This window comes from Benincasa hispida, chromosome 4 (genome assembly GCF_009727055.1).
Source record: "Benincasa hispida cultivar B227 chromosome 4, ASM972705v1, whole genome shotgun sequence".
NCBI lineage: Eukaryota > Viridiplantae > Streptophyta > Magnoliopsida > Cucurbitales > Cucurbitaceae > Benincasa > Benincasa hispida.
In genome coordinates, this window is record NC_052352.1 from 35,682,083 (window position 1) to 35,824,538 (window position 142,456).

General features: G+C 33.6%; 7 protein-coding genes, 1 long non-coding RNA gene and 1 other non-coding gene across 22 annotated transcripts; 6 read left to right on the forward strand and 3 right to left on the reverse strand.

Moving 5' to 3' along the window:
* The first annotated feature begins 14,039 nt into the window (after positions 1-14,039).
* LOC120076790 (cyclin-D4-1-like) lies at positions 14,040-17,232 on the forward strand. The gene is made up of 6 exons (XM_039030706.1): positions 14,040-15,043; positions 15,409-15,495; positions 15,576-15,674; positions 15,772-15,973; positions 16,123-16,247; positions 16,400-17,232. The coding sequence occupies exons 1-6, from the start codon at positions 14,723-14,725 to the stop codon at positions 16,643-16,645; spliced, it is 1,080 nt and encodes a 359-aa protein (XP_038886634.1). The 5' UTR covers positions 14,040-14,722; the 3' UTR covers positions 16,646-17,232.
* A 34,026-nt stretch (positions 17,233-51,258) lies between these two features.
* LOC120075475 (transcription factor bHLH143-like) lies at positions 51,259-54,912 on the forward strand. 2 transcript variants are annotated; one of them, XM_039028892.1, is made up of 4 exons: positions 51,259-51,425; positions 51,826-52,454; positions 52,599-52,745; positions 52,858-54,912. In XM_039028892.1, exon 4 carries the CDS (start codon positions 52,876-52,878, stop codon positions 53,965-53,967), a length of 1,092 nt encoding a protein of 363 aa, XP_038884820.1. In that variant the 5' UTR covers positions 51,259-51,425; positions 51,826-52,454; positions 52,599-52,745; positions 52,858-52,875; the 3' UTR covers positions 53,968-54,912. The 2 variants fall into 2 exon arrangements, with proteins under 2 accessions (XP_038884820.1, XP_038884821.1); XM_039028893.1 differs by having other exon boundaries at positions 52,876-54,912.
* Positions 54,913-71,002: 16,090 nt separating this feature from the next.
* On the forward strand, positions 71,003-71,879 carry LOC120075221. The gene is made up of 2 exons (XM_039028431.1): positions 71,003-71,259; positions 71,351-71,879. Exons 1-2 carry the CDS (start codon positions 71,141-71,143, stop codon positions 71,709-71,711), a joined length of 480 nt encoding a protein of 159 aa, XP_038884359.1. The 5' UTR covers positions 71,003-71,140; the 3' UTR covers positions 71,712-71,879.
* A 16,766-nt stretch (positions 71,880-88,645) lies between these two features.
* Positions 88,646-93,581, forward strand: LOC120076609 (erlin-2-B). Its single transcript, XM_039030486.1, has 10 exons — positions 88,646-88,938; positions 89,939-90,059; positions 90,150-90,217; positions 90,291-90,350; positions 90,436-90,594; positions 90,932-91,078; positions 91,387-91,601; positions 91,922-92,030; positions 92,118-92,248; positions 93,210-93,581. Exons 1-9 carry the CDS (start codon positions 88,822-88,824, stop codon positions 92,220-92,222), a joined length of 1,101 nt encoding a protein of 366 aa, XP_038886414.1. The 5' UTR covers positions 88,646-88,821; the 3' UTR covers positions 92,223-92,248; positions 93,210-93,581.
* A 1,682-nt stretch (positions 93,582-95,263) lies between these two features.
* TRNAA-UGC lies at positions 95,264-95,336 on the forward strand. Its single transcript has one exon. It is a non-coding gene; the product is annotated as a tRNA-Ala (tRNA).
* A 53-nt stretch (positions 95,337-95,389) lies between these two features.
* On the forward strand, positions 95,390-100,035 carry LOC120075486 (putative pentatricopeptide repeat-containing protein At1g26500). 8 transcript variants are annotated; one of them, XM_039028918.1, is made up of 5 exons: positions 95,391-97,099; positions 97,191-97,266; positions 98,644-98,867; positions 99,074-99,193; positions 99,372-100,035. In XM_039028918.1, exon 1 carries the CDS (start codon positions 95,451-95,453, stop codon positions 96,975-96,977), a length of 1,527 nt encoding a protein of 508 aa, XP_038884846.1. In that variant the 5' UTR covers positions 95,391-95,450; the 3' UTR covers positions 96,978-97,099; positions 97,191-97,266; positions 98,644-98,867; positions 99,074-99,193; positions 99,372-100,035. The 8 variants fall into 8 exon arrangements, with proteins under 8 accessions (XP_038884848.1, XP_038884846.1, XP_038884842.1 ...); XM_039028914.1 differs by having other exon boundaries at positions 98,644-99,193; XM_039028916.1 differs by having other exon boundaries at positions 98,962-100,035.
* LOC120075487 lies at positions 97,589-101,204 on the reverse strand. 2 transcript variants are annotated; one of them, XR_005481341.1, is made up of 3 exons: positions 101,057-101,204; positions 100,589-100,653; positions 97,589-99,920 (listed from the first exon to the last, which is right to left on the reverse strand). It is a non-coding gene; the product is annotated as an uncharacterized LOC120075487 (long non-coding RNA). The 2 variants fall into 2 exon arrangements; XR_005481340.1 differs by having other exon boundaries at positions 100,589-100,739.
* Positions 101,205-102,811: 1,607 nt separating this feature from the next.
* Positions 102,812-106,033, reverse strand: LOC120076818 (protein KTI12 homolog). Of its 3 annotated transcripts, none has more exons than XM_039030748.1 (2): positions 105,830-106,033; positions 102,812-104,003 (listed from the first exon to the last, which is right to left on the reverse strand). In XM_039030748.1, exon 2 carries the CDS (start codon positions 103,962-103,964, stop codon positions 103,062-103,064), a length of 903 nt encoding a protein of 300 aa, XP_038886676.1. In that variant the 5' UTR covers positions 103,965-104,003; positions 105,830-106,033; the 3' UTR covers positions 102,812-103,061. The 3 variants fall into 3 exon arrangements, with proteins under 3 accessions (XP_038886676.1, XP_038886675.1, XP_038886677.1); XM_039030747.1 differs by having other exon boundaries at positions 102,812-104,006; positions 105,830-106,032; XM_039030749.1 differs by lacking the exon at positions 105,830-106,033 and adding an exon at positions 104,188-105,343.
* Positions 106,034-107,692: 1,659 nt separating this feature from the next.
* On the reverse strand, positions 107,693-112,825 carry LOC120076888 (COBW domain-containing protein 1). 3 transcript variants are annotated; one of them, XM_039030841.1, is made up of 10 exons: positions 112,673-112,825; positions 110,961-111,171; positions 110,639-110,856; positions 110,438-110,552; positions 109,884-109,973; positions 109,477-109,629; positions 109,224-109,343; positions 108,496-108,606; positions 107,995-108,076; positions 107,693-107,906 (listed from the first exon to the last, which is right to left on the reverse strand). In XM_039030841.1, exons 2-10 carry the CDS (start codon positions 111,093-111,095, stop codon positions 107,848-107,850), a joined length of 1,083 nt encoding a protein of 360 aa, XP_038886769.1. In that variant the 5' UTR covers positions 111,096-111,171; positions 112,673-112,825; the 3' UTR covers positions 107,693-107,847. The 3 variants fall into 3 exon arrangements, with proteins under 3 accessions (XP_038886769.1, XP_038886766.1, XP_038886768.1); XM_039030838.1 differs by having other exon boundaries at positions 109,477-109,650; XM_039030840.1 differs by lacking the exon at positions 112,673-112,825 and adding an exon at positions 112,452-112,470 and having other exon boundaries at positions 109,477-109,650.
* Positions 112,826-142,456: the final 29,631 nt, after the last annotated feature.

A 142,456-nucleotide genomic window follows, 5' to 3' on the forward strand; every position in this document is an offset into this window, starting at 1 on the left:
AATCCAATAAACTAAGATCCAAAATTATTTTATATAACTTAAACATGTATGTGATTGATATATAGGTGTATCGTGTTAAAATATTAACCTAAATGGTCCGTAGTATATGGATAAGATTGGGTACCTTATCCTTGTGACATTATGGATACGACCCACTTTGTAATTGTTACAATAGTTGTAAAGTGTTACAAATAATATGATCCTAATCGTTCATGTAGAGACATGTGAGAGGAGGTATCCTATACAAAGAGGTTGTATAAAACTGGACTACGAAATGATTAGTTTCTCTTTGTAATACCGTTACATGAAGAGATTAACATTTCACTAGGATGACCATAGATGACTTGACTTTAATCCTAAGTAAGTTGTGAACTCTTGTTTATTAGGTCAATCGTTTGATCTGTATGGGTGAGAGTGACAAGATTTTTCGATTCAATTAGCCTACCATTTTGGGGATTTGTCCTATTAGCTAGGAATACAACTACATAAGATGAAACTCACTTCTTATTTCGAGGAAAAATAGATGAATTGCTCCCTTTGAAGGGAATGAATCCCAATGCAAAAGCCTTTTTGTCGCTTTTTATCTTTGAATTGGGATAAGAAAATTTCACATAATTAAAACAATACAGTGAAGGCTAAGCATGTTTTCTAAGAAGGGAAATAGGAAAGTTTCTTCACGCATTTTCTCTCCACATATCTCCTCGAATTTACGAATAACAACACCTTCCCACGAACAGAACAACACCACTGCCTATTCTTCGATATTCTCCAGCAAAGATTGGATTTGTACGAACCCATTTTTGAATACTTAAGGAAGAAGTAAAATTACAGAGATAACTTTTTTCTCTTTTTATGCCTATATTGAGAATTGAGAGAATGTGAGAGAATTTTTAGGAATTATAGAACAACTCAGTCTTCTACCAATATAACATTCATTCACCTTTAAGAGAGAGAGGAAGATAATTAAATTAACTTTCCTTAACCAATCTTTAACTCCACCTAACCATGAAGAGTTAAAATTTAACCAAAGATAAATTAAATCAAAATTAATTTAATTTAATTTATTTATTTATTTATATAAATTAGTTAAATATAATGTATTTAATTAATGTTACATTTGAATTATATCCAAATGTATTTCCCTATCACAACCTATCGTTTAAATATGAATCTCATTCATATTAAATTTTAACCTATAGTTTTAATATGAATCTCATTCATATTATTTAATATTTAAATCTTATTCAAATATATTAATCTCTCATATTATATAGTTTAATTTCGAATCTAATCAAAATTAACTTTATAATATAATGTATCTATATACATTATATTAATTGTATATAATACAATTAATGCAATTTCCCTTGTTTAATATGAACAATTCAAATTTTCAAAGCTAATTAATAATTGTTTTACCCTTAGTGAACTAGCAGTAGGACCTAATAGGTCTACAAATTAAAAGTTCCAATTATATAAGATTAATGGATTAAACTTTTAAATTAATTAATCAACATTCATTAATTGTTGGTCACTCCACTAAAGACACACTACTACACTATTCGCACTGTAGATATATTTATGTGTCTATGGATACAACCGATCAATAGTAAGTTGACTCTTTACGAATCAATCGTAGTTATAGTTGGGTCAAATTACCGTCTTACACCTATAGTTACATCTAACTCCTTAAGTACCATTGATTCTTCTAATGAGCAAATAGTTTATAGTCCAACTATAAACTAATCCATCTCGGGTCAGTGAAAGGGTGAAGCCTCATTATTTAAGACCCAGAATTGGTTATTAAGGGAGCAATGCATCTACTTACCATAAAGACGGGAAGAAGTTAGTTCCATCTTATGTAGCTATATTCCCACCTCCCTACTAGGACAACTTTCCAAAATGGTAGGCATATTGAGTCAGCAAATTTGGCCACTCTCACCTATATAGATAAAAAGATTACCTTCATAAATAGGAGTTCACAACTCACTCAAGATTAAGATCGAGTCACCTAGGATCATCCTATTGAAATGTGAATCTCTTCAAGTAACGACGTTGTAAAGAGAGACTAATTATTTCACGGTTTGGTTTTATACAAACTCTTGTATAAAATACCCCCACTCGCATGTCTCCACATAAACAATTAGGATTAAATCTTTTGTAATATTTTACAACTTTTGTAACAATTACAAAGTGGGTCGTATCCATAGTGTCACCACGATAACACACTCAAACTTTTCCATATACTACAAACCATTTAGGTGATTACTTGAACATGGTCCATTTGTATGTCTACCACATACCGTTCAACTTTCATTAAATCATTATGAATCTTTCTTTAATGGATAATTGCATAAATGAAATAACATATTAACTACGAGGCTTTAAGGCAAGTATCCCAAACCTATAAGGGCTGATTCCGAGTCTTGAACAATGAAGCGCCTCACCTAGAGATGTTCAAAAAATCCATAGGGTCGGGGACCCACCCCAAATGGGGTGGGGAATCCCCGAATACACGGGGAATGAGGGAGGAAATGGAGAATTTTTTTTCCCATTTACAATTCGGGGTTGGGAACGAGGAATATATTCCCGACCCCGACCCCGACCCTGTGATACTCTGATTTCCATTTTTCCTACTTAAGTAGGAAATTAAGGGAGTTAACTAAGTCTAAGTTAAATCCTATGTTAAAGAGAAGAAAAATTCTAAGTGTTTAAATAGATCTGCATGTTTAGTAGCTTTGAGATAAGCCTTAACTATTGAAATTTTGGTTAAGTATGATGCCAAAAGGAACCATGCGATGGAGCTAGAAAAATGGCTAAGTGTTGTGCCATGCATTGGCCTTGCTCATTTGAGAGGTTATTTGGGCACTGAAGGAAGCCAAAGTGTGGCCGAGAGGAAAAGCTATGCGTGGGAAGCATGCGGCAGTCTCAAGTGTGCGCGGACATGGGCTTTGGGCGTTGGAGGTGAGCGCGCTGGACGATCGTGTAGCGAATGAGCGATGCTACACGATGAGATAGGCGATCGTCTAGCAAATTCACGGAGCTAAACGATGCGGTAGGCGATCATGCGGCACGGTGTGGTGCTAGACGATGCGGAGGGTCGTGCTAAACGATAGCGCTATACGATGGGCGATAGCGTTAGACGATAGCCACGATACGCTAGACGATAACCGTGATGCACTAGACGATGGGCGTCAGCGCTACACAATGGGCATCAGTGTGCTGTGCGTTAGATGATGAGTGGCAGTATTACTAAACGATGAGCTAGGCGATGGCCGGAAGAGCTAGACGATGAGTTAGAGGATAGGACAAGTCATGGTGGACGCATGGAGAAATGTCTTTGCGTTACTAAGGTTGGCGGTACATAAGGCTTATGAGGTTAGTGTGCATTGGTCTTGAGCAAGAGACTAAGGATGTCGGCAAGCAATAAAAACATGCTAGCGTTAGTCACAAGGGATGCATTAGCAAAAGGCTAGGCGATGGTAAGCTATATCATGAGGCGTTGAGTTGAGACCTAGCTTTACTTAAGGGTTGTTATGCGTTAGTAATGTGCTATGTGCTAAAGACATCCAAGGGCATGTGGGCACATAGGACAAGGCATGAGCAAATAGTATGCGTTGGAAGAGTGTTAGTCATAATCCTAGTTGAGTACATGGGCCAAAGGTAAGCCATGCGAAAGAGAAGGATATGCGACTAAGGACTTGCAATGTTTTGAGTTTAGTATGGCTCAAGTGATGTGTTGATGAGAATGCCATAGGCTGATGATGGCTAACCAAGAAAGGGTTAAGTTAAGATTAGTAGGAGGTGGACTTCATGCAAAGGAAGTGTGCATGAAGAGGACAACTCAAAGTAGGAGGTGGATGCACCAAGGAGCTTGTAAACCAATTAGGTTGAGCTGGATAAAGAAGAAGCTAACACTTTAAGCTGGAGGTGGCAAGGAGCTGCGTTGGCTTAGGGAAGAAAGGACGCCTGGACATGCAGCCAAGTAGGAGGTGTCGGCCTTGAAGGGATTTTGGATGCCTATTAATAGGGCCAAGTACTTCTCTTAAGATCATAAATCGAATTATCTTCAAATGACATTAGGAAGAGTGTGAGGCACGATTATGAGGAAAATATGCGTTGATGAAGGAATGCATGCATTGGTAGCAAGACCATGCATTGGTCAAGAGGTTCCAAGAAGAGGAGATGTTGTCGGACAGGAAGGTCTGGAAGTAGCATCAACTTGGGACAAGAAGTTCTCAAATTACTTGTGCGTTTGGAGTGATTCCAAAGCCACCTGAAAGCTCTGAGAGTCTAGTTTCTACGGTAGAGCTGCTGAAGAAGAGACTCCAAGGGATCAGGCTGGAGATTCAGGAAAAGATAGAATGGTCGAGCTCTCGGATAAGCTTGAGCCACTCTTAATTATTTGATGATTCCGGCCTAACCATGAGGAGTTCTAAGCTAAGATTTTAAGGTAAGCTTCCTGAGACAATTTAGAATATGTTTACAGAAAGAAGTATCTTAAAATAAGGTTTGGAACTATGAGTAATCTAAGTGAATAATTGAATCGAAATTTTAGGGTTCAAAAAGGGAAACTAAGGAAACCGAAGGAACTTCGGAGACGAAAGTTCCTAACCAACCAAGGTGAGTGGTTTTCCATCATTTGTATGATTGATTTCTATATATATGTGTGTATGTGTGTGTGTGTGTGAGATTATATATATATAGGTTGTATTTAAAATATTGGCATGATCAGGAAATGCGTTTTGTCTGGATTTGATTGTTGTTGTTGTCACGATGCATGTATATTTGCATTAGGAAATGGGATTCATACCCGAGATATTGTTAGCATGCTTAGTGGATGTTTGGCTGGGATTGTCAACTTACCCAAACATGTCTAACAAGAAATGTCGACATATGCACAATCGACAGGTTATAGGGTATTGAGCTTGTGTGCACATTAGTCATCACGGGTTATTCGCGGAGAATACCCGGGAACGATACACAATCATGTCAGGGTTGTCCAACGGATAGGCTGGGAAGGTTACATTTTGTTATGTGATTGTTATTGATTGTGGAATTATTTCCCAAAGATAAATTTCTGAAATCAAACTTATGTTTGTATAAAGTTGCCATTCACTAAGCTTTGTAGCTCACGTTTTCCATGTTTTATGTCTCCCTTCCTCCCCTCCCCTCCCCCCTCCTCTCAAGGTAGCGGAGGTTGAAGAGTTCTAAGGTGCTGCTAAGATCAAGGTCATCCACAAGTCACAGTCACACTTCCAGAGACTTTTAAAAGTGGTTATTGTAAACTTTGTAGTTAAGTCTTGGAGTTGTATAAAAATTACATTGTTGTAATAAAATGGGCCTACTTAATCAGTTGTTGTTATCTCCTTGACTTAAAGTTTACTGAGTAAATTAAAGAGGTTCAGATAGGTAGTAGGTATTGTAAAAGGGTGGTATCTGCAGTCCCTCACGCCTCTCCTTGGGATCAGGAGGCGGGCTCGGGGCAAGGTGTGACAGCCCCGCCCCGAATTTTGTATATAAATTATAAATTTATAATATATATATTAATATTAATATTGTAGACTTTGTTAGGATAATTATAAAGGTTTTAATTATTTAAGTTTAAAACTTCATTACTTTCAATTCGTTAGATATTGAAATATTTAAGATAGGATGTTCTAATTGTTGAATTTTAATTTATAAAAAATATGAGAATTTAGCATTTTAATTATATTTTTCTAAATTGTCCCAGAATCACAATTCCATTTTTGTCTAAATTACGGAGTAAGCGGGCTTCTAGATGGGGTATTTCGTTAGTGATTCTTTCAGGTCCGTGGCTTGTCACATGAGTTTGAATTTCATATTTCCGTATGTGGAAAGAAGTATAAATATCTTCATATACCAAACGCTCGCTAATTAGTACCTCATCTTCAGAATTGTAACCTTCCCATGGCATATAAGCTACTATACGTTTTTCCCCAAAGCAAGTTCGCCACCAACTGTATGCAGCAAAAATCCCAGGTTCACCAGGGTAAATGCATTAAAAAAGGGCAAATTTTAGCGGACGGTGCTGATAGAATTTGATCAATCATTTTTTCTGTCGTTAAGGGGGAGAGTCTCGACTCTAGGAATAATTTTTTTCGCTATCTTTTTTTTGTATTTGAAAAAAGTTTCAAGAGGGATGATCTCTAAAGTAGATGATAGAGAAGTGCGCTTTTTTGGAACTTCCATTCAAAAATTATAATTGATTATTCATTGCTAGGGAGAGATCTAATTTATAGTTGGACTATAACTAATTGTTCATTAGAGGGATTAGTGGTACCCAAGAAGTTAGATGTAACTACAGAGGTAAAGTGGTAATTTGACCCAGCTGTAGTTATGAGCAATTTGTGAAGGATCAACTTACTATTAATTGTAATTATATCCATGGACACAAAAATATATCTACAATGCAAAAAGTGCAGCTGTCAATCTTTAGTGAAGTGACCGACAGTTGATGAATGTTGATTAATTTAATTAAAGAGTTTAATTAATTAATCTTGTATCATTGGAGGTTCTAATTTGTAGGTTCATAAGGTCCCCTTGCTAGCTCATCAAAGGTAAAAATAAGTACCAATTAGTTTTGGATTAACTTCAATTACTCAAATTAATAAGAGAATTAATTGCATAAGATACAATTGATATAATGTATATAGATACATATATTATAAATTTAATTTTGAATAAAATTCAAAATTGTACTTTACAATAAGAATGAATTAAATACTTGAATAAGATTCAAACGTTATTATGTGAATTCGATTCATAAAATACTATAGGTTAAAAATTAATGTGAATAAGATTCATATTAAAGGTATAGGTTATAAGAGAGAGCTACATTTTAATATGATTAAGATGCATAATATATAGTTTATTAATTAGTGGTCAGTTAATTAACCATATATTATAAATATTATATTAAATAATATAATATTTCAACTCCCCATTATATTGGAGTTATTCTACGTGAATGGAAAATTATTTCAGAATAACTTCTATTTCATCTTTCTTGTTTTAACAAATAGGAAATTTTGCAGAAGGGAGAAGAACTAACATGGTACATTCATTCTCTCTGCAAAAATCTCTCTCAAAAGAAACTCTACTCTCACCAAGAAATTATTATTTCCTTCTAAAGCAAAAGAGCCAAAACTGTTGGGGATGATGCCCTAAACTCTCATTGGGTCCTGTAGTTTGTAAGCACAGTTTTAAACAAATGCTTGTGATGTATAATATAAGATATTTTCTTCACTTTTGTCTATGAATATTGGATGTTTTATTTTCTTTACCACAAACCAATAAACTAAGATCCCTGGTTGTCGTTTGTAACTTAAGCATGTATGTGGAGACATATAGGTGGATCATGCCTTAAGTGATAACCAAAATGGTCTGTAGTATATGGATATAGGAAGGAAACCTTATCCTGGTTACGCTACAGATGTGGCTCGCTTTGTAAAATAGTTACAAGTATTGTGACTTGCTACAGATGGTCTGATCTTGATCATTCATGTGGAGACATGCGAGCGGGGGCGTACTATACAAAGGAGTTTGTATAAGACCGGACCACAAAGTGTTATAATCTTGTTATATAACGTCATTCATGACAGAGAGACTTCACTTCACTAGGATGCCCATAGGTAACATGACTTCAATCCTGAGGGAGTTGGGAACTTCTGCCTTTAAGGGCGGTTATTTGATTTGCATGGGTGCGAGTGATCAGATCGTTGATTTAAACCTACCACTTTAAGGATTCGTCTGATTTAGGACCTGGGAACTCAGCTACACAAGATAGAATTCACTTCTTCCTCAAAACAGGGGTAAGTAGATAGATTGCTCCCTTAAAGGCTGATTTCGGGGCTTGAACGATATGGTGCCACATATAGTAGGACTATATTGTCTTGTTCATTAGAGGGATTAGTGGTACTTAAGGAGTTAAATGTAACTACTGGGACAAAATGGTAAATTGGCACAACTGTACTTACGAGCATCTGTGAAGGGTAATCGTGGCTAAAGTTATATCCGATGGACACAGAAATATATCTGTGGTGAGAAGAGTACAGTTGTTAGTCTTTAGTGGAATGCTTAGCAGTTAATAGATGGTGGATATCGTGGCTAAAGTTAGTCAGCTATTCACATACTATTGGAGCTTTGAGCCATAGGTCCATAAGGTCCTCATGGTAGCTCAATGGATTCAAGTTGAGAATCAGTTTTTTGGTCAGTTTGAAGTGTTCAAATTGACAAGAGGAAGTTCGATTATATATGATATGATTGAACTGGTTGATTATATATGATATGACACATTATGTATGAGATATATTATTTTGGAGGAAAATGATATAAATATGATTTATATCTAGTGGAGGGTAAAAAGACTATGGATAATGTATTGTCTACGATGTGATATTGAACCATAGGTTAATGAATATAATATGATTATATTTATTATTTAATTTTTTTACAATTATAGGAGAATTATGCTGGCTTTTTCTCCGTAATCGAATGATAATGGGAGGTTGCTTTCAGTTTTCATAACTAAAGAATAAAATGAAAATCATTTTCATTTTACAAAAGATTAGACATTTGCTCACGTTTTGTGTATACTGCTTATCGCATAGTAAACCGAAAGCCTACACGATAGTTCAACGTTTCTAAATGATCGTATACACGTGTAGTTTACTAAACGATCGCATAGAATTTGCTAAACGATCATCTAGCTTTTTCCTAAACGATTGTGCACCCGAGCGTTTATTAAATGATCGTCTATATAATCGCAACCCTTCTACTAAACGATCGTGTACCTCTTTCTAAATGATCAAGCATCGTCTATACAATAGCCAAACATCCTTTAGTATTTGTTTCTATGAATAGCAAGGCCACTACATGGTGGTTTCCATAAGCTTTGTTCCAGTATTCTTATTTCGGAAAGAGTTCCTATGTTTGTGATTGTTTGGGAGATCAAATAGTGGAGAGGAAACTCATGAAGAAGTGATCTACAGGGGTAAGTAATTCTTCTTTTTCCTCTTCCTCTCTATAGAAAAGTATGCTTTAGATTTTAATTATTTATCTTATGTAAAGCTATATGTTTACTTCTCTGTATTTTGTTGTTTTCGAAATTGAATGTCACTTGCATGACGTTCACACACTTTCGCGAGGAATTCAATTCCTTTTAGATGTCACTCGAACTTGTGAGAAAGGGCAAAGATGATTTTAGGGTGGATTTTTCGGGATCATAATGGTGTGTGATTCTAGGTGGATGTAAATTCATTCCTAGAGTGTGGATCATGTGACTGCTGGAAATTGAAGCTATGCCGGAGGGCTGGAGAACGATCAAGAGGAAATGATCAGGTTCTAATCCCCCGTTAGAGGTTGAGTCTGGCGCACTTGAGACAATCAAGCTTCTTAATTGGGATTTCATTTGTTGAGATTAGTGTCCTCATTAAGGATATTCTTTGTGTTGAAAACTATGTCAATTGTTGATGTTTTTGTCATAGTCCTCAAGAGGATAACAAAACAGTCTATGTTATGGCGGCTTTGGCATCTTCTTTAGGTTGTGATGAAAGATGTTTTTTCAGATAACATTCTCTCTTTTCATTCTTAATCAGGCTACTAGGGAGTAGTGGGTATTTGGTTGTACGCTTCTTCTTCTACTTCTTCTTCTTTTCAGAAGTTAAATGCACCAAATTAGTGACCAAAAGATTAATTGTTCAAATCTCAAACCTCGTATGTTTTTGTTAGTTCATTGTTTTAAAGTACGTCAAACTAGGAAATATAAAGAAATAAATGGATTTCATACGTGGATAAATGTCCATTTGAGGATAATTTGTGAGGTGTTACTAAAGTATAAAAACCCAATTAACAAGGAACTAAAAAGATCATTAGAGAGGATTTGGTAATTCATCCTTAATTAATATATGTATTCTATTAAATGTAAGGATATATTACCAGCGATTTTAAGAAATTCATGTTTTTCAAAATTATGTTTGCTTCATTACCATTTATTTGCCACAAACAATTTGATGCCTGGTCAAATTTAAAAGTTAAAAACTTGTTTTCAAAAACTTTTTTTTACCATTAAATTATTTTATTTTTATTTTTTAATTTTCAAATTTTGATTTAAATTTTGAAAATACTTATGAATGGATATAAATAAATAAAAACTCACAAGTAAATGCAAAAGTTATGAGCTTAACTTTTTTTTTTAAAAAAAAAAAAAAAAAAAAGAAAAAAATTAATTTAATTGTTATAGGTCATTTTAAGATCCAGAATCACGAGTTCATGAAGACATGAGGAATATAAGAAACGAGTCAATGGGCGAAGAGAGGAAGAATNAAAAAAAAAAAAAAAACAAATGTTAATTGTTATAGGTCATTTTAAGATCCAGAATCACGAGTTCATGAAGACATGAGGAATATAAGAAACGAGTCAATGGGCGAAGAGAGGAAGAATAGGGAAGGCGTTGGGCCAAAAGGCCTAACTTACCCACCTTGGCCTAGGCGACCCTTTTTTATCCCAAAGGATTTGCTTCTTAGAGGCCATAGTCCAAGTCTCCTTGATCGACACGAATCGACTTCTCCTGATCCACTTTACCTTTCCTAATATTCTTTGGGGTTAGGAATCCAAAGATATCACACTATAAATAAGGGGCCAAAATCACACCTAAGGGTAAGTTCTTCTCCCCATCTCTAGCTTGTTCTAACCTTTTGTTAAATACTGACTTAAGCATCGGAGGTTCTATGATAGACACCACACTGATGTTTTCTTTTCTTGTCTTGCAAGTCATCTTCCTTCCTCGAAGTTATAAATTCACTATTGAAGGCACGTAAAAGTCAGGTGAATCTTCTGTCTGAATTTTGCCATCAACATTAATAATTATAAATAAATAAATAAAAAGAGTCTTTGTATTTGAAGCTTAAAATTTTAACTTAGGTCAAGTTTATTGCTTCATAATCAAAACTGTTGCAATTGTAATTATTTTTTTATTATACATAATTCACATAACATTATTGACTAGTTTTATGGCAACATATTTGAATGAACCTCATTTTTCATATTACGATTGATTGATTATGTTTATTGGAAAGTAAACATAGCCCTAAATCTATATTTTTACACTCGTTAAATTCCAGTTGGCCATTAGGTCAAATATCACCTCTAAAATAAATCTAAATGGTTAAACTTAAATTGAGAAATCCATATTTCTACGACTCATAATAAAAAGCTGATCAAGTGATGCATGGTAAGAATATAAATTTTATGGCATAGTTGTTTGACCTTTTATTACAATAAATGATAATGTAAATTTCCAAGTAATAGCATAAATAAATATTTTAATAGAGTTACAAGATAAAATGTATTTAAACTATAGATTGACAATATGTGTAATAGGTCATAAAAGATCATTTTATAAGCCTATATTTATGCAATCTCAATTCATACCGTTTGAAAATGCCAATTCAATCGAAATTGGAGGTAAACAAGTCACAAATAAACATTGACTCGATTCTCAAACCTCAAGTTACACAAAATTAACTTGTGAGTAAACATTCACTTAAAAATTTACTAAAAAACATCCACTCAAAAATAATTTAGCTTGGTTGTGAAATAAAACAATAATAAAAATGGCGTATATACATTTAATTTTTCTCTATAAGATTTGGACTAGAGAACAAATGAAAATTATAAGGCTAAGATATCAATTAATCCATGTATTTTGATATTTGTTGTGTTTAATCCATTTAGTATCAAATGTTCGACTTCAACCCTCGCATTGTCAATGAATTCTAAATTAGTTTTTAATGATAAAACAAAATTCTACATTAATACTCCTTATTTGAATTTTGGAAAAGACATTCATATGTTTTTTTAAAAAAATTTAAAATGTTATTTTGATTGTAGATGTTGAAATTTGTTCAATTTTAGTTTAGTATTTTCAAGTGTCCAATGTTAATCTCTCAATTTTAATTTTTATCAAATACAATATTTGAATATGTTTCTAAAATTTGTAGTGAAAATTCTAATATAATAAAAAAAATTTAGAAAAATAATAACAAGCAATATGTCTAAATTTAAAGTATCTAATTTAAAAGTATATAAAAGAAATAGAATAAATCTAAAATATATAAGGATTAAAATAACATTTTAACCATTTTTTAATTATTAAATTTGACAAATTTCAACTTCAAATAATTTTTTTTTCTGACAAACTTCAAAGTTTGAAATTATTAACAATGATTAATTTGAAGAATTATTAAAAGTATAGATATTAAGTTTAATTATTTTAAAATACATGAATTATAATGAAATCAAAATGTTTGTGAAAATATAGGACTAAAAATGACAAATTTACTAAATTATAAAATGGGATTGAAATCCGTATATTAGGGAACGTGTCTATGTTAATTATATAAAAATAAATTGTGATACGAGAAAAATACCAAATACTTGAAGAAAAAGTGAGTGTCAGTTTCGTAAATTTAGGCGAGAAAAGGATGGGCCCACCTCTCCAGACAGCAGCTCCTTCTGCTTCTGCCATAGTACACGTGTCAGCATGGGACGAAAAAGACAGCATCCCAGTACGTTTGGCTACTCTTCGGTTCGTGTAGTGAATTACAATTCTAACCCTCTTCCACCAATAAAATTACCACATCCACCACCACGGCGCCCCCCACTTCCTCTCTGAAAGGACGTGACGCTTATTTTGTTATTTTCTATGGACAGTGCCAATTCAAATATTTATCGCACCGTATTATTTTTTTTTTCAATTAATGCAATTCCTAAAATAAAAGAAACAACAGATTTTCAAATTATTTTTGCCGAAAGAAGAAAAAAAAAGAGAGAGGAAATACACTGCATCTCCACTCGATCATTTTTATCCTAAAATAATCAACGAATGATTCTTTTTAATTTATATGATAAAAATAAAACACACGCAAAAAAACACACCCTTCTAGCAAATGTTTGAGACAAAAATTATCTTAAAATTATAATAATTATATTTTGTATAGTAAATATTATTTCAAAACCTCTCATTAGCTATAATCAAAGCTATTTCAAAACTTTCATTTACTATAATTTTTACTATTTTACATTCATCATTTTTTATTATTTACTACAGTGTTTACTATTTTCTTTTCAAATTAAAATAGTTTACCTATGAAACACATACTATTATAACTCAACCTAAATTAATCTATACCTCAACCATAAACTATTATAACCCAATTATAATAATCTAAAACTATAATAATCAATTCTTTGCCCCAAATGCTCCTTAAAGATTTGATAATCATATGAGTTTTAGCCAATTTCCTTTTTTATATTTATATTGTACAAATGTTTGAAAACTAAAATATAGTTTTTATTTTTTAAAAAATTGATCACATATTCGAATATTTTCTTATGATGTATGAAAATCATTGCAAGGAATTATAATAAAACAAACACCTTTTTCAAAAACTAAAAATTAAGAAATAACTAGTTGTCAAATGGAGCCTAAATTATCCGTTTCATATTACTCTATTATAAGTTGTAGAGACATTTCATAGATCTTTAACCTAAATTTGTACTTTAATTTTATTTTCTATTAGCGGTGGGATACGAAAGGATGGTATTATATCATATTCGATTGAATTAATGTTTTGGTAACATCCAAATCAATAATCCGAGCTTACAACATTGAGACTTAAATTTAAACGTGTCATAATTTCTTTAAATATCTGTTAAGTTTTCTTTAGACACGATGGAAAGAGACAACGAGATACGTTTTTAAGAAACTATCAACGTGTAAAACCGGCAGTATCTTAGTATTGAAGTGGAAATTTAGTTATTAGATGAGACGATCACAAATGTAACTGAAAAGCTCCTCATTGTTAGATGTATAAGAAAAATTGTAATAGTATTTTGAATGTATATGTAAAGATGATTAGTAAAAGAAGAGATTTATGTAACCGTTATTACGAACCACCAGATTTGTTGAACCATTTTTTATATTAATTAGAAAAAAGAAAAGGGAAGGGGGAGTTGGGTTGGGTGGGTTAATTGCGAATGTCAGAGAAGGGACCAATGGCTTCTCTAACCTGCCTTCTTCTGTATATGTGTCTCTCACAATACACAGAACAAAATCTTGGAATTGCCCTTCTCTAAATCCAGCCTGTAGCGTAGTAGTATTACCGAGTGAGAGAGAGAGACACACACACCCACTCCATTTCTTTTCTATCACTTTCGTTTTCCCCTTCTTCTGATTCCTTATATGTCCCTTCTTCATCTTCTTTCTCTCTCCCTCTTCCCCACTTTAACCTAAAAAGCCTCGCCTTTTTCACCTCCTTCATAAGCTCCCTTCTCTTTTCCCAGTCTTTTCAGGCCCCAACTTGCAGAAACGGAGGTGGAGGGGAAGAAACAAACAGATTACAGTGTAAAAAAAGAAGAAATAACTTAAACCAAGAACAACAACAACAAGGCCCTCTATCTGCTTCTCTGCTCTCTGTTACACAATAACTTTTTTGTTCTTATTGCCTTCAAATCCAATTCTTTGTTAAAAAAATAGATAAACAAAAAAACCCATCTTCTTCTTATTATTCTTCACAATCAACACAATCATCATCATCATCTGAAAATCTCTTCAATTTTATATAATCAGGCGGCTTCTGGCCTCTGTTTTGGAACAGAGAGAGGGGAAGAGAAAAGGGGAAAAGGGATTTTTTTAGCAATGGCTCCTAGTTTTGACCTTGCTGTTTCTAACCTTTTATGTGCTGAAGAGAATTGCATTTTCGACAATAACGATGATGATGATGAAACAGTAGTTGAGGAGTTTGTGATGGCTCCTTATTATCTTAGAACTCGTTGGAACCGGAACCCTCACCGCGGCGGCGGCGGTGACGATGGGTTGCCGTTTATGAGCGATGAATGTTTGATTGAAATGGTTGAAAAGGAAACCCATCACTTGCCTGTTGATGGGTACTTCATGAAGTTGCAGAACGGCGAGTTGGATGTTGGAGCAAGAAAAGAGGCCGTCGATTGGATTCAAAAGGTGGGTGTTTCATTATATTTGAATCTTGGTTTCGATCGCCTTGATTTTGCCTTATGAATGGTCTCGATTCATGATTGTTCTAATATTTTGGCTAAGAAATGCTTGACTCGAAAAGCTTGTTCTGATTTTGGCTGATTATTATTAGTGTTATTAAAGTTTTGATTCTTTTCTTTCTGTAAGTTTTTCTGATTGTTTAAGGTTTTTCTTTTTCCTTTACTTGAAGTTCTGATCGCAAAGTGAGTCTGAGATACTTTAATTGCATCCTCTTCTCTCTCAGTGATTGTTTAAAGTGTTTATCATGTTCTGTTCTTCTTTGATCAAAGTTTAATGTCCAAACCCATTTCTTCTTTTTCTTGGTTGAACAGGTAAGTGCTCATTTCAGTTTTGGATCTCTCTGTACATACTTAGCCGTAAACTACTTGGATCGATTCCTCTCCGCTTACGATCTACCCGTAAGTACGATTGCCCTCCGTTTTCCGTAATTCGTCGTTCCATTCGACATGATGTCTAATTGTTCTTCTGCCATTTGCAGAAAGGCAAAGCATGGACAATGCAGTTGCTTGCTGTGGCATGTTTGTCCCTTGCAGCCAAATTGGAGGAGACTGAAGTCCCCCTCTCTTTGGATTTACAGGTTTGAAGATCATTTCAATACCATGTTGCTCGGAAATGCTTGTGGAGTTTTTGTTTGAGATAGCATTTCCCTAATAATGATTTAAGTTCAATCTCAGGTGGGTGGATCAAAATTTGTGTTTGAAGCAAGAACCATTGAAAGAATGGAGCTTTTAGTCTTGACAACATTGGGATGGAGAATGCAAGCAGTTACACCCTTCTCATTTATTGATCATTACCTCCGCAAGATTATCGAGGACGAACTCTCTATCAAAATGTTGATCACCCGATCCATTCATCTACTGTTGAACATAATACAAGGTCTTCTCCCTTTCTTACACTAGCATTAGTGTAGGTTTAACAGTCATAAAATTTCTTCATTACGTCTCTGTGGTACGATACATCGTTGTGTGGAGATTTTGAAATGGTGTTGATTGATCTCATTTTGGGTGGTTGGGAAATGAATGCAGGGATTGACTTCTTGGAATTCAAACCTTCTGAAATTGCAGCAGCTGTGGCAATATCAGTATCTGGGGAAGCTCAATCAGTGGACCCTGAGAGAGCAATTCCTCTTCTCATTCAGCAACTCCAAATGGTAATGTAGATAATAAGTTGCCCAACAACCCACAAAAAAATAGACTCAAAATTAAACCTCAAACCCATTGCTGTTATTATGATTCAATTTGATTGTTTGTGTATCATCATCATCATCATCTGATACATACATTTACTTGCATCTTTGTGCAGGAAAGAGTTCTGAAGTGTCTTAAATTAATCAATGACATGTTCTTAATCTGTGAGGGTGGGACGGTGAAGGACTCGAGAGTGTTGATAACGGAGCCCCGGAGCCCGAGTGGGGTGTTGGACGTGACATGTTTAAGCTATAAAAGCAATGATACAGCAGTTGGATCATGTGCAAACTCTTCTCATCATAACAGCCCAGAGGCTACAAAGAGGAGGAGACTGAACAGACCCTGCGAAGTGGAGCTATAGGAAAAAAGGGGTGATGGGAGGTGTGATCTTCCAATCCTAAAGTAAATTTTTGATGAGGTTTTTTTAGGGAAAAAAACGTCAGTTATTGAAAGGATAATTTTAAAAACACAGAAAAGGAGTAGAAGAAGAGGAATGCAGAAGCAAAGTCCCCAATCTGTTTCTTTCTGTGATGAAAGAGGAGGAAGAGGAGGAATTTGGGTGTGGGAATTGGGAAGTGTTTAATTTTGAGATACACTTTCTTTCTAGGTGTCAATTTTTATTGGTTGAGACCAAAAAATGAAAAGAGAAAAAAAAAAAAACAAAAGGATGCCCAAAGAAATAGTGGGGCAAAAAGGAAAAAAAAAGTGGAAAAAATTTGTCTAATTTCATATAAATTTTGGAATTGTTTAATATATCTTCTGTTGAGTCATTTAAACAGTGTTTTTTAAAACTCACTATGGGGCAGAGAGTCTGCAGCCCTTTGTTTGACCATTTGTCTACTATGACTGGGTTTTGCCTCTTTGCTTATATATGGTAAAAGCCCATTCATTTAATAATAAAATAAATAAATAAATAAAACAAGGATAGGGGAAGAATATTTTCGAGAATTCAATTTTTCAATTTCTTTGCTTTTGTTTAACAATTGCATGATCATCTTACCTAGAATAAACAAATATGTGACTTGATTTGTATGTATTGTGAGGTTGGAGATTTTGCATCATGATCTAAATCTGTGTTTAGATAAAATTTGACCGATTTGTTTAAAAATAAAAAGTTCTTTATTATTATTCTTTCTTTTTTCTTTTTTTTTTTTTGTATTTTTTAAATTTATCTTACATTTTTTTCCTCGTGTTCTCACTCACCTTTTTGCTCTCTGCATGTGGGTTCGTTGAGCGCTACATGTATGAAAAAATGTTGCACGTTGTTGGATATTGTGTTTTGTTGATTGTTACGTTTGTTGTTGGTCAATTGTGCCTCTATGTGAATCACTGAGGGAAAATAACACCATGTTTGCCGTCATTGGAGGAAGAAAGATAGTGATAAGGCAATGCTAAACACATTAGAGCGAGAAGATGTCTTTGGAGGAAGATAGGGTTAGCGGCTGTTTTTCAAACTTAAGCGGGGGAGGGAAAGGGAGGAACATGAGAGTTTGGAGAGGAACAAAATGAGAGTACATAGAGGAGAAATATATCAGTGATAGATAATGATAAATATTGATAGACATCTATTAATGATAGTGATAGTGATAGATACTGATAGATGTCTATCAGTGTCTACTTTATCTATTATTGATAGATAATGAATTTTTCCTATACTTTATAATATTTTTTAGCAGTTTTCTACATTTTAAAATAGTCCTATATACATATAACAATAACAACGAGAGAAACTACAAATAAATCTACTAATCAAGAATGATGGAGATAATACTATCTAGAAAAAGGCATGAGAGGATGCTAAAGTCGCAAAGGAATTAGCAACTTTGTTAATCTCTTGGGAAACATGGCGAAAACTCAAGGTATTAACAAATTTGTCTACAAAAATAATATCCTTTACAAGAACATGAGTATCAAACAAGGAGAAATCCGCCCCATTGATGAGGTTGATAACCCCCAACGAATCAAAATCAACCTCTAAGAGTTAGATCATCTCCATTCCTAATAGATTTCTTGAAGACTCTCCAAGATGACTAGAGCTTCCAACACATTAATAACGCCTTTCCTCTGGATAAATTTGTATCCACTCAAAAGCACCTGGCCTTTTTGGTTGCAAACAATCCAACTAAGTCCTCCCGGCGATATTACGCCACATCCACATTGAGCTTCCAACAATTGACCTTTGGGGGATATCAATGGAGATGAATAGAGAAATTAGAATGGAAGGGAAAAGCAGGGGAAGCCAACGTGCCATGAGGTTCCATCCTGTCTTAAGGGTAAGTAGATGAGTGTTCCCTTAAGTGGTATCTTCGGGACTTGAGGAGTCAGAGGTAACCCAAGGGTAAAATAGTAATTTGACCCAATTAGAGTTACAAACACTCTTGAAGGACTAACTTGCTATTGTTGGTCTATATCCGTGAACACAGAAATATATCTATAGTGAGAAAAGTGCAGTTGTGGGTTTTTAATAGAGTGTACCCACAGTTAATGAATATTGATTAACTTGGTTAATAAGTTTAGCCAATTAATCTCATATCGTTGAAACTTCTGATTTGCAGGTTCACTAGGTCCCCTTGTTAGCTCACTAAAAGATATTTAAGAGGGATGATTTGAATTGTTCAAATTAATTTGAGGAAACCATATGTTAATGTGATTAATATATAATTGATTATAGATATGATGTATAATTCAAATTAAATTAGAAAGTAATATTTGAATAAGATTCACTTAATTAATTCAAGTGAATTATATTCACAAAGAATTAATTAATAGAGAGGTGTTACACACATATATACGATGTTTATGATAATTAAATATATATACATTAAATTAAATTTAATGTATAAATAGTTATTTAATTAATATACAAATTAAATTAAATAAGTATTATTTAATTGTGCTAATTAATTAAATTAGTGTTATTTAATTAATTGGGTTAATTAATTAAATAAGTGTTATTTGATTAATTAATTGTGGAAAAGAAAAATAGGAAAATGATTAGGAAAAGTGCTTTGCTCTTCTCTATATAAAGATCTCCCGATGACCCGTTGGGAGACACAGAGACTGACAATACACAACACACAAGTGTTATTGTGCATATTTTTTCCTAAGCCACAAAAAGAATTCTCTCTACTCTCCAAAACCCTTTTTTCTTCTCTCCCTCTCCCAATAGTTGGATACCACCTATCCCTCCATTGGAATCCTAGAAAATAACGATGTTACTCTCGTGGTAGTATTCGTGATTGTTCAAGAAATCGTTCATGATCAAACTCATTGGAGGAGTCGTTCATTGAAACTTCGAGAGGATTGTTCGTGAAGCTTGGGAATCTACAAAAGTAAGAATGGTTATAACTTTTTTCCGTAAAGCATGCTATATTACATGTTTATATTCGATTTTAGTATACTGAATTTGTTTATGTAAAAATCGAATTTCAGAATGCAAAGACGTTCTCACTCAAATGCTTCTACTGTGGAATTCAATTCCTTCAACATAATATGGCATAAACTTCTTTAGAAAACATGGCACCTTGTAAATCTTTTGGTAAATCATAACATAGCATTAACACTTTGAAAATTATAGCATACATATGCCTTTTGGAACTCAACGAATGACATATTCCTTTTTGCATAGCATAACTTGGACTCTTTTGGAAATCATGACATAACATTAGCATTTTGGAGATCAATGCATAGCATAACTTTCTTGGTAAAATATAGCTTTATCTTAACCTCATTGAAACTCATCACATAGATTAAACCTTTTATAAATCATAGATAAAACAAGTTTATCTAAATCAAGCTCTGAACTCATTTAGAAAATCATGACATAACATTGGTATATCATAGGCATACTTTATTTTGTGCATATCATAGATATACTTATTGAAATACTTTTAAAAGTAAGAGTCACTCACGCTTAACTAGCTTTCCCCTTTGAACCTTATTAAGCCTTAACTTCTTGTTCACCCAAACGGCCTTTCCTTAAGCCAAGACAACTATTTTCATCGCATGTGTTGTTTGGCCGCATAACTTAGTTGGGTGCATGAGATGCATTGAACGCATGGAAAGTTGGTCACATCAGCACACAGGTCATGGACACTGGCCTTTGTACATTGGTGATCAGATGGGTGCACGACACTCCCTGCACAGGCATGTGCGTGAGGCTGGGACGTCTGGCGCTGGTGTACACCAATGCAACAGGCGATAGGCGTGCGGTGATTACCACCTTGCATGCGTAGTGTGTGGGTGTGGGCATGATCACTGCATGAAACTTGGGTGCCTATGCTGAACTTAGCCCCAATGACAACGTAGGCCTTTTCAACCTCCTGACCGACAACCCCTTGCCTTCTTCTGAAAATCCAGCTAACAACTCCTTTTTTAACACTTTCTGCTTTCCTTCATTTTTCATAACTTTGTAGCTTTAATTTCAGCTCAAATTAAACAAAACTTCCTTCATGAATCTTGTTAAATAACATCTTAAGAAGCTTACCTCCAAATATGGGCTTCTAAATTCTCCTCAAGAGCTTGAAGTGCACTAAACTCCTCAGCCTAGTTCGGTTGCTTCAAAACTCAAACCTTTCTAAAGTATCCTTCACTTTTGAGCATCCCGTCGGCCAAATTCCTTTCTAGAAATCCAAGATTTCTTTCTACACTCATAGAATTTTAACTTGGCTGAAGAAACTCCTTTTTTTCATGAGCCAAAAGTTCCAACCGCTTCCTTCTTTCAACCTTCAGCCAACTGCTTGCTTCTTCAACACCTAATTTTCATATTCAACTTTCAAAACATATAACTTAAAGTTCATCTATTGAAACCTGAAACTTCTTTCTATGAACTTCTTACATATCTTTTAAACTATGTTACCTCAAAATTGGAGCTCTAAATTCCTCTGGGAAGCTCGGAATTCACCAAACACCATAGCTTTCTCCTTTTGCACGAATAGAATGGCCAAAATCGACTTCATTCTCACAATCCTTTATTTATAGTCCTTCTTGCATGCCTCCTTTGCCTAATAACTTGACACTTAAGCATCTACTTGGCATTTCCTTCACACTTGACTAGCTTTTCCTTTGGCCACCTCATCTTACATGCAAGAATAAGTCTTCAACCTACTAACCTCTCTTAGCCCTACCTCTCAACGCATGACAAGCTCAACTCTACACCTAGCAACCCTTTTCCAACGCATGGAAAGGCCATGCCTTTCTCGTCTTGCTAACCTCCAAGCAAGGCTTCTCAATATCTGTCTTCCTCCTTTCTAGCCTTCAACACAAAGCTAAAGCCTTTTTTCCCTTGTCTTCCACGCATTGCCAATAGTCCCCACCACACCTTGTCTCCAATGCAAGGCTTCCCCATGCCATCACCTAGCTCGACCAACCTTCCCATGCGATTCCCTTATTCATTCTTTCCATGCATGGCCTACCAAGCTATTCTTCCCAGCGTGGCTACCTTTCTTTCCTTTATGCATACTCCCAATGCAAGGTTGTTCTCTTTTGCAATACTTAGCAATTCAATTCCCACGCTAACTCTCTTTGTATGTGACATCTTCCCAACAATTCCCTTACCTATCCTTCACTTCTTCAAGCCAAGGCTCACCTTAACCAACACAAGTCTTCCTTCTTCCATTCTGTCCAAGGCAACTATATACTCCAAACCTAGTTCTCTTAAGTACCTCAAGCCAACTTCACAAGCAACCTGACTTGAAAGATCTTAGGGAAGAGTTTTGAGGTTTACATCTTCGACATCTTTATTTTATAAGTAATAATTCTGATGTGATGTGGAAGACTCTTTCGGCTTTAACAACTCCAATTGAGATCAAGATATTCATCTGGCGAGTTTGCATCTATGCCCTCCCCACTCATGATAACCTATCATATAGAGGTATTATGGATTCGATGGAGTTCCCCTCATGTCTATATTCCCCGAAAATAGTTGCTCACGTTGTTTGGTGTCGTAAAGAAAGTGTGTTTGGAAAAATTAGGCCACGAGCTCTAAATTATTCGATTTATCAGATGTATAGATAATAATATAACGTAAAATCTAACATATTTTTAAAATGGTTGTTTTTCAAATGTAGGAAAATGTACCAACTTATATACAAATATATCAAAATGTCATTGTCTATCAGTGATGGACAATGGTAGACAATGATAAATGTTGATAAGTGTCTATCACTAATTGATATCTATATTTGATAAACACTATAGATGTCTATCAGTGCCTATCGCTGTCTATTACTGATAGATAATGACATTATGCTACATTTTAAATTATTTCTAGCAATTTGGTCGTTTAAAGTAATTATCTTTTGAAAAATTGGAGTAAATATTTTTATTTTTATTTATGGAATATAATATTTATGGTAATCGTGCTTTTATAATAATAATTCAAAAAAAAAAAGTTGAAAACAATCCTAAACCATATTTCAATACGTACATACTCATGTTAAACAAATCAGCAATTCCAACATAGGAGCCCAAAATAATCTAAACTCTAAACACAAACTTTCTAAACTTATACTAAAATAGTTTATATCCTAAACACAAACTTTCTAAATTTAGAATAGAATAGTTTGCACCTCAAATGCAAATTATCCGAACCCAAACTAAAATAGTTTGCATTCAAAACACAGATTATTTACCTCTATTGATTATTATAACTCACAATCACAGATTGTTATAACTTATAACTAACTCTATGCCACAAATAGTCTCGAAAACGATGGAAACATATGGTCGTATAAGTGCATTTTTCAAATAGCTAGATCGAATAAAATTCTTTGAAAATAAATCTTAATTTTGTATTTAAAACAAAATCTTGTAACAATGTCTAGACTCTAGCGTGAACATATATGGTGAATGTTCATCTTGTGCCAATAGTCATGGTGGATTTAGAAATTTTGTTTACTTACTTTTAATCATTGATGTTAATTTCTATTACTTAATTAAAAATAACTATAAGTGGAATTTTAAAATTGATAAAAATAGTGAAACTTAATTAATTATAATTATTTTAATAATTTTTAATTTATTAACATAAATTAACTCCAATAGATGGAAATTGAGTTTCAGTGAAAAATTGAGGTTAAAAGTGTAAATCTCGAGACATAGAAATCAAATTGAAACAAAATTCAAATGTCAAAGATAAAATTGTTGCATTGCATTTTGAAACTTAGGGACTAAATTAAAATCAAACTCAAAATTTAATAACTAAATGTGTAACGTTCTGAAACTTAAAAAAAAAAAAAGAGCAAAAGGTGAGTTCTCAAATCTTATAAAACATTGTGTTCGAAAACTCAGGAACTAAAAGCAATCTTGGTCAAATCTCCAGAAAATAAAAGTGTAGTTTTTCTTTTCTTTTTTTTTTCTTTTTTTTTTCTTCTATAAAGAAGAACAATAAATATTTGGTGGTCTTCTACAATGGACTGTCTTGAAACTCAAAAACCTTTTTGTAAGGTAGATTTAGAAGAAAATGAATGTTAATAAATGAGGTTCACGTGCTGTGATAGAGAAGAAGAATAATATGGACGACTACGTTCTCTTTGTATGGCAATACAGAGATTTTTACTGAGTTGGTGATTCACTGTCATTTTCTGTTACTCATTTATTGACATCACATCCTTACTCAGATGTTTCACACCCCACAGGTAAATTAATTAAACACAAATTAACTTCCCATAATTTTCACTTCACACATTTCTTATTTTCTATTTGTTGTCCTTATGATCAATAATGACCGTTATGAACAATAGAAGCCTTACCATGAATGAATTAAAGTGATGGTGGATAACTTTTTAGAATTTAATATTTAATGAAGCTGGTTTACATTCTTCTAAATCATTTACTCCTCTATACCAACAAATAATATAATATAATGACAACTTCAACGTTAAAATAATGTTAAATTACAAGTTTAGTTGATAAATTTTGAGTTTTGTATCTACCGTTCAAAAGTATCTAGTAAATTTCTAACCTTTAAATTTTATGTATACTTAAACTTTTAATTTTGTATCGGGTAGATTCACAAGTTTAAAACATATATGTCTCGTTGCAAAAAATTTGCATCTTTCTTTTTGTTTGTGAGTTAGTCCACCACGATCAAGACTCATACTCCTGGCAGAGCCGCGACATACACATAGCTAATACATATCTTAGAATTTAGGGATTCAAATGTATAATTTTGAAAGTTTATGGATCAAAAGAAACAAACTCCACGCTATTAAGACTAACTATATAATTTAACATTAGGTTGTTTTCAAATATAAGAAAATAAACCACAATATTTACGAACATAGCAAAATTTCACATTCTATCTACGAAATTTCACCGTCTGTCTACGAAAGACTTTGATAGATCGCGATAGATTACTATATATGTCTATTTGTGTTATGATAAACATAGATAGTCGTCTATCGTGTTCTTTCACGGACTATCATAAATAAACTTTGATATTTTACTATTATTTGAAAATATTTTAAGCAGATTGTAATTTAAAATAATTTTCCTTAACCTTATAACAATAATATGATTTTCTTTTCTTTCCTAAATAACTAAATCAGGGGGAAAAAAATCCAACCCAAAAGCAATTCTGAGTTGAAATTCCTTTCCACGAGGATTGAGAAAAAGGCTATGAGTATGACTGCAATCCGATTACTTCTCAAGTGATGGTTACATGGGCAAAAACTTTGACAAAATTTGAAGCTTGAGTTGAGTTGGACCGGTTTCAAGAGTAGAACCAGTCTAGTAAAGCCCAAGACCATTTCATGTGGGCCTATAAGAAGCCCATGCAACATCAGAGTTGGACCGGTTGTTGGGTACTGATGTTGCATGGGCTTCTTATAGGCCCACATGAAATGGTCTTGGGCTTTACTAGACTGGTTCTACTCTTGAAGTTGGCCCATTAAATGCAATATGGTAAGGTAGTTGGAGCGTGGACCTAATCCAAGGTATAATAGCTCAACCCTTTCGGACTCGTTAAGAAACCATTCCTTTTAAGAAATTCTGTAAAATTATTTATGAATGAAAAAATTGAGTTTTTTATTCTTCAAATTGCTAATATAAGTAGCCAAACCGAGCATAATTCATTGGCATCCGAATAGGTTAGAAATTAAGAAGTTCGTGGTTTGAATCCCCCACCCCAATTGAACTACAAAAAATACTAATATAAGTAAATTAACGAATACATCTTTTAAAAAATATGTCATTATGTAAAACTTTTACATAAATAAAAACATCAGATTAATTGGGATAGTTAACATTGATCCTTCTTCACTCCCAAGCTTCAGCTTATATTGGGTTTATATTCACATTTACGTGGTAAGTATATATATAAATATAATTAGGTATCATGTCAATTCTTTAGTACAATTGGTTGACGGGAGATTTTTTTTTTTAAAATTTGGTGAATTGCAAAAACTACTCTTTAAGTATGGTGGTAATTACAGCATCAAACTTTTAATTGTAAAAATTAGGTTCACTAACTTATCCAAGTATTAAAATTAGACTTTCAAATTTAAGATAATTGTAGCTATTGGACTCTAAAGGATAAAAATTGATTTTAACACTTGTATAAGTGTGAGGATTCAATTTTTATCCTTTAAAGTTTTATTTTTACCATTTACCGGGGGGTCGTTACATACACTAATGAAGTAAATAATATTAATTACTGAAACAATAATCGTCATAATATTACGATTGAAAACAAATAATAGTAAATATTAACAATTGTTTATTTTTACTACAAATGTACAATTTAAAATTAGAAATAAAAAATTAATCTTATCTATATTAGCAATAAGAAATAATGCTTCACACTATAACCATAATATTATATGGAAAACCCACAATAGTTTGAAGAAAATAAAACTAAAAATCTAAGCTGAGAGGAGATTGAGTATTTCTGAGTTTAATGTTTTTGAAATTAGAAAGTAAAATTAGTATAAATTTGAAAAATGAAAAAAAGGAAAAAATAGGGTGGAGTGCAGTTAAATTAATAAAAAATAAAATAAAAAAAATAAAAATAAAAAAATAAGGCAGAAAGCACGCCCTCCCACTGGCGGCTAGCTACTCTTCCGCAATGGGCGCTGCTTTGTGGTCCCCACTTCCTCCCCCTTTCATTTTCGATTTTTATTTAAGAAAAATGAAGAAATTAAAACATGAGATTAGACACGTCAGTCATCACTGCCACCATTTTTAATTTTAATTTTAATTTTTTTTATACTAATAAAAAAAAAAATTAGGGTGCACAGTCCCCCTCGCGTGCACTCTCTCCGCATTAAATTATAGTTTGACCAAAAGGAAAAAAAAAAGAAGAAGAAAAAAATGAGTTTGTTTTGTTATTGTATGGAAGTCCGAGCCTAAGCGTGCTGCAATGCATGCGCCTACGACTCCGACTCCAACTCTCTGCCTACTACATCCCAACGCCGATTCGCTCTCCATAACACTTCCAACTCTTTCTTTTCTTTTCTTTTTTTTGTCTTTTTTAATATATTCTACTACTTCCCATATTCCACCCTTCCCCCAATCCCTTTCTGCCACCTCTCCATATTCCATCTTCTCTCTCCCTTTACTATACTTTCAAAACTCTTATGCCCATCTCTGAATTATCCATTTACGTTTAATTGTTTTATGAATTGTGTTTCTTTTTTTTTTTTTTCATTTTTAAAATTGTTTAAAACCACATATAATTGAAGGTTTAAATGTCTATTAATTTTCTAATTTAAAAATAACAAATTACTACATTCAACATTCAAAACTATTTTCAAATACTTTCAACTAAAATGGTACGTGTTGAAACTTAAGTAACCAAAACACACGTATTATCCAAGGTTCGGAGGCTAAAAGGGTAATTTTGTCTTAATATTAATATTATTATTATTTGTAAGATATGTCGGAGAAGCGTGATGGCCGTTGATTTGCTTTGTGATGTGATCCGACGGCGTGGGGGTTAAGAAGAGAGAGAAATGGCGTCTGAGATAAGACGGCATGTCGATTGAAAAAGTCGCCAGCCGCGTGAGTGACTTTTGAATTGCCTTTTATTTATTTTATTTATTTTTAAAATATTTTTTGTGAACACTGTGGTAAAGATTTGGTGGTCGGAAACACCAAGATTTTCTTCCCACTTCTTTATTAATTTCCCTTCTAACGGGACACCTTAAAATTTTCACCCTTTAACTTATTATTTTTCTACCTGAACCCCCCCACTAATTTATTCAATTAATTAATCAATCTCCAAATTACTCTTTTACCCTTCCACTCGTGGGCTTCCGGCCCGTTCTATTCCCCCTTAACTCCTTTTTTTTTATGGGGTTTCAGTTCCATGTTTTTATTTTTTTATTTTTTTTAAAAAAAAATGCATTATTGATTATAATGCAATAAACTATTTAGTCAAATATATGAAGGAGAAAATATAATAAACCATTATAGCATCATTCTTCAAGTTGAAAATTACAAATACGTACATACATATACATATATATACGTATATAATGTTTAGTTCAAAATAAAATTTCATGTAATTTGGTTCACATGAACTTAGTCTCAACTCTCAAGTGCACCAATTTTGAAGATGGAGTTTTAGCACTCCAGTAGACATATTGGATTCTTTCATATAAATTATTGGTCTACTTTTACATTAATTAAACATAAGTTGTATTTTAAATCTAAGTAATATTGTAATTTTGAAATGTAGAAAGCATATTAAAAATGAGGAGTAAATAAAGCTTTTTAAGAAAGATTACTGCAATGTGGTTAATAGTTTTGCTTTTGCATTGTTGGATGCACTAGAAGAAAATTTTAAAATTATTTCAGTTTAGTGTTTGGTAGTTATTAGGAGCAAATGGATTTTCAAGTTTATATCAGACGATTATTAAGAATAATATGATGATCTCATTAAATCATTTATGCATTTTTAGTTATTACAATGTGTGTTGTTTAATATTATATATTTACATTTTTATTTTAGATCTCTCTCAAACAATTGCACTCTAAATTAATTATGTGAATTGGGATTGCTAGCTATAGATAGACCCTATGTGTATGGTTATTTATTCTTGTAAGAAACAAATTTTCAACTTAGATTCAGAGCACATACGCAAATAAAAACAAAGTTCCTTCAAGTAACCTAGGTTGATTTTAAAAAAAATAATAATAATAATAATAATAATAAAATAAAATTAAAAAAAATATATCTATCAAGAAGCAACAATAATGAAGCCTGAAAAGGTATATGTGTACACACAAAAGAAGATTTGCAACATGTGGCGTGACTGTTGATGGTAGATATTGAACAATGTATTAATCCTAATTGAAATTCAAGAGCAATCTAATTGAGAGGATAAAAATAAAAGAAATTAAGTTTGACGATAGGAAAAATTCTTGACAATAGATTTCATTGCACAATTAGCATATATTATCGTCACAACTTGTCTAAAATTGAGTAGGGTAATTAGAGATGGTATGTGATAACATAAGTAAATAGAGGTATTGTCGAGTTAGGCCAATGGCTTGATCCACAATTATTTACCACATTTAGAAAGATAAAAATCTTTGCATTTATGGCTCAAGGTCTTGTTCAACTTGATCACTTATTGATATTGTCTATGGAGATATTACGGCTAGTTTCTCTTCTTGATCGAAATGGTGTCTCGCCTACTTTCACGTTGACTTTCATGCCTTGAAACCTGTTGACCTCGTTGTTTTCTTTATAATTCTTTGATTTTCTTTTTTCCCCTCCGAAATCAAAAGTTTATGTTGTTTATTCTGTTTTTTAGTCTTTATTCCCTAATTGGTGTTTTCTACATTTAAATTTTTGGGCCCTAACATCAGACAGAGGTTTACCTTTGTCTCTTTATTTATTCCACAATTGAAAAAACATATAATTATTGGTATAGCAAAAAGAACTCACATGACTTTAGTATGTCACCGATTATAAATTTATATTTTGGAAAGAGGTCACCGGCGAAATAATGAATCACACATCGACGTGGTGTATATAGGTCAAATCAAATTTTTAGGGAATAATATAAACTTACTTGATATTGAACTATCATACTCTATATAAATTGGGGTAACCCTAGGGTTTCTTTCATCCTTTTTAATAGAACTTTTGAGTGTTGGATCAGACTGCATTGGAAGTTCCAAATAAGGGGCTTACGCACCGAAAATAGGCCCTAGACGAAAGTTGGCTGGAGTAGAACCCGAGGTAGGCCAATTAGCTAGAGCGACCCAATAACTTTGCTCACTCTTCTTAGATTGTTTCGTATTTTTATCGAGTCCATTCTGATGAGACAACTCTTCCAATATTTTCCATAACAATTAATATTTATTTTTATAGTACTATATATATACTTTTTATACTAAGCTATGTATACACATAAATGTATCTAATTAATACATGACTCATAGTAAGAATAACTTATGGAATTTATTACTCTAATTACGATAGCTCTATCATAAATAATAATGTCTACAACTTTAAAAAATAGCATCATCTGGAAAACACAAAATCTTATGCAAATAACTTCTTTATATTACAAATAAATATGGAAAATATGTTTTTAGAGATACAAATAAGGGAGGAAAAAAAAAGTATGGGTGGTGAAAGGTCAATTTTTAATTAGCTCGATCCAGCCATGAGCTGAGTGTGAATGATTTAAAATCAATAAATAGAAAATTAAATAATAATAATAATAATAATAATAATAATAAAAGGTCGATTTCATGTTTCAAATTATCAGGATGATGATCTCACAATTGAAAGCCTTAATTTCACCATTAATTAGCTTTTAGGTGGGTCCCACAACTTCTTTTTATTTGTTTATTTATTTATCTAATATCTTTTTGCTTCCCTAATCCCCACCCATGTACGGATGCGTTTGCACGCGCTCATAATTTTTACGTGGGAATCGGATTTTGTTGTGTTTTACTTTTACCCTTTATTATTATTTTGTTGACTAAATTTATAGAAAATAACCTTCACTTCTTAACTTAACTTTGTATTTTATTTCAAAAATATCAAATTTTAAAAATTTTAATAGAAAAAATTATTTTAAATGATAAAGCTAGCGGAATAATAGCAAATATCACGTACTATCTACAATAGACATTGATAGACTACTATTTGTGTCTATCAGATAGATACAAATAGTAATTTATCGCAATCTATCTATAATAGATAGTGAATTTTTTTTATATTTATAATTTTTCTGTATTTAAAAATAACTCTTTGAATAGTAACCTTAAATTTTAAAAAGAAGTTAAAAAAGTGTTCTTCCTTTAGTTTGGATGAAAGTGGATATTACGTTTTGAAAATATTTCTGAAGTTTTAAAAAATTCAATACTACTCTAAAAAAAATTTTAAAAAAAGTTTACAAAAATACTGATAAAATTATTAGTTATTAATTTTAAAAAATATCATTAAACTTTTATAAGTTGCGTTAGTATCTTAACATTAAAAGAAAAAGAAGTTAAAAAAATGTTTTTCATTTTCGTCCTACAAGTTCTTAAAAATTGTGACAAATTGCATTAGCAACCTTATAAATAATAATAATAACGCTCTTTTATTTCTCTTATTCGTTATCCTCAAAACTATTGTTTAAATTCTTAATTTCATTTTTTTTTTCAAACTCAAATAAAGTATTAATACTAACCCACAAGTGATGTACATACCTTTCAAGACGGTTAAGTTTTAAGATCTCGAATCTCATGTTAAAGAAAAAACAAAATATAAACAAATTTAAAGGAAAAATTAGTAATTTAACTTTGATATATATATATATCTATAAATTTTACTTTTTTATCTTATAATGACCGTACTGTTACAGGTGGATAATGCTGATGTTAAAGTTAAATGTTTCTTTTTCATGTGGACAAAAGTTGAACCTTTTTTTTTTTCTTAATTATTGTTTTTAACGCTGGTTTTGCCTAATTAATAACCTCTCTTTCACTCTTACTTTTGCTTTTACTTTTTGCTTCCATTCAAAAACCTCACGCACTTCATTTCATTATCACTAATGCTTCTTTCTTTCAAACTCTTTATTATCAATTATTACTCTCTTTTTTATTTTCTTCTTCCCTCTCAAGTATTTTATCTTTTAGTTAAAACCCCCCAACTTTTTATTATTATATATTTGGTCATATTCAAACATTCTTATTCCACCCATAACAAAACTTACTATTTTTAATACCTAGGTTTATTAATATTACATTTGTATTTGAATGATTGAAATTTTTAATATAATCTTTAAAATTAACCAAAAATTCTTATGAAATGTATCTAATAACGATACGAAACTAAATTGAACAAGATCAAATGTCACGTAGCAGAATTCTTTTTTTTTTTTTAATAAAAAAAAAAACAGAGTATCTCTCCTTCTTTTTTATTCTTATTTCTATCATACATGTTAAATAATAATGATGACAACGACGAAGAACATAGCTTGCAAAATATTTGTGTAAACCAATTAGTTAATAAGTATCATTCAAAAACCATATTTAGTTGACGTTTAACTGATGTTAAAATCCATCTTATAATCACTCTAATCCCACAAAATAAAACACTAAAGACAATCGGTATTTATAAAAATGGTTCTAATGTGGTTATACGGAATACTTGCTTCCCAATTAATTACCCCTGGATATGTATATTTATTTAATGAATTTTTTTATTTATTTTGAGTATACGAACTCTCTCTTTTTTTTTTTTTTAACCATGACACAATTTTAAATTAGAAAATCAAGACAGGAGGTTCAAATTTTATCTTATTGAAAATAAAATTCTTTCCAATTTTAGATTCAACACATTCAAGTGACGAATAAATAATTTAGGTTAAAAATCACCTTCATTCTCTAAACTTTCATAAAAGTAATAATTTAATCTCTGAACTTTAATTTGTAACGATTTAGTCCCTGAATTTTAAAGTTTGTAATAATTTAATCCTTAAACTTTACTAAGTAACAATTTAGTTATTGTACTTTAAAATCTATAATAATTCAGTCCCCCGAGTTAATGAGATTTATTGCATAAATAGACCAATAAACTAATTAGAAACTAATATTTTTATAAAATACAAAGTTACATCATAAATAATAAAAGTTGACATCTAATTTTGATAAATTTGTTTACGTAAGGGACTAAATTGTTGTAAATTTAAATGTACAACAAGGACTAAATTGTTACATACTAAAATTCAGGGACAAAATCGTTACAAAATTGAAAATAAAGAGACTAAATCATTACAATTCAAAGTTTAAGGACTAAATTGTTACTTTCATGAAAATTTAGGGATGAATCAAAAGTATATGTTTATACATTGCAATATTGTATTGATTTGTACACAGAAAATCATAAAAATTAAAAATTATAGACTTTAGTGGCTTGTTATCCCCTTAAGCCATGGTTAATAACTTAATTTAATTGTTTGTAGAGGGGAGGTATGTTATATAAATTGGTTAATTTGTTATATTAAAATGAGTGTGTAATTTAGTTTAATTAGTTGTATTAAAATGTGAATTTGGAAGGTGGAATCTCAACGGTTTAAAGCAGTGGTAAAAAAGTGGGGAGTATAACTGTTGAGGGTTGACTTTGAGTGTTAAGTGGTATTGGTTAATGGAATTCTTTTTGAGTTATTTATTTTTTAGTTTAATTAGTTTATGGTTAATATTAAAAAATAATAATAATATTAATATGTTGGGTGTTTCAATCCGAGTATCTCGGGTCGGCATGATTAAGACCGTGCTTCCATCTAAACCTAATGTCAAATGCCTAATAATTGTGTTTGAAAATCAATTAAAAAGTAACCCCTTAATTCCAAAAAAACATAAAAGGAAAAAAAAATCAAAATCACCATCTATCATCGAAAACCAACTACAATCAGAGTTTTGCCATCGAGACAAGCAAAGACAGAACAAGCAAAAAAAAAAAAAAAAAAAAAAAAAGTAACCCCTCCCTTCTATCCTTTTAACATTACTGTTTTTTGGAATGGTTTACAAATTTTTGTTTTTCTTTCCCACCAAACTTTTAAAAATAATTCGATATACATAAAAGAGGTGTCTTAATAGGGATAATGTTTTTTTTTTTAACTCAAAATATTTAAATGCCCATTAGGATCTTTTTAGGATTTTTAAATTTATGTTGTTACATTCTAATTTTGGTATATGGTTTCATTTTTTTAAAAAATAAATAAATAAACTTGAATTCATATTCAAATTCTAAAAATAAAAGTAGATTTTTGAATACATACGTATTTTAAATAATAATACGTATAATTAAAGTATGATGTATGTGGATTAATGTTTTATCATATTGAGTTATTTTTAGATTTGACCTCATTATGTGATCTAAATAATTAAGGTCCTAGATTTCTAATTGAGTATAGACTTGATGGGTAGAAACTCATTTCTAGTTAATTATGATTTAATGGAAACCTTGACTAAACTAGTATATAAAGAACTTAGGGTTATGATCCCTCAGTATACCACAACGATAAACACTCAGTCTTTCTTAAATCTCATATAGAGAGAGATTCCACTAAGGCATTCGGAGATTTAGTTGAGGAAGACAATAGTTATTTTAGAGTCATCATCAATTTGTCAATGGAATCAGATACGTACATATTCTGGACAATTTTGCATGAATGATACTATGATTTATCTATTCAATATAGATCTAAAGTAATTATGCTAACTAGTAGTATAAGAGCATGAATTTCATGTTGAATCGTTAGTTTATGTTTATTTCCTTTTGGGATTTGATTCAATTTTGATTTCTTTAAAAATTGATTAAAGATTTAGAAGGAAAAAAAAAACGGCATAGTGGCACACATGAAAACCTTAGGCCACAATTTTTTTTTTGTTGGGTTGATTCGTATCAAAGAGACCGTCGGCAATGGTTTTGATCAAAACTCACCGATTGTGGTAATCATGGTTTTCCGGCGATGAATTTTCAATCAAAAGAGCTTGTCGGCTGTGAATTTGAGTTCGTTTTAATTTGATGAATTCTGTGAATTTAAGTGGGTTTTAAGGTTAAATTTTATTGAAGATCTTGTATATTTCTATAATGGAACAATCGAAATTAACCAATCTTGTAGGTAATTATTGTATAATTACGAATTGATTGATAGTTTTGTAATTTTAAATTTAAACTTTGATGGATGATTTTGTGCATTTAAGCTTAAATTTGATTAATCATTTGTGAACTTAAGTTTAAATTTTATTAGTCATATTGTGAATTTAGGTTTAAATTTGATCAATCATATTGTGAATTTAAGTTTTAATTTGATTATTCATGTTGTGGAATTTCAAGTTTGATTGATCATCTTGTAAATTTAAATTCAAATTCGATTGATAATGTGGTAAATATAAATATAAATTTGATTGACAATATTCAGTGATATTCACATATTTATGTTGCTTTAATTATATTATGTGTATGCAATTATTGGATGAAATTTTGGTAAAGACTATATGGTGTATGCAATTATGTGTTATTCTTCTATTATTTTTGTACAATAATAATATATATTGTTGTGTCTTATATTTTGAATTGAATTGTTTAAGATAATATGTTACCAAATTAGCATTTGTTATCTAGATTAACTTAATTATAAAAATATAAGATAGGCATATCCACGAGTTTATGTGGATTACTATTGACCAATTATTTGGCCAAATTGTGGGTATGCATGTGGTAATGAGTATGTGACAATTATAAGGATTGCTCGTGTGAAAAATAGTCGATCAAAAGAAAAGTTATTTTTTGGCAGCGTTTATTGTCAGTACTTTGATTACTGCATTCAGAGTACCATTTACAGTTAGTGTTTTCGCCTAAAGACTATAAATCAATGTTGTGTTAGGTATCTTGTTAAAAGGGGTCCACCACATATATGAAATTATTTTGTTATTTTTTAATTGTGAGTATATGTTTTGTGGTTTATTGTTTCAGTTGGTCTTAGTCAAATATATGAAAATTTGAGTTCAATCCCTAAGTTGAATGGATCGAACTTCAAGATTTGGAAAGAAGGCCCAGAGATACTTCTCGGGTGTATAGATTTAGACTTTACATTAAGGACCAATAAACCTACTTCTACTGAGGAACAGTCGAATATAGCTAATATAGAAAAGTGGGAACGGTCAAATCACATGTATCTGATGATCATCAGACACTTCATTCTGGAGTCTTTTGGGGGCTCTATCACGAAAAATGAAAATGTCAATAAGTTCATTGCTTAAATTGAAAAACGTGAAAAAGGGAAAATAAGTAGTCTTTTGACTTCTTTAACTTCCATGAGGTATAAGGGCAATGGGATCATAAGGGAGTACATTATGAAAATGTCCAATCTTGCAAGTAAACTAAAGACAATTGATATTGAGATAAATGAGAATTTACTCATACGTCTGGTACTTATCTCTCTCGTACGTCTGGTACTTATCTCTCTTTCTACACAATTCACTAAGTTTAAGATAAACTATAATACTCATAAGGATAAATGAAGTATTAATGAGCTTATCTCACAATGTGTGCAAGAAGAAGATAGAAAAATATAGGATTAAGAGAGAAATGACAGAAAGTGCTCAAGACATCTCAGCAGAATAAAAGCAAGAAACGGGCTACTAAAAATCCTTTTTTTTTTTTTTTTTTTTTTTTTTGCAAAAATAAAGGTCATTTCAAAAAAATTGTCCCAAGTACGCCAAGTGGCATGTAAACAAGGGTAAACTTCTTACTTTGGTTTGTTTTGAGGTTAATTTAGCTTTTGTATCAACGGATACCTGATGAGTAGATTCTGGTGTAAATACTCACATAAGTATATCAATGCAGGGTTGCTTGCGGAGCTGGCCGCCAAGTGATGCTGAAAGATTTGTCTATGTGGGCAATGGCAAAGCAATTTTAGTTGAAGCTATTGGGAATTCTAGATTACATTTAAAAACCGGTTGTTATTTGGATTTGAATGAGACTTTTGTTATACCATCATTTAGATGAAATTTAGTTTTTAATTCCAGTTTGGACAAATTTGGTTTTTTTGTTATTTTGGAAATAATAAAGTTATTATTTTTTTTTAAGATTTCAAGCTTATTGGTACGTACTCTTTAATTGGTAGTCTATATATGATTGATTCTTTTGCTTTATTTGACAAGATCATGTTATCTAATTCATATGATAGAAAGCGTAAATTAAATGAGAATTCCATTATGTTATGGCACAAGCGTTTAGGTCTCATCTCTAAACAAAAAATTCAGATACTTGTATCAAATGAAATTATTGATTTTCTTGATTTAAGTAACTTTGATGTTTGCGTGGAATGTATTAAGGAAAAACAGACAAACATAAGAAAATTAGGTGCCAGCAGATGCTTGAACGTCTTAGAACTAATACATACAGACATCTGTGGCCCATTCCCTACGACTTCTTGGAATGGACAACAATATTTTATTACATTCATAGAAGATTATTCAATATATGACTATCTATATTTAATTCATGAGAAGTCTCAATTTTTGGACATTTTCAAGTCTTTTAAAGCTAAAATTGAACTTCAACTTAGGAAGAAAAATTAAGGTTGTTAAATTTGATCGTGGTGGTGAATACTACGGTAAATATGATGGATCGGTTGAGCAACGTTCATGACCCTTTGCCAAATACCTAAAAGAGTATGGAATTGTCCCTAAGTACACTATGTCAAGCAAATCCAGCATGAATAGTGTAGTAGAAAGATGAAATAGAACACTTAAGGATATGGTAAGAATTATGATTATCATTCTTCTTTATCATAATCTTTTTGAGGTGAGGCATTAAAAATTGTAGCATATACCCTTAATAGAGTACCTAGTAAAGCAGTAGCTAAAACTCCTTATAAGTTGTAGACATGAAAGAAGCCTAATATTAGGTATTTTCACATATGAAGTTATCCAGTTAAGGCTAGGCTTTACAAGCCTAATAAAAAAAAATGAACTCAATAACTATTAGCTACTATTTTGACTTATTTTATATAACCCAACTACAAGGGTGAAAATTTAACTTTCAAAAGAAGAGGGAACCAACATTTTGGTTGGAGAATCCTACATTGGAAAATTTGATGTTGAAAGCCTCCCTTATGTACTCCAATATTGAGTTTTGGGTTTGGGCCTGAAGGGGTACTCATGTTTTGGAGAGAATGAGAGATAGACCAATGTGGATTCAGTAGGTTCGCTCCATTTGACGAAGTTCCCATATGGTTCAACACTGAAGGCCTATAAAAGGTGTGACCTTCAATAGTTCAATCACAATTCATTATTCACATTTCATTTTTCCTCTCATCTTCCATTTTTAGTTTTCCGAGCAGTGAGTTTATAAAGGGCGTGTGTTCCGATCGGCGACGGTGCATTTTCGATTAGGTTTTTTCTGGTTGTTTTATCCTTGTGACAATGTGGAAATTTTCAGACATGCTTGCACACTTGGGCAGAGCCGCGAAACGTCTTAAAGAGAGCGAGCTCCGCGACTCAGCCTATAACGAGTTTCTATTTGGCAGATTTTGCTCTTTGCTTAACCGTCGTGTCTTGACGATTTACCGTTCGTCGTTCTGAGGGTCCTGTCGTTTTCAACAATAACTTCTTGCCCTAAATATCTTAATTTATATACTTTGACTTGACTTTAGTTCACCTGTACTTGACTTTTTTTAAAATGGACTAGTTTTTTCCTTCTTTAATATAAATTTTATATACAATGGAAACTCTAGAATATAACTTATGGTTAACTTTTAAGAAATTTAGTGAATAAAGTGACGTGCTAAAATTTTCATAGAAGAAATGAGATAAAAATGAAAACCAATTAACTAAAACGGTCCTTAAAAGAAATATAGGGACAAAAATAAACATTTTAAAAATACGAAAAAAAATGAAATAGAGTCGAAATACATAAATATCCAACTAAATATGAAGTTATCAATTAATATATCCAATGATTTATTTTGAAATGTAACTAGTTGAAAATTGAAATATTAATTAATTTCCTAAAAGTTGCATGCCCAAAATAAGGATCGTGGTTTCGTGCAAAGTAAGGAAGTTCGAGGTGATACCAAATTTTCAATGATGTTGTTTCAGGTTTGGTTTTGGAGAGTAACTAATCCAAAAAAACAAATTGTGGTTTCCCACGAAAGCAGATCTTATATTAAAATTTAAATTAATGCATTCCGAATTTTTTTTATTTAAATAATAATAAAATACCTTTATTATTAAGTAATAACAATTATCTACCTCAGTGGAGTGGGTGAGAGCAAAAAAAAAAAAAAGAAAAAGAAAAAGAAAAGAAAAGAAAAGAAAAGAAAAGTGGTAAAATAAAATTATATTTATCCATTTGTGGTTGTGGCTTTGCCTCCAAATCATATTTGCATATTACCGGGAAAATCATGAGCATGCCATACGCACGTGTTTGATGATGGGAATTATTATTATTTTTTTTTTTCTTTTTTCGACTTCAAATCAAATGGGACTTAGTCGTGCCGTCTCGAGCCCACGGAACTAATTTCGAAAATTATGTCTTCCAATAAAAGTAAAAGTGAAAAACTTTCAAATCAATATCATAAAGTTCATTGGTGAAAAATAGTAACATAATTAAATCATTCCTATTCTCTTTTTATATTCCTTTTCTGAAACTTCCATTTAAAAAAAATAAAATAAATAAAAAAAATCTTTTAACAGTTTCATTAAGTTGCAATGTGCACCTTTTAATTTTCTTTTGAATTACATTTTCATGTCGTCCAAAATTAAATTTGAATATATATTCGAAACTGAAAATCACAGTCGAAAATATAGACCCAACATATAATTAAAACAATGTATATGGTATGGACTAAATGTGATTAGAAGCCACTTAAAAATCGAAAAGTCGAAAAGTATACATTTTGTTATTAACAAAATGAAAAATAAAATTTGAATGAAAATCGAGACAAAATAGTCTCAATATCAATCGAACATAAATTGGATATGAATGTAAACCCCTAAACTCAATCGAAGATAAATTTAAGCCCTAAAGAAGAGAGGAAATTAGGCCAATGCCCAATGGCTTTGCCTTGGCCTCGACTAGGTGAGTTGAGATTTTTCTTTGAGTTAGTTGTGCTCCTTGCAATCCCTCAAAGCTATAACATTTTAGAGTAGTTAATTTTCCTTCTCTCCATTCTACATTTGGGAAGTAAACATGAAGTTCCATGTCAATATCCTTATAAATATATCATTGTAACTTTATGGATAAATTTTAGAAAATATCTCTAAACTTTTATATTTTGATTTCCTAAAGTATTTATGAATCTTCAAAGGTTTTAATAGTACTCATAGACTATATATATAAATATATAAAAGAAGAAGAAGTAATATTCATATTAGCATGTCGTTTAAAAAACACCTATGCATCTAATCTTTAAAAAAATATTGAAAAAATGCTTATCGTTAATATATGGATGAAAACCATTTATTTATACTCGTCCTTGTCATTTCATCTATCTCCTCTATTTCAATATGCAAAATTAACACTGTGTACTTATTTTTATGGGTGTTCACGATTCGGTTCGAGCTCAAATCGAACCGAACCACAAATTTTAAAAAGTATATTTTCTAAAACTGAAGTGAATTGCATGTTCAATTCAGTTTCATGGTTCTTTTTTCTTTTTTCTTTTAAAATTTTATACTTTTTCATTTTTTTTAAATTTCCATGATTTCAAACAATGACAGCTAAATTTGAAATTTAAAAACAAAAAGATTAAAATGTTTAAAGTTTAACAATAACAATTACAATTAGTCATTATTTGATATTACTAGTCCAGGTTACTAATAACACTACTAGTTTAACAACATATTAAACTTAAAAATTATTCCAAAGTCCAAAAATAAAAATAGTACAAACATAAAAAATTTATTATCATGGAAAACATAATTAGTTGCTCTATTTTTCAAACATATATATATACATAATAATATATTTATTACAAAGGCGGTTTGATTTGGTTTCAAATCAGTTTTTAAATCTGAAACCGAACAAAACCACAATAATTCGATTTGAATTCGATTTGATTTTAGCGATTTCAATAATCACCCATAGCGAGTAATTAAAAAAAAAAAAAAAAAAGAACAATTACCATCTACATATGAAATCGATCCATTTCACATATCATATTCAAATAACTTGGTGAGTTGTGAATTTACATGTGGGACGAATTATTCCCAATAAAATAGCAACTCGAATTTTAGAATGGGCTGGGTTGTATGTGGCTTGTAATATAATAAGATAAATAAATAAAAGTGGGGAAAAAAAAGGTGTAAGAAAGTGGGTAGCTGCTTATATATGCATAGGCATGAAACGTGGGGGCATGGATTCCCTCTCTTTGTTTCTTTTTTTCTTTTTCCTTTTTCTTTTCCGTAATTGGATTCGGTATTTTTTATTTTAATAATAAAAGGAAACAAACTTTGATTTCTTTTTTTCTTTTTTTTTTTTTGTTTTTTAAGTGCGGAACGGTGGTGGTGGTGGTGTTGATTGAGGAATTTTCTTTTCCTCTTAAAAAATTAGGAAAAAAAAAGAAAGAAAGAAAGAAAGAAAAAAGCTTTGGAAGCGTGAATGTTATTGTTGGAGAATCCACAACCAAATTGGCTCCACGGTTGTATGTCCCACGCGCCCCACCACACAACTATAGTTTTTCTTTTTCTTTTTTCCCCCTTAAAAAAATACTAATTCGGTCTCCTATTTTGATTTTGATTTATTTTCGTATATATATTTTTAAGTACTTTTAAATTTTGTTATTTAGTAGTTTATACACTTTTAAAAATAATTACTGATCCCCCAAAAATAAAATAAAAATGAAGTGATCAGAGATTTAAAATTGTCACTTTTTAGAATTAGAAGAACCAAAATAGATATTGTGAAAGGATAAGAACCAAAATATAAAAAAAAATTATAACTTATTTAGTAACCATTTCGTTTTTTATTTTTTGTTACAAAAATTAAACCCATTTTCATTTATTATAATGATTTACATTTTTCTTAAGTATAATAGTTGAATTCTTTGCCAAATTCTAAAAACAAAACAAGTATTTGAAAACTACTTTTTTTTTTTTTTTAATTTTAAAATTTTTGTTTGGTTTTGTAAACTATGAGTAATAAATATATAATAAATAATAATGTTGGAGGTGGAAATAGTATTTATAGAAAATTAAAAACTTAATTAGTTATGGGTCTTCAAATAATATTTAAACATTATTTTTTCTTTTGTGTTATGAATAAATTAGTTAATCGACTTTTTTTTTTTTTTAAAGAAAATGCCAATCTGTCTACGTGTCACGCGTTGCTACTTCCTTAAATGTCGTCCAAGTGGGCAATAAGTTTATTTATTTTTTCTTAGGACAAAGAGAGAATACGAACAAAATCAACTATTGTTTAATTACCTCTTGATTTATACAAACTATCTAACAATCCAATTTTTATTGTTATTATTGTTGTTTTTTTTTAGGAAATCCAATTTTTATTGTTGAACTTTTAGTTTTAAGTTGTATAATGTTCACTATAAAGTTTTACTTTAGGGAAAAAAAAACGAAATTTCAATTTTATCAAATTAAATTTTAGATATATACATTTTTAGTGGTAAATTCTGAATGTTTCCCCCTAAAAATATATTTAATATGTAGCTAAACTTTAATTTTTAATTTTAGTCTGATAGTGAGAATTGGTTTTATCACATACAAATTTGAAAACTCAAAAACAAAAATTATAATTTTACCTTTTCTTTGTTAGGTTAAGTTTTTCTTTTTCAACACTTCAGTTTAAAGGTTTTTTTTTTTTATTATTATTTTTTTAAATACTTATTAGGTTTAAGTTATATTTCAGGATTATGAACTATTCGATATAATTCTATTTCATCCGCATAAATATGTCTAAGTATGTACATAAAGAAAAAAAAATGTCTAAGGTTTTATTAAAAAGAAAAAAAAAAAAAATCTAAGCTATTGTGAATGATTGTAAATATTACATATATAAGATTTTCCACGAATAAAAGAAAGTATACAAATTGAGAGAGTAATTGAAACTAAGGAAGTTAAAAGCCCAAACATATTTTGTTTTCTTTAAAAAACTGTTGACTAAATCGAACATTTTGTTTAAAAAATAAATAATAAACTTAAACCATAATGATTTAACATTTTCTATTGTTTCTTTAAACCCATTCAAACTATTGTGGGCACCACGTCGATTATTTATTTATTTATTATCTATTCATACAAAACAATTTACAGTCAAGCTAAAGCTATCTAGTTGGGGCATTATATTATAAATTACAATATTGCAAATGTAACGCATAATAATCATTTTTCCATTCCCCATCTTATTTTAAAATTGAAAATGCTGCTTTCATAGCATGGCTTCTCATGCCTCCACATTGTTTAAGAAACTAATTTATCCCTTCCACGTTATAATGGAATTTTATTATTAATCTACTCTTAAAAGAATTACAAACCGTTGAATATTCTTTTTAAAAAATAATTTAAAATTATCGTATGTGAAATGATGTGGATTAAGTAGATGTGGAAATGACGTGGAAGGACCAATCACCATACTAAAATGATCCATTTTGAGATGAAATATCTATTCATTCATATTTCTAAACTGTATTGTTACTTTAAATTGATGTGAATCAATTTAAATATTAATTTAAAGTTTTATTTCAAAATTGTTAACGCATAGGTCTTTTATATATATAAAAAAAATTTACATTCGAAAACCAAAATAAATATAATTCAAGTAACATGTGGACATATTAGCTATCACAATGTTTGTGGATCAAATACAATGTGCAAAACAAGTAAAACATGGTAGATCAGCTCATTTTTAAATTTGGTAAAATAGATAATATCCTTAATTTCTAAAGAAGCAACTATTTTAGCTTGAGAATGAAATAGTAAATATTATAATAAATAATTTAAAAAAATAATGAATATAAAATAACAAAAACTATATCAAATTGAAGGTTTTGAAATAATATTCAATGAAACTAACCGGAGACTATAAAATAGTATTTAAGATGTGGTTATTATAGTCTTAGATTATTCCTTGCCCAAATGTTCTTAAATGGTTAGTTGCATAGTTAAGTTGTAGTAATTTTTTATAATATTTTTCTTCCATTATCCTAAAAATGGGTGTACCCAACACACAAAAGTACAAATTAACATATTCATATAGCCATGACATATTAATAATATATTTATCGCATTTCCAATTTCATATCATACATTATCCCAAAAATTAATTTAGCAAACTTTAATTGAAAATCAACTTTGCAACAATGCTTGTCAAGATAAACATAATTGCATTCAAAGGCAAGGGAATGAACATTAAATAAAAAGAAATTAATAGTGATATGATATACAAGCCACTAAAACATCTCAAAATCTCACACTCGGGAAAAAAAATTATGCTTATTTAAATTTTGAACTTAAAAAAAGTGTTATTTAATAACTCCATCAACTTTAAATAAATCCATAAACTTTGAAATATGTCTAATAACTCCTCAAATTTTTAGATTAATATATCATTTAACTTAATCTACATTATATNATTTATTTAACGAATGTTAGAGACTAACTATGTTTAAACAACAGTCAGCAGTAGATGGTACTACAGCCGCAATAAATATATATATATTTAAAATTGAAAATTTGAAGTTTTATATTACAAAAGTTTCAATTCTAAATTAATCTACTAGACCGATTAACTTTTTTTTACATGTCAATGTATGAATAGACACAAAATTGAAAGTATGGAGATTTATTAGACATTTTCAAAGTTCAACAATTTATTAGATACAATATTTAAAGTTTATAGATGTGATAGATTCATTCTAAAGTTGACGTAGGTATGTGATATATATATTTATATAACTTGCACTGAAAAGACGGATGTTTTTGATTAAATGGTCCATCCACAAGCAAATAGAATATAGAAACATGATAGCAGAAAATAAAATGATGAGAAAATAACCGTAGAGAAAAAGGGGAAGGAGAGAGAGGGGTCATTTTCAGTTTCTTTTTTTGAAGGTTTTATGGAATAAGTGAGAGGGAAATTATGAAAGTATATATATATATAAATATTATATATATATAGGTTTAGAAGGAGATTATATTAGAAAAGAAGATGGTTTGGTGGTTCCAAAAGAGGGTTTGTTTGGGCAATTGGTGGGACTCCTCACTGTTCCCTTAGCCCCAAACAAAGAGCCGTGAACCATATAAATTATATTTATCTATCTCATCTTTGTAATTTTATTTTATAATATTTCCTCGTTACTTAAAATTGATACACATTTAGGGTACATCCGAATCTCCTCTCTCAATTCTCAATTATCTTTCTTTTTTCTTTAATCTTAATTAATGCCTTCCACCATGCCTTGCCCTTTCCTTCTTCCACACTCCACTATATATATATTATTTCTCTCTTTTGGTTAATTTATTTATCATCTCTACTAAATCTATTTCATCTGATAATCTAAGTTTAATTATAAGGTTAGTGACTAAATTTTAAAAGTTTGTATTTGGAATGATTTAATCAACTGTTGTTTAAAAATTCATTTTCATTTAAATAATTTTTATATAAATTTTTTAAAATAAAAAACATGCCAATACTTTCTCAAATTTGTTTGATTTGTTATATAATAAAAGTGTTTTTATTAATATCAAAGTACTATAAATGAAATTTTTTTTAATAGTGGTGATTGAAAGTTGGTCAACATTGGTCGTTGGGGGTCATAGTAGGAGACGGTGGTCGTCGGAAGTGGTAGTCAAAGTTGGTCGATGATGGTTGTCGTAGATTGTGATCATAGTTTCTCGTACAAATCAAGAGGGATTAACCATTAAATACTTAATACTCATTTTCCTACAAGTGGGTTTCAAGTGTTTATCCTAAAATAACTTATTTTATAAACTCTTTTTTTTTTTTTTAATTTATTTTGTGTGGTTACCAAATACTTATTAATTATTTTTCAAGTGGACTAATTTTTTCAATTAAACACTTGAAAAGACATTCGAAACACAACCTTAGTCTTTTGAAATACCTTCAAAGGTATGAACTTTTGGGTTTGTATCTATTTGGTTATTGAGCTTTGAAAAATGTTTAATAGATCATTAAACTTTCTATTTTGTGTCTAGCTAGGCTTCGACATATTTGAAACTTTTAAAAATTTGTTAAACAGTTTGATGTATAATTGAATTTTATGTTTAATAAAATCCTAAATTTTTATTTTTCTATTTATTGTGAATTTTAAAAGTGTTTATTAGATACAAAGTTAAAAGTTAAGGATACAGTAGAAACAAGATGGTAAATTTAATGACCCATTAGATACTTTCTAAAGTTCAGGAGCCTATTAGACACAAGACAAAAAGTTTAAAGACCTACTAAATACATTCTAAAATTTTAAAAATCAAATAGACACAGATTTAAAATTCTGGACTTGCAATTTAGTCTATCATTTAATTAAAGTGAGGATTCTAAAATCTAATGTTTATAGAAGGATACAATTTAGCAACATTATAAAGTATATATTGAGCATTTAATACTAACTAGATTCTAGCTAATTGGATTAATTAGTTTTTTCTCTGGGTTTTTATTTTGTTTGTCTATGAAAAGCCGAGAAATGTTAATAACAGAAAAGTTTGTAAAATAAAAAATTTAAATGGATGGCTGTGATTGTAAATATGATCAAAGAATATGATGTTATGTTAAAGGGGTTCTTTAACCAAACAATGAATTTAAACATCTTTTGAATTGTTAAACCAAGAGAAGGGTGAATAAGGACAATAAGGATTATAACTACTAATTGCAAATAAATAATTAAGAAAATAGGGTGATAACTCGTAGTTCAAGTAATAATACTAATTTTTTAAATAACATTATGTTTGACCAATGGATCTATGTCAAGATAATTTCGGGTCGGTTTGAATTAAGAAAAAAATGTTTTTTAAAAAACTCATTTTTATTTAAACAACATTGATAAAAACTAATTAAAATACATTTGAAAAACTATTATGAGTGATTGTTAAATACTTCATTTTTATTTAAACACTCTTGATAAAAACTAATTAAAATACACTTGAAAAACTATCGTGATTGATTGTCAAATACTTCAATTTCTTCAAAAATGACTTATTTTTTAAATTAAGCACTTGAAAATGTATTCCAAACATACCATTCGTGTCATTTGTCATCGATGTATTATCATCGTTGTTGAATAGAATTGGTAAAATACACCTAATTACGGGAGAAAAAAATCTATTGAAATTTTAGAATACTTGAACAATTTGAGGATAAAAAAAGAAAAACAAAAATATTTAAATTACAGAATAAACATTTTACAGTTAAAAAAAATAATAAAAAGATTAAAGTTTCTATATCTATCGATCTATCCTAAATCGGAAGGTTTGATCTATATGAAAAAAGATTTCACATTATCTCAAAATGAAGATATATATCGACAATAAGATCCATAATTTAGTTTGGTCGGCGAAAGTGTTTTTAAATGCAATATTTAAATTATAAATTTATGGTGTTTAATAGTCGTTTATACTCTCATGAATTTACTTTTGGTTTCACAAAAAATGTCTCATACCATCAACGATAGTTGTTCTCCCTTATTTACTCATGATCATCCTCATTATCTGAGCTAATGTTGATCACATTCCAAACACCAACATAAATGCACAATAAATCCTAACCTACAACTTGACATAAAGTGCCCTAAAAAGCCCTAAACCACTTGGTGACCTACTCTTTTTTTTCCGCATATTACACTCATACATTTCATTAATGTGAAAGCATATCTTAATTTTGTTGTACGAAACAATAGTATTTTGTCTGCATCAAGTACAATGGTTACATTTAAAAAATTGTATAGTATATGTGAAGGTCTTAAATTGACATCTCAACCAAGTGTTAAAAATTTAGAAATATATACATGCAATAGAAGGCTTAAACAAAAAGTTAAAACAAACAAAAATAACCACAAGGATATCATATTTTTTTAGATTACAAAAAACTACACTAAATATCATTGATTTAATAACTCAACAGTGTATCTCAAATATAGAATTCTTAACTTGAAATTAAACAAGTCTGTCTCAAATATAGATTTTTTAACTCCACAGACATATTAATTCTATACCTCATAACTCAACACGGGACCAACCATTGATGAGTATGTTGATGGGTTCATCCACATCCCCCCATCACATCATAAAAAAGTATCAAATATCATTGCAAACTATTAAAAAGGGCCAATAGCAAGAAAAAGACGTTAATACCCCCAAGATCCCAAAAGTGAGCAAGCAATGAATGAGAACAAAATGGGGAAAACTTATGATTGGTCTAAACTTTGACGGGAGGGGTCCACGTCATCTGTGTTTGAACGGTCAAGGTACAAATGATTAATGTTGATGCAAACATAGGATTCCAGCCCTATTTTCTTTTCTTAGTAATGAACTTTCTAGTTTCTGGTCTCTATGGTTACTGCTTTTTACAAAACAAATTTCCCCTTTGAATCATTGGTTGGTCATAAAGATGAGAAGAATATGACCAATGAATCACATAAATTTGTTCCCCCCCAATTCTACTAAGCCTTTCAATGAAGATGATTCATTGTTTTGTGCAATTCTTTAATCAACAATGCCCTTCCCATATTGCATTCGTGGGGCTAATTGTGCCATGTATTTTCATATCCTTCTATATATATCAATGTGTAACTTATATATTCTTATCTACAACTTGATTCCTTTACTTTTCATATGGTTATCTTTCACATTGCTTTATTACTTTTTTTTTCCTCTTTTCCTCTTGTGATGAATGTTGAATAGAAATGACTATCGAAAAGATTTAGGTCTAATATATTCTTCCTTTTCGACTCATGAAATTATTTGATGATTATACGTACTTTTTTAAAAAAAGATTAAAGTGAGAATATGAAAATTTGAGCATTTGATCTCAAGATAAGAAATACATGCTAGTTATTACTTGTTTTGGCAATTGATGATAATATTTAACCAAAACATATATTTTATACTTTATACTTAATAAAAATAAGATATGCATTTGACCTACTTATTTCGAAGTAAGATTCGATGGGAGACAAAAAAAATCATTCAAAATTCTATTTGAATTCGATGGCATCATTTGAGATTGAGAGTCATCAGACGAGTGAGAATAAATATTTTATCATTTCTAGCAGAAAAACAAACATTTTAAATACATATATTTGAGACAAAATTGAATAATGAGATATTGTAAATGATATAGAAGTTGAAAGCAGTTAAAAAAATGCATTAATTTATTATATATATTATCATTTCATTCATAATCTACATCGTTTCATTGAAGGACCACATCCCAATATAACCAAATGGTCATTTTCAAGATTTTCCCTTCCATCATCTTATTTCTTGTTCTCTTGCTCTAAAGGATATGTATTATTGGATGGTCAAAAAAACACCAGACATGCATATATATATATATATAATCAAACTTATGTGATTTTTAAAAAATGATTCACATCATCCTAAATTATTCTATTTAATAATCCTTTGATATTTTATTTTTAGTTTTCGAAAATTAAAATTAATAATGTTATTTCTATACAACTTATGAGTTTCTGTTATCTATTTCCAAGAATATTTTTAAAAGCCGTGTCAAGTTTTTTTTTTTTTTTTTTTTAATTATTATTTTATAAATTTGTTTTCATTTTCAAAAACTTGGTTAAAAATTATAATGTCCATTTAAGAAATACAAAAACATAATAACAAAATTGTGAAAAAAAACAAATATATATAATTTTTAAAACTAAAAACTAAAGTCCCGTTTGATAACTATTTATGTATTTTTGATAACCATTTTGTTTTTTTTTTTTGAAAATTAAGCCTATAGACACTACTTCCACTTCCAAATTTATTTTTTTTTGTTATAAGCCAAAACCTGAGAACTAAAAAAAAAGGTTTCAAAAAATTATTTTTGTTTTTTGAATCTAGCTAAAAATTTAACCATTGTACACTTAAGAAATATACAAACCATTGTAAGAAATGTTGATGAAATAAGTTTAATTTTAAAAAACAAAAACAAAAAACCAAATGGTTACCAAACGGGGTCTTAGTTTTTCGTTTTTCGTTTTTGAAAATTAAATTTATAGATACTATTTTCACTTCTAAATTTCCTCATTTGTTATTTAGATTTTACCTATGGTTTAAAAAACTAAGCCAAAATTTCAAAACTTAAAAAATTAGATCCCGTTTGGTAACAATTTGATATTTAAGTTTTTGTTTTTGAAAATCAAGCCTATAAACACAACTTTCACCTCCAAATTTATTCTTTTGTTATCTACTATTTACCAATGGTTTAAAAAGCCAAACCAATATTTGAAAACTAAAAATAAAAAAACTTTTAAAAAGTAAAATTTATTTTTTTGAATTTGACTAACAATTCAACCATTATACTTAAAAAATATGTAAATCATAATAAGAAATAGAGAAGAAATAGGTTTATTTTTTAAAATAAAAATAAAAAACGAAATAATTACTTAATAGAAGTTAAAAAATGTATGGTCGTAGAATGAACCTTAAACAATTTATTTTGCATCAACACTAAAGGGAAAAGATAATAAAAAGCTAATAAAGAAGAGGAAAAGGGCGAGCAATAAGTCACCAACAAAATTATACCAAAGATTGAATTGGAACAAAGAGTTTAACCACAAGAGATCATTTAGTATGACTATAAGATGATGTGACTAACACAAGCATGACTATGTTTTATTTCTCTTAGAACTTGAAAGTTCAAATATATATAGGTTAAATTTATACAGAAGACTGTTGAAAATTGGATTGATATTTTAATCATGTTCATAGATTTTGAAAAACCCACTTGAATCTCTAACATTGAAACTATTTAAAAATGTATCATTTAAAAAGTTTTTCATCAAAATAATGGATACAAGTTGATGTGTATCATTAGAAAAACATATGCTATGTTATTTATAATTTCATTCATGTAAATTGACATTCAAATTAATGTATATTATAAAAATTGATTATGTCATTGATGCTGTAAACGATATCAATCGCATCTTCTTAATTAGAACGAATGACAACAACTTTAATCAACAATATAATTAAAACTGAGTTGTAAGAGCGTGTATTTATCCCAATTATTTTACACATTAGTGTCGTATCAAGTTTCAATATTTGTATGAATAATTTTAAATTTCAAGGATTAAACTATAGTTTGCAAACCTTAGGAATATAATTAAACTACAAACATACGAGTGTTTGACAAACAACTTGTTGAGGGGTATAATATTAAATTTACCTTCCTTGGTTCAAAATGTCATGTGTTCAAATCCGTGTAACATTGTTTATTCTCCAATTAATATTTATTAATTATATAAAAATAAAAAAACAAAATGATCATTAAATGATCTCCATGTGACGTTGTTTTTCCCAATTAATATTTATTTATATTTGTTAATAATATAAAAAAAAAAAATGATCATTAAATGGTCCTGATAATATTTCCTTAACCACAGTACGTGGTAAATAAACCCAAGGGAAAAAGCGATGGGTTGGTCAAATCAAACCAGGGTCCGAGTAAGTTTGAGCAGACCTAACTTCCGTCTCCGACGTCATCATGTAACAAACCACGACGGCCACGCCGATCCACAGCCCACCCGGCCAATCCAACGGGGTTCTGAACAATTTATTTTCCCTTTTTCCATTTTCTTTTTAAATTTTTTTTAAATTAGAGAGAGAGGAACGTAATTGACAATCTTACCGCACTTCCATCATTGTACACTTATACCTTGCGTGCGCCCGTCGCGCACGTACGAGAGGGCCTTCTATTTCTCTCTTTTTTTTGTTGGGTTAATTTTTTTATTTAATTGTAAAATTTGCAATTAAATTAAATTAAAATAAATTAATGCGTGAAATTGAATTCTATATATAATTTGAGGCTCCGTGCAATCCACAAGTTTCGGCTTTGACCGTATTCATTGTTTCTTCTTCTTCCTCTTTCTCCGTGACGCTGTTTCAGTACTGTGTACGATCTGTGTAAATCTCTCAGCTCACCCACCGTCCTTCACTCTTTCCACGCTTCTTCAGGGGATTTCCTTTTCCTTCTTCTCCTTTTCGTGAGTAAATCTTCCTCTCTACCTTTCTTCCTCCTTTTGTTTTTTCCCCCCTTTTCTCGCCGCCGCTGTGTACTGTAATTATAATCTCCCTTCTCAACTCTCTTATTTTCACAATCCGCTTTCGATTCCCTGCATCTGCAACTTCACCATGTTTTTCTTTCTTCTTCATATTCCACTGCTTCAATGATCTACGATTCTGCTCTGCTGCTGTACCTGTTTTTATGCTAATTTTTTAAAGGACAACTTGACTTTAATTGTTTGCGGTCGCATACGTTTACGCCTTTTCTTTTTCCCTTTCTGCTTTGGTTTTTTTTTATTTTTGTGTGCCCTGTGTTTGAACATGACTAGAATCTCGATTTAGAGAGTGTTTTCTAATGGAAATGAAATTAATATTTTGCAGGACTTTTCAATCATTGTTAGACGGAGCGATTTTTTGGAGATCTGTTTGTGGATAAGGTTGGAACAGTATGCGGTGGTGTTTGACTCTCTCAGTTGATGTTTTTCGCAAAGTCATTTCGTTGAACTTATACTGTAAAGTTATTCTGTAATTCTTCTCCGATCGTAGATCGATTTTTCTCCTTTCCTCATCATATTCGTATACAGTTATCATCCATGGGATCCAATTTTCTCGTTGTTGTTCCTTGTTATGTCCTCCAGATTAGTTGATAAACTTGTATCTGTTTCTCTTCATCTTCGTTCTCTTTGAGGAATTCGGTTTAGTTTTCCGACTTCCATTTTGTCTGTCTACTTTTTTCAATTACGCGTTGAGAAGGTGTCTGGCTGTGTGAATCTCATTCGAACTTAGTGGACGAATCTTTTTGATTTGCATAATACGGAGACTGTTTACTCTTCTTCTCTGGTCAATTGTGCTATTATTCCCCATATTGAAGGGCTAGGGTAGTAGTTATGGTGTGCCAAGCAGCTACTCAAACAAGATTTCGAGCATTGAAACACGAAAATGGGATTGCTGGAAGTGCCACCATAATCGTTAGAGTCATAGCATGCTTTCAACCTCTCCAGGATTGTCAGGTTCGTAATTAATACCTTAAATGATGCCGTCTTTATGATTGATTCGATGTTCAATGAACATTATTAATATCTCTTGCCTCCTTTCTTGATGAAAATACACGTCTACAGTTGTTGAACTCATCCCCATTTTTGTACTTTATCCAGGCTGAGTACTTTCGTCATTTGCTGAAACCAGTCACGTAGATAGATTCTGTATTTCTGCGTTCGTATTAAGCTGGCGTCTTTTATTGTTTTTCTTAATCCTGAAAGATACAGAAACTGCAATCACTAGTTTACAACGCCCTCTTTCTGGTATGTTTTACTTCTACTCATCCATTTTTGTTGGTCCTTTTCCCCTGTCCCAATTTCTGGCATGCTCCATTTTTCAGATATTTATCGGTTGTTATTGGTCTCATTCGTCTAGGTAAATTGTTTTGATTAGATGGGAGAAGCTTGGGAAGCAGGACGTCCTCCTAAGCTTCTGTTCGATTGGCAACCATCCCTGCTAAATTCTTTCGGTATTGCACCGAATCTGGGCCTACCTAATTCCATTACTTCGAGTATTAGCAACGATATGGTCATGAAGAATGGAACTTTTCCAGGGAACTCTGCATTGAAGGTCCCTCAGTTGCAGGTAGGTCTAGTGAATGAACCGTGTAATTGGTTTCATTGCTTGGGACCTTCACAGCAACCTACTTTACCCATCAAGAGTCCTATTTACAATGAGAATCTAGCGGCTCTATCAAAAGGACTCTCGAAGGAGGCTGTGGCACCTCTTCCTTGCTCTGGAACTCAGCAGAAGGGGTTTCTTGTCATTGATCAGTCTGCAGATAAGACAACTTTGGTTTTATGTTCTGGAGTTGGTGGTCCTCTCCAGTTACTTACTTCATGGAGTCCACAACCTACTACTGCTTATAAGTTTAATGGAGAAGCTACTGGATATAAACAAGACTTCATTTATGACTCAAAACTAGTTTTGTCAAATGATTGTGCTGAGAACCATTTGACTGATGAGCAGAGTGAGATGCAAGAAGACACAGAAGAACTCAATGCGCTCCTCTACTCGGAGGATGAAAGTGAATTTGATGAGGATGATGAAGATGAAGTCACTAGCACTGGTCATTCGCCAAGCGCAATGACAACTAAAGATAAACGGTATGCACTTGAGGAACAAAATGAAGAAGTTGCTAGTTCTGCAGGTTCAACCAAGAAACGGAAAATTGATGGAGGTTATGATGTAATGTCACTAATGGACACTGCAAGTTCATTGATGCCTCGAAGGTCCCCCGAGTATGAGGACGATGCTGAATCTAGTTGTGGAAACGAAGGAAGTCAGGATGTGCAGGATGTTGATTCCTCATCTATCAACAAAAGGATAAGAAAAGAGAAAATACGTGAAACTGTCGGTATTCTGGAGAGTTTAATTCCTGGCGGGAAAGGCAAAGAGGCCATTGTTGTACTAGACGAAGCAATTCAATACTTAAAAACCTTAAGACTTAAAGCGGCAGCGTTTGGTCTTAATGCATGCTGCTGATGATGATAAGTACGAATACGGTCATGTTCAGTTGTAATAGTTCCATATTTTTACATGTTATTTTGATCGGAAGAGAATGGTGGACCATGTTGAATAAGTTGGGGAACTCCATGGGATTGGTTACATGGAGAAATGGTAGAGTGATTTGGGGGAAGTTAGAAGAAATATCTGAATGAAGGCAAGTTTGGGTAAGTGAAATCTGTTTAAAAATGAGGCAAGTTTGGGTAAGTGAAATCTGTTTAAAGGAAAGAGAGGATGGCTAAGATTTGCGTTTAAAAGTGGAGAAGAATGATTAGTCTACACTTATTATTAAAAGAAGGTAACAGCAACTCCCCCACCTGAACCAAGTGGGAAATATGGCTTTTTGTTGAACCAAAGTATTTGGTGGGGTTGACATAAAAGAAGTGCACGCCCTTGTTTACTAGGGCCCCCCATCCTTTCTTAACATCCCCTCTCTTGCAGTTGCAGTGGAGTTTGCTCGATTTGCAGGTAATGAAAGAGGAAGCAGTCAAAGGCTTCCACTTTCCGCTTGCCACAGCTTTACAACTGTTAGGATTTTCTTTGAGGAAAATGGTAGCTAAATTTAGTTACTTTGGTTGTGACTTGTGAGTTATATAATGAGGGTTGGTATTTGAATCCAAATTTAATTTTAGGGTTGCTGTCTTTATGCCTGTGTAATGTAAGTAGCGTCGCATGCAAGCATTTATGATAATGAGAGCGATGTCTTTACTCATTATTATTATTATTATTATTATTTTTTGGCTGTAAGTGTAGTTGATAGGAAAAAAAAAAAAAAGAAAATGATATAAAATTATGTAATTTGTGTTGGAGATGATGATGTGTACAGTAGAGAGTGGGGACCACGGGGAAGGGGGAGTTGGTGCATTATTAAGGATATGGAGGATAATGGGATATGAATGTGCATGTGATGTGGCACGCTTGTGAGATTTTAGTGGTTGCAACAACTTACACCCCAAACATGATCCTCTGCTCATGATTGTGATGCTTTTATGTCGCAACTATTTGATTATGGATATTATTTCATCTTTAATTTTTTTTCATTGTTATCTATTTTTCACCTTTAAAAAATCAACTTATTTTTTTAAAACTAAAAAAAGTAATTTTTTTGTTTTTGAAATTTGGTTAAGAATTCAATTGTTATGATTAGAAAAGATGCAATTCTTGATAAGAAATGTAGATGAAATAGGTTTAATTTTAAAAAATAAAAATAAAAATCAAATGATTATCATATGAGATTTTAGTATTTGTATTTTTTTAACTTGCTTTTCTTTTATATCTAAATGGTGGAGTTCCAATTTATCCTCACTAAATAATAATTTTAATATCTAAAATTTGAAGTTGATTTGTTGAACTTTCAAATTGTAAATTTAGTTCTAGAACATATATAGAGAAACAATTATGAATATACTAAACATCAATTAAAAGTTTCAGGATTCATTAGATATAATTGAAATTGATAACTAATATATTAATGAATTTGCAATTATTTCGAATTTGTTATGAATATTTGTTACAAAATTGAAAGTTAAAAACTTATTAAACACTGAGTTGACTAAAGTGTCTACGCAGCTGAGGAATTGAACTTAAAATTTGACCAAAATACTTTACGTCCGATCATAAAGGTCCAAGTGCTGGAAGAAGTGTTTGTGCCCATTCATGGCCCAAATACTTTATTCTACAGGCCCAAACGGGCTGGCCATTGCAGCCCAAATATCGGCCATGGTCGAAGCACTTATGGGCTGGGCCTGAACTTTATGCTTGGGTTAGTTTCGTGTTTTGGAATTGATAAGGTAAGGTAGGTCAAGTATATGGACATTGTTGGTATTAATCAGTTTGTTTTAGGGATCTTAAATCTACCTTGACAAATTCGATATACCATCATCGAATATTGTTTGTTTCTCTTCTATTCATGAGATTTTCACAATTGACATCAACACTACATTATAATTGGTTAGTAATTTCAACTAACTATTTTTACTTGGGATTTTCATACTCCAATTTAAATTGATTTTTTCTTCATGATTATAATTATTTAAATAAAAATTTTATCAGTCCAACCATCACTTTCTAAATTGGTTAGTACTTTCAATTGATGATTTTTAATTGGGATTTTCGCACTCCAATCTCGTTTCTTTCTTCATGAATATAATTATTTAAATAAAGTTTTTATCAGTCCAACCTTCATTTTCTAAATTGATATTTTGGGTCTAAAACAAGAAAAAATATTGTTACAGATTGATTGATTTTGAATTGTAGTGTATGTTTTTAAGTTTAGTGTATTTGTTGGGCATAGTTTGGAGGCTGATTATAGTGTATTTGTAAGTCATGGAAATATCTCATCGAAAGTATCACAAAAAATATTCAAGTATCCTTTTACGACTACAAAACCCTCATTCGAATTACAACGTGACTAATTTTTTCCTCTGCATGTTTCTTTATCATATATCTATATTTCCTTTTAAAATATCTCCCCTGTTTTAAATAATCAAATCATATTGTTATTTTTTCTTCAAATATCAAAACTAAACTATTTTTTTCAAATATAATTTTTTTTTTTTTTTGATTTTTTAAATCTTTTTTCAACTTATTTTATGTTTTTGTATTTGATTTTTTAATTAGTTTGAAAAATTTATACAATCAAATATTCGAATTTTTAATTAGTTTGAAAAATTTAGAGCGAAGAGTGAAGACAGACCAATCGTATTCAAAGTAGTAGGAAGTTATGACTGCGATGATAGATTCAGAGACAGTGGTTCTATTCATGAAAACACCATTGTTAGGAGTTGAGGTCGGTGACGGAGTCTATGCCAGAGGAGTTGAGATAGAAAACGACGGAACTGGAGTGATCGCTAGTGATTTTGAAGGAGCAATAAATGAAGCTGATGGAGAAGGAGCCGAAGTCGAAGATGATGGTGAAGTATTTGTGGAAGGAGAGGGAGCCATGTCCGATGGAGCAAGGGATGAAGACAAAATTCAAGTCGGAAGTGTCGCCACTGTTGGTGAAGGAGTCTATTTCAGAGAGGATAATGGTTGCAACTTGGTTAGAGAAGAGGTCGGTGCGGTGCTCAGAGCATGACCAAACGATAGTCTTTAGATGTTTATTTTAATTACATTGTAACTATAAATATTTCTTAATAAGTCAATTGTAATCTCATTTGTATGGGTAGGGTAGTTTAGACTTTTATAAATTCGTTTATTTTTTTATTTTTAATTCGTTTTGCCATTTTCACAAATGAAATGTTGATTTGCTATTTTTACAAATAAAAATTTAAAATTTATCATTGTTAGCCCTTTGGAATTTGACTATTGTTTACTCTCTCTTTAATTTCCAGATTTAATGTCAATTCTATTATTTTTGTTATTAATTTTTTCTTTTTTGGATAATTGCAACGGATAACATTTTTTGGTATAATAACCAAATGTATTTAAAAAAATTGCAAATATAACAAAGTCTATCAGCGATATACTTCAATCACTGATAGACTGTTACCAGCGATATGGTCTATCGCTGATAGACTCTTACCAAAACTATGGTTTATCACTAATAGACTATCTAAGTTTTGTCATATTTGTATTTTTTTTTTTTACATTATGTTATAGCTACTAATACTTTTGTATCAGTTCCTTAATTATTATTATTATTTTTTAAAGAAACTAATCCTATCATTTAATGTGTTTATAAGAAGATATATATATATATATCCCAACTATATAATTTAAAACCAAATTAATATATGGAAAAATTATTATTATGATAGAAGGAACCGTTTGATTCTATTAAAGCCTCTTTAAATTTCAAACCTTGGCAGTACACACCTTAATTAAATTTAAAATACTCAATTCAACAAATAGCATTAATTAGTGTCATAAATTCTAAAATTAAAAGACGCCTATTATAATAATATTATTAAAGCAAATCCTTTTAATCCCAAAAACAAATTTACTTATTTCTTTCCTTTTTAATTTTTTTTCTTCCCATCAATATATACAACATTATTATTATTTGAAGATCATGTCCAACACAATCTTCTGAATACACATTCTTAAACTTTAACCTTACACCTTAAATTTCAAAGTGAGCCATCAAAATGTTTATTTTTTAAATTCTTTTTTTAGTTCAACAATATACGTGATTGAAGATTCAAACCTCTAATATTTTAATCAGTTATTCATAATTTATGTCAGTCAAATTATGTTTATGTGACAAGTTTCTTTAACCATATAGAAGTCAAAAGACTTGTAATCGATTTACATTGTTAATACATCTTATTAGAAAAAAAAACCAAATTGCTTACAAAAATTCTAATAATACACTCAAATTTCTAAAAAAAACAATATAATTATAATTTTTAAGTTTTGAGTCTAGTTTCAATTTGTTACATAAATTTAAAAAAGTTTTTCATTCCATTGGTGTGGGGTAGTATATCTAGAAACCCTAGTTGTTTCTTCAGCCACAACCAGCAATAATATTATATCTAATCCAAGTGGTGTAAACAACCCCTATTGAAAGGTTGAGAAACAACATCTATAAGATTAGAACCCATGAAAAATTGGATCCAAAGTGTACATGAAATGTCGTTCTTTTGGGCTTTCTACACTAATAGTCTAATTAAATAGGCTAAATTACAAGAATGACTTAAATCCACCATTTTTTTTCCATGAATAGCCTAATATGTTACGATATTACATAAAATTCAAGTCCAAAAGTTCATAATACTCCCAATAATTTCTAGCCAATTTTATTATAAAATTGAAAAGACATGAATATGGAGTTATTTTCCCCCAAAATCTTCAAAACCCATCCCAAAATGAAAATTTCATTTTTATTAAATTTAGGAGATATCATTTCTTCCCTAATTTGTCTTACAAATTTTTCTTAAAAACTTTGAACTTTGACTTAAAATTTAGAATCTCCAAATTCGGTGGATTGTATTTAATACATAATTATGGTACTAAATCTTGGTTTTTATCTACGTTTTCTTTTTTTAAATATATCGGGTTTATTTCAATATATATGACGTTATTTCAAATATATATAATGTTTATTTCAAATATATTTAGAACAATTATAGATTTAAAGTTGTTATATAATATATGTTGGGATTTATGCCCTAAAGCCTCATAATTTATTAATTTATTAATTTAATTATTAATCATGTGATATTAATTTATCCATTACTTGGAAAAATCCAAGGTTATTATATGAAGTCTTGAACATGTATGTAGTTGACATACAGGGGATCATGTTGAAGAGATAACCTAAAAGTCCTATAGTATATGGATAAGGTTGGGTGCCTTATCCTGGTTGACACTGTGAATACGACCCACTTTGTAATAGTTACAAATATTTTGACTCAGACCGTTCATATGGAGACATATGGGTGAGAGTATCTTATACAAAAAGTTTGTATAATACCAGATTGGGAAATATTTAACCTCTCTTTGTAAATTCATTAATTGATGAGATTAATATTTCATAGTATGATCATGTATGACTCAATCTTAATCTTGAGTGATTTATGAACTTCTGTTTGTGAGGTTAGTCCTTTGATTTGTATGTCTGAGAGTGGCCCAAGTTACCGACTCAATAAGTTTACCAACTCGACTAAATAGGGAGTTAGGAACACAACTTCACAAGATGAAATTCACTCCTTCCGACATAGGATAAGCAGATGAATAGTTCTTTTAAGTGTTGATTTCGAATCTTGAACAAGGTGTCCCACACTCTCACCGGCCCGAGAGAGACTTAATTTATGGCTGGACCATAAACAAATTGTTCATTAGAGAAATTAGTGGTACTTAAGGAAAAAAGGTAATTATTGGGGTAAAATAGACATTTGACATACCTTTAATTATGGACAACTCGTGAATGATCGACTTGCTTATATTGATTATATCCATGGACAAAACTTGTCCTATAGTGCATAAGAGTTCAACTATGGGTCTATAGTGGTTTGCCCTATAGTTAATGAACGAAGGTTAATTTAGTTAAAGAATTTAATTAATTAGTATTAAATCATTAGATCTTATAGTCTGTAGGTTCATAAGGACTTTTATTAAAGTTTGTTTGAAATGTTCAAATTAATGAGGAAAAATATTAATTGTATTGGATACAATTGATTATATTATTTATTAAAGTTTGTTTGAATGAGATTCAAATCATAGCTTTATAATAGGAGAATTGATTTATTTGAATATGGTTTAAATAAATAACTATTTATTTAGATGAGATTCACATAAATAAATACATTATTTAATTTAAATAAGATTTGAATCAAATAGATGATGGGATAATTCATTTATTTGAATTGGATTCAAATTAAAGATCATGCAAAGAATAAATATTTAAATATGATTTAAATATATTAAACCATTTAATATGAGATATTATTTGGGTAGATATTTATTAGATATTTTGACTATTTAATTTAAAATATGTTCAGAGGAATTCTCCTAATAGGATTAGGAGTGACCATGTAGAGATCTATAAATAGGGCCCTAGAGAGCTGATACCTTAAAAGTGCTATTTACTTTCGCTTAATTTAAGTTCATGTTGTGGATTTTGTATGTTATTATGATGTTTTTGTAGGTAAATCATCCCTAGAAGGTAAAATTTTCATTTGGAGCAAAATCGAGATAAAAAAAAGCTAAATTGGAGCTTAGAAGTATCAATCAAGCAAAAGACAACAAAATTCTAGTGAGGAGTGTAGCAGTGCAAGCTATGTACTGTGCTCGACGTCTCAAGGCCAAAAGAGACCTGGAAGAAATTTTAAGGGAGCACAGCAACGCTGTCTTGTAGCGTAATTGTGCTACAGATTTTGACGAAAATCTCATAAATGCGTGTGCAGACAAACTTTGAAGGGCGATGGGTGAGTGCCTCTACACTCAAGGGAGGACGACAAGAAAAGGCAGAGCACAGTTGCGCTCTACCCTTGTGTAGCGACGCTCCCCACTTAATATAAATAGAAAATTCAAATTTCTGTACGATAGGAACCGATTGAACTCAAATTTTCTTTCAATTCTTCAAATATCTGCACTTTTCTTACCTTCATTTTTGTACCTTCATCCTTGTTTGTAATCTCTTGATGAATCTTGAAGGAATGCAAGGTTAAAGGTAAGTATTTCTAGTCTAGGTTAGGATTGAATCTTAATTTTTCTTTGATATGAGGTTGAATTTTTCTAATTTCTTGTTGAATTTCTTGCTGTAATTTCATTCTTGAATAGCGATTGAACTTTTATGCATCAAATTTTAGAGTTTTTGGCCAATGCTAGGGATTGTTAACATGTCTATGTGTTTAATCTCAAAAAGCAAGAACTAAAGCATGCTTATGTATGAATTTACGTTATTTAGGATAATCTTTTCATAATATTGCATGATTAGTTGATTTCAAGAACATTTGAATTAAAGACCTAGGCTTTCTGAACTATTAATTCAACTTAGCCAAAATTACCTTTTCTTAATGGAAATGCTTGATTAATATGGACGCTATCGAACCCAATTAATTGAGGCATTTAGGATTGATTGAGGGATTAATCATGAAAATAGGGTATGGAATTCTAGGTTTTTAGGTTGCATAGGCTAAGTCAATAACTAGAAAGTAATTCATTTGTTTAAGGCCAATGAATAACCAAGAAAGTTAAGAGGAGTGCTTATACCTAGGCTAGATTCTTTAAAATCGAGTTAATTCCATTTTTCAATTACACATTTACATTCTTGATTTTACATTCTTTGCAATAATTTTACAATTAAACCCCCTCCCCTCCATTGGTTACCGATTGGATTTAAGACTAGGCTAAATATCCAGAGATATCCTGAGGATGATCCCGTTCTTACCACTTAAACTACGTAGTAGTGTAGGTAGTTAAAGTGAAGTTTTACAAATTTATTTGATCCTAGGAGTGTGTTTGCGACGAAATGTCCCTAGAGTCGATCAATTAACATCGTTGCTGAGAAATCTTTGCAAATTTTTAACCAATTTTTTAATCTGATTTAAGTGTGCATGCGTCTTTTATTGTTTTTAAGACGTTTTTTTCGAGGTCTAGACTTCAATATTTTATAGGTAATAAGAGAGAAGAACGAAGACTACAACAAGAGTGGAGAAGGAGACAAGGAGAAAGTGAGCTTTAAATTGAACAAATTTGAGGAAAAGACTCAGAAAAAGAAAAGGATAATGAGAACTTGAATTTAGAAGAAGAGATGAGAGAACAAGAAAGAGAAAAACCTAAAGGGAGTTTGCTGAGCCTGGCATGACTCAACTACCACTGTGAATTGTATATCCTCCTACCACCATGCCATTTGAGTTGAAGTAAGGGCTAATCTACATATTGATCCAGTTTAATGGACAAGTAGGGGAAGATCCCCATAAACATTTGAAGGACTTAAATGTAGTTTGCACTGGAATGAGAACACATGGAGTGACTGAAGAACAGTTGAATCTTAGGGCATTCCCGTTTTCCCTGAGAGAGGATGTCAAATATTGGCCTTACTATCAACCGCCTGGATCATTTACTACATGGGACAATTTTTAAAAGCTTTTCTTGAGTAAGTACTTTCCATCTTTGAAGGTAAATAACATAAGAAAAGAAATGTATGGGATAACTTAAGAAATTGGAGAGACAATGTATGACTATTGGGAAAGGTTTAAGTAGTTATGTACATGATTTCCACATCATTAGATTTTCAATCCATTGCTTATCCAATACTTTTATTCGAGACTTCTCTTTAATGACCAGAGCTCTATAGATCGAGCAACTGGAGGAGATCTAGCTGATAAAACACCTTCTGAAGCAAGGAAGTTAATATCAAGAATGACAGAGAACACTCAACAGTTTACTACAAAAACAAATGGAATCACCCCGTCCAACTCATAAAAGGTAAAAGTGTTATGTTTTTAATTGACTAATCTCACTACTCTTGTGCAACAAATGGCTTAGACACAGTTGAAAGCTCAAACCCGGTGAAGGAAGTCAACTTTCTTTGAGGGAAAAGACGAGACCCTACAATAACACTTACAATTCTGGGTGGTGAGACCATCCTAACTTCGGTTGGGGAGGTCAATATGATCAACAAGGGAGTACACACAGCTCTAGTCCACCATTAGAGGATATGATGAAGTCTTTGGCTACCAATGTGCTGTCATTTCAAAAAGATGTAAGTACCTTCCAATAAGAAACAAAGAAAATTCATGAGGAAAATGCTCTCTCATAAAAAAAGACAAGGCAAGGTATGCAACATCTAACCAATAAAATTATCGAGTTGGCCACCATGGTGAGTAAACTTGATGTAAAATATGGTAAGCTCCCTGCACAACTCGAACACTCTTTTAAGAATGTAAGTGCCCTGACTACAGTTAGTGTCTCTGCTTTTCCTGAATCTTCTGAATTTGAATCTTCTGACTTTGTGAATACTGAATATTTTGACTCTCTTAAATCTTTTGAATTTGAACCTTCTGAATTTGTAAGCCCTTCATCTTTAAACTCTTTGAAAATTGAATTTATGAAATCTAAATTTTTAATTTAATTTTTGAAAAAGAATTTAATCAATTGTTTTGTTTGACGAACACGGTCGTAGACCTAGAGCATTTAGGAGTTCTAGACAGGTTAGTTATGATTCTTTAGAAAAATCTAACTTTAAAGCTTATACTCCTGTTGCTTCTTTTCCAAAAAGACTCTTAGGTCTCGAAAAGAAAGAAAAAAAAAATGAAAAACAAGCGGAGAGTCCTAGATTGGTGATTGCTAGCTCTCCTGAATCGAGCTCAAAGTAGTGGTAAAGAAAGAGGAAGAAATGACTGTTGCTCAAGCAACAACGGTCGTACCAAGTAATCTACTTGTGAAATAAGACGATCCAGGTATGTTATGCCTACCCTGTATTGTAGGTAAGAAAAAGCTATAGAATACTCTGATTGATTTAGGAGTAGTTGTGAGTATTATACCTGCATCTTTGTTATATGAGCTTAGGTTGCTAGATCTCATGAGTACAAATATTGTGATTCAACTGGCTGATCTTAGTTTGAGTAAGCCATTAGGTGTAGTACATGATGGATCTGTAAATATAGATGACTTAATCTTCCCGACCGATTTTATGTTCTTAATTATGACCATAATGCTCACTCTCCTTGGATCTTTGTAATTTTAGGTAGATCTTTCTTAAAAACTGCTTTAGAAAAAATTAATGTAGGAAAAGGGTCCATGTCTGTTGAATTCGAAGGAATTGTTAAAAAAAATATTTTGTTTTAGATGAGAATGCCTCCATTAGCCCTTTTACTTCAAGTGAACTATTATTGGCACATGGTGATGGAGAAGCAAGTTCAGTAAAAATGCATGGATAGAGAAAGCCGGTCAACTCCGATCCAGGATGATCAGGCTGAAACAGTCAAGCAACCGACCCTCAAAATTTACACTTTCTGGAGGCAGTCAGACGTCAAATTTAATAGTTTTCTTTTATTTTATTTTTTTAGTTTTTAGTTTTGCTTATTGTTTTTTTTAAAGAATTGAACAACTGGGAGAATTTTGAATGACTCTCTTTCTTAAATAGAAAATCTTATATATTGTTAGATGTTCATCACACTCAAACCTCTACACGCGTCGAAATCCAGGGGAGTTTTCTGTTTCTCCCTTTGTTTTGTCCTTGTACTTAGTTTTAGTCTTAGTACATTGAGGACAATGTATAGTTTGAAAATTAGGGGTGGATGCGATGCATGTTTGTTTGCTTTTGCATGTATGGTTTTTTTGGTCTGCTTTGATATCTAGTTATGTTGATGCAAAATTTTTTGATTCATAGATATTCTATATTCTTGATGTATATCTAGATAACCCTTGAGAATTTGAGCTCAGGTTTTGTGTTTTGTTGATTTAGAGAAGACTTTTTTTTGTTCTGAATGACTGAATGATAGTTTGATACAATGTATGACATGTTTGCTCAGTTATTTGTTTCTTTTCAATGAGAGCTGATGATACAATTTTCAAGTATATGATTGCATGATCTTAGCATGAAGAATTCTTTCATGATTTTGTGCCAATTTTAATTTTTTTCTTGCCATTTCATGCATATTTGAGTACTTTGTTGAGTAATTTTGAATCCCAGATTCTTAGAAATGGTTTATCTTTCTCGAATTTTTGTTGTCACCTCAAAAGGTCCACCTTTGGTTTAAGAGTAACCTTTCTTGTTTTAGAGTAATACTAGACAAAGTGGATAAAAGTTTTGAGCCTAAGTTTGTGAAATAAAAAAAAAGCAATAAGTTAAAGATAAAAAAAAATAAAAAAAGCAAAGCTGCTAGCAAGTAAAAAAAGTGTGCATGGATAGAGTTAGGCACCTTTGTCTAAGTGTTACCTTTTTTGCAAGTTTGGTATGTCTAAAGTTGTCAACCGAGCCAGAGTAGAGGGATAAGAAATGGGAGTTGGATAAAACTTTTCCAGACTTTCTTTTATTGAAAATTACGAAGCTTTAGACTCATTCATTCATGATCTATCTAGAAAAGTCCATTTCCAATGAGTTTCAACTAATTGTTTGAATTTAGATTACCTAAGTGTTTGCTAGCATGATTGATGACTGTTAACACTTGAGATTCGATCTGTTTAGTTAAGTGAACAAAATCTTTTTATGCATAATTGTATATTTTTATCTTGCTCTGGACAATAAAAGATTAAATTAGAAATGTCTAGTAGCACCTTAAAAGTGCTATTTTCCTTAGCTTAGTATAGGTTGATTTTATAGATTTTACATGTTACTATGATATTTTTGTAGGTAAATCATCTCTAGAGGGAAAATTGTCATTTGGAGCAAAAACGGTATCAAAATAAGCTAAATTGGAGCTTAGAAACATCAACCAAGCAAAAGACAATAAAATTACAAAAATGCCTCTAATGCGGAGCGTAGCAGTGGAACCTATGTGCTGTGCTCGGTGCTCAAGGCCAAAAAAGACCCGTGAGCAATTTTAAGGGAGCGCGGCGGCACTGCCCTGTAACGCAGTTGTGCTACAAATTTCGACGAAAATGTCATGGATGCGCACATGCAGATGAATTATGAAGGGCACAAGGATAAGCGCCACTGTACTCAAGGAAGACACTGTGGCAAGAAAAGCTAGAGCACAACTACGCTTTAACTTATTGCAACAATTCTCTCCAATTAATATAAATAGAAATTTCAGATTTTTGAGCGATAGGAACCAATTGAACCCGATTTTTCTCTCAATTCTCCAGATTTTTGCACTTTTCTTTTTCTCATTTTTGTACCTTTCATCCTTTCTTGTAATATCTTGATGAATCTTGAAGGAAAGCAAGGCTAAAGGTAAGTATTTCTAGTCTAGGTTAGGATTGAATCTTAATTTTTCTTTGTTTGTTGAATTTCTCTAATTTCTTGTTGAATTTCTTGCTGTAATTTCATTCTTGAATGGTGATTGAACTTCTATGCATCAAATTTTAGAATTTTTGACTAATTTTCTTTAATTCTTTGATTGCTAAGGATTGTTAATATATCTATTGGCTTTAACCTCAAAGAGCAAGAACTAAAGCATGCTTATGTATGAATTTAGTTTATTTAGGATAATTTTTCATAATATTGCATTATTAGTTGATTTCAAGAACAACTGAATTAAAGACCTAGAATTTCCGAACTATTAATTCGACTTAGCCAAAATTATATTTTCTTAATGCAAATGTTTGATTGATATGGACACTATTGAATCCAATTAGTTGAGGCTTTTGGGATTGATTTAATGATTATCATGAACATAAGGTATGCAGTTCTAGGTTTTTAGGTTGCATAGGCTAAGTCAATAACTAGCAAACAATTCATTTGTCTAAGGCCAATGAATAACCAAAAAAGTTAAGGATTCCTTATACCTAGGCTAGATTCTTTAAAATCGAGTTAATTCAATTTGTTAATTACGAATTTACATTCTTGCTTTTACATTCTATGCAACAATTTTACAATTAAACCCCCTCCCCCATTGGTTACCGATCAGATTTAAGATTAGGCTAAATATCTAGAGATTTTTTTAGGATAATCCCATTCTTACCACTCATACAACCTAGTAAAGTAGGTAGATAGGGTGGAGTTTTACAAATTTATTTGATCCTAGGAGTGTGTTTGCGACTGCATGTCCCTGGAGTTGATCAGGTGATCTCTTAGAACTCACTATCTGCAAGAATAGTCTTTACGATCACTCTTAAACTCTCACTTTAGAAAATTTTCCAATTTTCTTAGAAAAGTTCTAAGAAAGTTCTTCTCTATTCTCTTTATTCTTTTAAGAAGCAATTCCCCACAAGCTGGATCCTTGCCAGAGTCATAACAAGAAAGATCTCGTGGAATAAGAAGACTACAAGGAGAAGATTTCCAGCTCGAGGAAATTTTTTTGCTGCATTTGTAGATGGGCAAAGGTATATTGCTTAATCCTTTCTTGATTATTTGTATTTTTAATTCTTTCAAGAAATCAAAGAACGTGACCACACGCTTCCGTCAGGATTCAATTCCCTTCAATATATACTATATATTATAATTTTGGTCTCATTTCTATTAAGATGTATATTCCACTTACTTTGTCACATCTATCCATATATATAGTTATTTTACAAATAAATGCACTATACTAAATATAATAATGCTAGAGTAAATTGCAAAATCCATCCTTAAAATATGGTAATAATAATACTTTGTTCAAAGACGTTTCATAACAGATAAATAATTTTGAGAACATAACCACCATATAACATGCTCATACGATTTAGGGATATATAATTTATTTGTTAACAAATAAAATAAGAAATGATTAAATGAAAAACACTCATTAACGATGATATATTTTGTAATTAATGATTAGTAAAGATAAAAAATTCTCTAAATAATTAGTATTAAATTCATTTTGATATCCTTTAATATTTTAATTATAAAATACTATGAAAATTAAATACGAGAGATAATGTACTACAAAGTTAAATTTGTCCAAAAAAGTCTATAGAAATCTAGTTATAATAAAAATTTCGTTCAAGTTTAGACTATTTATGAAATATCATTGGTGAAGCAGGTTGATGGTTTAAATCTTTCTTTTCTTCTTCAAATTAGGAAAATAATTATTTCATTTCAACCTCCCAAATATATCACAATTTTTGTAAAAATTTTAATGATATTTCTAATTATTTCCTTTTCAAATAAGAAATATTTGTTCTTATTTTGGTGAGTATTATTCATGCCAATTGTCAACCTTCCAATTATCGCATTTGGATATAAATGGGTGGCATTTGAAAGTAAATTACACAACACCTTACCCTTACGAGTAAGTGTAAAAATAAATTTTATTTTTTTAAAAAGATGTAAATTAATGCTTCAACTATCATTTTGATCATTGTACTTTAGATTTTGTTTTATTTTGATTTTTGTACTTTCTAAGTCCAGTTTTAGTCATCGATGATTATACTTTAGATTTTATTTATTTTAATTTTTGTACTTTCTAAATCCAATTTTAATCGTCGATGATTGTACTTTAAGTTTTGTTTTATTTTGATTTTTGTACTTCCTAAGTCCAATTTTAATTATTAAAGTGCTGCTTATTATTCATTTTGTTTTTTACTTTTGTGTTTTAAAATTAACTCTAAGTTCTCTCAATTTTTTATAATGACTTTCGTCTTTCTTGAATAAAAGAGTTTAATGTTAGTAAAATTTCAAAAACAAAAACAAGTTTTAAAGAAACTATATTTTTTTTAGTTTTCAAATTTTGGTTTGGTTTTCGAAAACATTGATAGAAAGTAGATAAGGAAACAAAAAATTTAGAGGTAGAATTGGTGTTTATATTATTAATTTTCAAAGCTAAAATTCAAAAACCAAAGAGTTACCAAATAAGGTATGAACTTTCAATAAATCTTACAATTAGTCCATGAAGTTAATATTTGTTTTTTTTTCCCCTATAGCTTCCATTATAAGCACTTTGTTTTTAAATCTGGTAGGAAGGAACTCTTACTATTATTTAATCAACTTTGATTAGAATTAATTTTGAATGGCTAAATTGATCTAAATCTTATTGAAAGCAAAAAGATTAAATTTAGATAATTAAAATGAAATGGAATCCAAAGTATATGGAGCACCAAAATGACATTATAATGGAAAGAATAACAACTACTTATTAGATAACATATGAAATTCAACTTAAAAAGTTTATTTATTTCAATTTATGTGTCTGTTAGATTTTCTTTTTGTGTTTGTTAATCCATGAGTTATGTACCAATTTTTTCGAAACATAACCCACAAAACAAACCAAATACAAATTATACCTTTCTCATGTTTTAAAAGAAAATAAGGAAAAAGAAAAACAAATACAAATTATAACAATCAAAATATGAATTTGTATGAATAGCATGAATGTAGGGTTCCAAACCCTAATTTTCATAGATAGACTTAATTTAAAGTTACAATCAATTCCCATTAAGAAAAGAGACCATCATACTTTAATGGGGTGGATTTGGTTTAGTATGTGGCTTTACAAGGATGATCTAATAGGTCATTTCATAGAGGTGAGTTATTTGATTAAGTATAAAAGTTGGACTATAAAGACAACCATAAGGGCTAAAAAAAATGAATTCACAAGATAAATAAAAAAAATCAGTAAACACCATAAACGTCGACCATAGGGTCAACCATGATTAGAAAATTGTGCCCAAGTATTCATCTATTAGGCCAATTACATATGCCTAGGTCCATCAATGATATTATTTGTAATGGCTAGATTAAATTACTAATACTCAAATTAATTATCCGAGAGATTAATTAGCCAAGTGATCGTTACAATAACATTATTCTATATAATAAAAAAGGCTCAAGACATTCTAAAAATACTATGAGCTCTCCATTCTCTTAACTCTCTAAAGTATTATTAACTTGATCGTCGAAGTGTCGGTGGTTGAACACCACATCAGTGCTAGATTTTGTTGTCTTGTAAGGTGATCGTTCAATTCTTCTCGATTATTACCAATTTAACGTTCTTACCAAATTTCAAAATCAACAATATTTAAATTTCAAGCTTTATAATTAAATAGTAAAGATAACGGATATGTTGTGTTTGAACCATGTGGTTGAAATCTAGATTTAGATTAGATATATATGGATATGTTTTGTTATGTAATTACTTTGTTTTACTAGGAGATTTAAGTAATTTCTATTTAATTTAAAACTCTCCATATATAATGAATCGTTTAAATGATTTTAAGTAAAAATTAATTATTTAATTAAAACTTTTTAATACAATTTATTTAGTTTGATTGTTTTCTTAAAAAAGCAAACTAAACAAGGGAATTTGACTCCTTTGCCGCAAAATTAAAATTTCTTGGGAATGGAGAATGAAATGGAGAGCGAGGATGAGGATGCCATGAGCATCTTTACATGGTTTTTGCAATGGTTCTTCATAGATTCTATAGAGGTCTTCTGTAGGCCTTCCAAGGACCTCCATGAGACTGTTAGGTCATTCATGCACTTTAGAGAGGTCTATTTGTCAGATCACTTGGATCGATTTCTTAAAGTCATCAGTTAGTATCGATTAGACGTGGGTTCCATTGACCTTAGATCAGCTATTTTAGACCTTTATTATTGTCTTTTAGTCTATGATTTTCGGCCTTAACCCATCTCAATAAATTTACCGATAACAAAAACTTAGTAAATTAAGATATATACTACATATACGTCGGAAGACCAAACCATTGACCCAACTACTAATATTCATAGCTTTATTTTTTCTTGTCACATTTTTAATGGAATTTTCTTCTCACTTTTTCTCCACTCTCACTTTCTCCTCACTCTCTTTTTATTTCTTTACAATTGACTGACTTTTTCCCCCAAAAGAAAACAATAATCTTATTGACCGCAACTCAAGTTTCCCAACTATTCTTTTCTGTTATTAAAAAGAATAATATATCCCCACCCCCCCCCCCCCCCCCCCCCCCCCCCAAGATCTTTCCTTTTGAAAATTATGAATTTAAAATTGAAGGAAAAAAAAAAACTTTAATCTTATTTATTGATATAGCTTTTCCATGTATAAAATGACCCCAAAAAACACGGTTCTGTGTATACTCCCATTTGGCTCTGTAGCCTCATACTCCTCCATCCTCATCATCACAATTTCACAATTATTTCTCTCTCTCTCTCTCTCTGTTTTTCATTTTTATCTTTTAGATGACATCAAAATCAAATAATGGATCCAAATCCCAAGCTGAGTGTTGCATGTGTGGAGATTTTGGCTTCTCTTACGAGCTTTTTCACTGCAAAATCTGCCAATTCAGATCCCAACACAGGCAATTTTCTCTCTCTTTAACCCATGTTTTCTTCTGGGCTTTTTTTTTTCTTCTGAATTTCAATTTCAATTTCATTCTCCTCAATTCTCAGGTACTGTAGCAATTTATACCCCAAAGCCGATTGCTACCGAATATGCAATTGGTGTCTTGGTCAAAAGGAGGAATCAAACCCCAAATCACCAAATTCTTCTTCCTCTAATAAACCACAAATCACCACACACCAAATTCCCACTTTTCAATCCCAACTAAACAAACTCATCAAAAAACAGAGCTCCCCTGAAGTAATTCTGCCCCCTCCCCCGCCTCCACCTCGCCGGAGACCCCTCCCCCTCGACGACAAACTCCGTCGGACTAGATCGGAGGAGATTTCCCACCGGACTGGGATCAAACGGCCGGTCATCTTTAGAAACAAGGTCAGAAGGTACAAACTTTTGGACGAGGTTTCCAGCTGAAAATTTTCAAATCATTTGTGTTTTTGTTTTTAGGTTTACCAAAAAATTTAATGAAATGGAACTTAAAGAGAAATAAAGAGAGAACTGGAATCCAAATAGCTCAGTAAATTATGTTGATAATAGTGATATAATAACAATTAAAGATTAAGAAAAATACTTTTTGTGTGACTGTGTGTTTGTGTTTGGTTATCAAATCCCCTTCTTTTTTTTTTTTTTTTGAATTATATATAATTGAATTTGTCATTTTGGAGACTTTTGCGACAATCCTTCCACGTCCACGATTGCTATGTGCCAAACACGGTGTTATATCATATCTGTGACAGACCAATCATGTTCTTCCATGTTCACAATCATATTATATGCTTACTTTTACCTAATCATAATAATTAGCTTTACCCAACATTTTACTATACTTCAACTCATAATATACATACATTCCCTCACACGTAAAACTTTCAAATCTCTTTATATCATTCAACTTTCAGTTACGTTTTTAATAATTTTTTTCCCTCTTGAACCTTCAACTGTAAATGAAATACTGTTTAAATGAATGAATTAGGCTTACGTCAAGTAATATATCTTAGTCATGTCTATGTACGATCTAAATTTTATCATACTAGCCGGGAGCCATAAAAATAAAAAGAGATAATCTAGAACGAATATATATGTATAGAAGCATATTTAGGGTAAAGTAAAAAATAAAATCACAAAATGGTAGGTGAATAATGTAAAATTAGGGGAAAAAGTAAAGATATAGAAAAATGTAATGTAGATATTAATTGAGATTCGAAGTGGGTGTTGGGGACAGGAATTTTGGAACATTCTGGATTGAGTGAACGCCATTCAGATTCCTTCAAGGTTATCAGAAACTAAAGTCTATTGTGATTACTATGGCAACTCATCTCTTCAATTCAAATTCTTCTTGTCTTTCTTTTTTTTTTTTTTTTTTCTAATAAAAGAATTGCCTCGCTTTTTTCTTTATTTTTTTATTTGAGGAATATAATGAAGATGACGTGTTATTTTGAAACATTGCAATTTACCTTAATTTAATGTTTCAAGGATTATTTTAATCTTCACTCTCAAATAAATGACAAAGCAATATCTTTGTTATATAGGAAGGTTGTACCAAAATTTTAAAAGAATAGATGTTTTCAAAATTGCTTTCTTTTAGTCGTTAAAATTTGACGATGATTTTTAAAATATATTAGGGAGAAGATTACCAAACTAAATAGGTTAAACAAATCTATTTTATTATTTTTCCTTAAAAAAGGATGTATTTTATATAACTTAATAACTTAATAACTAACTTAATAAATTATTATTTTTTTTAAAAATGAAGTTATCCATTAAAATTTTAGGAAAACTTCAATAATATCTCAAGAAATATCAAGATTTGCACGCATTTTAGTTTTATTAATGCATTAACTCACACATCTGAAAAAAAAAAACCTAGTTCTAGAGATTTTTTTTTTTTTTTTTGAAAAATTCATCCATTTTGTACAATATGTATATTTCAAAAGTTTTTCTCATGCATTTAATAAATAGAATAAACCTTAAAGTTTGAATGATAAAATAGTACTTTTTCTTAAAATCGGGTTTTTAGACTAAAATTCATTTTAGTCTTTAAACTAATTAGCTTGTTTTATGTTTAACCTTAAACTAATGTTGTTTTTGCCTTTAGGTTTCAAAATTTGTTCTATTTTAGTCCCTTGATATTTTTTAAAAATGATTTTGGTTCTTCTATGCTACTTTTTTTTATCTTAATTTTTCTTCCCAACGTTGGTCTCTAACTTATTTAGTTGGAAATTATGTTCATATTAACAGATTAGTTCAACACTCAAAGCTACATTATTAATTTTTTAAAATTAAAATATAAGAAGGAAAAAAAAACATTTTTGACGTTCAAGACTTAAAATAGACATTAAATTTAAAGGATTTAAATGGAACAATTTAAAAGTTCAAAGACAAATAAATATTATAAAAAATTTAGAAGCAAAATTAGAACAAACTTGAAAGTTGATATATCAAATTAAAAATATTTTTTAGTTCAATGTAGGCACATATTTTTTTTTTCTTAATAGAATATAATTTATGACAGTTGAGTTATACTCTATTTGACATGAAAATAAGATTTAAAAATTTCTTTGATTACAATTGAATCACAAATTAAATCAACATCCCTGTTCTCTCTAGCTGTTGCATATAAAATGATGCAACTCAAAAAGTACAAATCCACAGCTGGTTCAGCTATAGATCTTTGAAGTTTGAACAGCTTATATTTAATGAGGCAAAAAGAAAAATTATAGTTGGCCCAAATTGGAGGCCATAAAGTTGTTGTGTTGGGCATTTGATTGATGTTATCATTATTTTAGATGTCAATGAGCTGTTTTTTTCCCCCTTTTATTTTCATTTATTTAATCCCATCATAACCTTTTCATTCCTTTTGCTTTCTTACATAACAATCAATCATCATTGTCCATTCATTCCTGCTCAACTATTGAAACTCTTATGAATTTACAATTCCACATTCATTACAATTTGTACACATTTGATTTTTTGGGGCATTTAGTTTTTTGTGTTCCTTAAAATATAAAATAAAAGGACTAGTGACGAATTTTAGTTCATTGGTTTAGGAAAATGGAAAATCAATATATGTTTGATAATTGTTTTGAGAATATCAAAATACGTTTAATAGATGAGCATAATTTATTTGACATGGAATTTATACTATCAAATATTGAAGTTATAGTTTTGATTCCTCCATCCTATATTATAGGAGAAAGATATGTTCAATTAATGCCAACATGAACATAGTTCACCTAGCGTAAAAGCTTGCACTATCTAACTTATACTGTGAACTTGATTTTGTATTAATTTGTATACAGTGGAGTAAAATCTCTAATAATTATGCTTTGACTATTTCTCTCATATAAATACTTGACTTGAAGGTTGAAAAACTTATTCTCGAGCAAAATTGACTTGTTGATCTTGCATGTTGGATTTGCTTTCAAAGAGTGTAGCACATGTGAGTTTTCTTAAGTTAAATCCTTAAGGAGGTGTTTGACCCAAATAGTTGGGGGAGGAAGAGTTGAGGGTCCTACTAAAAAAATATCAATTTTATACCTATTAACTTCTTACACTGTAGGCTCAAGGAGTTCATAATTTCATGAAGTTAACCAACTCCATTCTTTGCCCCAAATATCTCCTAAAAGAAGTTTATGCTTTGTGAAAAACTTTTATCTTTAAGAATTTAGAGAGTCTTCTCATTGGTTGTCTCTAAATTCTCTTGTAATCGTTCTCTCTAGAGATTTCAATTTATGAACCTTGAAAATAAAGGAGAGCTCCTGTATTTATATAATCTTCTATAGGTAGTGCAGACTTGAGGTTTGATGACATTTGAGCCCAATTATTTGGTTTGGTCTTGGTTGACTTTGGGCCTACATCATTTCATGTACCACCTTTTCCAGCCAAAATATTACGACCTAATTTGGCCAAGGGTAGACCAACTTATCAAATGACAATGATGAAGATATGTGACATTATACGAACCTCGTCATTTTCTTCTCTTTCAATTTTAATTTGGGACAAAGGTAAATTTGTAATTAATCCCAAATTCAATAATTTTTAATTTCATCATTAATTTGAGATAATGATGTGACAATTTGTTATTAATAAACCAATCAAATTCTTAAGGAGGTGTTTGGCCTATCAACATGCAACATGAGTTGAGTTGAGTAGGTAAAATATACCAACTCATTGTTTGGTCCACTAACTTTAAATGTTGGTGAAGTTGAGTTGGTATATTTTAGGTCTAACAAGAGAAATATAATTTTTTTAAAGATTCATTTTGAAAAATAGCAAAATGTTTTTAGGTTATGTAAAATAGTATAGCTAATTTGGATTTAATTTATTACTAATTATTAGATTACAAAAAAAAATCCCAAATAGTATCTATAATTAATTTATTAAAAAAGTACAAATTTTTTAAAATCATAACAATCTAGATTTTATGGGCATTTAAAATAGATTTTATTAAAAGAAAGTAAGATATCATCTAACTTTCCAACAAACTAAAATGTGATATAAATATTTCAAAACAAAGAACCGACCTAACAATACCAAAAATATCTAGCGATTGGGATCATGAAATAACTCATTACAATGTAATTCTTCAAGATTTAAATACAAAAATCCCATTCAAACTCCAAATTTGAAGAAGCCCTCAATTGCAAAGTAAAATCGGTTGGTAGAAAAAATTAATTACACTGTAATTCTTCTAATATTTTCAATGGCTCTACATTTATCGGTCATCGTCTGCGACTACCACTGTCATACTTCGAGAACCAACTTCGAGGACCACTTTCACATGACCAACTTCAGGCACTGACAACAACTACAACAAAAAATTCTAGCGGCCACCTTCACACGATCAACTCCAACGACCAACTCCGAGCTTCGACAAGCACCTCTAACTATAAACTCCAACGAAAATCTCCTTCGATGACCACCTTCGCACGACCAGCTTTGTTGACTAACTCTGGTTTTTCACAACCACCTCCGACAACAAACTTGAAGGAAATCAGACATGAGAATTTCCATGAGCAGCGAAATGATCGTTCCAAATTTCATTCGTATATGTACATACACAATTACAATCAAGAAACAGAAACATACAGGCTATGCACAAAACGAAACTACAACATGCTTTACTTAAGATCAAGGGAAAGAATAAACATACCTTTGAAAACTCATCTTCAACACCCTTGATCACGAACGCTTGAACAATAAGCAAGACTGCAAACTCGAACGCTCGAACACTACGACTGCTACACTGCACGATCAAAACGATGATGAACTCAACGATCCCCAAGATCACGAACACAGTGAACTCCAAGACCACGAACACAACGAACGACCTCCAATAAACCTCAACAATGTCGAGTTGAGTACGACACCACCACAATGGCTACCTTGGTATTCTCGATGTGAGAATCCAGAAGTGTGGGGCTTTGTGTGGACTTGGTTAGAGGAGGAGATTGGAGGAAGAACAATCATGTAAACAAACTCTATGCGATCGTTTAACAAACTCTATGCGATCATTTAACAAACTCTATGCGATCATTTAGCAAAAGCTCCACGATCGTTTAGCTAATCGACCAGCTGAGTGACTATCGTGTAGAGTTACTCCACGATCATTTAGTATCTCTTCAGCTATTGTTTAGTGAATCTAATTCATTTGACAGCCAACCATGAGTAATTTTTGAGAATGGAAAATCTTAATCATCAACCTTTTAAAATTAGGAAAACATTTTTCCTTTTATCTCACGGTTACCATGAAACTACCAATAACCTCCCACTCAATTAGTTATTTAGAGAAAAAGAGATAATTATCCAATAATTAATATTGTTATACATATATATGATAACTAACTTACCATACCATATTTATAACCTATAGTTTTAATATTTCATCTCATGAAACATATAAACCATAGCTCTTTTTCTATTTTATGGTCCTTAATGTAAATCTCGTTTACATTAATCCTCCACTTGATGTATCTCATACATCACACCGATCATATCATATATAATCGAACTAACTCTTTCCAATTTGAATATTTCAAATCAAGACCAAGAACTGATCCTCAACTTGAATTCATTGAGCTACCAAGGGGACCTTATGGATCTGTAGCTCGAAGCTCAAACGGTATGTGAATAACTAACTAAACCCTTTAGTTACGGGATCCACCATCTGTTAACTGCCAGACACTCCACTAAAGATCGACAGCTGAACTCTCCTTACTACATATATATTATATGTCCATATCAACCAATCAAAAGTATGATAACCCTTTACAGATCACTCGTAAGTACAGCTGGGCCAATAACTGTTAATACCCATGTAGTTACATCTAATTCCTTAAGTACCAATGATCCCTCTAATGAACATAATTCATAGTCCTACTATGACCGAGTCCTCTGTTCCAAAGAGAAGCTGTGGCCACTATGTTCAAGCCTCAGAATCAGCCCTTAAGGGAGTAATTTATCTACTTATCCCTGCTTCAGGGAAGGAGTGAATTCCATCTTGTGTAACTGAGTTCTCAGCTCCCAAATCAGACAAGTGCCCAAAAAGGTAGGCATTGATTCTTAGACAAAAAGATTCCATGCCTGAAGGGTAGCAAATCCCTCTTGGAATCTTGCATCCTGTACCCGATCAATATTTGATCGATGTACGATGCCTGAGACAGGGTTAGCTCTTATTCTTACGATCACAAATGATCTGGATCCCTAGAACATACTGTGGCTCGCCCAAATCTTTCATTTAGAACTGGGCAGCTAGGCATTTCTTAATGTCAGTTAGATACCATAATCATTCCCAATGAGTAGGATATCATCCACATACGTACCAGGAAAGCTACTGAGTTGTTGATGATCTTCTTGTAGACACAAGACTCATCAATGTTCTGATCAAAGCCAAACGACTTAACCGCAGTGTCAAATCTAATGTTCCACGATCGAGACGCTTGTTTCAGCCCATAAATGGATCAATTAAGCTTGCAAATTTTTGCTCTTGATCAGGAACTACGAACCCCTCTGGTTGAGCCATGTAGATGGTCTGCTCAAGATTACCACTAAGAAAGACAGTCTTGACGTCCATTTGCCATATCTCATAATCATAAAATGTGGCTATGGATAGGAGTATCCTGATAGACTTGAGCATGATAACAGGTGTGAAAGTTTCCTCATAGTCAACTCCCTCGACCTGGGTATAACCCTTTGCCACGAGTCTAGCCTTAAAGGTTTGCATCTTTCCATCTACACCTCTCTTTCGCTTATAGATCCACTTACACCCTATAGATCTTACCCCATCAGGCAGATCCACAAGCTCTCAGACGTTATTGAAGTACATAGACTCCATCTCCTGGTTCATGGCTTTAATCCATTCATCTTTGTCAACATCCTCCATTGCTTTCTTAAAAGACAATGGATCCTCGACACCATCATTAGAAATGACGTTTTGGGCTTTAGTCAAACCCATGTAGCGGTCTGGTGGGTGCATAACCCTCCCACTATGTCGAGGCAGTCTCAACTCTTGAGCTGGTTGACTAGATGCACCAACCTCAATAACCCTTGTTGATTTGTCAGCCTATTCAACAACTTCTGTTGAACCCTCAGTAGTCTTAGTCTCACTAGAAATCTCACGTAAAACAAGCTTACTTCATGACTTATGATCCCGGATGTGGTCTTCTTCCAAGAAGATAGCATTTGTAGAAATAAACACTTTGTTCTCACTCGGATCATAGAAGTATCCACCCCTCGTTTCCCTGGGGTTGCCTACAAAGAGGAAAACTTTCGAACGTGGTTCCAACTTTTACGGGTTAGTCATAAGCACATGGGTCGGACACCCCCAAATCCTGAAGTGGCATAAACTACGTTTACGACCTCTCGACAACTTAAAAGGTGTTTCAGAAACACTTTTTGAGGGAACGTTGTTCAGAATGTTGCATGCAGTCTCCACTGTAAAACCCCAAAACGAGTCTAGAAGACGAGCATAACTCATCATAGACTGAACCATGTGCAACAACGTTCTGTTTCTCCTTTCCGATACACCATTCTACTAAAGTGTACCTGGGGCCGAGAGTTGGGACGCAATCTTATGATGGACTTAAGGAGCACCCTTAAGGGTTGATTCCGGGGCTTAAACGATGTGGCGCCACACACCTTCTCTTGGCCCGAGAGGTGTTCACACATAGTTGGACTATGTTGTATTGTTCATTAGAGGAATCAGTGGTACTTAAGGAATGAGTTGTAACTACAGAGGCAAATGGTAATTTGGCCCAACTGTACTTACGGGTATCTGTGAAGGGTCATCGTACTCATGATTGGTTATATCCGATGGATACAGAAATATATCTGTGGTAAGAAGAGTTCAGCTGTTGGTCTTTAGTGAAATGCCTGACAGTTAATGGATGGTAGATCTCGTGGCTAAAGAGTTTAGTCAGCTATTCACGGACCGTTAGATCTTCGAGCCATAGGTCCATTAGGTCCCCTAGGTAACTTGGATAAATTCGAGAATAAGTGTTTGGGTTAATTTGAAATGTTTAAATTGACAAAGGGAAATTCGATTGTATATGATATAATTGGACTGGTTAATTATATATGATAATTGGCTAAATGTATGAGATACATTATTTTAGAGGAAATTAGATATAAATATGATTTATATCAAGTAGAGGAGAAATTACTGTAGTAGATATGTGATAGCAAATTATAGGGTAAAAATATAATATGATTATATTTATTATTAATTTAATTGGTTAATTATATGATAATTAACCTAAAATATCTCTCGGACGTACGTTAGTGGGAACAATGTCGGTTATTGTAACCAATGAATAAAAATGAAATTTGTTTCATGTTGAATTGTTCGTTCGTCCGGAAAAAGATCGAAGGAGCGCGTTGGTGTGAAAACGTAATCGAATGCTTAAAATCGAGAGCCTATACGATAGTCGCTCATCGCCTAAACGATTGTCTACCTAGTGCCTAAACGATCGCACACTAAGTCCTAAACGATTGGTTAACTTTCTAAATGATCGTATAGTGTGTCGTATTTGCTAAACGATCATCTTCTATTTTCTAAACGATCGTTTAGTAAAATCTACACGATCTTGTAGTTTATCCTAAGCGATGAGCATCTTGCTATACGATAATTTCATATTCTCTCCCACTTGCTTATCCCCTACACGATTAGTTCTTCCTCCTACCTTTACGAAACTCACCAAAGACCACGTTTTAGGTTCTCACTCCGAGAATACCTGGGGCTCTTTTCTAGTGGTGTCATCCCCGCTGCATTCGTGTTTTTGCGGTTGTTCGTGCTACTGTAGTCGATGCATCTGCTGGGCGTTGGTTGATCGGGTAGAGGTCATCCACTGCGTTGAGTTCCAAAGTTTGAAGACCGTCTTCAACTGGTATGAGAACTCTCTCCCTTGTTTTTTCTTGTTCAAAGCATGCCATTAATTACTGTTTGTTTGCATAACTGTGCGTTTGAATGTATTTGGTGTATTTCGATCACTGTGAAATTGGAGCGATCCGAACGCGCTCATGGAACTTTTCGTTAAGAGATCCTTCAATTAGTATCAGAGCCAGGTTTTGATACTCCGATTTCATATGATGTAACGAAATGACATTTACGTTCTTGGTGGGTGCATTTTTATACTGTTTAATGATTAAATTGTTGTGGATGTGCGGATTAATGGATGTTTTCGTGGATGGTAGCCTCGGTTTGATTTAATTCTTTTACATTTGTGGTTGTTTATAAAGGCCCCTGCGTTTTTTGGGCCGAGTCTGTATTCAAAGTCTGTTTGAGTTTTGAGTCGTTCGTGATGAAGATCGGTGCAAACGTAGCGGTTTTTCGAGGAAGGAGACGATTAAGGATTGATCGTATCGTGTAGACAATGGAGTACGCGATCGGTGTTGATCACATCGTACAAACGATGGGGTACGTGATCGCTGTTTATCGCATTGGATAAACGATGGGGTATGCAATAAAGAGTTGATCTCATCGTATTGACGATCGGTATGCGATCGCAGAGTATCGGGTCATCTAGATGATGGGATGCTCGCGTATCATTTAACACGCGCGCACTAGACGATCGTTTAGGTCAGCAAGCTTCATCACTTAGTAACATAAAGTAAATCGTTTACTTTTCGCCGCGTTAAGTGATCGCATAGACGACTAGACTTTACTGCCTCGTTGTCGTCTACGCGATCGTTTAATTTTGCTTCTATCATTTAATACATGCTGGAAAATCGTTTACCTATGGCGTTTACTACATGATGGAGTCCTCTTGACGGTTCAAGACCCAGTTTGCCTGTGAACCAGTTTGCTTGATGAAAAATGTAATAGATAGGGTTATTTCATTCCGATTTTTTGTAAAGGCTCATCCCAGTCCATTAATCCTTTATTTATTACATGCAATGTATGTTTTTAATATGTCATATGGTATGCACATATAGTCAATCCCACCTTAGGTTGTGCAATAGTCATGCATCATCTCTTTATTATAATTTTTATAATTTAGAGAAGCATGATTTAATTATGTAAGAGCATGCTTATGCATCGTATAATATAAGAGTCATATTTATGCATGCATAAAAAGCATTGACATGCACCATCTTTATATTATAATTGTTATAGTATAAGGGTGAATGATTGCATATTTTCTTGATTGTTACGCGTTATATAAAAGTTATGTATAGTAATGACTGGAAATTGCATGAAGCATGACAGATAGGTTACTTTATAAATGTTATAAACATCTCGTTGTGCGCAATGATTTTAGTTGTTTCTTTTTAAAAGTTAAAGAGAAATTAGAACTAAAAGAAATAAGAAAGACATGAGTGCTCACTTAGGTTTAATTCATGGTTTTAAAGTGTTTAAAACTTGATCACATAGACCTAAGATCACGGTTCTAATATGATTAGCAACCCTAAGACTTTAATCTTTTAATCAGTTTAATAGGATTAAATTGGAAAATAAAAGGCTAAAGTGTAGCAAATCTATCTATAAGGGACTGTTTGTTTAAGGCGAGTTCTGTCTAGGCTGGGGTATTTAAGTTGATGGAAACGAAACACCCCTACCTGGGAACTTACCTAGAAGGGTGAATGAGATAGATTTGATGCATGCATGCAAGTTAAGGACAGTCCATTAAAGTGTCTAAATGTGACTACTTGAACTTGTTCATTTTTTATAGACAAACGTTGTTTATGAGCAAAGATTAAAAGGTTGATTTAGACTAAAATAAATAATCGGATTGTCTAGGTTAATGAACCTTAGGTAGAACATTCAGTGGGAGGTACTTGGGGCATAAGATGCTTCACTTAAACCTTCCACGTTTCTTCTAAATAGTCCACACCGTGAGGTTTACCCTCGACCTTACGGCACCTTTGGCGTGTCCCCCTAACGGATGGTGTTTAGGTAGGTCAATATCAAGGTGGATGGAGAGAGTGTTCATATTAAGTGGGAGCGGGAAGTGCGACAACATATCCCTCGGTCTCCCTCATTAGGTTGAATAAAGTTACTGCACATCGCCTCGAGGCACCCTGGAAGTGTCCCCCTAAAGGATGACAGTTTTGCATGTTTCTTTATTTGATCTCCTGTAAGAGGATAAGGTAGCTTAGTCTCTTGTCCTAATCCACTTCTTACCTACGGTGGACTCATTAAGGTGGAACTCTGGCACCGAAAGCGAGGGGTCACACTTATACGAAATTGTTAAAGGTTAATAATTCTGGATCGAAAAATGGTGACTGTTAGGTTTAGTTCCAAGAGTTGGTTCTGCCTAATGGTTGAGAATGTCTCATCCCAGCGAAGAGGCAACTGATCACCCCATCGGTGATTTTTGTCTTGCCTCACTGGGGTATCATTGCAAAATAGAAGTCTATATCTTAGGGTACTTGAAACTGTGTTGCAAAACTGATTGGTTTAAAAGTGGTTTAGCAAAACCTAATAAAGTTTTGTTTGTATTTTTAGCAAAGTTTTCAAAATGGCAACAACCACGTTGGCATTACTAAGCGCCTAAAAACTTATTGGCGATAATTTTGCAACATAGAAACACATGATCATGACGATCCTAATCATCGAGAATCTCATGTTCGCTCTCACGAAGGCTTGTCCTCCTATTCCAGCTTCTAATGCTGCTCGAAATGTTCAAGAGGCATATGAGCGATGGACAAGGGCGAATGAGAAAGCCCGAGCCTATATCTTGGCAATCCTTTCTGAAGTCTTTGCCAAGAAGCATGAGCCTATAGTCTCAGCGCCTGAGAACATGGAGTCTCTGTGGGGGATGTTTGGACAACCGTTTGAACAACTTATGCATGAGGCTTTTAAATACATATTTAACTCCAAAATGGAAGAAGGCACCTCTGTTCGTGAACATGTACTTAACATGATGGTCTACTTTAATGTGGTAGGGTTGAATGGGTCTACCATCGATAAGGACAACTAGGTTAGCATAATCCTGCATTATTTGCCGAAGAGCTTCCTTCACTTTGTTAGAAATGTGATTCTCAACAAAGTGAAATATAACCTTACAACTCTCCTCAACGAGTTACAGACCTACCAATCTTTATTGAAAAGTAAGGAGAGGAAGAAGAGTGAGGCAAATGTTGCTTCATCCTCCAGGACGTTCCATAGATGTTTGACCTCAGGAACGAAGTCTGCACCTTCTACTTCTAACTCTGCAAAGGAAAAGAAGAAGAAAGGTGGTAAGAGAAAAGGGAAGGCACCTGCTAACCCACCGCCTGTAGCCCTAAAGAAGTGTCCACAGGTTGCTAAGGGAAAGTTTTTCCACTGCAACCAAGATGGACACTGGAAGAGAAACTGTCTTCGGTATCTGAAAGAGAAGAAAGAAGCCAAGGCTAAGGCCAAGGCCGATAAAGGTAAATATAATTTACTTGTAATTGAAACTTTTTTAGTGAAGAATGATGATTCTGCCTGGATAATTTATTCGGGTGCCACTAACCATGTTGGTTCTTTTTTTCAGGGGATTAGATCTTGGCGACAGCAGGAAGCTGGTGAGATGACAATGCGAGTAGGCACCAGGCACGTCTTCTCAGCTGTGGCAGTGGGAGGGTTTCGGTTAGCTTTACAGAATAGTTTCTTGTTTTAAATGATGTATATATTGTTCCCGAACTAAAAAGGAACCTCATTTCTGTAAAGTATTTATTGCAATTTAAATATACTATCTCTTTTAATATGGATAAAGCGTTTATTCATAAAGATGGTATTTTTATTTTCACAGCAAATATGGAATCGAATTTATGTGCTTAGGTCGTTAGCCATTAATTCCCTCCATAATAGTAAATTATTTAGAAATGTCGTAACTCAATCAAAACGTCAACGAATTTCTCCAAAAGAAAATGGCCAACTTTGGCATCTTCGTTTAGGGCACATCAATCTTAATAGAACTGAGAAATTGATAAAGAATGGACTTTTAAGTGAGTTAGAAGAAACTTCTTTACTAGTATGCGAATCTTGCCTTGAGGGTAAAATGACTAAACGACCTTTTACTGGAAAAGGTTATAGAGCAAAGGAGCCTCTTGAATTAGTACATTCTGACCTTTGTGGTCCTATGAATGTGCGAGCGCGAGGTGGCTATGAGTATTTTATCAGTTTTACTGATGATTACACTAGGTACGGGTATGTTTATCTTATGCAACAGAAATCTGAATCCTTTGAAAGGATCGAAGAGTTCAAGGTTGAAGTTGAAAATGCATTAGATAAACGGATTAAAACACTTCGATCAGATCGAGGTGGAGAGTTTTTGGACTCGACATTCCAGGACTATTTGATAGAACATGGAATTGTTTTCCAACTCTCAGTGTCAGGTATACCTCAACAAAATGGTGTAGCAGAGAGGAGAAATAGGACCTTGTTAGATATGGTTTGCTTGATGATGAGTTACGCTTCCTTACCGGACTCGTTTTGGGGTTTCACAGTGGAGACTACGGTATACATACTCAACTGTGTTCCCTCTAAGAGTGTTGCCAGAACACCTCTGGAGTTGTGGAACGGGCGTAAATCTAGTTTACGTCACTTCCGCATTTGGGGTTGCCCTGCACATGTGCTTGAGGCTAATCCCAAGAAGTTGGAAACATGGTCGAGGTTATGTCTCTTTGTAGGCTACCCAAATGGTACATGAAGGGGTTATTTTTATGATCTGATGGAAAATGGGTGTTTATGTCAACAAACGCTACTTTCCTGGAGGAGGATCATATAAGGGATCACTGTCCACGAAACAAAGTCGTGTTGCGTGAGCTTTCTAATGAAACTATCGTGTTGCGTGAGCTTTCCAATGAAACTACTGAAACTTGAACAAGAGTTGTTAAAGAGCCTGCTACATCAACAAGAGTTATTGATGGGAGTTTATCAAGTAGTTCGGTTCCACCTCAGATCAAAGGATTGTCGTCATAAACAGAAGTTCACAACTCACTCAGAATTAAGGTCAAGTCTCCTATGATCATCCTAGTGAAATATTAGTTTCTTCAAGTAACGATGTTATAAAGAAAAACTAATTATTTCGCGTTCTGGTCTATGTATAAACTCCTTTATACAGGATACCTCCACTCCCATGTCTCTACATGAAGAATATGGTTCATATTGTTTGTAACACTTATATCCCACGTAACAATTACAAAGTCGGTCATATCTGCAGTGTTTTCAGGATGAGGCACCCAACCTTCATCCATTTACTGCAGACCTTTTAGGTTATGTCTTGAACATGAACCACATGTATGTCAACTACATACTATTCAAGTGACATTATATAACCTTGGATATTAGTTTATTGGATTGAATTAATGTTGTCTAAATAATAAAATAACTCTGGTTCTATTAGATAGATAACCTGTGTTAACAAAACTACAAACCATAAGATACACTAGATTTAGGACATCATTCCAACACAATTGGGTATGAGACCGGGCCAAAAAATAGTAGCTGTGGGATCGGGTGACTCGGGACCAGGAAGGGGGCGGGGTCGGGCAGTCTTTAGTTTAACTAGCTACTATTTTTTAGCCGAGTCTCGGGCTCGACCGAGCATAGGACCAGGCCAAAAAGTAGTAACTTACATTGGATTTTTTTTTTTTTTTTTTGGATATTCTGACTCAATGTGTTGTATTGTGTTGACTTTTAGTTTATCTATTTGATGAAAATTGTAGGTTATAATGGAACTGGAAATGAAGATTCAATTAGCTATGTTTTTAGACAAACATGTTTTGGTCCCCTCCCTAACGCAAACATCATCTTCAATGGTCCACTGATTCATTATATCTTTCTTCGAGAGGTAGAGGAGCTTATGAGAGATGTCATTAGTTTTAATATTCTAAGGAATAAGGTATCATTTAGCCAAATAGATTTTAACCTTATTACAGGACTGAAACATCCAACGAGAACTATGAGGGGAGAAAATTCTTTTGTTAGACTTGAGCTAAGTATTTAAATGACAATGAGGGTATGATGGCATATGAGTTGGACTCTATTTTTTCATCCCATGAGTTGAAAACGATGTTGATGCAATGAAAATTGTATTGTTTATTTTAATGAGTTTGATATGATGGGTAGAGAGAGGAAAAAAAATAAATAGATTTTGAAAATTTAGCGTTCATAGATGATTGGAATAGATTTTGTAATGAGGAGTGGAGCAGGAAAATTGTTGTAAATACAATTAAACGATTCAAACAAGGACTGAAATATAAAATATAGGCGTATGGGGGCAATACAGATGAAAAACAACAGACTTACAGTCTTTACGAGTTTTCCCATACTTTTCAAGTAATTTAGTTAATTTTTTTTAATGAATATTCATTTAAGTACAGTAATACACACTTACATTTCATATAAGTATGGGCATACAAAACTATTTCATCATTATCTGGTCGCGTTGCAAACAGATTGAACGACAATGCCATACTACGCATTTTGAGATGGTCGTACTCATATTCTCTTCCATATAAAGTGATTAGAGACGAAGTCTTTGGGTCAAATTTTGAGATGTCATACCACGCATCAGGTCGTAATGTTTCTTTTTAAGCTTTTTGAGTTAGCATTTATTCATGATTATAGCTTTTTAGTTTATTTATTCATGATTACAATTTTTTGCAGGTAAGAATCACATTGCAACTCGTTCCATCTGAGAAAGAGATTCAGTTTATGAATCGTGTTATGGAGCCACCTTGCCTTCCACCTGCACCACTGGAACTACCTCCATCTTCACCCACAAATAGGGGTGTTCAAAAAATCCGGTAACCCGACCAACCCAAACTACCCAGGGTTTGGGTTGGGTTAGATTTTATTTTGGGTTGGGTTGGGTTAAAAATGTTAAAAAAAATATTAAATTCGGGTTACCCCATTTCAGGGTCGGGTCAACCCGAATATATATATAAGTTTAAAAAAAATAGTCAAATTAAAAAAAAATAAATAAATAAAAAACAAAACCGGTGACCCAACCCGGCCCAACCCAAAAATTTTGGGTTGGGTTGGGTTGACCATCCAAAAAAGAAGTTCATTATTAGCCAACCCGAATTTTTGGGTTGGTCCACAAAAATCTTCTAACCCGGCCCAACCCGGACTATGTACACCCCTACCCACAAATGATGGCGATGATGTCGGACCTTCGAACACTAAGGAGGTTGATCACATTAATAGTGAACATAGGCCCGGTGTAGACCTAGTGAAGCCTATCCAGGTAATTTCAACCAATTTCTTTTGTACCCGGTGAAGCTCGACCAGGTACCTTTAAAAAAAAGTTTTTCTGTCTTTTTTTCATTTTTTTTAATTTTCAAATATATTTCTTTATGGCATTAGAAAAAAAAAAACAATCAAGCAAGCATAAATACAAGCAAATGAATTCTAATATGAAACAAATTATCAAACTATTAAATACAAAATGAAATACATACCTTCTTATGGAGTGTACAAAATCACAACTTCGTGAAGTACAAGTTTTGAACGTGATGAAAGACTTTTCGTTCTGGAGATAATTTTGTGAAATGAACTTTTTGTGAATCACAGTTTCGTGAAGAGAATTTTGTGTGGATAATTTTTTTTTTGTTGTGGGTTGTAAAACAATTAATTTTGGTGGAAAAATTGTTGTGAATTAGTTTTGGTTGTATAATAATTTTTTTGGTTGCATGTTGGTGGAGAATTTTTTGTGAATCAATTTGGTAGGTTGGTTGTTAAAATTCAAAAGTGAGAATTTAATAAAGGAGCATAAGAGTAATTGTACAACAAAAAATTTTCATGCTTATATCATTTTCATCATCAAATGGATAAAAAAAAAAACACATTTTTTTTTAAATGTCAAAAATATAAAGTCAAACCCCCATGGAGTCATTTTCGTCGATTTGCCTAGAAAAAGTAGTGAGGTTAGTTTTCTAAGCTGAAAATTTTGTTAGGTTAATAATAGCAATTTCCCACAGCTTAGCCTTGAAGAAATTCCTTTCTTACAGCAGTTCTTCATTCCGTTGGCAAAACAGTTGGATTCCATCCGCCAAGCAGAGACTACAGAATTCCACTCGTTTGATTCAGTTTTCTCCACACTGAGACCGCGCCATGGATCGTAATCAGCCACTGCAACCGCCATCTCCGCAGCCGCGTCCTCCAGAATCCGGCGGCAGTTTCTCATCCATACTCGCAGTTTTCGCCTCCTTCATCGCCATCTTTTCCATGGTATTTTATCCCTTCCCTATCGAGCTGCAAAACGCGGCAGGTTTCGTGTTTTTGTTTCTTGAATTTCATTTCGTTACGCCTTGGTCTTCGACAATCGATTTTTGATACACCGCTTTCTTTCTATCTGAGGTCAAAGGATTTTGTCTGAACTAAATGCGTTGATTTTTCGTCTAGATTGTCTTCGTCGCGAAAAGAAGTTGGAATGCTAATACGTTCGAGTTTTACTTTGCTTATGTCGGTTAGTTTGTTGGTTTGATTTATTAAAGAACACGTTTCTTCGATTTATAATAAGTTCATCAGTACTATTGTTTGAATTGTTTACTCTTTTAATTCATATCCAGTGCCATATGTGGAAGTTACAAAGAAGTTATCCAATCGATTAAAATAGATATGGAGTCTATTGCAAAAGTTTGTTAATAGTGCCATCAATGATAAAATCAAGCGTATGAGTATGAGATTCACCAAATCCAATGATGTATTGTAAAAAAAACGAAGAAAGGAGTTTCTATCCAGCTTCTATTACAGAGTAGTCTTATGAATCTGATCTTCTCGCACTATAATTGAAAATGTCATGGCTTTTAAAAGTAAGAGCCTGAAATAGTCGAGTAATTTTGGCCAAATTGCATTGTATAAGAAAAAAAACGTTCAGCAAAGTGAAGCAGACAGCTAACAGTTTATGTAAATGTGATAAATTCCACGCTTCATACATGGCAGGTCTGCTAAGTTTAATAAATAAAGGAGATTTAGGATCAGTATTAGTTTTTTAGGGCAATCAACTTAGTGAAGAAGTGAACTTTACTTTTTCGGTGTCTTAGCTGTCCAAATCTTGTTAACATTCACAAAACCTGGTCAAGAAATTGTATCACCTTGTAGATGTTTATTTCGTATTCCTATTGTTGAACCCTTATATGTGGACAGTGAACAATTTTAAATCACTGTACTTGATCTGCTTAATTCTAGAGGCTGTTTTATAACTGCATTATAATTTGTATACATGCAGGTGCTGATTCCATCTCAATCAAACTTGAAAAGTAGCTTTTCTATTTTACACCAAGTACCAGAGGGTCATGTGGGAGTATATTGGAGAGGAGGTGCCCTTCTGAAGACAATAACGGATCCAGGTTTAAGTCTCTCCTTTCTACCCTATTTTTTTATGGTTATGAAGATCGTATGTCCTGCTGCTTTTATTTTATTCATGTTAAAAATTTCAGGTTTCCATTTGAAGTTGCCGCTGTTAACCCAGTTCGTGCCTGTTCAAGTGACCCTCCAGACAGATCAAGTAAATTAGATTTCTAATGCCAATTTTAGGATTTCAACATTTTGAAGATGTCCTAATTGGTGCCCACATGCAGGTGAGGGATATTCCATGTGGTACTAAGGGGGGTGTAATGATTAACTTCGAGAAAATAGAGGTGCTATTACCAGGAAATTCTTTCACGATAATTGGTGTTAGATTTTCTTGTTCTTCATCTTAGTTGATAAGGATGCTACTTTCAGGTTGTCAATCGCCTCCGCAAAGAATATGTGTATGACACCCTGGTCAACTATGGTGTGAATTATGATAACATATGGATATATGACAAGATTCATCATGAAATCAATCAGTTTTGTAGCTCTCACAGTCTTCAGCAAGTTTATATTGATGTGTTTGATCAGGTATGTACAAATAAATATAAAATGTGTGCTTGCTTTTAAAGCTTGCAGATTTTTTCTATTTACACAAGCGGCCTGCAGAGCTGATAAGAGCACTATGCGAAGAGTAAACTCTAGCTATTGAAGTTTGTTGTCCACCCCAAGTATTTTGGCAATTTACTGCCTTATTTTTAGAGTCATTTGTATCAATTATTTTTCTTTTCTTCAGTTGTGCATTCTTTCAAGGAATCCATTTAAGACTGTAAAAGCTGATGTTTCCATGAAATTTCTCGTAGATACTTTCTCGGTTGGAATCAAACATTTCTTTAGCATCTTATCTGTGACTGCTTTTCATGTTCAGATTGATGAAAAGATGAAAGATGCTCTCCAAGGTGACTGTACACGTTATGCTCCAGGTATTGAAATAATCAGTGTTCGTGTAACCAAACCTACCATCCCAAATTCTATCAAAAAGAACTTTGAAGACATGGAAGTGGAACGTACAAAGGTGCATCTCTAACTCGGGAAAATAACTTTTTCTTTTGTTCTCTTTGAGTTTTAAAAAGAGGCATAAATTACAGACTCAAAAAGGCTAGTGTAGAAAGTATGCCTTGTATTAAGAGCATCGTTTGATACTTTAGTCTCACATGTCATTGTTAATTCAAAACCGAGTTTACACCTTTAATTCAAAAACATTTAGCGTGAATACCTTTGCAGGTGTATTTTAGGTCCATAATATTTATATGAATAGACCTCAATACATATTTCAGCGTGTATTAATTCTAATGCTATGCAATCTTGGACATACTTGGATAGGTTCTAATTGCCATAGAGAGACAAAGGGTAGTGGAGAAAGAGGCAGAGACCAATAAAAAGATGGCAATTAGTGAAGCCGAGAAGAATGCTAATGTTAGCAGGATCCTCATGGAACAGAGATTGATGGAGAAGGAGAGTTCCAGGAGGCAGCAAGAAATTGATAACCACATCTATCTTGCTCGTGAAAAAAGTCTCGCAGATGCCAATTATTACCGGTACTTCTCTCCTTTCGTCGCTTTTCAAAGTGACAAATGAATGCAGTTGCACATTTAGATGATATAATATGAAATTTATCTTCACTCATAAAAATGGGTGATTAAGACGATATAGGTTCTATGTTCAAATCCCTGCAATGATATTTCCTCCCCGAATAATATTGATTTCCACTTGGTTGGGTCTTCTACATGTTTTAAGTCCACAAGTTAGAGGGATTGTTAGATAGTATAATATTAAATTTGTCTTTACTCATAAACTTAAGTTTTCGGGTCAATCGGTGATTTAAGAGTCATTTATGTTCTTCTCATCTTTTTATCAGTGGATTAAAAGAAGCAGAAGCCAACAAGTTGAAGCTTACACCCCAGTTTCTCGAGCTTAAATTTATCGAGGCCATTGCTGATAATACAAAGATTTTCTTTGGGGACAAGGCACGTTCTATATTTTTTTGCTTATTCATTCATATGACATATGCATTAGATGTCTACGACTTAACTCAGTAGCTTTGCTTCTTCTAGGTTCCAAACATGATTTTCGATCAGAGGTTGCTCGGAAACTTCCTGCATCAGGTGGCAGAAAATGAATCAAGAAAAGCCCATGGGGAGGGAAACTTAGAAATGTAGATCCAAGATTATCCTCTAACGGTCAGGTATATTCAGATCTCTCTCTCTCTCTTTTTTTCTCGACATTATTTTTGGAAATTGACTACCAAGTTGAAAGTCGCACATTGGAAAAATCCTCTTTATGGTACATATTGGGAGCAATAATATGTTCTTTCTTTAATTTTTTTTTTCCCCAAGGAATTATGTTTACTTTACTGAGGGAAATTTTGGTATCATGATATTATTTAGGTTAATATACCATTTTGATCGAGTACCTTTGATTCCATTCTATGTACTTTCAGTAATATATCTTAAATTTAGTTTTTCATATTATTTTAATTGTTAGTAGTTAAATAATAATAATTTTCATATAAGAAAAGGCAAAATGAAACCATTTCCATATAAAGGGAAGGTTATTAAAGATTAATTTTATTTATTTATTATTCCTCTTCTTATTTTGGCAAAACCAACAATAAGCTAACAGCATGACTGTTTGAAAATATATTATCTACGTAGGACTAAAATATAAATAAATCAGAAGTATTTGGATTAAAATGATATTTTAACATATTATTTAAATCAAATTCATTTTTGGTTAAAATACCATTTTGGTCATTACATTGTTCAGTTTTAGTCCATATACTTTCAAATGTCTAGGCTCCATGTATCTCCTGGTTTATTGTAGATTTTTTTTTTTTTTTTGCAAAAAACTTTTAATTTGCACTAGTATTCTCGGTATACATTTTGAGAACATATTCACATATTGTATTTTCTTGCATGAAAATTATTATTATTCTTTAACTAATTTCAATAAAAATTAACTTTGAGGGACAATATTTAAGGTTTATTGAAGTACAAGTACTAAGATCGAACAAATGCCAAGTAAGAGGGACTCAAATGATATTTTAGCCTTTCATTTTTCCATTAGATGTATTAAGAGAATTTGGGGTCGTGAATAATTAAACCTTGGTGCTTTAATGTTGTCTAATCCACAAATTTCTTGAGCAGGAAACAATGGCGTTTGATGGTGATCCGTTTCTCATGTTCTACCCGATTGAGTCCAATTTGAAGCAATTTTCATGATCTGATATGTTTAAAAAACTTACGTAAATAGCCGTTGGAATTGCCTTTTCTTGTTTAGGACACAAGTCTTCTTCACAAAGTACGTACCAAAAAATGTGATTTGAGCTTGAATAAATAATTTCAAAAAAATTTGAGAGAGAGAAAAGGAAAAAGAAGAAACTCTACGTTTAATGGCATGAACTATAGAATTACTTCTTTTGAGAATAATCATCATGGGTTGACAATAGAAGGAATTGTCTTCATAAAGATCGAAAAGGTCATGAATTCAATATATAGTGAATATTTACTATCTCTTAACACTTAGGGTGTGTTTGGTATGTGATAAAAGTAGAGAGTTGAGTTGAGTTGAGTTGGTAATTATTATCTGGAAAGTTAAATTATCTGGAGAGTTAAATTATTTGTGTTTGTTTGCAGAGTTGAGTTGAGTTGAGTTGGTAATTATTGTATGTGTTTGTTGTGCAGAGTTGAGTTGAGTCAGTTTTTTGGGGAATGAGATTAGTTCTATTTTTTTCTGTTTGTTTTTTTTATTTCATTCTTCTATTTTTTTAATTTTATGCTTTGCTATTGTTGATTATTTTTCAAATATACACGTATTTTCTCAAATTATTTATGACATAAACTGGACAATCTCAATTTTTTTTCTCAATTTGTAAAATATAATATATTATTTTTCATATATTCTTTTCAAAAACTGTAATAATTCTAATTCTCTTCAATCGATAAAACATACCAACAAAATATATTTCATATTGCTGCTCAATTAATTGGTATATTGTATTAGTATGTATATATATTGAATGTACGTATATATATATTGAAGGTAATTATCCTAATTACTAATTGGTATATTGTATTTATATATATTGAATCTTGCTAACTTAACTTTATTATTTCACATATCATACAGTTTATTTTTATATAATATGGATAGTATATTTGGGGATCCAAATGGTAAAGATGAGGGAAGAGAGAAAGAAATGAAAATATATTGATTTTTAGGATTAGTTTTGAGAGGATAAAAAAAGGGAGTTTTGAGTAGGTAAAAAAAGGTTTTAATAATCCAAAAGTTTTCTTTATGGGCTTAACAAACATGGATAATAAATATCTACCCAACCTAATGACTCATACCCATTTATCAAACACTTCCTTAAATGTTATTAATGTTGTTTGATTGGTTGGTTATCCCATGTAGAATCATGATTTTTAATTAATATAAAATTCATAAAATTTTTAATAACATTTAGATTAAGAAAATAAAAAATGATGTTTGAAAAAAAAAATGGATTATTCAAATGGGCCAACTTGCATCGACCCAAATTTTGATCCAAGTCAAATTTAAGGGTTGGGCCTTTTACAATTCACGCTCAAACAGTGTTTTAAGCTTTATTGGGCTTGAACTTACGTCGAGATTGGACTTCTTTTAGGGACAAGCAGGGCGAGGTGGCTCAATGATGAGGCGAGTTTTGAGTTAGTTTTCAAGTTTTATTTGTTTGATTTGAGAGATAAAATGGAAGATTATCATTAATTTCATAGTTTAACGTCTCCATTTTTTTCATTTCAAGTTTAATTGATTGAATATAAATTAGGGTTTGTCTGTAATAACTTCTAGTTTATTACAAACTTAGATAACAAATATTCTAGTCTTCCAGGCAAGTACCTATTGAAAAAAATAAATTTAGAGGAGCATACTTTAGATATGGTACCTCTGAATACGTGCAAAAATTAATACAAATTCAAATTTAGTTAGAGTTGAAATCTCGTGTAAACAAGTACATCAAATGTAATTTAACTAAGAAGTCTATTTTTATTGGAACAAAATCATCCTTTTTCCCTTCTAATTTAACATCCGCACTTTGCAAGTGTACTCTTTTTTTTTTTTTTTTTTGAAAGGATTGGATCCCTATTTGTTTTCTCAAAAAAAAAATAAATTGTCGAAATTTTTAATATATAAAATGAATACAATTTGAAGTCAACAACGTGGGGATGTAGCTCAAATGGTAGAGCGCTCGCTTTGCATGCGAGAGGTACAGGGTTCGATCCCCTGCATCTCCATTTTTTTCCCCTTATTTTCCTTTTTTTTTTCCCCTCAATTTGGTTTATTCATCTCTAGTTTATGTCCCAACCTGCTTCATTTTTCTCCATTTCCCTCTTTAATTGCGAAAGAAAATGGCAGCCATTATAAATCGACGAATTATTATCAATAAGTTCTCATTTACCTTCATCTTTCATCAACGTTTTACGCCCTTTACATCCGATTCCACGGTGGCCGCCACTCCCCACAACAATATTCCTCCGCCAATCAACCCGACTCACCTCCGCCGTGTCTGTACCGTTCTATATCAGCAACAGAACTCCCCCGATCTCAAGCTTCACTCCAAACTTCTCGCCTGCAATTTCAACCTCTCACATGAATTCTTCCTCCAGGTATGCAACACCTTTCCTCTCTCATGGCGTCCCGTTTATCGCTTCTTCCAATTCACTGAAACCGACCCTAATTTCACTCACACGGCGGTGTCTTTTAATAAGTTGATTGATGTTGTTGGGAAATCACGAAATATCGACCTCTTATGGGGTTTGGTTCAGGAAATGGGCCGGCGGCGGTTGGTTACCGATAAAACCTTTGTTGTTGCTCTGAGAACTTTGGCGGCGGCCAGAGAGTTGAAGAAGTGTGTAGAGTTTTTCCATTTGATGGATGGATATGGGTTTGGTTATAGTTTAGTGACTTTGAATAAAGTAGTTGAGAAATTGTGTGGCTGTAAATTAGTAGATGAGGCTAAATTTTTAGTTATGAAATTGAATGAATGGATCAAAGCTGATGGGGTTACTTATAAATGGTTGATTAAGGGATTTTGCAATGTGGGGGATTTGATTGAAGCTTCAAAGATATGGAACTTAATGGTGGATGAAGGGTTTGAACCTGAAATGGAAGCTGTGGAGGAGATGATGAATGTTCTTTTCAAGACCAATAAATTCGTTGAAGCTTTGAAACTTTTCCAAGCAGTGAGATCAGACAGGATGAATGATTTGATTCCTTCAACTTACAGTCTTACGATAAGATGGTTGTGTAACAAAGCTAAGGTGAAGCAAGCGTATGTCGTGTTCAACAAAATGCATAAGAGAGGACTTGAAGCTGATAATTCAGTACATTCTTCACTAATTTATGGGCTTTTAGCAAGAGGGAGGAGGAGAGAAGCTTATGACATAATGAAAAGAATTGAGAAACCTGATTTGGGTGTATATCATGCATTGATTAAAGGACTTTTGAGATTAAAAAGGGCGAATGAAGCAACCCAAGTTTTTAGGGAAATGATAGAAAGAGGGTGTGAGCCTATAATGCACACATATATAATGTTGTTGCAAGGACATTTAGGGAAAAGGGGGAGGAAAGGATTGGATCCACTTGTGAATTTTGATAGTATATTTGTTGGAGGTTTGGTGAAGAGTGGGAAGTCATTGGAGGCCACAAAGTATGTGGAGAGACTTATGAAAAGAGGGCTTGAAGTGCCAAGGTTTGATTATAACAAGTTTTTGCATTACTATTCAAATGAGGAGGGAGTGGTAATGTTTAGAGAGGTGGGGAATAGGTTGAGAGAAGCTGGGTTGGTTGATTTGGCTGATATATTTCAGAGATATGGGGAGAAAATGACCACTAGAGATAGGAGGAGAAATCGAGCAGCAATGGATTTGAAATGAAATGCCTAATTGGATTATGAATCGCTTCATGACATCGTCAAGCAAACTTATCGACTGTGTTGAGTTGAAAGGATTGGGTGTTTGAGGTGATTTCCATCTACTTCTTCTGTGATGTGTTGGAGGTACTATTTTAGTTTCACTATTGCTTATTTATAATACATTTTTCTGAGGTTCTGTTATATGATTGTTTCATTGTTTACATTTCTCTAGCAGATGCTTGAACTTGGAAACTTCTTTTAACTGATTTGAAAAGGCAACATCAGTGGGCAAAGGGCCAATTCATTTGTGGGTAAGGATGTTTTTTATTCTCAATGTCTGGCTTAAATTATGAATGTCAAAGCAAAGAACAAAGGTAACCCTAACTCTTCTTTGATGGTAACACATTGCAAAGGGCATCTTTCGAAATGATTTTGAAATGGTTACTTTAAAGTCACTTTTGTCATGTTCATAATCATTTTTGAAACATGTCTTTAATCATTCATAATCAACCAAATGTTTGGTTTCACACTTTTAGACGTGGTTTTTAACAAATAAAAAATGATAATGATTTTGAACGATTAAATCCATGTTTTTGTCTTTCAAAAAAAAAAAAAAAAGTCCATGTTTCTGAGTTTTTTTTTTTTTTTTTTCATGTTCGAGAGTGGTTTCCAAATAGTTAGACATTTTTGTCATTTTTAAAATCACTCTGGAACTGCTTTTGATGATTCTAAATCAACTTTGATGGTATGAAACATGTTTGAACATGTAAATCATAAATTAAATTGATTTTGAATGATTAAAGAACATGTTTCATAGCGATTTTAAATATGACAAAAGTATCCTTTAAACATGGCAGAAAGTGACATCAACCATGTCAAAATCACTCCTAACACGCCCTAGACCTGTTGAGGATATTCAGTTCCATTCTGCACAATTTATGTTGAAATTCTCACGTTCAAATAGAGGTAGAGGCACTGCCAATGCCTAAAAGGTCTTTGAATGATGTTAGTTTGAGTTTTACATTTTATCTGTACAACACTCTCACAGAGAAGAAGGATAAAAAATCCACTATGGCTTTGGTGCCTGTTTTTCCTATTCTATATTTTCACATTAATAACTCTGTACAGAGGGGAAAAAATTCATAAAAAACGATTTCCCCTTTTGAGGGGAGAATCAATGAATCTCAAGAAATGCCTGGACAAAATTGGACAAAAATTTTGGCTTTGCTGCCATGGAAGAAACTCTAACCCTACACAACAAATTTGCCTCTACTATTCTTCAGAACTACATCACCTTGAACCTGAAGTCAAATTGATTCCTGCCCCTGTGAATAGTAAGAAGCAGTAAATATACCAGAACCAATTAGGCTAATCAGATTTTACCTCCTACAGGATGTTGAGATGATTAGCACAATATTACAAATGTCTTCGAAGAATTAAAAACAATGAAAAGTTCGACAGTTTTTTTAATAATACAACGTGCCTTAGCTTACAAATAATACTTAGGATCAACTCTTATCTTTCAGTAATAAATAAATTTTAGGCATTTGTATCTTTTTGACGTATTTTCAAGTAATTGTTTTTGTATGAAGGCAATCATTGTGATAGATCCAATTTGTTTTTCTTTTTTGTTGTGATGTGATGATAAATTATCTTTAGAGATGCTTTCATACTTTTGACTGTACCAGATGGAACTGCCAGCCAATAGAAGCTATATGCAGAGCTTCATATGCTTACCGGGACTGATTCAACCATGTGAAACAAAATCATCTTTTCAGAAATGGTTTTTCGCAGATGAGTAGCTTCTCCTCGCTGCCATTTTGAAGGTCAATCACCCTCGCATTTGAATTGCAATCGTGCGAGCCATCTCGATAACTTCTGCCGTATCATTGAAAATTACCCAACCTGAAAGGTAAATTAAGATTATTAGAAAAGAAAATATATCATTTGTAGCTTCCAAGGCAGAGAAGAACAATATACTTTATACATTGCAATTATAATTACAGAGAGATTCAATTGAATTACCTCAGGACGTAGTATTCTATCCATCTCCAATAATAAGTCTGTCAAACTGCGCCTCTTTGATTTGCTTAGTGAAAGGAGCCCGTTTGCGTGCAGCATATCGTATGTTCTTGGGTAAGTGGGAAAAGGCTCAGGCCTGTTTGTTGGTTGGTCCAACCAAACATGATGTGAGGGGCTTATAATACGTTTGATTGTCATCTTCCATTCGACACAGAGGTATGGACTCTCTCTTCCTGCAAAAGGAGAATCAGCAAATCGGTTCAACAATTTTGTTTAGACTTCTAACTACAGTGTTCATATCGAACAACAGAGACGGAACAAAAAAAAGCTTAAAAACGTAAATAGTTAGCCTGAAATAAGTAGTTAGTTCTGAGGAGGATCCTTAACGTGACAGATAGCAGTTAGCATCGGTTGATTTCTGCCACACAACCAACCTTGAAGTTTCCAACAATATTCTAGCATTTCAATCATTTTTGAGGTGTATCTTCCTTTCCACCTAGTTGCTGCTCGGCTGCTGGGTGAAGGCATGACAAAATATCCGCCAGGCTTGAGTAGACGGTTTACTTCAATCAGGAATTTCAAAAGTTATTGCACAATTATACGTTTTACAATACACATACAAGGGAAACTAAAATATCCATTTTTTTCCTCTCTTTTTTATTTTATTTGTTATAGGAGGGGGTTGGTTTCAGTGTCTTCAAGTACCTATCATGTTCTTACTGGAAGCACACTGACTACAATGAATCATGTCAAATGATAGTGATGGATATGGAGGCTGTCTTGTACCGAAGTTGCCAATCATTGCTGGAAGACCTCTCTCAAGAGCCAGCTGAACTTGACTATTTGATTCCTCATATTCCCCAATGCAAACTTTCAAAGATGTCAAATGAGCTCCATGACTAGTATATTGACAACCAATATCTAGCGCAATGTGCACATGTAACTGTTACATTAACCAAGCCAGGAATAAGATACAGGAAGGAGAGGAAAAGGAAAACTGTTAAATCGTCAATTGAATCAAAAGTTTGAGCTAATGGGTGAAAGCAAATTTAATATCATATCATCTAACACTTTCCCTCATTCATTTGTGGGCTTTAAATATGAAGAAGATCCAACAAGTGAGGAAATAACATAGTAAGGGTTTGAACAAAAGATCTCTTTGATCACTTGTTCTGATGTCATCTTAATCATTGATTAACCTAAAAGCTTAAGTTAACGGGTGAAGTCAAATTTAATATCATATTATGTAACAAAAAAGTACAGAAATTCCTTCTATAATGCTTAGAAACTCACACCAGCTTGAAGAAATTCAGAGTCATTCCTTAATCCTATCTTCTTTGCTATTTGATGAGAATAATTTCTGGTATCATCCAACTCAAAGGCAGACTTATTTTTTTTCTACCATGAATCTTGACCTATGTTTAGATCATTGATGCACATCAACAAAATAGAAAAATTACTATAATCGCTATATTTAGTTATGAAGGTACTATAATCGTTAGATTCAGGCTCAGAAGCAACAGGGTCGAAGATGATAATCGAAGAAGATCCTCCAAAGACTGTTGTTAATGAAACTAAAAGTAAAAAATGCACAACGAGTCGGAAGCTTACCATATTCAACTGTGAAACTCGATTATACATGGAGTTGAAGTTCCTCGATGATCCATTCATTCAACCTAGAAACATTTTACAACAGCAGCCCAAACATCATCTAACTAATCAAGCATGCTTACTTTCCGTCAAGAATTCCAGATTTTGCGCACTACATAAAAGTGATCAACAGTAAAAAAAAATGCATATTCATGTTTAAATCCGTCATTTAACTACTATAATTCAATTTCACCAGTCGATAGTTACAAAATCAATCCGCATTACAAAACAAGAGGAAAACCCAAGCAAATTCACTACTGAATTGAGACTACTAACAGTACAACACATTAACAACATAAACAGGAAAAAAAGGGCAAAAAGAAAAGGAAACACTGAAAATCGCATTGCAAAGAATCTTTTGAAGAAATTCAGTAAATTAAAACAAAACAGAGAATAAAAAATAATGGAAAAAATCACAATGATCCATACCTATCGGTATCAACAGTGGCATGGAATTGACGAACGAAAATGCTCCAAACTAAAGCGAAGCAGAGGAATTAATGCAGGAAGTGAGTTAATAGAACCGAAAATTCTTAAATCCAAGCTTGCGATAAAAGCAGTTATAGTTTTTCCTAAGATTCGGGGTTGTAAAAACAGCGCCAATGTTTCAAGATATTTATAAGCTCATCATTTTGAGTGATTAATTGAAAAACTATTTTTAAATTGAATTGGATTTTGAATTTTCCGCCCACAAATATATAAAAGGATAATTCTCTTTAGTCACTTTGATGGATGTATGCATTTAGAGTTTTAAAAATATACCATTTTTGTTTCGAGTTTGTAAAAATATGTATGTTTTGTCAATATTAAAATGTACCATTTTTTACCCCAAATTTTGAAGAATAGCTATAAAATGTCTCTAGAGTAATTTCTTATATTATTTTAAATAACTAAATGACATTCTGAATAAAAAAAAAATGAAGAGAAGAGAATTCTTTAAATTATTTTTCTAATTTTAAAACGCGCATATATCTAATTAATTCGGAATATCAAGAGATACAATAATTAGATTTGTAAAATATTTTCGAAGTATTATAGTCTGTAAGAATGTAGAAAATGTCGGTAGCAATTTATTAAAATACACAACTAACAAGTAATATTTAATATTCTTTTTAATTGTAAAAAGTGTAATATTTAATCGTGCTTTGTTTTAGTTCTAAATGAAGGATTCTTCTGTCGCTTTAATTTAGGAAGATATTTTGAATTACTCATAAGATCAGAAGTGTAGTAAATTGATTGTTTCTTTAAGCACAATTAACTTTACTCTTTTTTCTTTTTTTCTTTTTTTTTTTTTTTCTTTTTTTTTTTTTTTATCTATTTTATAAAACAAAAATTTATTTGAAAAACTTACAGGTCCACGTTTTTGCATTTTAGGATATGCTTACTATTTTAACGGAAAATGTATATTTAAATTTTCATTATGAAATCTTGACAAGTACAATAATCTTTTCTTTAAAATATAATTGTTTTTCCATTTGGAAAAGGTAGATACGGCAATCTAGTTTATAGATCAACTAGTTTAAATTTTAAACTCATTTTATTTTAGAAAAACCAACATTTTAAATTACCTTCAATCATTTTGTAAATTAAATGTTGCAATTCCTACCTTTATTCAATTCCATTGATTTTAACAAAATGTAATTGTAAAAATAAGTTCACAAATTACAATAATAGTTTTGCACAAATTCACGTTTGACTAATATACAAATTAAAAATCAGATAATTTGGCTAAAACTCATAAATTCTAATTAAAAGAAAAACTTCTAATGTTTTCATTATTTGAAATCTTATCAATTTTGTACGTTACATATATGTTATTTCTCATTAAAAGCATGCACAAACTTTTTTCCAAACTAATTTTCAAACAAAAACTTATCCAATAGGCACTTGAATACATTTTGATGAGACTTGAAAAGATTCAAGATAAAAACTGGTATATATATTTCTAATATTCATTTCAAGATAGCAAAAGATAAACTAACCAAGATCCTCTCTCAATGATTCAAACCAAACTAAATTCTACAAAATAATCAGCTGCATAATGAAGAGTTACAAGTTCAACTAATTCAAAATTCAAACTCATTTCGAAAGAAAATCAAAATTCCAACATTCAGCCATAATCATAACAAAACAAATAGAAGGGGTGGGGGGACTATTATCAGACGTGTAGTTTCACAAAGCATAAGCCACAAATAACCCCGATGCGCTCTTCGGATTTATTTACGACCCTTGAGAAATACAAGTATGGTTTTGTAATAGCGTGATCGGTGATGTTATTACTATTAAGAGTAAAACATTGATAACAAAGCTTAAATAATTGATGCCAAAGCTGTTAAAAAAAGGAAGAGTGACATCCATGTTACCTCTTGCTTTGGGAAATTTGGTAGTTCATATGCTACAAGTATACAGCTTATCATTCAGGTTAATCTTAGTTTCAAGCAGTCCCCAGTTCCCTATTCAGGTAGTCAATAAACATCCTCTTGGCGCTCTCCGCATCAGAAGGTGGCGGTGGTCCGCTTAAACTAGTTTGCCCTGTTAGTTTAATGAAAGTTCTCCGTAGTCTCCGAAGCTCTGGTAGTCCAACCGACCTTGAAATGTTGATCGTTGGCAATTCCTGACCCAGAGGGATACTATTCAGAGGCCCTCCCAGGGCTTGTGCTTCTACAATAGCATTAACCACCTCTTGCGTTGCTTTGTCCAACTCATATAGAGAATTCGCCTCCGAAAATCGGGAGTTCTGAGTAGCAATTGTTGGCTGTAAAATTTTCACATCTCGAGACTTCGAGTCCACTGTTTTAGTCAGGTATGATACAGCATCTAGAATGACCTGAGATGATTTCTCTATTCCATCTTTATGTGGGAATAACGCGAACAATGGCGAGTCCCATCTATTTCTACTATCTGGTCTCTCGAACCTTCTGACCAGATCTTCAAATATTTTATCATCATAGTTTGCTTCTCCTTTCTCTCGCCGCACTTCGTTCCACTTCCTACAATTGGTTTCTTCCACGTCACAGTACAGCACACAGTACCTGATTCCTGTTCCCCGGGCCAAACACCACAGTTCATATCGATAACCCTTTATACTGTTCAAGGAGTCTACAATGACAATGCTATCTTTAGATACAGATCTGTCAACTTCAGATCTCAGAACTCCTCTTAGATTCTTTTCAGCAGGCATATTGGCATAGCTCTGATTCCGATCCAAATGAAGGGAAGTTTCATCAATTATCCTAACGGCTTGTTTTACATTTGATTCCTTGAGAACTTCAGCTAAGCAGAGTGCCGCAGTGGACTTCCCACTGCATGGCTGGCCACAGATCACAACCAATGCCATTTATGGAGAAAATTGAGCTTCTAAGCAAAGAAGTCCCAACTGCTAATAATCAAAGAAAAAATAATAAAAATCAATAACACTTTGAGTGAGAATATGTCTTTTAAAAAAACAAAGTAACTCCATGACATAACTCAAACCATTAAAAAGAAATGATCAGAGAAATAACACAATTGAATTATGATTGAATTTTACATACTTCAAGAAAAGTAAGAAAAACAGATACCTAACCATGAGTAGATAACAGCATCCAGAAGCAGAGAGTCCAACTCCATCCATAAAATGAAAAGCAAGTAGTATTCAGTCAGACAATTCTTGCCTTTCAATAATTAAGGTCAGGCCTCGTTAATTTCTCACAATTTTTATTTACAATGAACATTTCAGCCCAACCAAACTAAGTGAAGAAATACACAGGCCAGAGAAGCTACCTAGATTCAGAATATAGTGGCAAGAGATGACAGAAAGAGGTTCAGGTTACTCTTTCGGATCCAAAGAATAGTTTAAAAGATTGGTGCTGGTGGTAGCAGCACCAAAGTGATTTTATGGGATTTGTCACTATTCTACAGATTCTTTGTGGCCCCGTGCTGATTTGTGTAAAGTGAAGTTCAGTTGATTGAACAAACTTCAGGTGAAATAACGATAACTCGAGCACTGAGGCCATAAACTCAGGTTTCCAAGCTCCAAAGCTTCTCATATTCATAAACAAGTAACTTGATCTCTCCATCAATAGCAACAAACTACAATCTCAGCCCTCTCTCTCAATCAGACACCTACTGCGTTCCACTGGGAAACAAATCATTTCTTGTCATGAAGAAAAATCTGTACAATTTTGCTAAATCAAGATTAAGGGAAATCATTATAAGTTGTAAATACGTCCACTGGGAATTGGGTAACAAATCATTGGCCTATCAACTATGTCAGAGTGCAATCCTCCAGTCTATACAAGCTGATTCGGGAAAGGTTCTATCCAAAGACGATTAATTATTTTTATAGGAAATCAACCTAAAATGGATCCAAATGATGAACATAATTCAAATAAAGCACCACTGGATCAGTCTCTCCCCAAATTGCTTCTGTTTATGCAGCTCTGATTATGAGACTCAAGACCATCTTTTCATACACAGCCAATTTTCAAACAGGATTTGGGTTTACTTTCAAACAGCCTTTAATTTGATTTTGACACTCCTATTCCCATTCGACGTATAATATTGGCTGCTCAGCCTGTTCAAGGACCATCAGTTCAAATAGGCAAAACAGGCACTTTGGCTCAACATCGTCTTTTTTTTTCCCTTCGGATTATATGCAATGAAAGGAACAACAGAATTTTTTATGGCAAAGATAGATCTCCTGAAGCTTTGATTGACAAGAAACTTTTTCTAGGTTAATATTGTTTTACACTTTTACTTGTACACACTTCACATGTATCTTCTTTTAACAATTATAATTTCAACACACCAATATTCAATTGGAGAATTCCTTTCTTTTGTAAATTTCAAAGTATCAATGATATTGTTTCCTATCCCAAAATAATAATGATAATAATAATAAGAGAAACCTATAAACCAATCTATATTATACAAATATAAATACGGTTGAGATTGTTCAGTCAATTAAAAAAAAATATTCCTAGAGATTAAAAGAGAATCTATATTCATGGCTGCAGAAACAAGGAAATTTTCAGCAGAGATCAAAGAGATTAAAGCCTCAACTGACAGACATATGCAATAAATCAAAAGTCAGTTTTTTTCAATTTTAGTTGCTACTCGGCTATGGTTATTAAAAAACAAATATTCCATTCTTTCATTAGACAAGCCCTAATTTATGTTCTTGAAGTGAAGAGAGACAGAGATGGAGATTGTGAAAGATACCAGTAACAACAATAGAGTGGAAAATCAGTGCAGATCCGTTAAGAGGGATGCTGCGCCTGCACGAGCGGAAGAACGGCGGCGGCGACACTGAACTGGAGAGAGGCAGCGGCGGAACTGAGCTGCTAAGGACGGAAGGTGGAGCACGTGAGAGGAAGATGCAAGGGTTTAGGGCTCTATTTTACTTATTTTTATTTTGACTTTTTTAAAATGTTAGATTATAAAAAATTACCACTCTTTAAAATATATATTTATTATTTAAATATTGCAATATTAGCTTGTCGCTTTGGGAAATTTGTGCCTTCCTATTAGAAACACACTCAAAATTTCGGACAAAGTTGGAAACTAAAATGCTGTGATGTAACTCAAGAGTGGGTGCCCATCTAAATTTTCACTTTTAAGTCATTCAGATGTGATTTCATGTCCATATTTTTGTTTAAATTTTAAAAGATTTTTACAATAACAAGTAAAAAGAGTAGTTTTGAAACGTTAATAAAAGGTTGAAGGCAATAAACTGAAAATCCATAATCTTTATAGAAATATTATTTCATTTTCCTGTGTCTATTTGAATAGCCTCAATTAATCTTGTATTTTTTCGATGAGAATCAATTACGATCTTTATAAGATTCTTCTTCCGAATGAAATTCAATCAAAACTTCGATTCTATCTAATATTATAACTTTCGAAAGAGTATAAATATCTTTTAAATAAAAAATATAATGAAGGGTTGGTTTATATATAATTTTATTAAACCATTAAGAAAAGTTAGATGGGTTTTTTTTTAATTAAGGACAAGTTGAGTTTTTCTTGTACCTTCTCAATTTTTAATAATATATTTGAATTAATTTTTGTTTATTAAAAATCAATTTCTTCTTCTCATATTGATTTTATATCTTATCTTAAATTTTTATTTTTATCTAATGGAATCTTAATATATGAAGGGGCGAGCATAGGACGATATGAACAGTGTGGGACGAATTGATACACAGGCGACATGGGCAGACTCGGGGCAGACAAATGGCGATGGTTGACTCAGAGCAAACGAACGACGATGGCAAATTCGAAGTAAATGAACAACAATGGTAAACTCGGAACGGACGAATGGTGATGAGGGACTCGGAGCAGTAGACCTGATTCAACTTTTAGTATTACTTTTTCCTTTTTTATATATATATCGTGATATATATGTGTTTTTTTCTTTTTTTTTTTTCTTTTTTAACTTTGGTAGGAAATTTGATATATGTTATGATACATATCTTCGTTTATTTGATATAAACGAAAGTTATTTTTTCTAAAATTCTTATATTATGATATAATAATTTTTATTGTTGTGATTTCTTTCTAAATGATATATATATTGTGATGTAAATGAAATGTGTAAAGATTTATATATCGTGGTATATTTCATAACTTTTAAAAAAAGCAAGCTAAATTTTAAAAACTAAAAAAGATAATTTTAAAAACTCGTTTTTGTTTTTTAAAATAAGCTAAGAATTCAACTTTTATACTTAAGAAAAATGCAAGTCTTTATAAATAAAACGTGAGAAAATAGATTTAATTTTTAAAAACATACACAAAAAACAAAAAACAAAATTGTTACAAAATGAAACTATTTATCACACTAAAATCTAGTAGTCAAATGGGAAAGCAATAAACCCATATGCCCAAAGTTAAAAGGGCTAAACTAAAAATCAAACAACTTCGAACTATTGCATTGGTTCTAAGGAAATTTCGCATTCTGCATGATTTCTCTTCGCCAAATGGTTGAGTTTCTCTTTTTCATTTGTATAATTTTACAAATCTTTCCATTTTCCAATTCGATTTGATCCATATTCAATCACAGACCTTTTAGGAACACCTCTAACAAAAAGACTGAAAAATAGTCAATTTCAAAAAAACTTATTGTAACTAGTAACAAGTTAACATACAAAAAGCACTTTGAAATCGTACACAAGCATTTCATCAATGCACATTCTGCTTTGTTTTCCTATGTAATCGAACAAAATAGTAATCTACAAAATTTAGGAGACAGCACATGCTCTAAAGGTTTCGCTGAGAACATCCTCGTTCAGATTACGACCTGTATTATGAAGAATGTATAGGTTTCAAGAGAACAATAAAGCCATTGTAAAAGTTCATGGGCGTGGATACTTTTGTATATCTTTTACCTATGAAGACTATCTTGTTCATCTGACTTTCTCCATTGTTCCATTGGCGAGTAGGAACGATCTCGTATAATTCCCTCACTGCCTGCCAATGCTCAGGGAACAACAGCCACCAAGAAAAATCAGTCATTGACATGAAAAAGAGGTCTGCTAAATGGAATGCTCAGGGGGAGGGAATGGATTGAGAAGTAGATGATGCAATGCTCTAGGCAATCTATAAATTTAATGGGTATTATAAATTAAGGCTTTGAAAACATAAAAATGTCAGTTTTCAGAATTTATACGGCTCACAAAATCCGAAAACAATTTTTAAAAACAGACCCTCAGTAACTCAACCTTTTCATTTGGGTTCAAAACCCAAAAGGAATGCATGGAAATCAGATTAACATTACGAATGATCATGCCAAAGGACGGTATGTTAGGACAATGGTTGATGAAGGAGCCTGTTTGGAATGATTTTCCTGGAAAATCATTCCAAGCAAGCCTTTTAAACACATAATCTACCTGCAATGTATGTAGTTGATCAGAATTTTTTATGCTTAAAACTCCTTTGCAGCGATAGACATCCATGCCACCTTTTTTCTCCCAAAGTATCTCCTCAAGCCAACAATGAACCTGTTGGTAAATAAGGTAGGCATGAGAATAGCACCATACATACGTCGAGAAGATCGGATATGATATGCAGATTAACAAGAAATATCAACAATTTCCAAGGAAGTAACTTATATTGCTTTCTTTTTTGAGTTGTGCCTACTTCAATCATCATGCTCATAGTAAAGATGAGTGATTGATATAATCACTTTGAAAGTTAAATACTTCGTAAATAGACCAGCAGGCTAATAGAAGGAAATATTAGTAGTTCAGCAAATTATTACTTACTTCAATGAATCTTTGGGTAAAACAGAATAATACTCAATAGAACAGTAATAGGTCAATCTTGACGAGGTTATATATTACTCATGACAAATTTCACCCTTCCTCTTACTTGTAGCTACACTCCAGGTCAAAAATTTTAAATGCCTAAGCAATTTAAAGTAAGATGATCCTACAGCTGCATGATGAGGATGTTATAAGAATTCAAACCAGCATTGCAGAACTCTAAGACTCGGAAGTCAAATGGAATCACACCACTTTCAACGGAATACATGATCTATCACTAGAAATTAGTTGATCCTAGAGTCTATTAGTTTTTACATAAAGGTCAAATAGCTACCAGAGTTTCAGAAAACTACCTTATCAAGGTCAACTTTGCCGTGATTGCTAATGCACAAGGTTCGAACACCAGTATCATGAAGATCTCTAGTTGATAAAGAACGAGTTTCTTTCAACAATGCTTCTAAATGAGCTGTATTCTAAATGGGAACAAAACTGATTACATAAAGAGGTAGAAAATGAACTGGGAAATAAAAATGAGTTCTTCATCAGAATTATAGGAATTGCAGTTTAGAAAATGAACTGGGAAATAAAATGGAGTTCTTGACTAACATCAGAATTATAGGAATTGCAGTTTAGTATCAGAGACAGGTTGACTTGACACCGAACAGAGTGAACAATTTTGGCAAGGGAGTTGATGTTGCGTATTTCATACTCCAGGTCCTCCAATGCACCATCACCACATTCTGAAGAGACCAGGTCGACCTTGTTAAGAATAATAGTATCCTATTATGGATAACAAAGTCACAAGTTCTTAGGCGTGCGCACTGAACAATTATTGAGAAAACCATATAGCAAAAGAGAAGGAAATAAGAGAAATGAAAATACTAAGTTATAATGGAACGAAAAAATGATAAATAATGAAGATCCCTGCAGCATCGCATATGATGCAATGCTAGACATAGTTAATGGTACAGAGTGCAAACTTGCAGAGACCATAAAAGAACTAAGAATATTACCGCAAATGCAATTTGATGAAATGCTTCGGGAAAGGACGATGAACTTCGGTGCTCATTTAATTGAAAACGAAGATTTTTAGCATCCACAACCTACTAGCAGGAGATCATCCAGAGGACAAAAAGGAGTTACATTGGGTGAGACATATAAGGTTATAAGAAAAAGAATTTAAAACTAAGTTTGAAGCATTCAAGCATTTACCACACCACGCATCCACACGTGGTCAGAGAAAAGAGAATTAAATACCAACATAGAAATGAAATGCATTCAAGCATTTACCACACCATGCATCCACACATGGCCAGAGGAAAGAGAATTAAATACCAACATAGAAACGAATTGCAATGCGTACATTTGATCTCAGAATGAGAAGAAAACTTAAGCTTCATTGGCTATCTTTACCTCAATCAAACATAAAAAAAATGATGGATCAAAGAATTTAAACTCAAGAACTATAGCATGTAATTCACAAACATTCGCAAACTATAATACGTAATTCACAGTAAATTTGGGGAAACTAACTCAAATAGTGAAGTAACAAGAACTAAAAACTAACGGTAATAATTGAATCGAGCTTGATTGACGATTCCAATTGATCGTCCAGCCAAAGTACTGAAGCAAGTGGAGCAGGATTGGCTAACCCCGTAGTTTCCAACAAAATATGATCGAGCCTAGAGAGACATGCAAGAATGACTGAGTCATCAACGCATTTTTCACAGAAGCTCCTTTGAAATCTGATATAATACCAAGAGAATACCTTTCTTTTCTCTGCACAAGTTGCTCCAAGGCTTGAACCAGGCTATGCTTGACAGTGCAACAAATACATCCGTTTGCTAATTCAACCCATTCCTCAACCAGCGCCCCACCATCACCTTCATTTATCATTGCTCTCTCAACACCAATTTCCTCCCCAAACTCGTTCAATATTACAGCGATTCTCTTGCCATGTTGCGAGTTCAATATGTAATTAACCAGCTGAATTTCACCAAACAAGAAACATCATTTGATAGTTCAAATTCGATGATTGCAAAGAAAATTCAAGTGAGGAGTAAGGGGAAAAGGTTCAGAGGATAAGTTACGGTGGATTTTCCAGCTCCAAGATATCCAGTGATAACTGTAACTCCAACAGAAACACTATCATCCTCATATCGCCCAACAGCCGTAATCGTTTCGCCAATCTCGACAGCGAGTGGTGGATCTTTTTCATCTTCCATTTCTTAAATTGTAGCCGTAGATTTGGGTTTGGTAGTTTCAATTTGATAATTGAGCTTTAATACATTGGCTTTGCAACTGAAATTAGTCAAGGTAGGCATAAGCTACCCAAAAACACACTAATACACACACACACATATACACATATAAATAAAACTTTTCTGGGAGATTAACAAAAACTAGCCTAAAAACAGCACCACAAGCACATAGTCGAACTCCATCCATAAAATCCAAAGCAAGTTGTATTTAGTAAAATAATTCCTGGTTTTCAATAATTAAGTTCTAGCCTCGTTAATTTCCTCACAATTATTATTTACAATTAACATTTCAGCCCAACCAAATTAAGTGAAGAAATACACAGAGGCCAGAGTAGTACCTAGGATCATAATATAGAGTAGCAAGAAAAGGCAGAAAAGAGGTTCATATTACTCTTTCAGATCCAAAGAATAGTATAAAAGACTGGTGTTGGTGGTGGCAGCACAAAGAAAAATTTTATTGGATTTGTCACTATTCTACAAAATCTTTGTGGCCCCGCCCTGATTCGTTTAAAAAGTTCAGTTGATTGAACAAACTTCAGGTGAAATAACGACATCCCAAGGAGGAAGAAGCTTTAGATAGAAGAAATCTTTGATTTTCAAAACAAACAGTTTAGCGCGGAAGCCATAAACTCAGGTATCTAGAGCTTTAAAGCTTCTCATAATTCCTAAACAAGTAACTCTATCTCTCCATCAATAGCAACTAATTACACGACAAAGATAGATTTCCTGAAGCTTTGAAAGACAAGATCGTTTTTCTAGGTTTATATTTATATTGTTGTACACACTTCACTTGTCTCTATCTCCTTTTAACAATTATAATTTGAACACATCAATATTCAATTGGAGATTTTCTTTTGTAATTTCATTTGGATTAAATTTCTCCCTTTTGTAAATTTCATAGTATCGATGATATTATTCCTATCCCAAAAAAAATGAAAGAAAAAAAAGAGAGAGAGAGAGAATCCTACCAATCTATACTATATATAAAAGTGGTTTTAAGGGGAGGATCTTTTAGGTTCCCTTGAGCCCTCCACTTCTTAAAATATGTCTGCCTCACCCCAAAACATTTTTCTATAACATTTTATATCAAGAACATGAAGTACAAAGCATATGGAAGGCTCTTATTTTCAGTAACTTCAAAGTATCAATGGTTAAAGTATTGGTTAAACAAATATACAAATACAGATATGGTTGAGGTTGTTCTACAGGCTAGGGATTAAAATAGTATTAGACTGAGAAGGGAGAAGCAGGAAAATTCACAGTTGCAGAAAACAAGGAAAATTTCAGCAGAGACCAAAGAGATATACGGATGATAAAAACCTCAATTGACAGATATATGAAACAAATCAAAAGGCAGTTCGAAGAATCCCAATTTGCTCCAAGGGTTTTTCTTCTATCTTCGTTGCTAATCAGCTATGGTTATGGAAATAATAATAATAATAACAATACAAACAAACCTTCCATTTTTTCTTTAGACAAGTTATAATTTATGTTTTTCGAGTGAAGAGAAAGACATAGATGGAGTTTGGGAGAATACTAACAACAAAAGATTGGAAAATCAGTGAAGATCCGTTAGGAAAGATGCTGCACCAGGACGAGCAGAAGGACGGCGGCGGCACTGAACTGGAGAGAGGAGAGGCGGAAGTGAGATGCTAAATCTTGGAAAATTTCACAAAATAACCCAAATGTTGAAAACTTTTACCTCTCCCTAAAAACTTTACTTTTTAACTATGTAAAATACCAATTATACTCCTAATTTAAAAAACTCCTCGAACCGTGCCACATTTTTTCTTCCTTCAATGATTTCTTCTTCCTTCATTCAATATGTATTCAATGCAACACTAACATTCCGCCAGTGCATTTATTCCCAACTAATATTCTACTAATAGCATTGAATAGCAATTGATATCAAGAATGGATGGTCACTCTCAGTTATTCATTTTCCATTGAACGCTTTTCATTCTCCCATTGTTCTCTCAGAATTTCAGTACAACATACTCATTGTTGATTGCTTTCATCTTTATTCATTTCATTATGTCTTTTGGTATAGAGGAAGATTCGTTCGTCAGATCCAGAAATGGAGAGAATGTATGTGACATTCTACAGTATTTCTTATCCCTCAGAATATTTAGTATTGAATTAATGGTTGTATAGCAATATATAGACGATCATTCATTATAATATAAACGCTCGTTTAGTATTATATGAACAATTACTTAGTATTATATAAACGATCATTTAGTATTATATAAACGATCGTGTATATAATATTGAACGATCCTTTAGTAGTATATATACGATCATGTATACAATTTTAAGTGAACAATTATAAATAGTTGGCCGATTGCTTATTAATTACTAGGCGATTTCTTAAAATTTGATTGAGTATTGCATAAAATTTGCTAATCCAATTGTAGGTCAATGACGCTACTTTGCATCTTTGTACGATTTGGTAGGGAATGGGACAAATCGAGAAGCAATTATGTTGGAGGTCATATAAAAGGTTTGAAGGTCAGGAATGATATAACAATCAGCAAATTAGTGAATATTAAGCACCAACGACTAAATATCGATCCAGATATGTTTGATATACACATCAAGTATTGCTACAATCTATTGGTCCTAACTCCCCCAATTGACATAGTCGTCGATGAAGATCTTAGCTTCTTTTTAAAGGGCAGTGGTGCATCCCAGATGTCGTTATTTGTATCAGTTACACCTTGCAAAAGTCATGGAGTACACACTGAGAATATGTACCAACAGTGCAATCCAACAAATCAACTCATTCTAACTAGTCAAAACTTTGGATATGCAACCATTCCAACACGTAATATTCCCACCATGTCTTCAATGGATGATCATATTGATCTATGCAACTTGGGGGAAGATCAAAGTGAAGCTTGGTTTGGTCACGACAAGGAACCCAAATGTACTCCACAGTTCGATATTGAACATGGATATGGACAATCTTTAGGACCACAAACTTCTCCAACACCTTACATAAAGGATCTCTTACCGAAGAGTTCCATGAGTGCGTTCGGATCGCTCCGATCTCACCGTGACCAAAATACATATTATACATTCAATACATACAGTTATGCAAACAACATTAATTATCGCCATGCTATGAACAACAAAATAACGATGGAAAAAGTGTCATACCAGTTGAAGACGTTCTTCAAACTTCAGCACTCAAAGCAGCAGAAAACTTCAATGCGATCTACCAACGCCCAGCGGAAGCGTCGACTATAGCAGCACGAACAACTGCGGACACGAACGTCATGGGGACGACACCACCAGAAAAGAGCCCCGGGTATTCTCGGAGTGAAAACCCAAAGGGTGGTCTTTTGTGAATTTAGTAAATGAATGAGGAAGCACAAATCGTGTAGGTGATAAGCAAGTGGGAGGGAAGAAGATGCTATCGCATAGCAGAATGCTTATCGTTTAGGAGGAGCTAAACGATCGAGTAGGATTTACTGAACGATCGTATAGGAAAAGGTATACAATCGTTTAGCAAAATCAATACACTATACGATTGTTTAGAGAAGATATGCGATCATGTAGGCGACAATGTGCGATCGTCTAAGCGGAGAGGAGCTATCGTATAGTCTCTCGATTTTCTTAAGCGATCGTTTAGGAAACACCAGCGTGCGCTTTCTTTTTCTCTTTGGGTGATTGAACTCACATTCAAAATGAAACAATTTCATTTTTATTCATTCGTTACAATAACCGATGGTTCCCACTAACCCACGTCCAAACGTGATTTTTTGATTAATTATCATATAATTCATCAACTAATTAATTAATAAATATAATCATATTATATTTTTATCCTATAGTTTGATATCACATATCTACTATAGTATTTTCTTCTCTACTTGATATAAATCATATTTATATCTAATTTCCTCCAAAATAATGTATCTCATACATTTAACCAATTATATCATATATAATTAACTAGTCCAATTATATCATATATAATCGAACTTCTTCTTGTCAATTTGAACATTTCAAATTAACCCAAACACTGGTTCTCGACTTTATCCAAGCTACCTAGGGGGACCTAATGGACCTGTGGCTTGAAGCTCCAACGGTCCGTGAATAGCTGACTAAACTCTTTAGCCACAAGATCCATCATCCGTTAACTGTCAGGCATTCCACTAAAGACCAACAACTGAACTCTTCTTACCACAGATATATTTCTGTGTCCATCGGATATAACCAATCATGAGTACGATGACCCTTCACATATGCTTGTAAGTTCAGTTGGACCAAATTACCGTTATGCCCCTATAGTTACATCTCACTCCTTAAGTACCACTGATTCCTCTAATGAACAATACAACATAGTCGAACTATGTGTGAACAACTCTCAAGCCAAGAGAAAGTGTGTGGCGCCACATCGTTCAAGCCCCGAAATCAGCCCTTAAGGGAGTCATCTATCTACTTATCTTTGCCTCTGGGTAGGAGTGAATTCCATCTTGTGTAGTTGAGTTCCCAACTCCCAAATTAGACGAATCCCCAAAATGGTAAGTTTGAATCAACAACCTGGCCACTCGCACCCATACAAATCAAAGGATTTCCCTCAATGGTAGGAGTTCCCAACTCACTCAGGATTGAGGTCATGTTACCTATGGTCATCCTAGTGAAGTGAAGTCTCTGTCATGAATGGTGTTATATAACGAGACGTTAACACTTCGTGGTAAGGTCTTATACAAACTCTTTGTATAGGACGCCCCCACTCGCATGACCCCAACACGAATGATCGAGATCAGACCATCTATGACAAGTCACAACACTCGTGACCATTCCACAAAGCGAGCTGCATCCATAGCATTACAAGGATAAGGTTTCCCTCCTATATCCATATACTACAGACCATTTTGGTTATCACTCAAAACATGATCCACTTGTATGTCACCACATACATGTTTGAGTCACATACAGATAACCAAGCATTTTATGTTTATTGGTTTGTGGTAAAACAAATAAAACAAGTAACTGAGCAAAAATACAAAATGTGAAGTAAACATCATATGTTAACAACATAAGCGTTCGTACAAACTGTTTACAAACTACAGGACTCGAGACTTTAGGGTATCAACCCCAACAATCTCCCACTTGTCCTAAAGCGAAGTGGGGTGTACAATAAACTAGGGTATGAAAGCCCAATACAAGAAAATCTCCCATTTGCCCTAGTGCAATCGCGGGCTATCCTGTAGACTCATGCTCCGTAGGTGACCCTTAAACACTGTAGCCGTGAGTGCCTTCGTAAACGGGTCAGCAACATTAAAAAGACCTGGTTAGACTAATCCATCTCATCTCCTCAATCTCTTGAGGTATCTTAGAACTCCTTGCCTGAACAATAGTAGGCCCCTCCTGGAATTCTGCATCGAGTACTTAAGCAACATCTTGTCAATGTACGATGCCTGAGATAGTGCTAGCATTTTGTTCTTACGATCCCGAAAGATCTGTATACCTAGAACAAACTGAGCCTCCTCTCCCAAATCTTTCATTTGGAATTGGGTTACTAGCCAATTCCTAACTGCATTCAGTAGACCTACATCATTCCCAATGAGGAGGATATTGTCTACTACAACATTAAGAAGACTATTGAAGCGTTGATGATCTTCTTGTAGACACAAGGTTCATTAACGTTTTTGTCAAAGCCATACGACTTGATCGCAGTATCAAACCGTATGATCCAAGATCGAGATGCCTATTTCAGTCCATAAATGGACCAATTCAGTTGTTTGATCTACAAGATCCCATACTGAATTGAAGTACTTCGACTCCATCTCGAGATCCATGGCCTTGACCCATTCATCCCGGTCAACATCTTCCATTGCCTTCGTATAAGACAACGGATCCTTAACGTCGCCATCTACTACCATAGAAAAGATTTATGTGAAACCCAGATAGCGAACAGGTGGGTTCGTAACCCTCCCACTACGTCGAGGTTCCCTCAACTCTTGAGGTGGAACCGACCTACTAGATGAACTCCCATCAACAATTCTTGCCGATGTAGCAGGCTCTTCAACAACTCTTGTTGAAGTTTCAATAGTTTTATTGGAAAGCTCACGCAACATGACTTTACTTCGTGGACTATGCTCCCTTATATGATCCTCCTCCAGGTATGTAGCGTTTGTGAAACAAACACCCTATTTTCCATCGGATCATAAACATAACACCCTCATGAACCTTTAAGGTAGCCTACAAAGAGGCATAACCTCGACCGTGGTTCTAACTTCTTGGGATTAGCTTGAAGCACATATGCAGGGCAACCTCAAATACGGAAGTGACTTTACGCTCGTTCCATAACTCCAGAGGTGTTCTTGCAACACTTTTGAAAGGAACACAGTTGAGTATATATACCGCAGTCTCCACTGCAAAACCCCAAAGCGAGTCCGGTAAGGAAGCGTAACTCATCATTAAGTGAACCATGTCTAACAAGGTCCTATTTCTCCTCTCTGCTACACCATTCTATTGAGGTGTACCTGGCACTGAGAGTTGGGAAACGATTCCATATTCTATCAAAAGTTCTGGAATGTCGAGTCCAAAAACTCTCCACCTCGATCCAATCAAAGTGTTTTAATCTGTCTATTTAATGCGTTTTCAACTTCAGCCTTGAACTCTTTGAACTTTTCAAAGGATTCAGACTTCTGTTGCATAAGATAAACATACTCGTATCTGGAGTAATCATCAGTGAAACTGATAAAATACTCATAGCCACCTCAGGCTCGCACATTTATAGGACCACAAATGTAAGAATGTACTAACTCAAGAGGCTCCTTGGCTCTATAACCTTTTTCAATAAAAGGTCATTTAGTCATCTCACCCTCAAGGCCAGATTCACACGCTGGTAAAGAATTTTCTTCTAACTCACTTAGAAGTCCATTCGTCACTAATCTCTCAATTCTATTGAAATTGATGTACCTTAAACGAAGATGCCAAAGTTGGGCATTTTCTTTTGGAGAAATTTGTTGATGTTTTGATTGAGTTACGACAGTTCTAAACAATTCAGTATTATGGAGGGAATTAATGGCTAACGGCCTTAGCACATATAAATTCGATTCTAAATTTTCTGTGCAAATAAAAACACCATCTTTGTGAATAAACGCTTTATCCACATTAAACGAGATAGTATATTTACATTGCAATAAACACTTTACAGAAATAAGGTTCCTCTTTAGTTCAGAACAATATATACATCATGTAAAACAAGAAACCTATTCTGTAAAGCTAACTAGAGTCCTCCCACTGCCACAGCTAAGACGACGTGCCCGGTGCCAACTCGCATCGTCATCTCACCAGCCTCCAGTTGTTGCCAAGATCTAATCCCCTGAAAAGAAGAACAAACATGGTTAGTGACGCCTGAATCAATTATCCAGGCAGAATCATCATTCTCCACTAAACAAGTTTCAAGCACAAGTAAATCACATTTACCTTTATTGGCCTTGGCCTTAGCCTTGGCTGCTTTCTTCTCTTTTAGATACCAAGGACAGTTCCTCTTCTAGTGTCTATCTTGGTTGCAGTGGAAACACTTTCCCTTAGCAACCTATGGACTTCTCCTTGGGATGACATGCAGTGGGTTAGCAGGTGCCTTCCTTTTTCCCTTACCACCATTCTTCTTCTTCCCCTTTGGAGAGTTAGAAGCAGAAGGTGCAGACTTTGTTCCTGAGGTCGAACCTCTATGGAACGTCTTAGAGGATGAAGCAACATTTGCCTCACCCTTCTGCCTCTCCGTACTTTTCAGTAAAGATTGATATGTCTGCAACTCGTTGTGGAGAGTTGTAAGGTTATATTTCACTTTGTTAAGAATCACATTGATAACAAAGTGCAAGAAGCTCTCTGGAAAATAATGCAGGATTATGCTAACCTGGCTGTCCTCATCGATGGTAAGCCCATTCAACTTCGCCACATTAAAGTAGACCATCTTGTTAAGCACATGCTCACGAACAGAGGTGCCTTCTTCCATTTTTGAGTTGAATATGTATTTAAGAGTCTCATGCATAAGCTATTCAGACGATTGTCCAAACATCCCCCACAAGGACTCCATGATCTCACGCGCTGAGACCATAGGCTCATGTTTCTTGGCCAAGACTTCAGAAAGACTTTCCAAGATGTAGGCTCGGGCCTTCTCATTCGCCATTGTCCATCGCTTGTATGCCTCCTGAACATTTCGAGCGGCATTCAGAGTTGGAATAGAAGGACAAGCCTCCGTGAGAGCGAACGTGAGATCCTCAATGATCAGGATCATCGTGATCATGTGTTTCCATGTTGCGAAATTATCGCCAGTAAGTTTTTCAACGCTTAACAATGCTAACATGGTTGTTGCCATTTTGAAAATGTTGCTGAAATACGATCAAAACTTTATTAGAATTTTTGCTAAACCACTTTTAAACCAATCAGTTTTGCAAAACAGTTTCAAGTACCCTAAGTTATAGACTTCTATTTTGCAATGATGCCTCAGTGAAGCAGGAAAAATTTCACCGGTAGGGTGATCAGTTGCCCCTTCACTGGAATGAGACATTCTCAACCATTAAGCAGAACCAACTATTGGAATTGAACCTAACAACCACCATTTTTCGATCCAAAATCGTTAACTTTAACTATTCCGCGTAAGTGTAACCCCTCACTTAGGGCCAGAGTCCTTGCCCTAATTGAGCCCACCGTAGAAAAGAAGCAGATTAGGACAAGAGAACTAAGTTACCTTATCCTCTACAGGAGATCAAATAAAGCAACGTGAAAAACTGCCATCATTTAAGGGGACACTCCCAGGGTGCCTTGAGTCGATGCATTGTAACTTTATTCAACCTAACGAGGGAGATCGAGGGATATATTGTCATACTTCCCGCTCCACTTACTATGAACACTCTCTCCATCACCTTGATATTGACCTTATCCAAACACCATCCGTTGGAGGACACGCCAAAGGTGCCATGAGGCCGAGGGTAGATCTCACAGTGTGTACTATTTAGGAGAAACGTGAAAAGTTTAAGTGAAGCATCTTATGCCCCAAGTACCTCCCACTGAATGTTCTACCTAGAGATCATTAACCTAGACAATCCGACTATTGATTTTAGTCTAAGTCATCTTTTTAAAACTCTACTCATAAATAATGTTTGTCTATGAAATATGAACAATTCAAGTAGTACATTTAAACACTTAATGGACTGTATTAACTTGCATGCATGCATCAAATCTATTTAATTCACCTTTCCAGGTAAGTTCCCAGGTAGGGGTGTTACATTTCCGTCAACTTAAATACCCTAGCCTAGATAGAACCACCTTAGACAAAAAATCCCTTATAGATAGTTTTGCTACACTTTAACCTTTTATTAGCCAATTAATCCTATTAAACTGATTAAAGATTAAAGTCTTAGGGTTCTAAATCGTATTAGAATCGTGATCTCAGGTCTATGTAATTCAAGTTTTAAATACTTTAAAACCATGAATTAAACTAAGTGAGCATGGCATATCTTTCTTATTTCTCTTTAGTTCTAATTTCTCGTTAACTTTTAAAAAGAAACAACTAAAAAACATTGCGCACAACGAGGCGTTTATAACATTTATAAAATAACCTATGTTCATGCTTCATACAAATTCCGGTCATTACTATATATAACTTTATATAACGCGTAACAACCAAGCAAACATGCTATCATTCACCCTTAAACTATAAACAATTATTAATATAAAGATTATGCATGTCAATGCGTTTTATGCATGCATAAATATAACTCTTATATTATATGATGCATGAGCATGCTCTTACATAATTAAATCATGCTTCTCTAAATTATAACAATTACAATAAAGAGATGATGCATGACCATTGCATAACCTAAGGTGGGATTTACTATATGTGCATACCATATGACATATAAAAAACATATATCACATGTAATAAACAAAAGGATTAATGGACTGGGATGAGCCTTTACAAAAAAGGGGAATGAAAAAACCCTATCTATTATATTTTTCATCGAGCAAACCGGTTAACAGGCAAACCAGGTCTTGAACCACAAGGAGGTCTTCATCGTGTAGTAAACTCCAATAGGTTGACGATCGTTCAGCGCGTACTATACGATAGGAGCATAAGTAAACGATCGCGTAAATGACGATGAGGCTACGAAGCCTGATCATGTAGCGCGACGACAGGTAAACGGTTTACCTCACGTTACCAAGCGATCGTTTAGTCAGTTACTAAGCGATAAAGCTTGCTCTTAACGATCGTCTAGCGTGCGCGCTTTAAACGATACGCAAGCATCTCATCGTTTACACGATGCATGCAACTAGATAAACAATTTACCTTGCGATACTAAGCGATCATTTAGTTAGTTACTAAGCGACGAAGCTTGCTGACCTAAACGATCGTCTAGCGATGAAGCACGAATCTTATAGGCGATATGCAAGTGGGAGGGAAGAAGACGCTATCACATAGCAGAATGCTTATCGTTTAGGAGGAGCTACACGATCGTGTAGGATTTACTGAACGATCGTATAGGAAGGGGTATACGACCGTTTAGCAAAATCGGCACACTATACAATCGTTTAGAGAAGCTATGTGATCGTGTAGGCGACAATGTGCGATCGTTTAGGCGCGACGTGGATGATTGTTTAGGCGGAGAGGAGTTATCGTATATTCTCTCGATTTTCTTAAGCAATCGTTTAGGAAACACCAGCGCATGCTCTCTTTTTCTCTTCGGGCGATTGAACTCACATTCAAAATGAAACAATTTCATTTTTATTCATCCGTTACAATAACTGACGGTTTCCCACTAACCCATGTCCAAACGTGATTTTTGGATTAATTATCATATAATTAATCAATTAATTAATTAATAAATATAATCATATTATATTTTTATCCTATAGTTTGATATCACATATCTACTATAGTATTTTCTTCTCTACATGATATAAATCATATTTATATCTAATTTTCTCCAAAATAATGTATCTCATATATTTAGCCAGTTATATCATATAATTAACTAGTCCAATTATATCATATATAATCGAACTTCTTCTTGTCAATTTGAACATTTCAAATTAACCCAAACACTGGTTCTCGACTTTATCCAAGCTACCCAGGGGGACCTAATGAACCTGTGGCTCGAAGCTCCAACGGTCTGTGAATAGCTGACTAAACTCTTTAGCCACGAGATCCACCATCCGTTAACTGTCATGCATTCCACTAACGACTAACAACTGAACTCTTCTTACTATAGATATATTTCTGTGTCCATCGAATATAATCAATCATGAGTACGATGACCCTTCACAGATGTTTGTAAGTACAATTGGGCCAAATTACCATTATGTCCCTATAGTTAGATCTCACTCCTTAATTACCACTGATTCCTCTAATGAACAATACAACATAGTCCAACTATGTGTGAACACCTCTCAGACCAAGAGAAGGTGTATGGCACCACATCGTTCAAGCCCCAGATCAGCCTTTAAAGGAGCCATCTAGCTTTAACCTGGAAACTTTACCTGAAAGTTTTCTACAAATCTGTAGCAATGTTGTTATGAATAGGATTAACTATAACCTGACTACCTTGCTTAACGAGCTACAGACCTTTCAATCCTTGATGAAAACCAAGGAACAGAAGGGTGAGGAAAATGTTGCTTCTGTTGGGATTAATCGCCTAAATCTCGTAGGGTCCTATAGTTTATAATTGTAATGTACAAACATCTTATTTATTTAATAAAATATATGATTTTTTATTTCAATTCTAGTTGCATTAACCACAAACCAATAAACTAAGATCCAAGGTTATCTTGTAACTTAAACATGTATGTAGAGACATACAGGTGGATCATGTTTAAGTGATAACCTAAACTGTCTGTAGTAAATGGATAAGGGTGGATACTTTATCCTGGTGACACTACGAGTATGGCCCGCTTTGTAGATGTTACAATTATTATAAAATGCTATAAATGATCTCATCCTGATCATTCATGTAGAGACATGTGAGTAGGATATTCTATACAAAGGAGTTTGTATAAGACCGAACCACAAAATGTTTAGTCTCATTATATAACATCGTTCATAATAGAGACTTACATTTCACCAAGATGACCATAGATAACATGACCTGAATCCTGAGTGAGTTGTGAACTTCTATCTATGAAGGCGGTCTTTTGATTTGTATGGGTGAGAGTGGCCAGATCACCGACTCAATAAGCCTACCATTTTCAGGATTTTTCTGATTGGGGAATTGAGAACACAGCTACATAAGAAGGAATTCACTCATTCCCCAATGTTGGGATAAGTAGATAAATTTTCCCCTTAAGGGCCAATTTCGAGGCTTAAATAATGTGGCGCCACACCCCCTCCTGGCCTGAGAAGGATTTGATCATAGTTGGACTATGATTTATTATTCATTAGTGGCATCAATGGAACTTAAGAAGTTAGATGTAACTATAGGTGCAAAACAGTAATTTTGACCCAGTTGTACTTAAAGTAATTTGTGAAGGGTCATTGTACTGTTGACAAGTTATATTCAATGGACACATAAATATATCTGTAGTGCAAAGAGTGTAGTTGTCGGTCTTTAGTGAAGTAAGTGTTTATAGTAAGTGGCTTTCTTACACGTCTCGCTCCTACTTATTAAACACTCTCTCCATTTACCTTGATATTGATCTATATAAATACCATCGTGGGAGCGGGATGTGTGACAACACATCTCTCAGTCTCTCATTAGTTTGAAGTAAAGTTTCATGCATGACTTTGTGGCACCTTGAGTGTCCCTTTATGGATGGCATTTTTGCATGATTTTTTATTCAAATTCTAGCAATAGATAGGGTTAAAGGAACTCTTATACAAGAGTACCTATGAGCGGAAGCGGATCTTTCTAATTCATTATGTCAGAATTTCCACATATACATTCACACAAACAGATATGCATTCAAACTACTACATTACCGGCATGCTTTTAGATAAATAAACAAGAGAACGAGGAACTTACCAGTTGAAGACTCTCTTCATTTGAAATATCGCTCTCTCACGAATGAACTCCTCTTGCTCTCGCTAGAACAACAAGTAATCGTCTATACGAATGACTACCACCACTCGGACGGATTCGCACGAACTGCAGGAAATAGGGATGACATCAACACTCAGAGCCCTTAGTATTCTCGAAGTGAGAATCAAAAGTGTGGGCTCTATTCATATTTGGTAGAGGGGAGGAGGAAAGGGTATCGTGTACAACGATCAAGCAAGTGGGAGAAGGAACGACTATCAGATAGTCAATATGCTTGATCATTTAGGCAAGGTACACGATTGTGTAGGAAAAGTTAGGCAGTCGTCTATATAATCATTTAGTAAAGCTCGGGCGTTAAACGATCATTTAGTAAAATGTAACCAATTGTTAAGAGAAGCACGCACGGGTGTATACGGTCGTTTAGTAAAGGATGCACTATCATATAGGCTCTGAATTACCATGCAATCAGTTGCAAAACAGTCTATGAGCAATTTAGCGTGTTCTTTGCAAAATGAAAACAATTTTCAATTTATTCTTTAGTTACGAAAACCGAATTGAACTTCCCACTTATGCATGGTTACGGAGAAAACGCTGGGCAATTATCCCATAACTGTCCAATTAATAAAATAATAAATATAATCATATTATATTCATAACCTATAGTTTGATATCATATATCATCCATAGTGTTTTCTCCTCCACTAGATATAAATCATATTTATATCCAATTTCCTCTATCTCATACATTTAGTCAATCATATCATATATAATTAACCAGTTCAATTGTATCATATATAATCGAACTTCCCCTTGTAAATTTGAACATTTCAAACTGATTCTCAACTTGTATCCAAGCAACCAAGGGGACCTTATGAACCTATGGCTTGAAGCTCAACCGGTACATGAATAGCTGACTAAACTCTTTAGCCACGAGATCCACCATCTGTTAACTGTCAGGCATTCCACTGAAGATCGACAACTGAACTCTTTTTACCAAAGATATATTTCTGTGTCCATCGGATATAACCAATCATCAGTACGATAACCCTTCACAGATGCTCGTAAGTACAGCTGGACTAATTTATTGTTTTACCTCTGTAGTTACATCTTACTCCTTAAGTACCTGGTGATCCCTCTAATGAACATTACAACATAGTCCTACTATATGTGGACACCTCTCGGTCCATGAGAAGGTATATGACGCCACATCATTCAAGCCCCGGGATCATCCCTTGATGGAGAAATTTATCTACTTATCCCTACTTTGAGGAAGGAGTGAATTTCATCTTGTGTAGCTGAGTTCCCAGCTCCCAAATCAGACGAATCCCCAAAATGATAAATTTGAGTTGGTGACTTGGCCACTCACACCCATGCAAATCAAAGGACCGCCCTCAATGGCAAGAGTTCCCAACTCACTCAGGATTGAGGTCATGTTACCTATGGTCATTCTAGTGAAACGAAGTCTCTGTCATGAACGACATTATATAACGAGACGTTAACACTTCGTGGTCAGGTCTTATACAAACTCTTTGTATAGAATGCCCCCGCTCGCATGTCCCCACGCGAATGATTAGGATTAGACCATCTGTGGCAAGTCACAACACTTGTAACGATTCCATAAAGCGAGCCGCATCTGTAGCGTTACCAGGATAAGGTTTCCTTCCTTTATCCATATACTACAGACCATTTTGGTTATCACTTAAGATATGATCCACTTGTATGTCACTGATGCTTGATTTTATGAGTGAATTATGGATGATATGCGATGGTGAAATTGTGTTGTGCACTCAAGTTTCCTCGCAGAATCCAAGTGTAAATTTCATTGAGTTTCCTGGTAAGTCCAGGGTCGAACTCAGGGACTTGTGAAAATAGATTGCGATGGTCATTTTTATGAAAACTTTGCAATAACTGATAACTCAATTAATTGTTGATTTGTTGTTGATTGCGTTAATGAAAAATAAACAAATGCAGTGGATTTGAGAAAAGTCATTTGTGTGATAGATACACTGAGTATGCGGATGAACAGGTTGAGAAGGTCTTTAGCTAGCGTTACTTGGGGATGCGTCGAACTATGCGATCATGCTACAACCATGCACAACAAGTCATTTTCCAATGCAGATGCGATGCTTCTAAGTCTAGGATGCATGTGTTGAATGCAAAAGTGTACATAGAGCTTATTCCTAAGTCTCTACTCTTGTCCTATGCAATGATGCAAAATGCAAAAAGGCAAGGTGACCGCACACAATCATATCCTATCTCTAGGATGCATGCGATGCGTTAATAGCAAACAGTGCTTATTCCTAAGCTTTTATCTCTTTATTATGCGTTCTAATCTGACTCTCTCGAGCCTAGATTCTAACCTGACCTTTCCAAGTCTAGATCCTGTTTCTAGACTACCCTCTCGAGTATCTCTAATGGATGAATGAGGCATACATAATACAAGATAATCGCATAGAATGAAGATTCCCTAGTCGTGCTAGCTAAATGCTTCTCAACCCATTTAACTGATTTAGCTATTCAGGCGTAAATAATAGAGAGTGAATAGATATAAAGAAGTAGATTCCATTTCAATAAATGAGTGGAGTACAAAATAACAATGGAAGTTAAAGGTAGAGAGCCTGGTAGTAATTCCTTGTTGATCGAGGCTTTTACACTGTAAATCTCTATTCGGTTCCAAAGATGTTCTCGCTTCCACAGGCGTCGGCCCTCTCTCTATCCTTGAAGCTTCCAGCGCTCTCCCAAGCTTATCGAAACGATCTGTCGGCACAACCTCCTCTCTTGCGTCCGCCTTAAAATGAAACAAAACTATGAACAAGGATGTACGAACTGATTAACTGAAACCCCTTTTCTGAAGGATACCCTTGGTATTTATAGAACATCTAGGGTGAAAGTCGGCTTCTCTCTCATGATTGTACAGATGGGACTGCTTTAATTCCTGACTGATGCCCGAATATTTGTCACCGAAAAGCTGAATGTACTTGTGATCGTTATCGGCTGTCAACTTAATTCGGATTCGACTGTCATCAGCTTTCTGTCCCATCGCGATTAATTAGCCTTTCACCCAGATGCGCTGACCAAGTTGCGCCAATCCTTCTCGGGCGAATATTTGCAAACACGATCACTGCAAAGCCTTGCGGTAATGCTGCGCTCAACCAATGATTTCCTATGATCGCAATTTCCGCCTTGCGTCATCGCATATTCTGCACCAAAATACACAAATAAACTGTTCTAATGCGATGGACGCATGCGACTGCAATATTATGAAATTGATGCTTAATGGATGCAATTTAACATGTTTTATCAACGCAAGCCAACATTGTTTAAGAACTTAGCACTATGATAACGTGCATTTCTGCCCGTTATCAGTCACCACATACATGCTTAAGTTATATAATGACAACCAGGGATTTTAGTTTTTGGTTTGTGGTAAAGCAAATAAAACATCCAATATTTAAAGTCAATAAGTGAAGTAAATATCATATATTATACATCACAAACGTTCGTACAAACTATTTACAAACTACAGGACACGAGACTTTTGGGCATCATCCCCAACAAGGGTTTCTTTAGTTTCATGTCCCAATTGGTTTTTCCTTACGGTTGGCTTATTAGGGCAGAACTTTAGAATCTAAAATGAGGGGTTACACTTACAAGAACTATTAAGCGAGCTTAACAATTTTTGGAGCGAACAATGGTGACCGATAGTTACAGTAACAAGGAATTTGTTCTATCTATTGGTTGAGATTGTCTCATTCCAATGAAGAGGCACCTGATCACCCTACGATGGCTTTTATCCTACCTCACTAAAACATCATTGCAAAATAGATGTCATTGGTACACTAGATTTTTTTGTTAAAATTGATTAGTTTTTTCTAAGTGGTTTAATGCAAATGGACTAATATAAATAATTTGTATGGTTTCAACAAACTTATTCATAATGGCTTCTGTAACTCTTAATTTACTCGCCACTGACAAATTAACGAGCAAAAATTACACATCTTGAAAAAATACGATCAAAACAATCCTAATCATCGACGACCTCCGTTTTATCCTAATGGAGGACTGTCCTCCTATTCTAGCTCTAAATGTTGCTCGAAATGTTTGAGAAGCATACGAGCGATGGACACTGGCAAACGAGAAAGCCCGAGCATATATCTTAGCAAGTCTTTTTAAAGTCTCGGCCAAGAAGCATGAGTCCATACTCATGGCCCGTGAGATTATGGAGTCCCTGAGGGGAATGTTCGGACAACTGTCTCCACAACTTAGGCACGAAGCTCTCAAACATATCTTTAATGCCTATATACAAGAAGGGACATCTGTTCGAGAATATGTTCTCAACATGATAGTCCACTTCAATGTGGCGGAGATGAATGGGTCCAGTCAGGTTAGTTTCATTCTAAAATTTTTACCTAAAAGTTTCTTTAAGTTTTGTAACAATGCTGTTATGAACAAGATTGACTACAACCTGATCACCTTGATCAACGAGCTACAGACCTTCCAGTCCCTGATGAAAACCAAGGAACAGAAGGGTGAAACAAATGTTGCTTCATCCTCAAGAAGTTCCATAGAGGTTCGACCTCTGGGATGAAGTCTATGCCTTCTTCTTTTGGCACCAAAAAGTGGAAGAAGAAAAAAGGTGGAAAAGGGAAAACTAACCCATCAGTTGTTGTCCAAAAGGGCAAGAAAGCCAAGGTTGCAAGGGGAATCTGTTTCCGTTGCAACTAGGAAGGAAATTGGAAGAGGAACTGTCCCAAATACTTGGTAGAAAAGAAGAAGGCCAAGCAAGGTAAATATGTTTTGGAAACCTGTTTAGTGGAGAATGATGATTCGTCCTAGATAATTGATTCGGGTTCCACTAACCATGTTTGTTCTTCATTTCAAGAAATTAGTTCCTAACGAAACTGGAAGTTGGAGAGATGACGATGCGGGTTGGAACTGGGCACGTCGTCTTAGTTTTGCCAGTGGGAGGTCTTCAGCTGACTCTACAAAATAAATATATTTTACTAGAAAATGTATATGTAATTCCTGATTTGAAGATGAACTTAATTTCTGTAAAGTGTTTGTTAGAATATTCTTATTGCATTAACTTCTCTGTAAAAAAGTGTTTATTTTAAAGAATGGTGTTAATATTTGTTCTGCAAAGTTAGAAAACAATCTTTATGTGCTAAGATCCTTAGCAATTAAAGCCCTCTATAACACTGAAATGTTTAAATTTGTGGTAACTCAAAATAAAAAGATTTAGGATTTCTCTTAAAGAAAATGTCCAACTTTGGCACCTAAGATTAGGACACATCAATCTCAATAGGATTGAAAGGTTGGAATGGACTTCTAAGCAAGTTAGAAGAAAATTCTTTACCTGTGTGTGAGTCATGCCTTGAAGACAAAATGACTATAAGATCTTTTACTTGAAAAGCTCACAGGGCCAAAGAACCCTTAGAGCTAGTACATTCAGACCTCCGTGGTCTAATGAATGTAAAAACAAAAGGAGGGTTTGAATATTTCATCACTTTTGCTGATGATTATTCAAGATATGGGTACGTTTATTCAATGCAACATAAGTCTGAGTCTTTTGAAAAGTTCAAAGAATTTAAGGTCGAAGTTGAAAATGCATTAAATAGAACAATTAAGACATTTCGATCTGATCAAAGTGGAAAGTTTTTAGATTTTACATTCAAGAACTATTTGATAGAGCATAGAATTGTATCTCAACTCTCAACATCTGGTACATCTCAATAGAATGGTGTATCATAAAGGAGAAATTGAACTCTGTTAGACATGGTTCGGTCCATGATGAGTGAAGCTTCCTTACCTGATTCGTTTTGGAGTTTTGCAGTACAGACTGTAGTTTATATTTTAAATTGTGTTCCATCTAAGAGTATTACTAGAACATCTTTGGAGCGATGGAATGGCCATAAAGCTAGTTTACGTCATTTCAGAATTTGGGGTTGCCTAACACATATGCTTAAGATAAATCGTAAGAAACTGGAACCTCGTTCAAAACTATGCCTATTTGTAGGCTATTCCAAAGGAACGAGTGATAACTTGTAGAAATACAAGTTATTTATGTTGCCTTATCTAGATATTGCGGCCAAAAGAAAATGAATATGGGTTGATTGTACGAAAATTAGCTCAGAAATACAATAATTATGAATTAACGCAATTACATCCACTAACATTGTCAAGATGGTAGAAGAGGATATTTTTACTTTGTTTTGTAGGAAACTAAGTCACCGCTTGTGATGAAGGCTCAACGAGAAACTGAACAATGCATCTCTGTTACATTGCACCCATCAATCAACAATGAAGAGACGATTAACGCAATAACGGCGCAATGCGACAGTCGATCCCGAGCTGAATTTCAATCGCATGCGGTAATAAATACAATACCGCATGCGAGCAACCGATGCAGCTAAGCAACGCAAAGGCGGAGGATTGCGACACATGTACAACTAACCGTTGCGCAAATTTGACGGTCTGATTGCATAACAGAAAGAATATTTTTTCCTCCATCTTCGGAATTTCCATAACAAGAAGTGGGGTCCACAAGCCAAGAGTCAAAGCTTTTCACCTATAAATACCCCCATAGAATTCAGAGAAGATATACTTGATACGGGTATAATTGATACGAGGGCTAATTGTTGCTGAATTATTGAGAGAAAGGCTGAGCTGAGTACTGATCGGAAGAAATCCGGGAAGAGAAGAGACACGGCTGAGAGGTGAGTCTCAGTGCGATTCTGCCAGATCCCTACCGTGAAGCTTTGTGCTTAGATCCCTATTATCAGTTGAGCAAGCCTGGGAGGGAAGCTCATCCTTCTGCACGATCCATCCACATTGGCAAGCAAATCTCCATCCAGATCGGCGTTAAGACGTTGGCGCTCATTTGTATTTTTTTCTAACTCTATTTCATCAAGTGTATTCCATCTTCTTAAATCTCTTCATTCACAAATCATGTATCAGACGCTAAATAGTTTTATTGAATGTCTCGATCGTTTCCATTTCCACTTCTCTGTCTATTTCTGCTCTTTCGTTTATCGATTTCTCCATGAAGTTTTCTTAAAACCTTGGTAATTAATATGGATTAAATGAGTAACTTAATCTGTGATAAAGAGATAAATGTGTTTGGCTAAAGCATACTAGACGACATCTTCACCTGCGAGAGCAGAAGTGAAGATGTCATTCTGATCTGTCGAGAGAAGGTTAGAAGAATGCGTTAAGTAAAACGAGTAGTACTTCTAGAGATGGAAGTAGCCTTGCATTCATTATGTTTGTCTCCGTTTCACCACAGAGATGTGGGAACGTGGCCGATCACCGAAAGGTGTACGCCAAAGGAAAAGCGGAACCGTACTTATATCTTTAACGCAATTAAGAAACTTGCGATGTTTGTATTAATTATCTTTTCTGTTTCTGCTTCGTACATAAGACTTGTCACCGCATTACACGATCTTTGCATAATCTTCACAGCCAACCTTAACCTCAGTTTCTTGTATCATGAATCCTGTATCTTGTATCATCTTAGCTTAGATTTACTTTAACGCAATTTATGTATTATCGCATTTTTACCGCTTTCTTTACTTCATCGCATGTTTAATCACCTGTACACAAATTCTTTATTGAAAAAACCCTGGTCGCATTTATCACAAGCACAACGCAATAACCCAAAACAGTCTCTGTGTTCGACCTCGGTTCGCACGAGAAACTTGTGGTGAAATTATACTTGGTTTCAACGTAAGGAAACTTGCGACAACGCATAACATACTACAAGAACATTCGTTAATAACGCATATCTAGAAGTAGTATCACATATCATCACATAAAATCTATGTCACAACAGTTGATGGCATGGACATGCATAGTAACAAATCTTGCGTTACAAGTTTATGACGCATAAGATTATCATAATTTTGCATGTCAAGTTTATGGCGCCGTTGCCCGGGAACTGGTAATGGGGACATGGACTTGTTCATTCATTCATATCCATATTTGCATCACCGTATTGTTTAAGACTAAAATTTGCATGTCAAGTTTATGGCGTCGTTGTCGGGGAGTGGTTAACGATTTATTGTTTGAGTATGTTTATGGTATTTTGCAGGACAGATCTCTTTGTACTGGCTGTTCAACGCGAAGAGCAGTCTGACGGCTTATGAGTGTTGGAATAATTCAGAAATTCTAAGTGTACCTAGAGATCAAGTGTATTATTCGCACAAGAGTTCAACAGGGCCGAATTAGGTGGTGAAGAAGCATGGCTAATAATAACGAGGATCCCGCAGGGAATCAAAGGGAAAATGGGCCAGTGTAAGGCGCCATATTTCTTGCTACTGATCATGACGTCCCAATGAGAGATTATGCAGCACCGAATTTTTACAACTTCTCACCAGGAATCTTAAGACCAACGGTTGAGGATAATGTAAGCTTTGAAATGAGACCAATCATACTGCAGATGATTCAGAATATGAGTCAATTTGGTGGATTACAAGGAGAAGACCCACATGCGCATTTGACGAATTTTGTAGACATGTGCAGCGTATTCTCCATGCCTGATGTGACTCAAGAAACATTTGGGTTATATCTTTTCCCGTACACACTGTGGGATGAAGCAAAGAGGTGGGCTCAGTCATTAGAGCCAAATGAGATTAAAGCATGGGAACAGTTGGTTGATAAGTTCATGAACAGATTCTTCCCTCTAGACGTCAATGCAAGGAGACGGAATGATGTGTTGAATTTCGAGCAAAAGGGTTATGAAACCTTGAGCACCGCCTAGGTGTGATTCCGATAGTTAGTGAAGAGTTGCTCGCATATCGGGGTTCTCGATAGTATTATGATGGAAACCTTTTACAATGGCTTAGACCAATCAACGCAAGCAGTTGGCGATGCCTTCGCAGAAGGAGGATTAATGAATAGATCGTATATGAAAACAAAGAATATCTTGGATCGCATCTTGCAACATTCTGATGAGTGGATTGATACCGGGCTTAAGGTAAGAGGTCTAGAGCAAGAAATAGTAGAAAGTGCTAATGTGTCAACTGATGCGATGAGCGCACTGGTCGATCAAATGACCATAGTGACTTCACTCCTCCAGACGGTCGCTAATCAACAGAGAACTCTCTCTCATGGATCAATGCAAGTTAATGCAGTGACTCATGTGACCGCAATGAATTGTGTCCAATGTGGAGAGGGACATCCAGTAGAAGTCGGCCCATGGAATCAACAACCCGTATATTCTGTCTATGATGAATCGTTTGGCAACATCTATAACCCTGGTTGGTGGGATCACCCAACTTCATGTTGGGACGGGAATCATAACCAGGAGAGCCATAATTTCTATCAGAACAGTTATCAAGGGGATAGAGGCAACCCTTCGGTCTTCATTACTCCGGATTGCAACCCAGGTAATTCTCAAGGTATACCACCCTGCGACCAACTGTTCTTATATGATACCTCTTGCAGCACCTCGTCTCTGGAATCATCGTTAAAACATTACATTGAAAAGAGCGAGACAATTACAAGCTAACTCCCTTAAAGAACTGGAAGAGCAGATACATCAGCTTACGAGGGAATTAAAGAAGAATGCACTGGTATGCAGCATAGTAACACAGGAGCATCGGGGCAGCGAGGTAAAGAACAATGTCACGCAGTAACGTTGAAAAGTGGCAGAACAACAGTTCCTATGCCATCAGTACCAGATGCGACAACAACACCAGTAGATTTGACTGTTGATGATGATCAATCAACTAATAGTGGAAAAATTACCAGTTCAGAAGCAAGTTCACCTATAAAAGATGAAGCTCCTCAAGACTTGAATTCTCAATCAATGCAACCTCCAGATAATGAAACACAGCAAGAACAGGACCTCAGCAAGCAGCTAACTAAAAAAGGAGAAAGGCGGGATCCTCCACCCTTCCCGTCCAGGCTGAAGAAGAAAGATGATAGCAAATAATTTCAGAGGTTTCTGGATGTTCTCCGACAGCTATAAATTAACATTCCCTTAATAGAAGCACTAGAGCAGATGCCGAGTTATGTAAAATTTCTCAAGGATATCCTAGCCAATAAAAGAAAGATTGGGGAAAATGTAACAGTTACGTTAACATATAAATGCAGTGCGTTGTTTCAAAACAATATCCCCACTAAAATGAAGGCCCCTGGGAGTTTTACATTGCCCTGCACGATAGGAGGGAAGATGGTCAGGAATGCGCTGTGCGATTTAAGGGCAAGCATAAATCTAATGCGCTTGTCAATTTTTAGGAAGCTGGATATCGACAACGCAAGATCGACCACGATCACATTACAGTGTGCCGATAGATCAATAAAACATCCTGAGGGAAAGATAGAGGATGTACTCGTGAAAGTAGACAAGTTTATATTTCTCGCAGATTTTTTCATATTGGATTACGAAGCTGACAGAAAAGTCCCTATCATCCTAGGTCGGCCATTTCTCACAATAGGGAAAGAACTGATCGATGTGCAGAAAGGGGAATTGACCATCAGGGTCGACGATCAGGAAATGAAATTTAACGTGTTCAATGCATTGAAGTACCCAGGTGATATGGAAAACTGCCAATATATTGAGGAACTGCAGGAAGAACGTTAGCACGAACCCTTGAAGGAGCTGGAGGAAGAAGATCTTGGAATTGGTGCAATATTGGAGGAGGACTGTGCTGCGATTCTTGTGGAATCAAATTTTGAACCACTCAAGTTATCTGAACAAACATCACAACGCATTAAGCCATCTTTGGAAGAACCACCTATGATGAAGTTAAAGTCGTTGCCCGTGCACCTTAAGTATGCTTACTTAGGAAGTAACAGCACATTACCAGTTATCATTTCCGCATCACTGAGTAAGGAGAAAGATGATGTGCTCATACAGATCCTAAGACTTAAAGCAAAGGCCTTAGGATGGACCTTGGCGAATGTTCGAGGAATTAGCCCCTCGTATTGTATGCACAAGATTCGTCTGGAAAAAGGAAAGATAGGATAGGTAGAAAGGCAACGCTGCTTGAACCCAGCTATGAGGGAGGTCGTAAAGAAGGAAATAGTGAAGTGGCTAGACGTAGGAGTTATCTACCTGATATCTAATAGCAGCTGGGTGAGCCCAGTGTAGTGTGTTCTAAAGAAAGGGGGGATGACAGTTGTCACTAATGACAAGAATGAATTAATTCCCACAAGAACGACTACGGGGTGGAGAATTTGCATGGATTATGGCAAGTTAAACTTGTCCACTAAAAAGGACCATTTTCCACTCCCGTTCATTGATCAGATGCTAGACAGACTTGGGGGGAATAAATTTTTCTGTTTTCTTGATGGCTATTCAGGGTACAATCAAATAGCAATTGCGTCAGAAGATCAGGATAAGACAACATTCACGTGCCCATTTGGTACGTTTGCATTTCGACACATGCCATTTGGACTCTGTAATGCGCCAAGCACTCCAACGATGCATGATGGCAATATTCTCAGATTACTTAGAAGAGTCAGTCGAGGTATTCATGGATGATTTTTCAATCTTCAGCAATAATTACGACTCCTGTCTATCTAACTTTGAAAAGGTCTTGAAGAGATGCGTGGCAACAAATCTTGTTTTGAACTGAGAAAAATGCCACTTTATGGTGGAAGAAGGAATAGTTCTGGGTCACAAAATCTCTAAAGCAGGATTGGAAGTTGATCAGGCAAAAATTGACGCAATTTCCAAATTACCCCCACCGGTGAACATGAAAACACTTAGGAGTTTTCTAGGACACGCTGGGTTTTATAGAAGATTTATTCGTAACTTCTCCCAGATCACAAGGCCCTTAAGTGCGCTCCTTGAAACTAACCGAGAATATAATTTTGATGATGCGTGTACCAAAGCATTCAACACATTGAAAGATGCATTCATCACCGCACCCATTCTGGTGGTGCCAGACAAGATGCAACCATTTACCTTGATGTGTGACGCGAGCGGAAATGCTATGGGTGCAATGTTAAGTCAGCGCAAGGACAAGGTATTGCATCCTATTTATTATGCGAGTAAAACGTTGAATGATGCGCAGGAGAACTATACAACCACAGAGAAGGAAATTCTCGTAGTGGTATTTTCACTGGAGAAATTCCGACAATACTTAATTGGAACAAACGTTATGGTGTATACAGATCACTCTGCGATCAAGTACTTAATGACAAATAAGGATGCAAAACCAAGGCTTATACGGTGGGTGTTGCTACTGCAAGAGTTTGACCTAGAGATCAAAGACCGGAAAGGCACCAAGAACCAAGTCGTGGATCATTTATCAAGATTGGAGAATTGCGAGGTTCAAGTAAAAGAAAAAGATATTGAAGAAAGATTCCCCGATGAATTACTGATGGCAGTAGGCATTAATGTTCCCTAGCATGTGGACATCGTGAATTTCATTGTTTGAGGTCAAATACTAGAGGACTATACTTACTAGCAGAAGAAAAAGCTAAGACATGATGTCAAATTTTATTTCTAGAACGACACATTCCTATATCGACTTGGTCCTGATCATATATTACGTCAATGCGTTCCTGAGCACGAAGTCAAGCACATCCTAGAGCTTTGTCATGAGGCTCCATATGGAGGATACTTTGGGGGGCAGTGAACTGCCGCAAAGGTTCTACAGTGTGGCTATTTTTGGCCAACACTGTTCAAGGATGCCCAAGCCCACGTTGTGCAATGCGACAGATGTTAGAGAACGGGGAATATGTCAAAGAGAAATGAAATGCCATTGACATCAATCTTAGAAGTGGAATTATTTGATGATTGGGGAATTGACTTCATGGGCTCGTTTCCACCATCAAAAGGTCATCACTATATTTTGGTTGCGGTTGATTACGATCAAAATGTGTTGAGGCTATCGCATGTGCCAAGAATGATGCGACCACAGTGGCGAAGTTTCTTAAAAAGAATATTTTTGCTTGATATGGGATGCTATGGGCTTTAATCAGCGATGAGGGTTCTCATTTTATTAACCGCATAATTGCCAACCTATTGACTAAACTTAACTTTAGCCATCGAGTTGCGACTGCTTATCGCCCACAGACTAATAGGCAAGCAGAGATTTCTAACCGAGAGATCAAAACTATCTTGGAGAAGGTAGTCAATACTTCCAGGAAGGATTGGTCACCCAAGCTTGATGAAGCACTGTGGCCATATAAGACTGCCTTTAAAACACCAATTGGCATGTCCCCATATGCCCTGGTCTTTGGAAAGGCTTGTCATCTGCCACTCGAGTTGGAATATAAGGCGATGTGGGCATGCAAGAAGCTGCAGTTTAAGTTAGCAAGTGCGGGGAAAGTCTAGAAGCTACAATTGAATCAGTTGGTCGAATGGCGAAGGGACGCCTATGAAAATGCCAAGATCTATAAGGAGAAAACCAAGAAATGGCATGATGACCGCATAAATGATCGGACATTCACCGAAGGTCAATAGGTATTACTATTTAATGCTCGTTTGCGATTGTTCCCAGGAAAGTTGAAATCTCGCTGGTCAGGGCCGTTCAAAATCAAGATTATCTTTCCTCGCGGAATAGTGGAACTAACAACTTTAGACGAGGACAACCGTTTAAAGTCAATGGTCAACGGATTAATCTGTACTACTAGGTGACTTCGAGCGACGCATGGACACCATTGACTTGGGCAAGCAAGATTAAACCGCTTGCGGGGGAAGTGATTGTGGTAATTCTGAGAACTTCTTTCAATCAGCATCCCTATCTATGTTTACTTGCTTTCTTTACAGTTTTCTTTTACTGCTTTCTAAATCATGTTATTTACTGCTTTTTAGAAGTAGCATTTGATGTTTTCAGTAATTCTCTTCAATTTAATTTTTCATGTCATGCTTAATTCTCTTAGTTTGTATACATTAGTAGAGCTGTTCTTTAATTTTTGTGAATGATTGGATGAAACATTAGACACCGTAAAGTCTTTTCGACTTGCGTTTTTTATGACATAAAAAAAAGAGAAATCAGTATGTAATGCAATGATGGGTACATTGTGAGTTAACAAGAGACACCTTGCGTCCAGTACACCCAAATACATTGCGTTAAGAGGGTTGTTTTGCGCCGCGTATGTATCCTTTGCCCGTCCTTAGCTAAATGCACTATGTTGAGGTATCCTCCAGAAATGTGTTAGTTAAGGGGTGTGTTGCGAGGGTGCATGCGTTGTTGCCCGTCCTCAGCAAAGATGTATTTGCCTTATTAGAAGTGGGGTGTTAAATTTTAGCATGCACCCATCTGAGTCAAATTTAAAAAGTTAACGAAATTCTTTGATTCTTTGTATAGGCAAAAATTTTTGTATTGCGTTAATTTTTAATTCTTTATATACTTTGTTAATATTCAATACAATTGAGTACATATTCACTCCTTTCTGTCTATGCCTTTTCTTTATCATACTTTGTCATTATTTGCAATGTTCTGATCTTTTATTGTTGCGTTATTCATTGTGTTGCCATGATGTAATATATATTTATACTTAGAAACATTTCCCGTACTTTATAAATTCTGACCAACACTTAGTTAATTCTTAGTTTAGCAATACTTTACCATTTATCTTTCAAAGTTCTGCTCAAACCTTCTTTTTGAAATTTTTATTCTAAGTATTTGTCTAGTATATCCAAACAACGCAATGAGGACCTTGCTTATCTTTAAATTTAGGGGTGGGAAAGGTCTGAGCAGATAAGATCAAGAATATGTGATGATTAAGAAAATGCGTTCATCATTTTCCAATTCCAAAAAAAAAAAAAATTATGCCAAACACCAATGTCAGCGCAAAGGAAAACCTAAAAAATGTTCCCAGCCTGATAAGAGTTTAGTTGTGAAAGGAGCCTACTCGTAGTTGGATGTTCGTATGACACCCATAGGAGCAAGCCAAAATGAAGGTGGGTTTCCAAGAACAACGCAATAAAAGAGAAAATAAAAGAATATAAGAGACAACTCCTCTAAATATCATGAGTTAAAGTTGAAATTGGCATACAACCGTAGTTGGATGTTCACATGACACCCGTGGGAACAAACCAAAACGAAGAGTGTAACCATGACCAAACAGTCTCTAATAAATAACGCAAAGTTTTGCCACTACATATAGACATATCAAGTTGTTTTGACAAAAGAAGAGATAAACATTATGTTTTCAAAACTAGAAAAGCATCTTTGAGCAGAATTTTGTTATATAGAAGAATAAAGTAGGGCTTTGTTCAGAATTAGCAAGGATAGAAGGAAATTGCGTTGTTAAGAAATGTGCCTGAGTGTAACATTTGGAGCAGCCAATCGACGCAAAAATTTATTATTGTCTTAGTAGAAATATGCTTGAAACAGCATTATCTAATTGGGTGTTGATTAGGATTGGCAAAAAAACCCAACGGGAGGGGGACACACCCTGTTCGGGTCGGGGTTCCACGGTTTTGACGAGCGATGGGGTCAAACCGGGGAATTTAATCAGGGCCCCATCCACGGGGACCCTATCCCTGCCCCGACCCCGAACCCGATTAATCACCGACCCGAATTTAATATATATATTATTATTATATATATATATTATATATTATATTATATATTATATATATATATTAGAGTTTTATAAACTTATATTAAAAGACCCCAAAAATGTTAATATTCCTAAATCCCATCCTCCCCCCCTCCCAGTCAGTGTCAGTGTTCTCTACACCATCTTACTGCCTCAGTGTCTCTATAGTCTACACCACTTACTGCCTCTAGCCATTCAAGTATCCTCTATCGTGCGACCGTTTGCTCTCTGCTTGTCAGGTGCCGGCTGCTAAGTCGCTGACCCTTTGGCCTCTCGCTCTCTGCATTCCCTCCCCAATCCACTCTCGCCTTCAATCCTCACCTATCGCCCAAATCGAATCCCCTCTTACTCTCGTTTATAAACTCATCCCTCCCCTCTCGCTCTCGTTCATAGTCTCTACAACCCTCTCGCTCTCGCTCTCTGCAGCACTCTTGCTTTTGCTCGTCCCTCCATTCTTGCTCTCGCTCGTCCCTCCACTCTCGCTCTCACTCGTCCCTCCATTCTCACTGTCACTCATCCCTCCACTCTTGATCTCGCTCATCCCTCCCCTCTTGCTCATCCCCCTCCACTCCATAAAACAGGCCCTCTCCACTCCATCCTCTATTGAAGTCTGCCTCAGTTGAGAAGTTTGTCCGGTGGCGTTTCAGATGAAGATCTAACTTCTATTGAGTCTTTGTTTTTTATACCTATTTGATTGTTCTGAGAAATATGTTTGTGTATGTTTGATATTTGAATGTTTTGAATTTTAGGCTTGAATATATTTGGAAAATATGTTTGTTTATGTTTGAAATTTGAATGTTGTTTTATGGTAGGTTGAACATTTAAATTAAATTTTTGGTAGGTTGAAAACATTGTCGTCATCACCTTCTACAAATAAAGATTCTTCAAATCCACTAAGTCCAATCCCAGATCCAACCCCAGATTCAACCCCAAATTTAACTTCATGCTCATTGAATGATGATAATTTGAATGTTGATAATTGTGTTGTTCTTGATGAGGATATTGAGAAAGGATCTTTAAAGAGGAGATTGACTCGGTTGTTTGGAACCATTTTAAGAAACAAATAATAGATGGAGTAGAAGAGGCGATTTGTAATTACTGCAAATGAAAATTGGTGGGTGAAAGTAAAAATGGAACCAAACATTTGCATGAACATATTAAGATATGCCCATATAAAGGACAAAAGGACATACGATAATCCCTATTGAATCCTAATAGAGAGAAAAACAATACATTGAGCTTATATAACTTCGATTAGGAAGCTGCAAAAAAAGCATTAGTTAGGATGATAATAAGACATGAATATCCTCTCTCAATAGTTGAGCATGAAGGTTTTAGGGAATTTTATAATTCATCCAACCATTATTTAAGATGGTGTCAAGAAACACAATAAAGAAGAAGATTTTGAAAATTTATGAGATTGAAAAGTTGAAAACCATGGCATTGTTGAATGAGATCAAAGGAAAGATTGCCCTGACAACGGACATGTGAACTTTCAACCACCAAACAAAAGGTTATATGGTCGTCACTGCTCATTTTGTTGATGATAGTTGGGTTTTGCAAAACAAAATAATCAGGTTTATATATGTTCCTTCTCCACACACTTCTGAAATGCTTCATAAAGAAATAATGGAATGTCTGTTAGATTGGAATATTGATCGAAAATTGTCATCAGTAACTGTAGATAATTGTAGTACCAATGACTCTATGGTTAATATGCTTGTTGATAGTTTGGGTGGAAACTTAATATTGGATGGGAGTTTATTTCATATGCGGTGTTGTGCTCATATTCTGATGACTGTTGTGAAAGATGGGTTGGACGAGTAATAGGGATAGGATCGAAAGAGTACGTAATGTGTGAATTTTTGGGTGCTACACAAAAAGAAAGAGGAAATTTGAGGAAACTTATCGACAATTTTGAATATTTTATTTGATGGTCACGATGTTGGGTCTATGATTGTTGTACTAGTGGATTCTACCTATTATTATGTTATTAGCATGCATTAAGTACAAGAGTTTTTTATTTGTATTAAACAACGGAACCCAAAGTACAGTGTTACCTTTGGATCAAGAATTGGGTATTAGCAAAGGATTATGATGAAGAAACTGAAAATATTTCATCACGTGACTGAAATATTTTCTGATCCAATTCCTTACCGCTATCTTTTTTCCAAAAATTTGTAAATTGAATGGCTATTTCTATGTGGATTTATTTCTGGCATTAAGAGATCGAGAACATGGCTTAAAATATCTATGTCAAAGTGATAAGTTATTGGAAGAAAATTCATGGGGTAATTGGTCATAGCTGCAGTTTTAGCACGTTATAATTAAAGGTTGATTGAGTTCTTCCCTGAATTTATGGGGATGGTTTTTTTTTTTTTTTTGAAGTGGAAGATTAAAAAATTTGTTTCAGATTTGGAAAATTGTAAAATGATCAAAGCTCTTGAAATTGCTTGAACCCCTATTGAATGCGCTGAGTCGCTCGATGTACATCGTACTTAATGCTGGAAATTTAGAAGTGGTACCTCGTGAGAAATGAAAATAGGAAAAACATTTGCCCGAAAAATCTCTCTGGGATACTGAATATTTTAATGATTATAATTATGTCGTAATCGGTAAATACGTATAAACATTGTTGTGAATATAAAACGGTGAGATTCCAGAATTTGAAACACGGAAAAAAATCATTGGCTTATCAAATTTATCTATCGAGCCAGAAAAAGATTCAAAGCAACAAGGACTCTCAGAATGATAGAACTATCCATCTGTGATCGTTTTACATGTTCAAGCGAAAATACGTCGTGTGTTACCTCCCGA

Coding starts and splice junctions, on each gene's coding strand:
- LOC120076790 (XM_039030706.1), top strand. CDS start 14,723: ATGGCTCCTAGTTTTGACCTTGCTGTTTCTAACCTTTTATGTGCTGAA. Junction 15,675..15,771: donor CCCTCTCTTTGGATTTACAG/GTTTGAAGATCA, acceptor GTTCAATCTCAG/GTGGGTGGATCAAAATTTGT. Junction 16,248..16,399: donor TCATTCAGCAACTCCAAATG/GTAATGTAGATA, acceptor ATCTTTGTGCAG/GAAAGAGTTCTGAAGTGTCT.
- LOC120075475 (XM_039028892.1), top strand. CDS start 52,876: ATGGGAGAAGCTTGGGAAGCAGGACGTCCTCCTAAGCTTCTGTTCGAT.
- LOC120075221 (XM_039028431.1), top strand. CDS start 71,141: ATGACATCAAAATCAAATAATGGATCCAAATCCCAAGCTGAGTGTTGC. Junction 71,260..71,350: donor CAATTCAGATCCCAACACAG/GCAATTTTCTCT, acceptor CTCAATTCTCAG/GTACTGTAGCAATTTATACC.
- LOC120076609 (XM_039030486.1), top strand. CDS start 88,822: ATGGATCGTAATCAGCCACTGCAACCGCCATCTCCGCAGCCGCGTCCT. Junction 88,939..89,938: donor TCATCGCCATCTTTTCCATG/GTATTTTATCCC, acceptor GTATACATGCAG/GTGCTGATTCCATCTCAATC. Junction 91,602..91,921: donor GCAGATGCCAATTATTACCG/GTACTTCTCTCC, acceptor TCTTTTTATCAG/TGGATTAAAAGAAGCAGAAG.
- LOC120075486 (XM_039028920.1), top strand. CDS start 95,451: ATGGCAGCCATTATAAATCGACGAATTATTATCAATAAGTTCTCATTT.
- LOC120076818 (XM_039030748.1), bottom strand. CDS start 103,964: ATGGCATTGGTTGTGATCTGTGGCCAGCCATGCAGTGGGAAGTCCACT.
- LOC120076888 (XM_039030838.1), bottom strand. CDS start 111,095: ATGGAAGATGAAAAAGATCCACCACTCGCTGTCGAGATTGGCGAAACG. Junction 109,974..110,437: donor AGCTCGATTCAATTATTACC/GTTAGTTTTTAG, acceptor TCCTGCTAGTAG/GTTGTGGATGCTAAAAATCT. Junction 108,077..108,495: donor ATCAACTACATACATTGCAG/GTAGATTATGTG, acceptor GAGCATTGGCAG/GCAGTGAGGGAATTATACGA.